This window comes from Arabidopsis lyrata (assembly GCF_000004255.2).
Source record: "Arabidopsis lyrata subsp. lyrata unplaced genomic scaffold ARALYscaffold_7, whole genome shotgun sequence".
In the NCBI taxonomy this organism is placed as follows: Eukaryota; Viridiplantae; Streptophyta; class Magnoliopsida; order Brassicales; family Brassicaceae; genus Arabidopsis; species Arabidopsis lyrata.
In genome coordinates, this window is record NW_003302549.1 from 14,326,500 (window position 1) to 14,464,972 (window position 138,473).

The following is a 138,473-nucleotide window of genomic DNA, read 5'->3' on the forward strand; positions in this document are numbered from 1 at the left end:
CAAAGGTAATGCAGAACCTCTATTTCCACTTCAGAAGTTATTTATCCTCCATCTTCTGCAATTTTAAGTATGTACGGAAAATTGCAGTTGCAGAAGCGAAACCTTCAGCACCTTGAGATTTGCTCAGCGTGCAAAGGCAATCCAGAATAAGGCTGTTGTCAATGAAGTGATGCATGATGATGTAAATTTCTTGCGTGGAGTGATACGCCAGCTGAGGGTACGGATTCTTTTACATATATCATAAGATAGACATATAAATGTGAATATGGCTTTTGATGAATAAATTGAGCAGGATGAACTACAAAGGATGAAGGATGATGGAAATAATCCAACCAATCCAAATGTTGCTTATTCCACTGCATGGAATGCACGTAGAAGTTTGAATTTATTAAGAAGCTTCGGTCTGGGTTATCCAAGGTCCTTACCTCATGAAGATAATGATGGTGATATTGAGATGGAAATTGATGAGGCTGCTGTTGAAAGGCTTTGTGTTCAAGTGGGTTTGCAATCATCTTTAGCTTCTGAGGGGATCAATCATGATATGAACAGAGTAAAGAGTATACATTTATGTGATGGCCAATCTATAGAAAAGCGGCTTCCTGAGGACTCAGATGTTGCCATGGAGGATGCTTGTTGCCATTCTGAGAACCATGAACCAGAAACAGTGGATAATGTGAGAACTGAGACAGAGACTGGCATCACAGAAAATCAGATCAAGACACACTCAACTTTAGATCACGACTCCAGTTTCCAGCCTCTTTCAGTCAAGGATGCTCCTTGTTCTTCACTGAACAAGTCGGAGGATGTGCCATCATGCCCTGACATAGTTACTTCAGAAAATGTATTGATAGCTGATGGATTAGATGATCCAGAGCACTTAGTAAATTCTGCATCTCCTAGTCTTTGTATAGATCCAGTTGGTGCGACTCCTGTATTAAAATCTCCCACACTGAGTGTCTCTCCTACTATTAGAAATAGCAGGAAAAGCTTGAAGACATCGGAAATGTCAACAGCATCTCAGAAGGGTACTGAAGGAGACAATTTAGTTACAGAAGATGCGGAACCATCTCTGGCTACATCCAAAAAGATGAATAACTGTTCTAGTGCTTTGTCTACACAGAAGAGCAAAGTTTTTCCTGTACGGACTGAGCGGTTGGCATCTAGCCTCCACAAAGGAATTAAACTTCTTGAGTCGTATTGCCAGAGTACAGCTCAAAGACGGTCGACATACAGGTTTTCCTTCAAAGCTCCAGATTGTAAGCCTTCAACCTCTATAAGTAAGGCTGATGCAGGTGTGCAGACCATTCCCGGAGCTGATGCAATATCAGAGGAGAATACAAAAGAGTTTCTGTGCAGTAAATGCAAATGCAGAGAAGAATTTGATGCCCAGCAAATGGGTGACATGCCAAATCTCCAGGTTATAGTACCTGTTGACAACTCGGAAGTGACAGTAAAAGCCAAGAGCCAAGTTCCCAAAGTAAGAACAGTGACGTTTTATCTGAAATAGATTTAGATAGTTATTCATGGTTTATTTTGTTTTCACATTCATATAATGTGTGCCTCCAATGGATCGATATTTACACTTTACAGGCAGTGGAAAAGGTTCTAGCAGGATCTATCAGGAGGGAAATGGCTCTAGAAGAGTTCTGCACTAAACAAGCTTCTGAGATAACCCAACTTAACCGACTGGTATGATACTTGCTTCTTTTTCGTTTTTTAATCTGCCTATGCTCTACATACCAAGAGAAGCTTTGTAACTGTATCCTCGAACATAAATTGGTCCAAATCGTATAATAGGTACAACAATACAAACATGAGAGAGAGTGCAATGCCATCATAGGACAAACAAGGGAGGACAAAATTATTCGCCTTGAAAGCCTTATGGATGGCGTATTATCTAAGGAGGATTTCTTGGATGAAGAATTTGCTTCTCTCCTGCATGAACATAAAGTAATTGTGGCTTCTCGTTTTGTAAAAAGATATTTGACTCCATTCCGAAAGCTTTCTCTGACATATAATGTTACAGCTTCTAAAGGACATGTATCAAAATCACCCTGAAGTGCTTCAGACGAAGATTGAGTTGGAAAGAGCGCAAGAAGAGGTCGAGAATTTCAAGAACTTTTATGGTGACATGGGAGAAAGGGAAGTGTTATTGGAAGAGATTCAGGATTTAAAGATGCAGCTACAGTGTTACATTGACCCTTCTCTTATATCAGCTCGGAAAACGTGTTCCCTGCTAAAGCTATCATACCAAGCTCCCCCAGTTGATGCTATTCCTGAATCACAGGACAAGAGTCTCGTGAAGACATTAGAACAGGAAAGACTTTGTTGGACTGAGGCAGAGACCAAATGGATTTCTCTCGCCGATGAATTAAGAACTGAGCTTGAAGCCAGTAAGGTGCTGTTGAATAAGCAGAAACATGAACTTGAAATTGAGAAAAGATGCGGGGAAGAGTTGAAAGAAGCAATGCAGATGGCCATGGAAGGGCATGCACGGATGCTTGAACAATATGCAGACCTGGAAGAGAAGCATATGCAATTGCTTGCTAGACATAGAAGGATTCAAGACGGAATAGATGATGTCAAAAAGGCAGCGGCAAGAGCCGGAGTCAGAGGAGCAGAGTCCAAATTCATAAATGCACTTGCAGCAGAAATTTCAGCCTTAAAGGTAGAAAAAGAGAAGGAGAGACAATACTTGAGGGATGAGAACAAAAGTCTCCAAACACAACTAAGAGATACAGCTGAAGCCATACAAGCAGCTGGAGAATTACTTGTTCGGCTTAAAGAAGCCGAAGAGGGATTGACAGTTGCACAGGTATGTTAGTACATTTTCTAAACATTTCAGGTCACATTCTTGATTAAGTCTGTTGCTTATGCATGTTCTTACATAAAATCTCTGTGGCTCGTGTCAACAGAAACGTGCAATGGATGCAGAGTATGAAGCTGCAGAAGCATATAGACAGATTGACAAGCTGAAGAGGAAACATGAAAACGAAATCAACACTCTTAACCAACTCGTCCCTCAATCTCATATTCACAATGAATGCTCTACCAAATGTGATCAAGCCGTGGAATCATCAGAAAATGCAAGTGAGCAGCAATGGAGAGATGAATTTGAGCCGCTTTACAAAAAAGAAACCGAGTTTTCAAATCTTGCTGAGCCCTCTTGGTTTTCGGGTTACGATCGGTGCAACATATAATTCTAATATTCCACTATTTTGTGTGTAATGTGTATAAAATGGGTGTCTGATTCGGTGATATAAGTCCAAAAAAGGTTTCACTTGATTTCACTTGCAACTCATTCTACACTTTATAACCCATTAGGTACAAATGACGCAAATTCAAATTTTGGGTAGCGAAGTACTCAACTGTAACCCAAAATCTTCAACATTAAGTACCTCAGCTTGAAACAAACTCATCACTTGAAGGTAGCGAAGTACTCTACGAGTTCATTTGGAACTGAGTTTGAGTCTCTGAGAATCTTGGAATGCTCTTGCCAGGAGCAAAATACCCTGAAGGAAGTCTTGCCTCTGAGCAAGATATCAACTGTGTTTACTCTCCCAGCTGCAACATCTACGCATACATATATTCTACTCATCAGATACAGAACATTCTACAAAAGGCAGAGCTAGTTTTTGCTATCAATGAATACAATGTTTCTACTGTTTTTACAGTTTTTGCTTCCACTGTAAAGTGAGACTGAACAAAAAGAGTAGCTTTGTAGATTAAAAGTAGAGCAGTCCGGTTCACCGGTTCAATCCACAGAATTTTGCTGGGTTTTGTGGGTCAATGAACATTCCATTTGATACTGACCAGATCCGGTCGGAGAGCCTGGTTCGGTTCGGTTTTGACACATTTCGTTTCACTTCTCCGGTCAATTTGATATGTTTAATTTCCCGAGCTGTTGCTTCTTCGTCGATCGCTAGATCTCCTTACGATCTCTCTCTTCTCTCACGAGTCTCCAAGTCGTCCAAGGTATGCAATTGCTCACGATCATGGTTTTAGGGCTTTTTCTTTGACCGATTGATTCATAGGCTCTGATTTAATTGACTTTCTCATTTTCCAAAAGTTTCAGACTTTTCAGTAGATTTTGTGATTTGTGTGATTGGGTCTCTCAATTTCCAAACTAGAGAGCCTCCGCCGTCTTTAACTATCCCGGTAAGCTTCTCCTCCACCATTCCCATTTCTTTGTGCATCGGGTTTAGAGGAGATTAATGAGTATTTGATTTTGTTTAAAGTTTAGTTTAGTTTTTGTAACTTTTCATTAGTGCAATCTGATTTAGTTTGCTACTTGCTCATGTCTCATTTTCTGTAGATCTCAAAGTAGAAGGATTGCTAAACATGATTAGTCTCTATTCATGTTGAAACTTCACCTAGATTAGTCTGGATTTAGTCAGTGCCTTGTTGTTACTTCGAGTTGATTTCATAGAAACTCTAACCTCGGGGATCTTGCTATTTTACTCTCTTCTTATCAGGTTAAACATTTGAGAGGGTTTGGTTTTCTTGTAGACATTTGATCCTAAAGTTGCTTTCTTCTTGATGTTTAGTATATAAAGTGGTAACCATAACTGTCTGATACTAAAGATGCTTTCTTGTTATGTTTGGATTACTTTTTCAGCGCATAACGATTCATCGAAAGAAAAAGAATCCTTACTTGTATTGAGTAGAAGAACATAATTTCTAAAGCATGGTAAGAACTTCGAATGTAACTCTCTCATTCTACCTATCTCGCTACATTAAGGGGGAAATTTAAACTCTTCTCATCCTCTATATGAAAATAGTAGTTACTCTTCTGCATTAACTTTTATACTTCACAAAGATTGTATATCATTCAAACATGTCCTGGTTAGAAATAATTCATCTAAAAACGTCTAATGCATGCTGAGTTATTGCGATATTTAGTTTAAAATTTGCTTCTGATGGGTCTTTGATATTCCAGGCAAACTCATTACGGTTGTATCTAGCATGCATAAAAAATACACTCGAGGCAGCCATGTGCTTACAGGTACAAACTATTTTGGTTCAATATATCATGCCATAGGTCTCAAAGTTTTTACTTTATGGTTTACTATGTTTAAGGCAATAAAAGGTTCATGTTTGCGTAGTCCCTCATCCACGTTCCACCTCTGGTGTGTTACTCTCACGTATTGGTTGTTTACTTATTGATTAGGGATAATGTACAATTATTCACTTTTACTTTTGGCATTTTTTCTCACAATATTTGGTGTTGAATTTAATGTCGAAAAGTCTTTGCATTTCGTACAAGTAGGTGAAAGGGGCCATGTAAAGTCCTTGTAAGATTCAGCTTTACATGGTATATATTCCTGAAAGCTTCTATATTTCTCTTCCTGCAGAACTTTCCTTGTCAAGAAGTCGAAAGGCATAATAAACCAGAGGTTGAACTAAAGTATGTAAGCTTGTTACAAGAAGATGCATGTGAGGATCGAATGCTCTTGTGCCATTGTCATTTCAAGTTGTAGAATCTTACTATCACCATGTTTTTGCTAATTTTTGTAGGACAAGCCCAGAACTTTTACTAAATCCTGTAAGAAGTTTGTTTGTTTCCCTCTCAATTCAGCATTGATATTTCACCCTCTTCTTACCTTGGTATTGTAGTTGACTGTTATTCTTTTGCAACATGCAGGTATTGATATGCCGTAATGAGGCTGAAAAGTGTTTAATAGAAACATCTATAAATTCACTCAGGATAAGCCTCAAGGTGATTGTTGATCTTGCCTTAGCTTTTCCTTCAATCACTTGCAAGAAGAGCTCCTGTTGACACACTGTTCAACATAGGCTTTGAGTTGTTTTCCTTTCCTGTACCAATTTTTCCTTTTTCACTGTATCCTTTCAGTCTCTCTCCCGAGATAACTTTCCTGAGCCGTGACTTGAACGTATGTATTGTCCTGCTGTTAAAAATATGTGTTATCGTTAATTGACAGGTCAAACAAGCGGATGAACTTGAAAACATACTAACCAAAAAGTTCCTTAGATTTTTGTCCATGAGGGCAGAAGCTTTTCAAGTACTGAGGAGGAAGCCAGTGCAGGTAGACCTTCTTCTTAATTCAACGCTTAGCTACTTGTAAATGCTACTATTTTTTTATCTGGCTGTTGTAATGCATTCCCTCTTCTGTTGAGGTTCTAATTATGATGGTGAACGTATCACTAATTGGTTATATATGACATCCACAGTTTTCATCGCTTTTTCTTCATTTTAGCGTCCTGCCCTAACACTTTATAACTTCACATTATACGCTTAGGATGATGGATGGTTTATATGTACCATACTTGTGAATTCTTTTGAAATTTTAAATCATGGCACAAACCTTTCATATCTTTTTCCCTTTTATGAATCATGAATCATCTCACCATGTGGATATGCATGACTTGGCTTTAGATGATTTACTTTTTATCCCCTGCACTGTGTGAATGATTCATTCCCTGATCCGCTTCAATTGGTTTCTCTGTTGGTATGAACAGGGCTATGACATTAGCTTTCTAATAACAAACTACCACTGCGAGGAGATGCAGAAGCAGAAGCTAATCGATTTCATTATTCAGTTTATGGAGGCAAGTGTTTTTCCAAACCTAATGTTTTCTTAGTAGCACCCGAACAATGAAATATGTCTTGAGTAGACTCACATCGTTGTGTTTTCTCACAGTACTAATTTAAGAAGTAGTATTCTGAATAGTTGGCCTTTAAATTTGAGTTGTTTCTACAAAAGTCGAAAGAGATTATTTACTCTGATTATGTCCTCCGATATACTTATCTCATCTTAATCAGATTTATAAAACTTGAAGTGTAACTATTTTTACCTTGAAAACTGCAGGATATAGAGAAAGAAATAAGAGACTTGAAGGAGTCAGTGAACACCAGAGGACGACTCGTTGCGACAGAGTTTCTGAAACAGTTCATGTAAAGCAGCACTTGAGGTATTATAATGTAACCCCTCATTGTATCAACCACTCATTATTTGGTTAAATTCCATATACACTTAGACATTCTCTTCATTGTGCTACTTCCTCTGTTCTTCTAACACAACTGAAATACCGAACCATCGGCTTGGTACATTGTAGCGTATGTAATGCAATACGTATAAAATATGTTCTGTTGATCGTAGATGTTGGAACGTACAATCCCAGAAACCAAAATGTTGTTTTATTTACCACAAAAGGACCAACAAATTGTCAATCGTTAGAATGTTCCCTATGCATAGATTCACAACACATACCAAGCTCTTGTAGCTCGTCTGGTCTACGAAGGCACACTAATTTCGATGCTCGGGGAGGGCAGTGAAGAAGGTACATTAAATTATGAAGACATAAACCATTATTATCAGCAAATTCTCAAATCTTATTATATAAAATATGGTTTTCAAAGTTAATAACTCACCTGATTGTGACATGTGTCAAATCTATCAATTTTAGATTTTGCCATGGTCAAATAAATATTTTCTTTTTATTAATTAAAAAAGGAAAAAGATAATTATAAATTTAAACAGTTTTAAATATAAAAAGATCACTATAAGGAAACTATAATATATTTTCATAAGAGATTTTTCCATGTGGCAAATAAAAAATGGTTTTAACAAATTAAAAAATATGTATATTTTCCATAACAATAGAAATTAAAAAATTATGCTAAACGTTTTATTTATAAATTACTAACTGTACAAGAAAAAAAATTAAAATTAGAAAAAAGATTGTAAATACTCACCTCTTTATAAACGAATAGATTGTCTCATATTTTCTCACCAAGCAAACTAACTTCTTCAGAACCACTACCATTTCTTTAACTTCATTCTATAGTAAAGTTTTTCCTCTTTTTTTGTCATAAATTATTTTTAGGATATTATTAGTAACTAACTTTTGACTCAAAAATAATTAAAGAAATAGTCATGAGTAGAAACTAACGTTTTTCAGCGATGTAATAGCCCTCAAACAAAAGACAAAACATACATGTAATTAGGATTTTAAAAACAAAAAATAAACACTAATAACACGAAATCTAAAAATAAAGAAAATCAATACTGGAATTTTAACGACGAAAGAGAGACATCCACCTAGAATCAGAGGAAAAAACAATGTCATTTAATAAAATAGCATATCATACTAAAAGAAATAGGAGTAACATGTGATTGTTAATGGAGGTGACGATGGTGGTGGTTGATGGTTACGGATGTGGTGATAGATTGACTTTAAAAATAACATGAATCATGTAAATATTATTTATCATATATTGGAAATATATCATGTCATTTATATATATTTATAGATGTGGTGATAGATTGACTTTAAATATAACATGAATCATGTTGTTGGAAAGAGACTCGGCTCGATGCCAGAGGAGAAATAAGATCAGTTAAGAAAGAGGAGAAGAGGCGGTAATGGTGGTGTTAGTTATAAATAGGCCAACATTTATATTAGATTGTGCATTATGCATAATAAATCTATTTAAAAATAATTAAAATGCTACATTTTCTAAAATTAAAATATAGATGTTTATATAATTTTAGTTAAGCTTAAAAAAAAAAGTGATAATTTCGACCAGCAACCCGTGCAATGCACGGGTCCATATCTAGTACATTATACAGTAGAACCTCTATAAATTAATACTCGATAAATTAATAAACACGATAAATTAATAAATTTTGCCGGTCCCGAGTCAGGCCAATATAAAAATTAACTAAATTCGATAAGATAATAAGATAATAATTTTTTTGAAATCCCTATATAAAAATATGGTCCCTATAATATCATAAATTAATAATCATGTAAATTAATACATATATATAAATATATATATATATATATAAATATATATATATATATATATATAAATATATATATATATATATATACATATATATATTAGGGGTTTTCATAAAAATAGCCAAAATTTACTTTAAGTTTTCAAATTTTATAATATACATCAGTTTTGTTTTAATAACTAGAATTTAACCCGCGGTACACCGCGGGGCTATATTTGTTTTTAAGAATTTTTTATTTTTGAAGATTAACTGAAGATATAACATATTAATTTGTATTTTTAAATGTAATAAATATCTATGTATTATTTAGTGTATGATTAATATTTTTAGGTTTAATTTAAAGTAGAGGTATGAAATCATACAATTCATTAAGTAACGATGTATGGCGGATTTAAAAAATTTGAAATGTTTGGTTGTTTTGGGATTTTAATATGAAAATATTTAAAGTATGTAGGAAATGTTATGTATGTGAATAAAGGATTATTTGGCTTTGTTTTGTTTTGTTCTAGTATATATAAAGAGAAGAAGACCATTTCCGCGGGACGATTTGATTTCTAAAATTTGTGACTTTTTAAATTTTATGAATATGTATTATATATAAAAGTTTGCAACTTGTTTCATTTTTGAGACATTTATATTTTATAATTTATAATTTTCATTAAGTAACGGTATACCGTGAGATAATTTTTTGTTTTATATAATTTTTAACTAAATCACGCTGATTCGATATGTCTAATATGGGTGGTGTTAAAAAAAAAAATTTAATCTGTACTGAAGCAACGGGTTAATGATATTATTGATTCAAACCCGTCCCGCCATATAATCTTGTTCTTCAATATAATTTGTCCCGTGTTATTTTAATTTTTTATATGTTCAAATATTCATAATATTATAATTTTTATTTATTTGAATATATCAATTCTAATATTTTAAAAAAATGAAAAGTTTAAAACTTACACTCTTTCTATATTTTTAATTTTTAAAATTGACACTCTTTATATATGCACTTCTAAAATATTCTATGCATTTCAAGTTATTAATAAAAAATTAAAAAAATTGAAATCAATTAAAAAAACAAATCTTTGTTAATAGGAAACCAGAACCTTTATTAATAGGAAACTGGAATCTTTAAAAAAAAAATGAAAACCAAATAAATTGACATCTCATTATTACTGATCTTTCACATGTAAATCAATTAAAGAGTTAGAATAAATATCTATATATATTTTAAACAGGGATAATCTCTTTTAGAAAAGATAATATAACTTTCCATGTTTTGATTTTGGCGAGGCGAATTAAACACACCACCACCTCATCGCCAGCATTCTGAGAGGCATTCCAAAGGGATTCAACAAATATCTCTTATAGAGTATATGGTAAACGTTAACCACTACTATATAAAATGCTTATTAATATAAAATATCAAAACACGTAAAAGATAAAAAAAAAAAAAAAAAAGGAAGAAAATAATTGGTAGCAGATATTTTGAAACAAATATGATGTCCTAAGCAATCTTGCTAACCCGAAATCTGATAAATAAGCGTTGCATTCATCATCTAGGAGGATGTTGCTTGGTTTAAAATGGTGAAGCACCCGTGGGACACATCTGAATTTAGTAGCACTATCATAAATATCAAATTTTATTTTATATGTATTTGCAATTATAAAAAAAAAAAACAAAAAAAGAGAAGGAGAACGTACATACCATTGTGACAGTAGTTCTCCCAAACTTGTCTTTATTTATAAGGAGAGAGAGTGTGTCAAGCAATTTAGGTTTAACAAAAAAAATATAGAAAACATAAATGATATTGCCATTTAGTATCTTAACAAATTAATTATTTATTTTTATCTTAACGATTTTGGTATTACAAAAATATTTAAGGAAATTAAACAATGTTGCGTTTGGAAATATTTAGCATTAATTTGAATATTTGAGATTTTAAAACAGAAAACGGAAAAAGGGGTGAAGACTTTTCAATTAGGATATTTCAGCATTAATGTTATTCGTATTAGCATATCTGTATTAAAAATCAGTATCTTACTCAAATATATCATTAAGGGTTTTCGAAATTTAAGGAAAGTAGGATATGTAGGATTTAAAAATTTTTGATATTGCCATAATCGTTTTGTTAAAGATTATAACAAATCTCGTTTATTTATTTTTTATGACAGAATTAATTCAAGATCCGATTGCAAAAAAATCCGGGTCAAAATAATGAATTAACCCGACCCACCAATGGCATAAGTTGTAAATACTTCTCAACTTCATGATTTATTTGCTAATTGTGATCCAAAAATGTATATATAGATCGTATAGGTTTTTCAAATACAACTATAGATGTTATTATTTATAAATTTTAATTTATGTATATCTTTATATATGTAAACTCTATAATCTTTGTTATTCATTGTAAAAAAAAAAATTGTTTTCTCTTCAAAATATAAATGTTTAAGTCTAAAACTATAAAATTTATAACATCCAAAACATTACTTTTATTTCGATCACATTGTTTTCCTCATATTTTTTTTAAAAAAATTCAACAATGAAATTTTTTTTTTTATAAATTAATATCATTATAAATTAATAAAATATCATGGTCCCAATATTAATAAATTAATACGACGTCGTCTTTTTATACACCATAACCCAAAATAGGAGTTACTGGGCTGGGCCGATTAATGAAACTAACAATCGGGAGAATTATTAGTACATTTGATTACTTTATTGCCTCCTGAAGAGAAAAATTCAACGTCGTCATTTCTCTTCCCGGCGTCGCCATCTCTATCTAATTTAGTCCTGCATCGACCTGATTAGAACTGTCAATTGGTCATCCGACCATGGGCTAAGCCCAGTCCAAAATATTATAGACGGTCCGTGGTCAGCCCATAAATAAAAGAAAAATATCAATGGATATGCTCACACAACAGTTTTGGATTCCGGCGGAGTCTATGGTTCAATTTTCGGTTCAATTGTGGTGTCATTCAAGTAACAAAAGCAAGATATCATGTGAGTTTGGAGGTTCATAATCCAGCGAACTGTCAGTGGTCATTATAGGACAAAATTTGATGATTAAAGTTTTTTTGGCAAAGTTGGAAGAGGAGATCAGGAAATATGGTGAAGGGTGTCTCGGACTTCGTCCCAGAGAGATAACGTACCCGTTAACCCATAAAACTTTGTTTAGACCGTAAACAATTTGGTTAATCTATTAAACGATCTTTTAGTAATCATTTATTAAGTTTGTATCTTTATGTTTTCTTGTTTAGTAATGTATTAACATGGTACAAAAAATATGTAATTCGCTACAAAAAACTTTATCTTTTTGATAAATTTTGTATCTTGTTAATATTTTATATAACACGTTTATAATTTTTGTATTGTGTTAAATGTTAATTTTTCGACATACAATTTACTTTCCATGTTAAATAAATAAATAAATATCTAAATTAATACATAATCATTTGTTAGGTATCTCATCGGTGTCCTAATTTATCAATATATAATACTATTTAATGTATTAACAGATTAATATTAATATTATTTGATGTATTCAATATCTTAACACGTTACAAGTATGTGTAGTGCGTTATCATTATTGTTATCGTTACCATTCTATGTAATTTGTTTATAATATTTTTATCATGTAATTAATTAAGCTTTTTTAAAAATATATATTAATTCACAATTCTAAATTAATATAAAATATTAATTTTGTATGATATGATAACTCGTTTAACATGATAACTATGAATGTAACACATATTATATGAACTTATCACGATAATATATCATTTAACATGTAAATAAAATAACTGTTCACATAGATGAGCAATGTCGTTATGTGGTTGATAAATATTATCCGGTGGTGAACAGTGTCGACGTCAGAATGAACAGTGTCATAGATATATTGAAGTAGGAAAACAAATTTTTTAATCAATGGCATTTTTGTTATTAATCATAGGTAGAAGGAGAAACTTGGTTTATTTTTTCTTTCTCTTTCATAATTACTTAATTACAATATTATCATACATAAATACTTAATTTTTGGATCGTATGGGCATATCAATTAATATAGTCCTAAATAAAATGGATCATCTGGTCTAAAGACCAATTTTGTCCATGGACATAATGGGCTAGCCCATACAGACAATTGGTTGGCCCAGTTTCATTAAAAATTAGGGTTATTCAATTTTGGGGAAAAATTAAATCTCTTTTTGTCTCCTCTCTCTTACGGCTTCAGAATCGCCATCGGAATGTGGTAAACTCGATCATCGGGACTTGTTACGAACCGGAGCATCATCGGAAGGTTGGACTCATCATCACGGCTTGTGGGTTTGTCCATATTTCACTCGTTTTGTTCTTAGTGTAATGAATTGAGAATTACGTTTTCTGGGTTTTGTGTTCTCTGGGTTTTGTGTTCTCTGGGTTTCTACGTTTTCTGAAACAATCTCTTCAGACTTGTGTTCTCTGGGTTTCAATGTTTGGGTCGCTCGTTGTTTAGCTGGTTTTGAAAATTTATCTTGGATCTGGAAAATGGCTATTTTGTGTTCTCCGGTGTTGTAAGTTTTTCATACTCTATTTTGTTGGTGAAATGGGTTTTGTTTGTCTTCAGATTTCTTGAGTTTTAAACATAATTAGTGAAGAATTTGAGATTTGTCTAGTTTTCTGTTTGAATTACTTTGTTGTAATACATTCATGGGAAAAGATTGATTTGCTTAGTTGTTTTCAATTAGTTTTTTCTTGTGTGTATCTTTAACTATATCAATTGTCTATTATGTTAAAATCTGAACTCTTTTTATTACCTCTGGATTTAGTGTTTAGGATTTTGAAGTACTTTTGAGTGAGTTTGAGTCTGATCTTGTGTTAGACAAATGTGGCTTAATTTATGTAATGCTTCATGATTGTGAGTCAATCTATAGTTTTCGATTTTGGTTTTGTATTTTCTGCTTAGTTGTTTTCAATCCACCAGAAGATCATCAAATGAATCTGAATTTATCTTCTTCTCTTAGCATCATTTTTACTCACTCTTGACACTTAGTGCGACTTTACATTGCTATATATGCAGATTATCATTCCCTGTTCAGTGTTTAGTGAATTGTTTAGTATATGCCTTGAGAATGCTGACACCAACGGACTTGTAATTTCATAGTGTCAGTGCTGCACTGTTTTAAGGGTTTGCTGTGTAGTCTTGTTCATGATTTTGTGTGATTAAATTGTGTGACTAAAGAATTTGAGTTTGCTTTACTTCTGTTCCGGCTACCACGCAGCTCCAGGTTAGTTTCGATATAAGTCGAAATAACAAATCGGTGCGTTGTGCTTTGTATGGAATTGAATTCTGGATCTAGATTGAAAATTTCTAGGGTTTAGGAAACGATATTTAGGTCATACGAATCTATTGTTTGTAGAAGAGAAGGAACATAACAAATGGAAGATGTTCCAGATCATTTGTTTTTTTGTTTGAATGATGTTCGGATTTATATTTTTGAAACTTTGAATTATGCAAAGTTGGGTGATGCTTGGTTAGTGAATTCTTCAATCTGTATTTTGCTAGAAAGTTTATCGTACTGCAACAAATTGAATGATTCAATCAGAGAATGTGTGATTACTCCTTGCAGCCCTTTGCTTTGTGGCTTATTCAAAGATGACAACAATCGAAACCGGTCAGAAAACTCAACAGTCTTCTCCTTCCGGTTCTGCTGCTGCGGCTACTGGTACTCTCAAGCAGTCTTCGGCATCGTTTAAAAGGTGGGGAAGGAGACACCCATTTGTACGATATGGACTTCCGATGATATCTCTCACTGTTTTTGGAGCCCTCGGCCTCGGCCAACTCCTTCAAGGCAGGTCAGTTTTTTCTTGATTAAACTGAGCTCTGAATCTATAAATTCCTGGGGTTATATCAATGAATCTGTTTAGAATTCTCAACTTCACCACATATGTTTTTTTTTGGTTAGTTCAGTAAGGATATTGCAAAGGTAAAAGATGACCAAGAATGGGAAATTATAGAAACAAGAAAGGCGCTTTCGAGAACAGGACCTGTTGATGCTTATAAACCTAAAAACACATCCATCGAAGATGAGCTTAAGGTAACGAAGAATATATCCTCAATTTTTCAGGTCTCATGTTTTAATGATTAGACTGCAGAAAAGCTTTGATGAAAAACTAAGATCTTGACCGGGTTTTGTTTACCGCAGGCTATGCAACAGAAGGTGGACATAAATACGTACGAGTACAAGAAAATTCCAAAGCTAAACGAAAGCAAGTCGAGTTAAGTGAAGTCTTTTAAGAATCATCTTTGTATAACAATTATCTTTTCTTAGATGTGTTTCAGTTTTAAATTACTATTCACATAAACGCCCAAGTACATATCCCAGCAAGTTTTGGGCTTCCTAAACCAAGAACAAAGAGGGCCACTTTATAATTAGAGCATCTCCAATAGGGGTTGTTTAAAGGGGTTCGTAGCATGAATAACATTAAAATTAAATAATTAATAGGGTATATTCACAAAAACCGGTTCTTATTTAAGAACCTTAGACCACCTCCAAAGGTAAGAACCTTTCATGGGTTCTTACCATTTGTTTAATATAAGTTTGGGTTTTTACCATTTGTTTAATATAAATTTTGAAAAATTTAAAGTTAAGAACTTGTGTAAAGGTTTTTAAATTTGTCATTGTTTGATAGTAGAACCTTAAGTGGGATTCTTAAAAAATAAATTATTTTAAAAATTATAATATTTAAGTAGAATTAAATTTGTTTAAATTTATAAACATTTTATATTTTATAAAACTTAAAAATTATTGCATTTCATAAAATCTTAAACATACATTACATAAAATCTTAAACTTAAAAATAAATGTGCAAAACAAAAACCGGAATAACGATTAGTTTTAATTTTGTTTTGTACCAAATTTTTGTCATATATGTTCAACTAAATCAGCTTTCAATTGTTGATGCATTGTTTGATCACGCACTCGATTTTGAATGCCCATCATATTTTCGAGATTTGAAGGCATATCTGTAGAATACGTCAAATCCACTTGTGAAGTTTTGTTTGCTTCCGCTTGTGCGAATTTTGATACATCAAACTAAGTGTACCCATCTCGTTCATCTTCTACTATCATTTTGTGAAGTATTATACATGCTTGCATAATATTTCTTATTTTTACCTTATCCCAAATAAGAGCTGGATTTTTTACAATGGCAAATCGAGTTTGCAAGACTCCAAAAGCACGTTCGACCTCTTTACGGACAGCTTCTTGATATGTAGCAGATAAAGATGCTTTCGGACCTTGTGGAATTTGAATAGATTGGATAAATGTTGCCCATTTAGGATAAATTCCATCAGTGAGATAGTAAGCCAAATGATACTCGTGTCCGTTGACAAAGTAATTCACTTTTGGAGCTCGACCTTGTAATATATCATTAAAAACTGGTGAGCGATCAAAAATATTGATATCGTTTAAGGTACCTGGAGGTCCAAAAAACGCGTGTCATATCCAAAGATCTTGGGAAGATACAATCTCTAAAACAATTGTTGGTTTTCCAGATCCACGTGTATATTGTCCTTTCCAAGCGGTGGAGCAATTCTTCCACTTCCAATGCATACAATCGATGCTTCCTATCATCCCGGAAAATTTGCGTAGCTTTTCAATATCGAGTAGTTGTTGAAGATCTTCTGGAGTGGGTCTTCTTAGGTACTCATCTCCAAACACATATGATTCCTTTAAAAAAATGTTTCAAGCATGAAATCACAAAGCTTCACCAACACGGATGTATTCGTAAACCGCATCATCCGCACAACCATATGTCATCATATGAATTGCTGTTGTAGACTTATGTAGTCTAGAGAGACTGTACCTCCCGGTAGCATCCCTTCTTTGTTCAAAGAATAGAATTTCATTGGAGAGTCGATCAACAATCCGCATGAACAAAGGCTTGTTCATTCTAAAACGGCGTCAAAATATATAAGGAGAGTATGTTGCATTTTCTATGAAATAATCGTTCCCTAAGCGGATGAGTCCTTGTTCACAATCTCTTTCAATATATGCTCGTTTTTTCTTTGATTTGGTTGCTTCTTGACGATTAGCATGATCAATGAAATGATTCTCGAATGCTTGATCAAAATTTTCATCCAACGTTTCATCGATATTAAAAGAGATTATATTGTTTCGTTGATCATGGTGATCGTCAAGAAGCAACCAAGTCAAAGAAAAAATGAGCTTATATTGAAAGAGATCGTGAACAAGTACACTTTCGCTTATGGAATGATTATTTCAGAGAATATGCAACATACTCTCCTTATATATTTCGGTGCCGTTTTAGAAGGAACAAACCCTTGTTCATGCGGAGTGTTGAACAATGAAGTTTTATTATTTGAACAAAGAAGAGATGCTACCGGAAACTTTGGTCTCTCTGTATTATAGAAGTCTACAGCAGCAATTCGTATGTTGGCATATGGTTGTTGACGAATACTTCTGGGTTGGTGAAAGCACTGCGATTTTATGCTTGGAACATTTTGTTCAAGGAATCATATATTTGTTTGGAGATAAGTACCTAAGAAGATATACACCAGAAGATTTTCAACAACTACTCGATATTGGAAAGCCATGCGAATTTTTCGGGATGGCAGAAGCATCGATTGTATGCATTGGGAGTGGAAGAATTTCCCACCGCTTGAAAAGGACCATATATACGTGGATCTAGAAAACTAACAATCGTTTTAGAGGTTGTAGCTTCACAAGATCTTTGGATATGACACGCGCTTTTTGGACCTCCAGGTACTTTAAACGATATCAATATTCTTGATCGCTCACCAGTTTTTGATGATATATTACAAGGTCGAGCTCCAAAAGAGAATTACTTTGTCAACGGGGACGAGTATCATTTGGCCTACTATTCCACTGATGGAATCTATACTATTAATTGGGAAGCATTGGGTAATAAATAACCTTATAAAGTGTAAAGAATTACAAAGAAATGTCATTACAAATTTTTGATTCTACAACTAAATAAAAGAAATCGTAGAGGGGTGAAATTGAGAATTTGCTTGACACTTACACGCGGATCTCGGGTCTAAGGGTCGGACCTATATCCAACCATAGTCGGTAAAGCATGCGGGTCCTGCGTATTGTGAATTTGTATCCGTAATAATCATATTGGGCTTCACCTATTAGGGCCTTTATGATGCTCTCGAATTTAGGATTGAGATCTACAGTAATTCAAGTATGAATAAATTAAATTCAATACTTTCAAATATATTTCCATAACAAGCAAAGCTATAAATTCGAACTAAAATAATATCACTTCACCGATATTTCTATAACAACCCAATCCCGTATATTTCGATTATTAAAACAAAACTTATTTCTTTATATTCGATTTCATTTATTATTTTTACCAAAAATAACAAAATTTCTTTAAATTTCATTTAAATTCGCATTCAGTTATTAGTTTTACCAAAAAAAAAATCTATATAAATATATCAGAATAAATCAAGTATATACCTTAATTATTCTTATTCGAAAATATGGCAGTAGTTAAAGTTTGAATAAATTAGATTCAATAGTTTCAAAGATAATACCATAACAAGCAAAGCTATAAATTCGATTAAAAAAAAAACAGATCACTTCACCGATATTTCTATACCAATCCAATCCCATATATTTTCTAATATTAGATTTCATTTATTAGTTTTTACCAAAAATAACAAAATCTCTTTATTCTGTATTCAGTTATTAGTTTTACCAAAAAAAATCAAAATCGCGAATCAAGCATATACCTTAACTATTTTTATTCGAAAATATTCTCTTTGGCGGTAGTTATCTAAACCCTAATAAAATGCTAGCCGACTTTGGATTAGTATAAATATAGGATAAAGAATGCCATTGAAGTTATACATTCACCTTTTAAAGCAATCAGCTATTCTCTTCCCGTTCCTTCCAAGAAAATGGCGGCTGCACCACTAGCATTCACCGATCTTGCTAACATCAAGCCTTTCAAAACACAATGGAGCATCCAAGTTAAAATTGTGCATTATTGGACTCAATATACGACATACACAGGGGAAACAATATAAATGTTTCTTGCTGATACATCTGTAAGTAAATATCCCATTTTCAGTTAGGTGAAATCGTTGAGTAAACATCAATGTCATCCTATTATTAACACGAGTGTTTTTTACTCATATACAAGGTACTTTGATCCATGCCAATATTAAGAAACAACAAGTGAACAAGCTTCAGAGGTTTATCGTTTCTGGAGAGTGGCGTATTGTCGAGAATTTTACACTTGCCAAATCAATAGAAAAATACCGTTTTGATGTCAAATTTATAGTATAACCGCATAAAGAAACGATGAATGTGGTGTTCAAGAAAGTTTTTCGGAACCTATAAGACTAAGGGTTGCAAGAGACATTTGTTCTAAGAGGTAACAACCAATAAGAAATGATTCAGATCGTTCTCTGTTATACTATAATAATTTCTTCTTCTTTTATATTTTTTTTTCTGTGAACAGGTACAAGCTGGTATGAAAACGTGCCTTTGGCAAGTAAAGGAGTTACTGAAATCAGTTTTCAAAGAAGAAATGAAGTGTTTAGAATCGCCATTGAGTTATTTCCATTTTCCTTTTCAGACAATCTTAAACATTAAAAACAAAACACCTTAACTTTGTTTTCCAAAAGTTAATTGTGTTTGTAACTTTATATTAGGCAATTGGCAGTTAATGTGTTCATATACATAATCAGTAGCCCAGTTAAAGTATTATCAAACCATAACACAAGTTAATGGATGGCCACTCTAATATTCGTAAATCAATCAAACAAACAATGCCAAAAAATTGATTTCTACAACAATTTTACAAAATCTAAATTTATAACCGCAGCTATCCTAACTACCAATTAAAAAAAAATAGAGAGTAGTTTTCATTTCACTAACCTTTAACATTATATAGGGCTGTGCTAACTTCTCCACAGCCAAAATCAATAGAAGCCTCCTCCATGTGAATGTAACGCCGAGATTATGCTTGCCTGTATACATTATACATTTCCAAACTCAAATTTAATAAAATCATTTAACATACAATGAAAAAAACGTCAAGCCTAAACCTTTCTCTCAAAATAAAATGCTTAAACAGTAGCTAACATGTTCTTCAAATAAATAAAGTGTTATCATTAAAATATCACTAACCGTTAATATTGCCCCAGGATTCTAAATAGCTCAGAAGATGACATTGAAATTCCATTCTTCAAAAGAATTTAACTCTAACAGTAGCTAACATGTTCTTATCGACTAAACAAAAGTGTAAACTGAATCATTTTACTAACCTTTAATATTGCTTCAGTATTTTGAATAGCTCAAAAGATGACATTGAACCTCTCTTCTTCATAATAAGTAAATCTGACATGAATATTGGCATGTATACATTGAACTTTCTATCATCAGGACCACATATTTATTAATAACTATTGTTTTCTGATAATTGCAACATAAACCTTATCTTCTTTAGAATCATCTTCTTTTGGCAACATCGTCGGGCAAACCATTATCTGAAATATATATAGAAAAAATTGCAATTAGAAGACATATCATGACACAAAATCAACTGTTAATATCTATAGACAATCGAATTTCTAAAAATCTTAAATCGGAAAACAGACGATTTATGTAAAGAGATTGGTTTACTAGCTAACACACTCAAATTAACGATCCCACAACTGACGATTTATGTAAAGAGATTCAGATTTCTGTATTCTATATGTAACGATTTGGGTTCTTGACATTTATTGTCCAAGAACTCAGTTCAAACAGAAAATTTCAAAGATTCCAAATCGAATTGACAAATTTTTTTAAAAAATATGTCACAAAAAACACAATCAAATGCAGAGCTTACCTCTTTTATGAATTTGACATGAAAAGAGGTAAACGGAGACGTAATAGATCGATTATTAGACAATTTTGGGATTGATTCTTAGAAAGAACAATCACCTGAGATTTGTAGGATGTTGTTTTTTATCACCGATAAGAAAAAAATTGTTTTTTCTTTTGCAATTATCTGTCCGTAACGAAAAAAAAAATGAGTCATATATTTATCTCTATATTTAATCCAAACAAACAAACGAATAAATGGATCCGTTGCAATAGTATTATGATTAGGGTCTATATATATTTCGGCCCACTATATTAAAATTTGGGTTTAGCGTTTCTCTTTTAATAATTTTCATTGGATCCTTTTTTTTGATAAACCCTATCGGCTATCCGGTTAGCCCCGGTAGGAACGCACCGAGGTGCTACATAGTGGACTGGTCCACCGTGTTAACGGTTAGGCCCTTACGGGCTACCACTCTGCCTATCCCGAGTTTGGAATGCCTTCCGACTAAGTGCCAGGGGATAGTCAGGCCGCCTGCATTTCTGGCTACCAGGTAAACCAATTAGTTGTAAAAATTAATAATAACCATTGGATAAAGTTATAAACAATAATTTAGTATTACCAAATAAATTTTTTTACATTTTATTAAAATCTACATTATTCTATAAAAATCATAATCAATATTATAACTAAAACATACCAATTCTGCAACTGCCCAAATTATTTATATATTATTTACCAAAACCAAACAAAACTATGCAATCATTTAACAATAAAAACTTACTTATTTTTAACTTATATTTCATTCTAAATGTATAACTAATCAAACATAAAACAAATTTGTGTACCAAATCTTATTAAAAACACAGAATATAATTTGGGAAAATTAGATATAAAGGATAAATAATTAAATTATTGTCCATCTATGCATTCTATATTTATAATTGATCATATATGTTTTAATATTGGTCATATATGCTTTAATATAATTAAAATCCCATTTTGTCCCTAGTTTCTTTAAATCTTGCTAAACTATAAAAAAAATTCCAAAATTAATTAGATTTCTTTCTAAAAGCAGTTGGAAAAATATAGGGCAAAAACAATATTTATTTACTTTCCAAATTTTTTGCCTAGATAATTCCAAATCTTTTTTTTGTTTGATTTTTTTTTTTGGTAACATCTTCTTCGATTCTTTTGACGTCAAATTCTTCGATTTTATCTTTTGGTAGTTTTTTGGATTTTTTCAATTCTTTGGAGCTTGTATATATATGTAAAATTCTAGATTTCTTTGCATGTGTTGGATTATTGTAGACGTAAAATTTGTAGACATAATACATTTTTTAAAATTTGTAGACGTAAGATTTCTAAAGTAATTAGAATACATGTTCTAATTTGTAGACATAATCTTAACCTTAATATTCAATTTTATCATATTTAATATTAAAATATTCAATTTCTTTATTTAAAGATTTAGTTTCCTTTTTAAAAAAAAGAAATTCTAAATTATATAGAATTTGTTTTCTATTTTTTGTAGAATAAAAAAAAAATATAAGAATGTGTTTTCTAACAATTTTAGAACATGGGTAAATTTTAGAAATGATGTTCTAGTTTTTCTAGAAAAAATAGCAAAGTATAGAATATGTATTCTAAATTTCGTAGAAATTAGCTATCTAAATACCGTAGAACAGAAATATGTTCTAAATTTCGTAGAACATGTAAAGTGCATAGAATACATTATCTAAATTTAATAGAACATAAGCAATGTGTAGAATACACATTCTAAATTCAGAATGTGTATTCTAAACTTCGTAGATCATATTTTATTTATCCAAAACTGTAACAAAAACGATATATTTTCGACATTATAAGAATCTTCATGACTTCTTTTTCATTTGCCTACAAATTGTTCTAAAATTTATTTGAAAAACTAGTTAAACCAACTACAAAGGGTAAATTAGGAATATGTGGTATTTAGTCATAGAATGCATTGATGGACAATAGGTTAATTATTTATCCTTTATATCCAATTTTCCCATATAATTTTGTAATAAATTTCTAATATTATGGTATATATTCATTATCTAATTCCCAAAAAAACAAAAACAAAATAGTTTCTTAAAAACTACTGAAAAACAAACAAATTGATTATATATTTTATAGAACACATTTTTTAAAATATAAAATCCCGCACGTATGTGCGGGTCATGATCTAGTTTATCATAAATGGGCAACATTTATCTAATCTATTCCAATTCGACAAGATCCGAAAGCATCTTTATATGATACATATCAAGAAGTTGTTCGTAAAGATGTCGAGCGTGCTTTTGGAGTCTTACAAACTTGATTTGCCATTGTTAAAAATCCAGCTCTTATTTGGGATAAGGTAAAAATAAGAAAGATTATGCGAGCATGTATAATACTTCACAAAATGATAATAGAAGACAAACGAGATGGGTACACTCAGTTTAATGTATCAGAATTCGCACAAGCGGAAACAAACATAACTTCACAAGTGGATTTTACGTGTTCTACAGATATGTCTTCAAATCTTGGAAATATGATGGGCATTCGAAATCGAGTTAGTTATCGAGCAATACATCAACAATTGAAAGCTGATTTGGTTGACTATATATTACAAAACTTTGGCACAAATCAAGATTACAACTAATCGTTATTCCGATTTTTGATGTACACATCTATTTTTTATATGGTTTTATGTCATGTATGTTTAAAATTTTATGAAATGCAACAATTTTGAAGTTTAATAAAATATAAAATTGTTTATAATTTTTTTTTAATAATTCTATTTAAAATATTATCATTTAAAATAATCAGTTTTCTTAAAATCTCCACTTCGAGTTCTACTATTGGACGATGACAAATTTAAGAACTCTTACAAAACTTCTTAACTTTAAATTTTTGAAATTTATATTAAAATAATGAAGAGTTCGTACCTTTAGAAGTGGTTTTAACCAAAGAACCGGGTCTTTAAAATCCAATTTTTGATAATAGATGTTGTCATGTTAATTTACGACGTCCAAACCTTTAGATCTGAAAGAGATTTTATATCCGGTTAGACTTTACATTTTTATAACATTTTATGCACAACTTTATTTTCTAGTAAATTTCTCACCCAACAATGGTGCATGAGGAGCAGTGCCCGTATGGTAAAATACGGGACCAGCTACAAAAAAAAATTGAGGCCTTTTGAAAAAATAAAAATTGCTACTTTTATTATTTTTTTGCTAATTATTGGACATTCATAATTTTTATTTATTAATTTTTCTTAATTTTTAGACATTTTTGTTAATTATAAGATTTTTTACTAATTATGGAATATTTTTTTTTGTTAATTATGTGGCATTTTTGCTAATTTTGAAAAAAAATTACTAATTTTGAGGCTTAAAAAAAAATATATATTCTCAGCAAACTTGACTTTAAAAATATGAGGCCCAATACAAATGTTTCATAGAAATTGGTAAAGGGCCGGGTCTGACGAGGAGATCCCTCAATATCGTATATTGTGTCGTTGTAAAACAAATCTTGCCCTCTTTTTGATTCAATGACTCGGCCTCTTAATCTACTGTCAACTCTCCTAATGCGCGTTTATATTTCACTTCTCAAATGACTGGTTCGGACTCAACACTGACCATTTCACCCATGACTCTTGTCGTTGGATCCAGATAATGCATAACGTTCTTTGCTCTCTCAACGTTCAGTCGCCTCCAATTCTATTACATTTTCTTCCTTTCTCATACACCTAACATTAAACATCATAGCATCTTTTCAAAAAGTTATACACAACACAAATCCAATACATAAATTTGAAATAACTTAACTAGATATATAAAATATATATATAGCTCAAAACGAAAGCATTAGATGTCTATTGTAAATTTTTTTCAATTTTATACAACAAAACCACCTCTAATTGTTGTAAGAGAAAGATCCTCAAATTCAAGTATACAAACATCTCATTCAATTAGTCAAATGGATCACCTCCAAATCTCATATACGATGCAGGTCAAACAAGCGGATGAACTTGAAAACATACTAACCAAAAAGTTCCTTAGATTTTTGTCAACGAGCCCAGAAGCTTTTCAAGTACCGAGGAGGAAACCAGTGCAGGTACCGTAGACCTTATTCTTGATTCAAATTAGCTACTTGTGAGTGCTACTATGTCTTTTTTGGCAGTTGTAAATGCATTCCCGCTTCATGTTAGCGTTCTAGATAGACACTTTAAAATTCATTTCATGTCTTTTTTCCCTTTTATAAATCATGAATCATTTCACTGAGCGGAAAATGCATGTCTTGGCTTTAGATGATTTTTACTGTTTATTCCATGCATTGTGTGAATGACTCATTCCCTGACCCCCCTTCAATTGGTTTCTTCTTGGTATTTTGAACAGGGCTATGACATTAGCTTTCTTATAACAAACTATGTACCACTGCGAAGAGATGCAGAAACAGAAGCTAATCGATTTCATTATTCAGTTTATGGAAGCAAGTCTTTCTCTAAACCCAATCTTTGTGATTCTATGACCTTGGTTGTGAAAAAGCAGAGATAGATAAGGCACACGAGAATTAACGAGGTTCGGCAACGTGCCTACGTCCTCAAAACAATAACTAGATTCACTTAGACAATCTTTACAACAAGACCTTGCCTAACTGGAATTACACGACACTAAGAACCTCTTAGTTCGACACCAAACAATATCTAGTTACACCCAGTATTAGAACAACTAAACCCGTGTTCCAGCAAGCAGCTCGACTTGCCTACAAAAGCACCGAAACAGAGCAATTCATTTTTCTCTCTCTCTTTTCGGCTAGCCCTAGCAACACACATCTCCCTAGTATATATACCCATATACCTATGAGATATGTCACCCTAGATTTTATCCCGATACAAAAGGAAAATATCCTCTTCTAAATAAAAGAAACAAATCTTCAATAATATTCTTCTCCAAGAATATCTTCAATTGCACGTTTCTTCTGATTTGATCTCTCTAAATATCTTTCTGATATTTATCTTCAACTCCACGAGCCACGTCAGCACCAACCAAGCAATCCCAAACTTGTTCCAACAGACCGTTTCTTGTTCCAGCAAGATCTGCACTTTCATTCTCCCCCTTTTTAACTGAGTTTTACAACTCAAGCTCACCATAATTATCACGCATCCCCAGCAAGACATCATGATATACAAACTCCCCCTTAATCATATATCACTGTGATAATTAACTCTCCATGGATCTTCTACTCTCCATGGATCTTCTACATTCTCCCCCTGCTTGAGTGATAAAACTTTGTTAAAAAATACTTGCTGGAATATTCTCCTCGATCAGAATCGTCTTCCACTTGGATCTCTCCAATAACTCTCATTTCTAAATCTGAACTTTTTCTTCGCAAACTTTGCTTGATCATTTGACATGTGCTTCAAACACCTACATGTGCAGCACATCATCTTCCTTGGAGTATTGGTTGATGACTTATGAGACACATCACCATACAAATCCATCTTCTTAATCCAAACCTTTTGAAATCTCCTTGAATCTTGAACAAACTTCTTTTGCTTTAATGCACATCTAATCTTGTCAAGGAACTTATAGCAGTAGGCCTTGATATGCCCTTTCTTTCCACAATAAAAGCATCCTGAAGTACAAAACACTTTTTGGTGACTCTTCTGGGTTTCAGTTCCAACAGAATTCAGCTTGTTCCAGCTAACAACACATGTTCTTAAATTTGATGAACTTTTGTTGCATCCACGAACATAACTCATCTTCTTCTCATCAGAAATACATGGACTGGTACTTTTGACTTGTACATTATGCTCATCCATCGGAGTTATGATGAGACTTTTTGCGGTCGTCTCCAACAGGTTTTCCCTTGTTCCAGCAGATTTCGACAGATTCTCTTGAACAAAAATAGTCTTTGAATCAGATGTACCTCCTTGATAACCAAGACCAAATCTTGTTTTCTCTGTTCTTCCCATGCTTAGTATTTGATCTAGGTTCTTTGTTCCATTATTCAACATCCTCAAGTACTTTTCATTCTGCATGAGTTCATCCTCCAACCGTTTAGATTTTTCTTTTTCTGCTGCAAGTTCCTCCTTCACGTTTAGCATATGAACAACTTCATGATCTTCATTCTTCAAAGCACAAGAACACTTTTGATTTTCAGCAAGCTTGATTTTCAATTTCTCTGATTCTTCTTTCTCAAGAGTTAGCTCTTTCTCGATATTCTTTATCTTACTTTCCATCAACATCTTCTCATCGATTAGTACCATGTAGTCTTTACTTTTCTTAACCCAACTCTCATAAAGACTTTTGAATTCAGCTTGAAGATCCACCTCTTGATCGCTTTCTAAATCGATGCTTGTGTTGGAGTATTCGCTACTTGTTTCAGCAGTTGATATAGAATCAGATATTTCGCTTCCTTCTTTGTGCTCCACGAATGAAGGTAATGCCACGAAGTTGGCTAACTCCTCTTCATCATCTGTTTCACTCTCACTAGAGTCTTCATAGATATTTCTTTTTATCTTCACACCGTCGACACACTCAGATTTTGTATGTCCATAACCGTTACATCCTAAGCAACGAACCTTTTTCTTCTTCTTGATACTCGGACATGCAGACTTGATGTGTCCAAATCCTCTACATTCATGGCACTGTATACCACGTCTTCCTTCTCCCACATTTTTGTATGTGCCATGATCATTTTCCAAAGAGTTCTTACCCCTTTTTCCAACGTCTTTAAGAAGTTTCCCAAACATCTTCACAAGTGAGCTCATAGATTCTTCTAAATTTTGTATTCTCAACTTGTCATCATTCTCATATAGAGTTGGTCTATTGACACTATTTGAAATGACATCCTGTTGGTCCATCTCATACGCTTGTAGTCTCCCAACTATTTCATCAAATGGGGTCTCATCCGTGTTAAAAGCAGTTTCCATAGCCGCCTTTTGTGCCTCGAATCTCTTAGGCAAACATCGCAGCAACTTCTTGACAAGCTTCTTGTCTTTGTACGTCTTCCCAATCACATGTGCTTCATTAGCAATCGCACACAGCTTAGCACTAAAATCTGTAACATTTTCGTGCTCATCCATTCGTAGATTCTCAAATTGAGAAGCTAGCCTGTCAATTCTTGATATCTTCACACTTTTTGTTCCTTCAAAAACTTTTTCTAGCTTATCCCACGCTTCTTTGGCTGATTCACACCCTTGAATCAACTTGAATTGATTCTTGTTAACCGAGGTAAAAATAGTAGATAAAGCTTTTGCATTATACCTTGACATAGTCTTCTCATTCTTTGTCCATTTAGCCTTTGGTTTAGTGACAATAGAACCGTCTCTTTCTTCAATTTTTGGGACTTCATAGCCATCTTCCACAGCTGTCCAAGCGTCCTCATCAATACCTTGTATGATTGCCTTCATATTCACCTTCCAATATCCATAGTTTTCAGCATCTAACGCAAGACTTTTAACTGCCAACCATTCTCGAAATATTTCATCCATCTCTTTCCTCAGGATCCTCACCCGTTTGTGGAGTCAGACTCTTTACAGATGTCCGCTCTGATACCAATTGAAAAAGCAGAGATAGATAAGGCACACGAGAATTAACGAGGTTCGGCAACGTGCCTACGTCTTCAAAACAATAACTAGATTCACTTAGACAATCTTTACAACAAGACCTTACCTAACTGGAATTACACGACACTAAGAACCTCTTAGTTCGACACCAAACAATATCTAGTTACACCCAGTATTAGAACAACTAAACCCGTGTTCCAGCAAGCAGCTCGACTTGCCTACAAAAGCACCGAAACAGAGCAATTCATTTTTCTCTCTCTCTTTTCGGCTAGCCCTAGCAACACACATCTCCCTAGTATATATACCCATATACCTATGAGATATGTCACCCTAGATTTTATCCCGATACAAAAGGAAAATATCCTCTTCTAAATAAAAGAAACAAATCTTCAATAATATTCTTCTCCAAGAATATCTTTAATTGCACGTTTCTTCTGATTTGATCTCTCTAAATATCTTTCTGATATTTATCTTCAACTCCACGAGCCACGTCAGCACCAACCAAGCAATCCCAAACTTGTTCCAACAGACCGTTTCTTGTTCCAGCAAGATCTGCACTTTCAGGTTGCATGCAATAGTAGCATCCTAATAATCAAAATATGTATTGAGTAGACTTGCATCGTTTTGTTTTCTCAGAGTAATAACTTGAGAAGTGGTATATTCTGCATTTAATAGCTTGCCATAGTGACACTTGAAGCATCTATATATATATTTTAAGTTCTCAAGAATAACGTGGGAAATAAATAAATAAGGATAGTTTGAACTGATCTACTAGTAAATATATAAATATAGGGCATGTGACAGTGAGAGATAGACAAATTGTGAACCGTATTTAAAACAACAAAATAATTTCCAAGTTTGAAAATCTTTGAGTGCTACTAATCCATGGCGATCTCTTACGGCCATCTTCTTCTTCTCCTCATCCTATCTTTCTTCTGGTTGCCTAATTTGCTGGCCATCCCTTTCAGCGACTGTGGTTAGCTACCAACTCTCTTCTTTGTCTTGTTTTTCTTTAAAGAAACTTTCCTCTCTTCTTTTCTTGTTACATTGTTCTTGAGTTAAACATTACTCATTTACTTATACTCTTCACTCGAATATCTTATGGCCTTAATCTTTTTGGTTTGGCCATTTTAGGTGATGGAAGTTCTCCTGTTGAAGTCACTAGTGTGGATATACGTGAAGATAAGGGCATGGCAAGCTTTCAGATATCCGGTTCTACAAGTACCTAAGTCCTAACTGATTCCCATTGACCAATCTTCTTCATTTTCATCCAAGTTTTCACTGCTAGTTTGGTTTCCTATTTATTTTTCTTGGTAAAATCTTTTGTGTAAGCAGGTAAAAGTATCAGTAAAGGGTTCATGAGTGTGAAAGCTAGAGTAGGCGTGGTTCTTATCTTATGGAAAATGTACGACCTCTGTGAATATAACATGTTTCCTTTGCATTCACCGGTAAGTTTTTGTAGTACTTTTTGATGATTCCTTTTTTTTGTTTCATTGATAAATTACTTTTGCAAGTGAAACTCAAAGTTTCTGTAAACATTTTTGAGGAGATTGATGATTATGAGGAGGAAATGATAATACTCCATAGACATCATTGCTTTGCTTGATTAACAAACATAATCAAAACCCAAAAGGATATAATAAATTTTTCCATTCGAAATGGAATAAACAAACCTCCCCTTAGTCTTTATCAACGAGTTTCATCGACAACCAATGACTTTGAGTTTTAAGAAGAGGATTATACTATCGTTCAGCCCTTTGCATATATGATCAGTGAGAACAATCATGTTTCCTCTTATCTTCTTTTGGAACCACGAGACTGGAGTAGCTCCATACTACAAAACACAAGAACCATGAGTTCATGTTATTGTATTTAATAATATAATGTATAAATACTTTCTTCTAGTGGTGTAATTATTAAACCATACATCTTTGTTTAGCTTGGATTCTCCGTTTTCTACTAGTGGAAGATCGCCGATTGTGTCTCTCACCGTGATTGAGTGGAAAGGCACCAAATTTAGTACTACGAACGGCAGCTTTTCACTTGTTCCACAAAACATATAGAAAATGTATAACAACAATTTAAAGATATACATGGCATGGAGGCCCTCCGTTGATGAAATCCACTTGACAAGGCAGTGGCAGAGTACTCTTCTGGTTCTCATCAAGTTTAGCTGCAAGTTCAGCTGCCTCCGTAGTAGAGATACAATCATCCACATCTCCACATTTCTCCATTATAGCCCTGTTATTAATAATCTCAACCAACTGATCCCAGCACAAGATATAACCTATAGGAAAGAGTAAATTGTATTTTTCTGTTGGCTATTTACCTAAGAATCACATTGCAGTTGTCAACAAAAACCGTCGCGTCAGGATGGTTTTGTTTAAAAGCTTGCCCAGCTGGCTCTTCATACTCGATCGCCCACTTTGTATCCGATACACCTTGTGTACATATAAACCATGCATATGAATACATGTTGTTCAAGCGTTTTGAAAGATAAAGTGTATTCGCAGGTGGCCGTATTACCCAAGAATCATATCAGTTGTCAACAAAAACCGTTGTTCCAGAGGATTCGTCGGAGGAGATTGGTGCAGAAGAAGAGGTTGAAAAGGTTGACGATGTTCAAGAGGTGGGAAAAATGAAGAAGAGGACACTATAAAAGAAGGTTCAAAAGGCTGATACTCTTAAGAAAATTGGAGGTAGTTGTGGGGAAATAGAAATTAGATGGGAAGGTGAGATTCTTGGAGAAACTTGTGCTGGTGACAAGTTTCTTCATGAATTTCACCATCCCATCTTATTTTCATTTCTCCAAACAACCTCGACTCTTCTTCAGAGTATCAACCTGTTGAACCTAAATAGCTTCTTGTATAGTGTCATTTTCTTCATTCTCATCCTCCTCAACATCTTCAACCTCTTCTTCTCCACCAATCTCTTCTGACGAATCATTTGGAGAATAAATGGAGTAAATCTCTGTCTATTTTATTTGACCAAATGAGTGTTTTCAACATCACCTCGAAGATATCGATGTAAAAAAATAAATATCATAAAACTTTCAATCCATCAAATCCTTGGAATCAACAAAAAGTTTAGAAAAATGACACAAGAAAACTTAGATTTAGTGAGAGTAGTGAAAAAAAAAGAGACAACCTGAGGCTTATAAATGGAGCTAAGACTTTTTTTTTTATAATAGAACAAAAAATGCTTGAAATTTGTTAACATTTAGGATTGGCAAAAATCTTGTGATACACTGTAAATTACAAATTTATTTAATGTGATGAGCTGTAATTTAGTTTTTTTTCAGTTTTTGGAGAATCTCCTAAATCTTATATTTCCATTAATTAATTAAAAAATAAAAATGATTCTAATTGAAGATTGAAAGAAACTTTGACCAATTTATATAGAAGATTTCCTTACCATTTTTAACAATGAGATTCTATCCTCCATAAACATAAAGTTGACCCATTTTGAATAGAAGATTTCCTTACCATTTTTAATAATGAGATTTTATCCCCCATAAACATAAAGTTGACCCATTTTGAAAAGAAAAGAAAAAAAACTTTCTCTTCTTTTTATTTATTTTATAAAACTAACATTTTAGAGCTGGCAGAAATGGTGTGATACATTGTACATAAGATTTTAATTGATGTTATGAGTTGTAATTTAGCTTTTGTGCAATACCCCATATAAATCTCATATTATTCAATAATTAATGAAAAATTATATTTAAATGTTTCGTCTAATTTTTGTTTACAATTTAATATTTTTATATGATTTATATGTATAATATCATATTTCTAATATTTTATGTTATAAATATCTAAACTGCCTAAATCTCTTAAAATCATCTCGACTCCAACTAAACGTTCTATGTACTAGGCAGTAGATCTCCGCATGTATAGTGTATAGCGGTTTCTTGAACATTGGTCATAAGTGGTAGTCATTTGTCAGAATGCATTCTCCATAACCAACTTGTTAAATATGTCTTAGACTACAAGTAATGTTGAAGCTTATCTCCAACATTAACAACACGGGAACTTAACTAATCTGATCATAAGCCTTGTGCAAAATTCCTAATATCTTCCATATGAGTTGACAAAGCAGAATGTTCACGTCGGTGGTGCTGTTGGTTAACTGAAGAGTCTCTAAGTCTCTGAAACAGATTTAAGGCATTAGGCATTACCACAAAACATAACACTTTAATACCCCAACTTGTTCACATGCATCATTGCCACCTTAAGGACTCTGTTTTTGTTTCAATTGGTGTGGACATCGGATTGATGGATGCCATTCCTCGGAGTACAAACTGAACATCCTTGTTGTAAAGCACCCATCTTATTCCTGCACATTCTTTTGGAAAACTCCATGATCCATCTACAAAACAAACATAAGTTTGTGATTTGTGAATAATATTTCGGAGTTCATGCCTTTTTTTTTTTTTTTTTTTTTTTTTCTTTGGAGTTCATGCCTTATATCCAACACTTGTTTAGATCTGTTACAATCTCTAACTTGATTTTCTGTTGGTTTCTCCTGATTAACTTTTAAGCTTCCTGTCCACTGTTGTTGTTGAAATATACATCATTTTTCATTTTCTGAATACGCCAAATCAATAAATTAGTCTTAGAGGTTTTCTAATTAAAACTATATCGAAAAACCAACGATTTTTTTATATTATGGTACGTATTCACAAAGTAGGAGCAAACTCCCGTACGTCGTTCTTCCAAAATGTTTTTTTTTTCTAAGGGCAATGGAAATGAGCTTATTTGTGCTTTCGAAGGAAACACATCAAAATCACAGACGAAGATTTAAATTATTTATGTAATCATGAATCTCTACATATATACATATATATATATATATACGGATGCCCTGTTCTTTAATTTCGAATTCCAAGAATCTGCATGCATTTCGAGTTTTATTAGACAGGACAATGAACTCGTTGGTTTAATAATTATTTAAATTTGCTATGAGTTTATGACTTGAGGTTTGGTTGGACGGACCACCACCTTATCCATTCCTCTTGTTAATTTATATTGCCAACAACTATATATATATTTCTCATTTATTAGTCAGGAACCATACTTGAGAACCAAAATGTGTTGCCTCTTAAATGGCCACATTTAAACAAAATCCACCGGCCGGTCATGCATGGAAAATTTTATATCCTCTAGTTAATACTCCGAAAGTTAATATACAATTTTCTTAGGGGAAAATGTCGTTAAAATCCCCAACTTATTCAAAACGTTGATTTAAATCCTCAACTCACGACGAAACGAAATAAATATCAAACTTATGTTGACTTTCCAAATAAATATTAAACTTATGACTTTCCAAATAAACACCAAACTTTCATTGACTTGGCCATATTAGGCATGACGTTAAGTGAGTTAACAGACAATGTTAACGGGATTAATTCTCTGTTAACAGACCCGCTAATTAAAAATGACAGTATTGTTGAACTATAATCAAATCTCATCTAAGTCATATAACCTAAATTTGTATTCATATAAATTAGTTATTTACGTAAGAGTCACGAATGTACGTACGTAGAATTGTATCTGTTCGTAAAGTTGTGTCTTTTCGATTAACACATGTACGTACACGTTGTTTCGTGTTGTATAAGTAGATCGAGTCAAACTCAATAACATCATTGTGTGTAATACATTTTATCTTATCAATAAAGATCAAGTTTCTTCATACTCTATTTTTCATTTTGGTTTTGTTCTTCATACTCTGTTAAAACAGAGTTCGTTTGTTGATCAAAACACTAACAAGTATTCCTTCTAAACATAAAACGACATTGTTTTGTCGTAACTGTTCAATAAAATCCCGAGTTTCAAATCATACTCTATTTAGGGTTAGGGATTTTGCTCGATTTGGGGATCTAAGATTGTCTTTAGGGATTTAATTCAATCGTTACGACAAAACGACGTCGTTTTGTTGTTATATGAAACAATATCGTTATCAATTAACATATATGTTAACAGAAAATTACCTCCGTTAACGAGATCTATTAACCAACTTAACGTCATACCTAATATGGCCAGGTCAACGGAAGTTTGATATTTATTTGGAAAGTCAACATAAGTTTGATATTTATTTAGAAAGTCAACATAAGTTTGATATTTATTTCGTTTTGTCATGAGTTGAGGATTTATTAACCCACTTAACGTCGTACCTAATATGGTCAGATCAACGGAAGTTTGATATTTATTTGGAAAGTCAATGAAAGTTTGGTGTTTATTTGGAAAGTCAACATAAGTTTAATATTTATTTGGAAAGTCAACATAAGTTTGATATTTATTTCGTTTCGTCATGAGTTGAGGATTTAAATCAACGTTTTGAATAAGTTGGGGATTTTAATGACATTTTCCCAATTTTCTTTTGTTTGCTAATGTCAATTTAAAATTTGAGGGAGAAAATAAATTCAACCTACAATCTATCCAATGGCCTCTCATTTCCAGAGTACACGAAGTATAACGGAATACATGGCTACACATGCCAAGTTTAAAAATGTACAACCAACTACACGAACTAAATGTATTGCATGCCCACATATACCAACTATATGACGACATGTGCTTAACATCACGAACATTTATTCCGGTACACTAATCAACGAAATCCGGCGTTGACCATTGTTTACCGGTATTGACCGGCATTGACCAACAAAAATATTCAAAAAAAAATTTAGTAATTAGTTAATTTTTTTAGTAAATATTCAAAATTTTTTTTTTTGTAATTAGTTAATTTTTTTAGTATTGACCGGTAGTGATTTTAATAATTAGTTAATTTTTTTAACTTCAAAACTAAAAAAAAGTGAAATGAAATAAATTTTATTATTTTTTTTAGAAAAATTGAGTATATGACTCTTTAATCTAAAGTTTGCATGTTTAGAAAATATTAAGTTTTTTTTGCTAAAATCAAAATCATAATACATAGTTAAAAACATAGAAAATTTTACATACTCTTTAGTCTAACTTTAATATATTATTAATTTATGTAATTAAAATTATTAAAAAAATTTCGTAATAACGGATAAATAACAAAAAAGGTCGTAATTTGTTTTTTTTAATATATAGCAAATAAAAAATCTAACGATATTGATTTTAGCAAAAACATTTATAAAATAAGAAGTTAATGTTTTTATTGACAATGTAAAAATAAGGAATTCGCTTAATTATTTTTATTTCACTTTTATTTTAGTTTTGAAATTGAAAAAACTAACTAATTATAATAATCAATTTATTAAATATATATACAAAATTAGGCCTGGGCATATGGGTAACCCATTCGGATTCGGGTAAAACCCGTTCGGGTTTGGGTTGAATGGGTAATGAATTTATGGTCCATTCGGGTATTCCTATGGTTTCGGTTTCGGTCCGGTTCGGATATTGTCGGGTTCGGGTCGGTTTGGGTAATACCCGAAGTTTAAAATCACTTTACATACTCAAATGATCAAATAAAGAGAATAGAACATCAAACATGACATTTAAATACTAAATCCAATCCAAAATAACAAAGATGACTATTTCACTATTAAGTGTTAAGAATAGATTCTAATTATCTATATACATATATAAACATATGTGTATTACATATATATAATTATATATATAAGTATATAACTATATAAGACTATATATCTAATTATCTATATACATATATAAACTCAAACGTCAAAAGTCACAAAACCTAAAACCTAGGACATACATATAAGTATATAACTATATAAGACTATATATCTAATTATCTATATACATATATAAACATGTGTATTTCTTTGGGTTTGTGGGTACCCTAAATGGGTAACGGGTAATCCCCGACCCAACCCGATACCCACGGGTAATCCAATACTCTACCCAATGAGGTAATTTTCTAATACCCTAACCCGCCCCAACCCGTTTTTTTGGTCCGGGTATCGGTTCGGGTATCGGGTCCGGGTTTTTTGCCCAAGCCTATACAAAATTTATTTAAGTTGAATATACTATATAGAATGTGTTTTCCTCTTTAATTATACAATACAATAAAAGATTTAATAGGATAATTTTTTGTTTTTGTTTTTAATATTAAAATATAAAAAAAATTGAATATTTTTGTTGGTCAATACCGGTCAACGATGGTCAATGCCGGATTTCGATGATTAGTATACCAGAATAAGATGTTCATGATGTTGACCACATGTCGTCATATAGTTGGTATATGTGGGCATGCAATACATTTAGTTCGTGTAGTTGGTTGTACATTTTTAAACTTGGCATGTGTAGCCATGTATTCCGTTATACTTCGTGTAGCTGAGTATCTTTTTTCCTTGTCTTAAATGCAATGTTCTATTTTTTCTGTGTACTTCATACACACTGCACTTAACAAACCTAACAAATACTACTCCACAATAATTTGAAAATTATAGACGTATAAACGAAAAAAGAAGAAATCAAACGCTCTTTTGTTGTTTTTTAGTTGAGGTAGTACATATATGCGGGCTAACCAGAACCTACAAAATCATAAAATTAGACACTAAAACCCTAAAGATGAGTCGGTAGAAAATATCACAAAACCTACGAGATTAAATCGAACATAATAGCTATATCAATATCTCTCCTTTGGTATCATAAAAGTAACAAGAACATATTGTCTTAATAAACTAAGTCTAATGTAGTCTAATGAAATCGGAAATCGGAGTTCATTGTATGTGCATGACATGCCATGCCGGCTGGAACAGATAGAGATCGAAGAGTCCGTTAGGTCATAGTCACACGTGAAGGAGGTACGAGGGAAGTGACACGTCGGATGTGGCACCAAATCTAAGACATGAGATAACACAAAGTACAAAGGGAGAAGTGTGGCCATTTCCATGCCAGCTTGTCTCACTCCCATTCTTTCTTTTGTTTTTCTTCTTGTCGTCCACTTTCTCATTAAAACGACCATTAATATTTATCTTTTAAATTATTACAAAACAAATGGGTTGCCTTGTCGTTTTCTCCTACTTATTTCGGTAGTAGTTTAACTATGTAACACCATAGCCTCCTTTAAAAAAGGGTGAACTTATGTGATTACTTTAAGAAAATAGTTTTCAATGCAATACATTCCTATGTTTTTCTCATAAATATTATCAAAATCCTGTGATCTTAAAATTAGATTAAGAAAATGTTCCTATAACTTTAGGAAAACAAAAAGAATTCTAAATTAATGTTTTAGTAATTCTCACTAATTGTTTCTGTTAATCAAAATTCAATTATGGATGCAGGATAACTGAAACCTAGTTTACAAACGAAACCAAAACATTACGAATTTTAACAGTTAGTCAATTTGCCCCAAAAAAAAACAAGGCCAAATAGACAATTTAAGAATATAACCTATGAAAAAAAAAAAAGGAATATAACCTATGTGAGATTATAAAAACAGAAAATTTACTAAATCTTTCTCGCATAAAAGAATACTCGTCAAAAATATTGAAGAACGTTTCTGAAGATGTATGCGTCATCTTAATCGCCTCCAACTAACTCTTACTAAATATTTAAGAACTCTTTCTAAACCTTATTTTTTTATTACAATTTTGAAACTTTACCAAAGTAATACTAGATTTGGAACCAAGATTAGTTTTTCTACTATTTTAAGATATTTGAAAGAAAAAAAAAAACTATACTAAATTTGAAAAGCATGGGGAAGTTCTACCAATCATAAATATTCCTAACCCTTTAATTATGATTTCTCCATAAACTTTTGTCCTGCTTTGTTATTAAATTATTATTACATACAGAACAATGGATTTGATTGATTTCAATTGACGATCCCTTTTATTACATAGAATAATTTGCTAGTTCCATTAAAATTTCCAAATGATTTGTTACAAAGCGACAAGAAGATTCGAAATAGGATTTCATTCACAAGAGAGCTGGGTGATTGACATTACAAAGATAATTTATTGGTTTGGTTTGCATCTTGGGGATCATAAGGGTCCTAAATCATGCTCTTAATCTCTTATCGATGTAAAATCCTAAGTTTCAAGTTCTTGTAAAAATGTGTCAAAGGCTTTTTTGAATATTTTTTTAATGTTATTTAAATTTTGTCAAAGTAAAAAGAAAAGATATAGCTTTTGTAAAAAAAAAATTATTTGTTTAATCACTTGGTATGATCTTTGTTCTAAAAATCTTCGGCAACCTCCGATTACTCTCCACTTAATCGCTAGACTCATCCTATCTGCCTCGTTTAATAACTAATCCTTAAAAAAATCAGTTACCCGATTACTCTCCGCCTAATCCGATTACTTCTTGCCTAATCCGATTGCTCCCGGCCTAATCTTACATATACCGATTATTTTTAGATTGTAAGTATAAAATAATTTTTATTTTTGTTATTCAAACATTTGAATTGGGAGTTTGTGATGTTTTACAATAACTTATGTTTAAATTTTAATAAAAATCATAATTGTTTTTAATAAAAATCATAAAATTTTGTTTCAAAAATATATATTTTTATGTGTTTACTGCAATTTTGAAAACAAAATTGAAATAATATGTTTTAAAAATATTAAAATACTAGAATTTAACCCGTGGTATACCGCGGGGCTATATTTTTCTAAAAAATGTATTATTATTTTTTTAAAAATTAATTGAAGATATATCATATTAGTTTGTATTTTTAAATATAGATATCTATCTATGTATTATTTAGTGTATGATTACTTTTGTTTAGGTTTTAATTTTTGAAGTATAGATACGAAAACATACATTTTTTAAGTAACGATGTATGATCAATTTTAAAATTTTGAATATTTTACTCCGCGGTATACCGTAGATCGGTTTTTTTATAACTAAAAAATTTAAATTTTAAGTTTTATTTGTTTTGTTAATATTGTTTCTTTTGTTTTGTGTTTAAGATTGTATAATTGTATTTTGATTGTTAATTTTATGATTTCATCCGTGATATAACGTTATTTATTAATATCGACCCAAATCCGTCATTCTATATAAACCCGTCTATATTATCCCGTTAGCTAAATTATTAGTGTTATAAAATCCAAGAAAATAAATTATTATTGTTACAAATCCAATAATTTTAGGATCTTACCCGTGGTTTACCGTTCTTTGAATGATTCTAAATTTATACTACTAATATATATTTTAAATTTATCATATAAAATATATGATTTCAAGTTTTGTGTTTTTATTTTATTTAAATAAAGCAACGGCTTAAATGATGATAAAATATAGTTCTTTTTCTTGTATGTGTATATAATTTTTCTATGTGAATATTTTGATTATTATAAATTAGTATTTTTATTGCTATGCAAAATGTTAATATAAATATTTGCTATAAATTTTTTTTGATGATATATGGAAAGATTGCGTAGAAGTTTTTAGAAACAAATTAGGCAAGATATTGTTTGGTTAATATCTTTTTTTTTAACGTCTCGATATATTATTTATTACAAATTATGAGAACTGTTACATAGACGATTCTACAACGGACAATTCCTTCCGACCCTTATTAGATCCACGACAGACGACACCTTCTTCACCTTCCTCTTCATACTCACCTCCTTCACCTTTTCTTTATGTTCTTGATGGACACTTTACTCTCTGCGTATAATCCTGGCGAACGGCTATAATTGTACATCGCTGGAGATCTCCTGCACACTTGCCTCCAATAATCTGCAAATTTATTAATAAATCGCAGTATCTGAGACTCGAACCCCAGACCTTTGGGTGTAGAAGCATTAATTAACCCTTAGTCAACCAATGAGCCAAGGGAGCTTCCACAATTTGGTTAATATCTTTTATTTAAATTTTGTAAAAGTAAATAATAAATGTCAATCGCATTGACTCGTAAATAAGTCTCAACTCCAAGATTTATTTACTAAATGTACTCCAAAAATATATATATAGATTCCTAAAACTAGTCTTCGATTAATCTCCGATTTCAATCCAATTCTTTAATTATCGCTAGGTCTATATCAAACGTCCAACTAGCGTTTAAAGGGGTATGATGCCATCAAATACATGGAATGATGGATTATTAGCTTTCTATCGACACTATAAAAAACTTAAGTGAGTTAAATAATATGATCGTTTCAATGTAGATTAAAAATTTATTAAAGGAAGAAAAAATCTAAAAGCCTATAACGAAAAAAGGAGGCTCGAGGCATTTGATGAGTCATGGGTGAAGCAGAAGAGCTGGCAACAGCTATCGACTGAGTGATTACGAACTCAGTACTCAGTACTCAGTACTCAGCTCACTCACTCTTTTTTTGTTCTCTTTCTTTTGGACAGCTTTCATTTTCTCTTTTCTTTTTTCTATTTTGTTTCAAAATTCCACCCATATTAAATAGGCCTCATCATAAGAATAAAGGAAATACTAATGATGGGTTTCTCAATAATGCAATAAAATGCAATTATTATTATTATTAACCATATTATATACTATTGTACTTTACTATTGAAAACGAGCAAATAAATGGAGTATATAAACAAACTTTCAAAAACAAATACTCCCTCTGCTTCACAAAGAGTGTCATTCTAGAGTTTGATTTTTGTTTCACAAAGAGTGTTCATTCTATATTTTCAATGTGACTTTTACGCAAAACTTCCTAATTTACCCTTAACTTAAAACTACTTTTCATTGAATTTGAATCATAAATCACTTATTAAATAGGGACATATATAATTCAATGTTTTCTTAATTTGTGTGAAATGTGTCAAAATGACACTCTTTTTAAAACGGAGGGAGTAGAGTTAAGTTAGCTTCCCAATGCTTCTCCACCTATATATACACATATCACCTTCTTAAACCCATCTCACACCAAAACACAAAGCTTCATCTTCTTTAGTTTCCAAACTCACCCCACAACTTTCATTTCTACCAACCAAACCCAAATGGGTCGAAGCTCGAGCCTCACCACCGTCGTGGCGGCTATTCTTCTGGTGACATTGGTCGGTTCGGCCTACGCAAGCAACTTCTTTGACGAGTTTGACCTCACTTGGGGTGACCACAGAGGCAAAATCTTCAACGGAGGGACGATGTTGTCTTTGTCATTGGACCGAGTTTCCGGGTCGGGTTTCAAATCCAAGAAAGAGTATTTGTTTGGTCGGATCGATATGCAGCTCAAACTCGTCGCCGGAAACTCTGCCGGCACCGTGACTGCTTACTACGTAACGTTTTCAAACTCACTCTCACTCACACATTGTTACTAAAACTGATCAAGAGACTCTTTCTAAATTTGTCTGAAAATTTTGCAGCTGTCGTCTCAAGGAGCAACACATGACGAGATAGACTTTGAGTTTCTAGGGAACGAAACAGGGAAGCCTTATGTTCTTCACACCAATGTCTTTGCTCAAGGGAAAGGAGACAGAGAGCAACAGTTTTATCTCTGGTTCGATCCCACTAAGAACTTCCACACTTACTCCATTGTCTGGAGACCCCAACACATCATGTAAACATCCATCCATCTCTCTTTCTCCAACACTTAGTGAAAGACGTAGATCTTGACTTTCTTGTCTTGTCTCTGCAGATTCTTGGTGGACAATTTACCCATTAGAGTCTTTAACAATGCAGAGCGGCTCGGTGTTCCTTTCCCAAAGAGCCAACCCATGAGGATCTACTCGAGTCTGTGGAATGCAGATGATTGGGCCACGAGAGGCGGTCTAGTCAAGACTGACTGGTCCAAGGCTCCTTTCACAGCTTACTACAGAGGATTCAACGCAGCGGCTTGCACCGTCTCTTCAGGCTGTTACCCTAAATTCAAGAGTTCACTCGGTGATGGTAAATTGCAAGTGGCAAGCGAGCTCAATGCTTATGGCAGGAGGAGACTCAGATGGGTTCAGAAATACTTCATGATCTATAATTATTGCTCTGATCTCAAAAGGTTCCCTCGTGGATTCCCTCCAGAATGCAAGAGGTCCAGAGTCTGATGAAAACATATTATCTCATATTTCTCTGCTTGTTTGTTGCAATTCTTAAATTCCTCTGTTATCCCATTGTACATTGTCAAGGTCAATAAAGCATTCCTGCTTTCAACATATAAAACAACTGAATCAAACCTTTAAAGAGACTACTAATGTCTTTCACTTTACCAATCAACTATAATCAGAAAAATGTGGAGACATAAGAATCAACAAGTCTAATGCATAGGTACCTCTAATGTTTGTGCTTTGGAGATCATATGATCTAGGGGTCGATTCAGTTCTTTGACCTACAAGTGCCTAGATAAACAAGCTCTATGTGTAAACAAGTCAAACACGCTCAAACCTATATACATGACTTTGTTACAAACTTTGTAACTAGATAACACTAACAGCTAAACTGAGCTAACAAAAGTTTGAGCTTCGTGTTCGTTCCTCTAAATCAGAGAGTGGCGCTTCAACATCGTTAGAGCATGTATTCAAATCTCTAGCTTCACTTGATGCCCCTTTAGTCTCAGTGGCTGGAGCTGTTTCCTCTGTACGATTACTGGTTTCAGGCGTCACTAGAAGAACAATTAAAGACAAAGAAAAATCAGTTTCCAAGTCTACCAGGTTATTTTTTTTTTTCAATACAAGTTATGATTCATGTATACTATATATAATTCACCTAGCCACAGAAGAGAGTAGGATCTAAATGTACCAATGTAACAACTATTACCGACATTGAATAAACCGTGCGCTAAGCATGACTATCAAGAGACTAACCAGGATTACCCTCTGAGTTCTCTTTGAGATATGAAAGCATTCTTCTGTAATTTACAGAACCTGGCACTTTAAATAGCTTGCGTTTGGAGCACAACTGTTTCATGTCAAAACAGGGGAAATGTTAAAGACAGATGGAAAAACAAAATCAAAATTTTGGACGCAACAAGACTGAAGATGATACCGAAATTTTGGTGCCATTAGATGAAGTCATAGTCTTGAAAGGGCTAATGTTTCCATGTAAACTTTGAGCTGATGGTTTAACAAAGTTATTGGTACATTGCCAAACAGGCTCGGTTTCAAGAAGTCGGTTCTTCGTTGCCATCGATTCACCTCTTTGATTCTTTAGATCATTCGCATCAGCATCTCTAGTACCATCTGCAGCTTCCATCAAATAAGGAAGCATTCTTCTATAGCTCACCGAGCCAGGGTTCTTAAAAATCTTTTCCGGTTGTCGAATCTGTCGCAGTACATATCAAAAAGAAGCAATTTAAGCAACCGGTGAAGAGCCAATATTGCAGTTTAAACATGAGGAAAAAACATACCACTTTGCTGCCAAGATTGGTACCAACTTTCTTCCCAGAGACCCCATTGATCTCTTGATTGATAGAACCAGAAGGTTCACCGGTAAACATTTCTGACTCCGGTGGCGTCGTTTGTGGAGATTCCACATTTAGCTCCTTGGTTTGATTTTCCCCTTTCATGTGAAAGTCCCAATCGTTAGAAATCGAACTCGGAGAGAATACGCGTCTGAGACACAGATTCTTCACCGAGACACGAGAACACGACCGAGGATTTTTAGTCTCGAGTTTCCCGGTGAGCGATGACGCATGATGGTGACGAAGATCCGTGACAATGTGAGACACTGAGGATGCAAATCGAACGGAGGAACGATTGCTCTGAGTCCGTAATTTGCTTGCCATAAGGTTCTGGGAGGTAGTGTAACGAACTGAAGAAGACGAAAATCGCATCTTCTTCCCCAAGATATGATCTGATTCCGCCATGGAAGAACTCGCGCCAAAGGCTACAGAGAGAGAGAGTGAGAGTGAGAGAGAGATTGTTATTTTGGCGGGAACAGACGCTGTGGCTTTATGATGTTCGGCGGGAAACTTAAGGATCCAACGGAACCTTTTGGGCTTGGCCCATTTATCCTCTGTGTTTGGTATGATTAGTGTCGGTTTAAGTAAACCGTATTAAAAAGGTTTTTTAAAACCTGTAAATCTGTGAGATTTTTTTTTCCCTACAGTGCTTTTGGAAGAAGGATCGTCATCTTCGCAAAAGCTTCGAGAGTAGTGAAATCGAACCCTGTCATGGATCTTTCTCCAGTGAAGGAAGCTTTGGCCGTTAAATCCTTTGATAAAATCGCTGAAATCTGCGATAATCTCATGCTTCAGGTCCGAAATTTCTCTTTTTTTTTTTGTTGTTCATTAGGGTTTCGTAAAGTGGATTTTGTGGGGTTAATCGTTTGATTTATCGCTTCATAATTTTTATAGGTTGCTTCCGAAGGAATTGATTATCATGATGATTGGCCTTACGCAATCCATCTTCTGGGTTACTTTTACGTCGACGATTGGTGAGTTTAATTTCTTCTTTGATGTTATTGTTTGCGTCGTGAACCTAAAATTAGTTCCTTGATGGTTTCTTTGAATTCTTGTGAATTTTAGCGCTTCATAGTTGTTCTTTGGCATTGATTGCTAGGGGATCTTTCTAAGGTCTAAAGATCTGCTTTTTACATTGTCTTGTTTCTATCCAGTGAATTGAGAAATTACAACTTGGCAAAAATTAGAACTTTAACAGTTTTTTTTCTTTTGTCTTGATAGTGAGTGTAGTATGTTGAAACTATAGAGTTATGGTTGTGGCCGTATGGAGTTGGATTTGTTTTTGATGTTTGTTGTGCTTGTTTGGAAATACTGCAGTGATAGTGCCCGATTCCTCTGGAAAACGATACCTACAGCTATCAAGGAGAGGAAGCCTGAAGTTGTTGCAGCTTGGAAGATTGGTCAGAAGCTGTGGACACACGACTATGCAGGTGTATATGGAGCTATTCGGGGTTATGATTGGAGTCAAGAAGCTAAAGATATGGTTGCTGCCTTCTCAGGTAATTATTCTGTATTTTAAGACTAGTTTGCTAGTATGAATTGGTTTCTTGAACTAAGCTTGCTGATTGCTTATGTAGTTGTGTACTTTATTACTTCGTATTCCTCTCTAGGTTTCGAGCTTTGATCTTCATATTGAGATCGAATAGCTGTGTTATTGTCTTAACTTGTGAGGCCTACTTTAGGATTTTTGTTATGTACAGAACCACCTTTCATCTTATCATTGATCTGAATTTTGTGACGTTGTACCTTTCTCCACATCTAAATGACCACTTACTGACATCAATTGTTCAACACCTGATCTTAATGTCCACTTATCATTTGTTTAAATTTACATTCCATCAGTCTCTAATTCTATATATGAATTGGTTTTGTTGCAGATCTTTACACAAAAAGGATGTTTCAGCTTTTGTTGTCTGCCTACTCCACAATTACCATTCATGATTTAGCTCTTTTCCTTGGGATGACGGAGGATGATGCCACAACTTGTAAGCTTCTTTCTACAATTTCCTTTGCTTTCAAAAGATTAACTACCTCATCCCACATTAATTCTCAGACTTCTACTGAAGTCATTCTTATATTGAAACTAATCACAAAAAAGTTATCTGGGAATGTATCCACTTTTGAAGAATCTCAAAGAGTTTGTGGCAATGTCTTAGCTTAGTGTTTTTGTTGGCATGGATCTAATGACAATCATATATGTTACAGAATCAGAATTCACAATATAATTGTTTTCCTTTTTGCTGGATATACACAGATGTTGTAGAGAATGGATGGACAGTGGATGCAACTTCTCAAATGGTGACTGTGAAGAAAGAAGCTGTTAAAAGAGAGCAAAAGGTGGATTCATCGAAGCTGCAACGCTTGACGGAGTATGTGTTCCACCTTGAACATTAGAACCAAGGACCAGTCTCCTATAAGATAGTGTATTCAGAGAACAAAATTTGTTTTTGAGAGATTTCACAATGACTGATTCTAAGTTGCAAAATATCTTGACTCTGAGTATATGATGAATTACTCCTACCAATTACTCAAACAATATCAGTCAACACAAAAGACGAACTGAAACAAACAAAATATGAAGTTAACATTGTAAGCTAAAAAGGACAGAGCCTAAATAACACGTCTTTACAACAGAATTAGGCCGAAACAAGAGATCATTTTAGCGAGTACAAAGCTAATCATCTCTGAGGAGGATAATCTTCAAACCGAAGAGGGTATTCTTAAAGAAGAGGAGCCCATCTTTCGATACAGTAGATGACAAGCTGAGGTTATCAGAGATTAGTTGGACAATGCACTTGGATGAAGCTACTCCAGAAACTAGCCTCCGAAGCCGGCTTGAAACTGCAATTACATTTCCAGCACTTGTTGTATTGTAGTACAATATTATCTTTTCAAGATTTGGCATTGTCTCCAAGAAATACTTGATCTGCTTCTCCATGTCATCACTAATTTCACCAAATTTCAGTATCTTTATAACCTTCACCGGACTTGTTGCTAAGCAACTGAGCATCTCTTCACGAGGTTTGCAGCACAAGCACACATCTCCACATTTATTCGTTGCTTTGTGGATGAGGCCCTGAAACATACATAGTGAAATATTTCTCAGACTTTGAAAAATGAGTCAACAAATGCTTTTCAAGGGTTTGTTTCATACTTGGAAGATAAGAGTTTCAAGATTTGGAGAATTCTTGAGCAAGCGCGGTACTGACTGCCATCCTACGTTTGGATTACTCTCGATGGTTAAATGAATCAGGTTGTTGAATAGCGGTATTGCATCACAACTGTAAGTAAGTACCTGAAACAAAACCATAACAATTAGATTATCATCACTCAATTGCAGTCACTAACTCAAATCCTTAAGTAATGTTAAAAAAAAGAAAGATGGGAATAATGAAAACAAACCTGAAGAGTGTTGGCAGATAGATAAAGAGTCTTCACATTGCATAGTCGCATTATAAAATCTGTTGCATTGCCAACCATATCATTTTCCCCATAACCTTGATGGTACTGTATCAATAATGGCTTCAACAAGTGAAGATCGATATGGGCTTCAACAAGCGAATCGAAATTCACTTTCGGATACTTGCCTGCAACAGTGTCAGTAAACTTCAAGTAGACAAGATTTGGAGTATCAATAGACACACTCTTTGGAAAATCATATCGCTCTTCCCAGCAAAACGTTAGCCTCTTGAGAGTTGGGACAGACACCGACGCGAAATCCCAAAAGAACCAAGATATATCTTCCAGAACTAAATCCTCAAGCATGGAACAACCAGAAAGAAACTTGGTAAGCCCAATACCATGCTTTTCAAAATGGCTTGACTCAATATAAAGTGTCTTAAGCTTTGGGAGATGAACATCTTCAACATCAATGGTGGGATATTGCCCAAAATATATCTTCAGCCTAACCAGTGTCTTGCTCAAGTAGACTTTTGAAGGAAGCAGAAATTCTGATTCCAAATTCAGGTGTAGATAAAGATCGGATACACCGCGTTCCAACACATTGTGTATCCAAGGAATGATACGGACTGGATCAACGCCATCTCTGATCTTTAGAGAGAACTTGTGTAATGGAGAATTTCCTTGCAAAGCCAACACTCTATCCACAAAATCCATAAAACTTGTGGAAATGTCCGTCTTATTCCGAGGATTTAGATAAACAGAGTCATCCAAATCAAGATTAGGCACAAAAGCAAAGAGATACCGCCATTTTCTCGAAAAAGCCGATGTGGAAGCAGCTTCTTTAGTGGAGAGGAAGGACAGGATATGGCAACTAATGTCTTCCGGTAAACTACTAAGATCCATCTTTTTCAACTACCTGAACATCAAAAAGACACGAGCTCGATTGAACAAGATAACAAAAGCCAAAAGGATTGCAAAGATTTCAACTTTCTCACAATGTTCCTCTACGAGAAAGCTAAGAATCAAAGAGACATGGTAGGTTGAGAAAATAAGAAGAGCAGAAGATGGATTTTTGAAACTTACTTGGAGATAAAAGCATAGCCCACCAAAATGACTCAACTTTTGTAGAAATTTAGGGTTTTTGGCGATTGTATTTGTAGGCAAGAGTGAAGAAGAAAGTGTGAGGTCAAGACCATATTTATCGGCCAACTTGTTGGGCTGTTTTTAGATTTTAAAAATAATAAAATTGAGGAACATATACTCAAGAGCATGGGTAGATGTTCTCCCTGAAGAAACTGTTGTAGCATCAGTTGAAGAACTGTTCTTAGATATTATAAGCTTTAATATTATTTTAATAACTAAGAACTATCTTCTTGTTTTACCGTTGCATATAGGCTAGCCTACTTTTAGTGTCATGTGTCCTAAAATTTTTTGTAAATATATTCTTAACATGATCTTTTGTAAGATTCTGTAAGATATTTTGAACTCCATTAGATTAAATAATATATTTAATCAGTTATACTTTACAAATAAATTACTTAACAGAATTTAATTCAGCGATAATTGTTGTATGTTTGCTGAGACTAATCTCCTATTAAGATAGTGAATTCAAAGACCAAAATTTGTTTTTGAGAGATTTCACAAGAACTGATTCCAAGTTGCAACTATTGGAACTTGTTTTTTGACGAAGTGGTTTTGATCACTTTCCGGTAGATTTTCCGGTGAAAATATTCATCGGAATGACCGGTTCTTGAGCACGATCGTGTAATCGTCGATGCGTGCATTACACGGTAGTGTATTTGAATGTCAAACACGAAGTTCGTTTGAATGAGAAATGGATGTCCGAAGTAGATAGCTTGTAAAGCTTGGAATTTTGACTTAGAATCAAATGACCTACATTGGAAGTTAAAGGAGAAACCCAATTACACATGGACTGTATTTGGGATTTGAGATATAGGAAATGGGCTTATAAGCTAGAAGATTATTCTTATTTTTCTAAGTTTTTTTTATTTAATTTGTTAATTAATCAATAAATATCTCCTTCAATATTAAGTTTTGTAACAACAAAATCAATCAACGACATTAAGGTGGAGTAATTCTTTTGACTTTGAAATTGAGAATCAATTCTCATAAGTGTCGTATCTTCCTCTTAGTTGTGTGTACGTTGAGATTTTGGGTATAAAACGATGGTCATTGTTTCTCATTTAGATGATGGTTCACCAACATAACAATCTCTTTTCTCTTCTTCTTTTCTCTAGTTGAGTATGAGAGTACTCACATAAATAGTGATCGTTAGATTCTGTTCTTCGGTGTCGAAAGAAAGAAAGAAAACCGCAGTTTTATCCTGGAATCTGACCGCTACAAAACCGTTGCACTACGGGGCGTTTAGAGATTTAAGGAGAGAGATCCGAAATCTCGACTCTGCAATTCCTTTTCATCTTTATAATTTAGTATTGTATTTGAGATTTTTTTATTCAATTTTTCTTTCAATTATCGGTTGTCTTGATGTAGAAATTAAGGTTCCTACATCAACATATCTCGACTCTAAGTACTAATATGATAAGCTCAGTTTGGTATTACAATGATCTTCTCGATCTACGTTACTACAAACTGTGATTATGAATGGTAAATAAAAGCGGTCTAATCCGCAAACGAATTTTTCTTCCCCAAGCGCCGCAACCATTTAAACTCATAATATAAGTTGAATTACTTTCTGAAATTTTACAATTTTACAAATCTAAAAAAAAACTGTACCCTTTTATCACCAATTGATCTCCCTCTATATCACTTTTATATAGTATGTAGTAACTACTAATTCAATTCCTTTCAACATCACCATACAATTGATTTTCCAGTATATCAATGGGGTGTTGGCTTCTATTCTCCTAAATATTTAAATTTGTCTTTATTCTGTTTCAATAAAAAAAATCAATAAATTTTTTGTAGTCCTTTTCTATCTATATTCAAAATTTTAAACAATATTAGTTTTAATATTATGTTAAATATTTTATTAAACAACAATTTTTGGTAAAAACAAAAATTTATGACTCTTACAATATACAGTACTTATGATCATAAAAAAATAATTTGGCGATGGCCTTCAAAAACATAAACTAAATTGGTGGCCCTAAACGGTTGTTGGAACGTATTTTATTTTGTATCATTTTACATTTAGTTGAATGTGTTTAATATATCAAATTCTCAGTTTTGTGTCTGTATTAAATTAGCAAACATTCAAAAAAAAAATACTAAAATAACTAACATTTTTTTTAAAAAAAGACAACAACCATTTCCTTAGTATAATACCCAATGACTACACAGTGGTGGTTGGTTGTGGAGGTTGAGAACTGATCAAAAACAAACTGAATTCTTTATCATCTCTCTACTTTGGCTGTTACTCGTCGGTCGTCACAAAGACTAATCTCATCCACCGGTCTTGTAAGAGACAGACAAGTGTAAAGATGGTCAATTAGTTATAATCTTATACCGTTTGTAGTTAAAATAAATTAGCTATATATAAAAGCTTGAGTGTGTTCTTTCTTTTACTAAAACTTACAACATATTCAAAACATCTAAAATGGCCACTTCCATCAATGGTTCCCGTCGTCCACACTACTTGCTTGTAACATTCCCGGCGCAAGGTCACATAAACCCGGCGCTCCAACTAGCCAACCGCCTCATCCACCACGGCGCAACCGTCACATACTCCACTGCCATCTCTGCTCACCGTCGTATGGGCGAGCCACCTTCCACAAAAGGCTTATCCTTCGCTTGGTTCACCGATGGATTTGACGACGGTCTCAAGTCCTTAGAAGACCAGAAAATCTACATGTCCGAACTCAAACGCTGTGGTTCAAACGCCCTAAGAGACATCATCAGAGCCAATCTTGATGCCACAGAGCCTATCACCGGCGTAATCTACTCTGTTCTCGTCCCGTGGGTCTCCACGGTAGCGCGTGAGTTTCACCTCCCTACTACACTTCTCTGGATTGAACCAGCTACTGTACTAGACATCTACTACTACTACTTCAACGCGTCCTACAAACATCTCTTCCACGTTGAACCGATTAAATTACCGAAACTGCCACTAATCACCACCGAAGACCTCCCGTCGTTTCTTCAACCGTCGAAGGCATTACCGTCAGCTCTTGTGACTCTAAAAGAGCACATCGAAGCTCTCGAATCCGAATCAAACCCTAAGATCCTCGTGAACACTTTCTCTGCTTTAGAACACGATGCTTTAACCTCAGTGGAGATACTCAAAATGATTCCAATCGGACCGTTGGTTTCTTCCTCCTCCGACGGTAAAACCGATCTTTTCAAATCTTCCGACGAGGATTACACGAAATGGCTAGATTCGAAGCTCGAGAAGTCAGTGATCTACATTTCCTTAGGCACACACGCCGATGATTTACCGGAGAAACACATGGAAGCGCTTACTCAAGGCGTGTTAGCCACAAACAGACCATTTTTATGGATCGTGAGGGAGAAAAATCCAGAAGAGAAGAAGAAGAATAGGTTTCTTGAATTGATCAGAGGAAGTGATCGAGGATTGGTGGTGGGATGGTGTTCTCAGACGGCGGTTTTGGCGCATTGTGCGGTGGGATGTTTTGTGACTCATTGTGGTTGGAATTCGACGTTGGAGAGTTTAGAGAGTGGTGTTCCGGTGGTTGCGTTCCCGCAGTTTGCTGATCAGTGTACGACGGCGAAGCTTGTGGAGGACACGTGGAGGATTGGAGTGAAGGTGAAGGTTGGAGAGGAAGGAGGTGTGGATGGAGATGAGATTAGACGGTGTTTGGAGAAGGTGATGAGTGGCGGAGAGGAGGCGGAGGAGATGAGAGAGAATGCGGCGAAGTGGAAGGCGATGGCTGTTGATGCGGCGGCGGAAGGTGGACCGTCGGATTTGAATCTTAAGGGTTTTGTGGAAGAGGATGAGTAAGCCTAATGGGTTTTAAATTTTTAAGGATAAAGAAGTTTAAGGATGTATCTTTATCTTATTTGAATAAAGAACAAACATAGTAGAGTAGCAATCAGCTTTTTCTGCTTTTCATTCTCTGTTTATCAGTAATCTAAAAAGCCGTCCGTCGCTTAGACCCTGCGTAGGCTACCGCTTAGGCCTCGCGTAGGCGCTAGACGTTCAGGTGACGCCTACACGACCGCTTCAGCCGCCTAAAACCGCATAAGTTTTGTTTTAGTGTATTTTTCCAATTTCTAACTACATAAATATTTTTGTTGATAATTTCATATTTTCTATTTTTTTAATAGATAGTTTTATATGATTTTTATCTATAATATTATATTTATAATATGTTATGTTGTAAACGTCTAAACCGCCTAATATCACTTAGGTTCCGATTAAGCGTTTTAGGCGCTAGATCACTGCCCGCTTAACGCCTAGCGCTTTCTTGAACATTGCTTGTTATCATGTTTTACTAATATTCATTGTAACCGTTCGTATAATACATTTTATTATTATTTCCAATTTGAATAAAATGTGTTTTACAATTGTGTCTTTTTATCGTAATCTTTCCTTAAATATTTTTAATTTATTTTAATAATCAGAAAAATATCTTCTACATTTATATTTTTTTACAAAGTTGTATCTATTCATTTAGAGTTGTGTGTTTTCACCATTTATTCACATTTTTTCATTCTAAATAGTTGTGTTTTTATTACAAATAATTGTGTTTATTCAAATATTTATGTCTTTTGAACTCTATATATTTGTCATTCATATTTACACGAGTATATTTTTACCTTTCTTATGTGTATAAACTTTTTTGTTGAGGAAAATTTTTTGACAATTCGAAAAGAAAATAATGACACTATATAGGATTTGAGAAGTGATTCTTCAAAATTTGCTGATATGCCACATTCTCTCATGCTTCTTTACAAAGTTATTGACTAAAACAACATTTACTTTTGGTTTGGTTTTGTTCTACTTCGAATCTTTTCTAAAGAAACAAAAAAAGTAAACCAGAAACAAATTGATTTGAACCCAACTCCATTTTCTCAACTGAAATGAGTAAAGAAATGGGTCTACAAAGACTATACACTACTGTTCATAAGTAACCATAGTCCCATTTATTCACTCTTGTGCTCCTCTGATTGATCATCTAGAAGAAAAGAAGGTCTCGTTATTTAACATTACAAAGCAGCCTTTTCTTTGTATCCTTTGAATCCACTTAAAGCTTTCTTTGTAGATAAACCCTTCTTCTCTTTGTTGAAACAATAAACCGGCGCTTGCCATTTCTCATCCTCTAGGACCGCACCAACCTCATATGTCATCACATGAGCTTCCCTCCCTGCAACAAATTCTCATCATTTCAGATGAAATTTCGCTAGAAATATAACCAACATTTCATGTTAAGTAGAGAATCACATGGCGATTGTATTGATCACCTGTATAGAAGATCCATTGCACGGGCCTCTTGGTTATAACATCCTCATAGTACCATATAAAGTCCACTTTCTCCCACACATTGCAAAGAAACCCACTCACATTTTTTTGACCTAGATACTTGGCTCCATCTAGCCAGTTTGGTCGCAGAATTCCAACCTTATGTGACATAAAATTCCATGCATATTCAGCAAGTTGTTACAAAAGCATTACAGGTTCATACAAGACCATTCTAGGTGAATCTGACTATTATCAAAACCAAACAACCAAGCCTTAGCAAAGATGTCCTCATCTCCTGATCCTACAGGTTTCTAATTTACCAAACTCTTCTTGTAAACCAAGAGACCCGGTCCTGCACACTACTACTACTACTACCAAATCCTAATCTCTTGATCCTGGTTAAGGATTTTGCAGAGTATTATCAGTCACCAGAGCCATTTACTAACTTCATGAGATGAGGGTTTATGATACACAACACAAAGAGTATTGGCAACAATCAAAATTTACACGCTGCCTGATACAGTTAACAAGAAAATATGCTACAAAATACTGAAAATTTTTAACACGAATGACCAAGTGAGAGTGTAGTAGTAAGAAACAAGAGAAAACTTGAAACTTTAATCTGCAGAGAGCTCCATTTTCATCAAATGAATATTTGTGAAGTCACCTGACTTTATCTATACATAGAACTCTCTTCTAAAGGATTTCAATTTCCAACTCCAAATGAAAAAAAAAAACAAAACAAACTCAAACCTCTCAATGCGTATCCTAACCAGACAGGCAGACACTATAATAACTTCACAATCTTAAGAGAGCTCTCTGCAGATTGACCAAATCCGTCTCCCAAATTCGAATGTGTTCCCTATTCTACAGCCAAACCGTATTCTGAGATCTATAACAGAGTCATGAACAGAAACTACCAACCTCGAGCTGAGCGGAGCGGCACGATTTTGACTCGTCGAGCGAGTAGATGAAGGAGGTACCATTGTTCCATTCAAGGTCATAGGTAATACCACCGAGCTGCTCCTGTATGATATTGAAATTACGACCGTTGATCCAGTCGTACCAAAGGTCGATCATCGAGAGATCGCCAGAGTAATTCATGAACAGTAACGCGTGGAACTGGTGTGGCCATGGCGTCGGAACCGGCTCATCCGCGGTGGCGATTTTTACGCCGGCGGTTAAAACGATGAAGTTAACGATTACTATGAGTGGTCGTCTAAAAGCCATGTGTGTGACACTGAGGTTTTGGTTCATGCGCCGAAGATAAATCCTCTCTATTTTTTTTCTCTTTAAAAAAATAAAAAATAAATACTCTACTTTAGGCCTGGGCAAAAAAACCGTACCCGAGTACCCGAACCGAAACCGATCCGAAAAAACCGGTTCGGAGCGGGTACGGGTATTAGCTATTTATCCTATTGGGTCTTGTATTGCCGTACCCGTGGGTATAGGGTAAAATCCGATCCGAACCCGATACCCGAACGGGTACCCGATTACCCGAAATTACATATACTTATACATATAAAACTTTTTATATATGTAATATTTGAGCTAAATACATTTATATCTAAATATCCGAGAATAGTTACCAAAAATTAAATGCACTTATATTTAAATATTTAAGACAAAATATATTTATACGCGAGATGCTTGTAAAATTTTTAAATATTTGGAAAAAATTCTGGTTATTCGGATAAATTTTCGGGTGAAACTCGGATATTAGAGTAAAATTGCGGATAAAATTCGGATATTAGGATAAAATTTCGGATAAAATTCGGGTATTTGGTAAAATTTTGGGTATTTGGGTATAAAATACCCGAACCCGATGGGTACCCGATTTTTTTGGGTATTTAGCGGTTCTAAAAATCTAAACCCGAACCGACCTGAACCCGATTAGATCCGAACCGAAACCGAACCGATATTTTAGATTTACCCTATTGGGTCCTAAACTCCTCTACCCGAAAGACCCGTACCCGATCGGGTTTTACCCGAACCCGACCCGCATACCCGAATGCCCAGCCCTACTCTACTTTATAGTACTAGATTTTAATCCGCGGTACACCGCGGAATGATTTAATTTTAAAGTTAGTATACAAATATTTTGTAAATTGTATCTTCTTATAATATATTTATTTATATTATAGTTTATAATTGTTATTAAATAACGGTATACCACGAGTCCACGAGACAATTATTAATAAACGGAGGATTTAATCTGTATTAAGCGGTATATAAATATTGATTCAAATTCGTCCGCCATATAAATCATTTCCGAAATATAACCTGTTCCGTAATTTCTTAACATGTCCCGTAATTTGTTTTTATTTTAAAATTTAATGATTATTTATTATATATAAAATTTTACAAATCATATCATCCTCTAAGACCACGGGACATTATACCACGGGACAAATTTTGGTTTTATACAATCTTTTCTAAATGAGACTGATTTAATATGTCTAATATTTGTGGTATTATAAAAAAAAGATTTAATCCGTATTGAAGCGGCGGATTAATGATATTTTAGTCTTTTTATTATTGTTGATTCAAAAACTCGTCCCGCCAAACCCGTCCGGCAAAAAAAACTCATTTATTTTATTAATGTTCTTATTTATGATATGATTCTGAATCATTGTCTAAATATTTTAATCGATGTAGAACGTTGAACACATATTTTCGTCAATTGGATAATATATGTTTGTTTTAAAAATTTCGAATCACAGTATATGCAAAAAAAAAAATTGATTTTTTTTTACTTTATGTATTATATGATGATTCAAAACAGTTAAAAACAAATCAAACAAAGATGATAGGAGAATCATAATTATAAATTTTAATCAAATCTTCTAAATATCTAAATTATTAAATATGAAATATCTGGTGTATGAGTTGGGTTAAATATAACCCGACCCAACAAATTTTTTGTGAAGGAATTTTAAAAACGGGTCGATATCCGATATACCCGGAAGTATTTTTACCCACCCGTCACCAAAGTGCTACAAAAATACTAGTATAGATACTATAAATTTTAAATAAAATTTTAATCTTCAAAATATATACTTATTTAGAAGAAAGTCTCCGTCCATCATACCAAAAAAAAAAAGAAAGTCTCCGTCCATTACTTAATAAAATGGTGTTTGGCGCAAAAAAAAAAAAAACATACATTACTAAACTCAAGATGTATGTTCTCAATCTAAAATCAGAAATGTATTTTGTACAAAATTCACAATATGTATTGGGGAAAGTGTTTCTTGGTTCAATTTGAACCATCCAACCAACAATCTTTTTAAAAACATAGCACAAAAGAACTATGAGAGTTTCAAAAGAAAACCAAACGCCAAAAAAAAGCTTTTCTTGCATGACTCAATAAACCTACACTACACCATACTCCTACTTAAATACCACATCTCCATTTCCACACCATTCCATCTTAAAATCACAATCTGATCATCACCAACACATTGCAAACCAAACACAAAGACATGTCTCTTCTTGCTTTCTTCCTCTTCACCCTCCTCGTCTTTTCAAGTAAGTCATCTTAAAATTGCATCATGTTTAAATTTTCTATATGTAATCTCACATGATTTGCTTGGTTGATTTACAGGTTCATGTTGTTCCGCGGCTCGGTTCCAAGGGCATAAGTACATGCAGAGGAAAACAATGCTAGATTTGGCTAGCAAGATTGGTATCAACTATGGAAGACAAGGAAACAACCTCCCATCTCCTTACCAATCCATCAACTTCATCAAATCTATCAAAGCTGGTCATGTCAAGCTCTATGACGCTGATCCAGAGAGTCTCACACTCCTCTCTCAAACCAATCTCTACGTCACCATAACAGTCCCTAACCACCAGATCACCTCACTCAGCTCTAACCAAACCACAGCTGACGAATGGGTCAGAACCAATATCCTCCCTTACTATCCACAAACACAAATCCGTTTTGTCCTTGTAGGAAACGAAATACTAAGCTATAATTACGGGAATGTCTCGGCGAACCTTGTACCTGCGATGCGCAAAATCGTGAATTCTCTCAGACTTCATGGGATTCACAATATCAAAGTCGGGACACCTCTTGCCATGGATTCTCTCCGGTCTTCCTTTCCTCCTTCGAACGGAACATTCCGGGAAGAAATCACCGGACCGGTGATGTTACCGTTGCTGAAGTTTCTTAACGGAACAAACTCTTACTTCTTCCTCAATGTTCATCCTTACTTCCGTTGGTCAAAAAATCCCATGAACACTAGTTTGGATTTTGCTCTGTTCCAAGGTAACTCAACCTATACCGATCCTCAAACCGGTTTGGTTTATCGTAATCTTCTAGACCAAATGTTGGATTCGGTTCTCTTTGCTATGACCAAACTCGGTTACCCACATATGCGCCTCGCGATCTCCGAAACCGGATGGCCTAATTTCGGTGACATCGACGAAACCGGTGCCAACATTCTCAACGCGGCTACCTATAACCGGAATCTGATCAAGAAGATGACCGCAAGTCCACCAATCGGTACTCCATCTAGACCCGGTTTACCTATACCTACATTTGTTTTCTCCTTATTCAACGAAAACCAGAAATCCGGTCCGGGAACACAAAGACATTGGGGAATCTTGCATCCCGACGGTTCACCAATCTACGACATTGATTTCACCGGTCAAAAACCCTTAACCGGTTTCAACCCGTTACCTAAACCGACGAACAACGTTCCCTACAAAGGTCAAGTGTGGTGCGTACCAGTCGAAGGCGCCAACGAGACTGAGCTTGAAGAAACTTTGAGGATGGCTTGTGCCCAAAGCAACACCACTTGTGCGGCTTTAGCTCCTGGGAGAGAATGTTACGAGCCGGTCTCTATTTATTGGCATGCAAGCTACGCGCTTAGCTCGTACTGGGCTCAGTTTCGTAACCAAAGCATTCAATGTTACTTCAATGGATTGGCTCATGAGACAACGACCAACCCTGGTGAGCCATTCTTTATATTTTCCAAATTTGGACCAAACTAACCTCTTTGTATAGTCACGGTTCACGTGTTAGAGTAAGGGTATTTCTGGACTTTCCAGTAACTAACAATGTTTTTTTTACAGGAAATGATCGTTGCAAGTTTCCGAGCGTTACTCTGTGAGGACTTGAGGAGGAAGAAGATATATGATTAAAGCTTGATTATTCGTATTACCTATATTGTTCTTTATCTTTTTATTATACCTTTTCTGCTTCATGTTTCGCTATGTTGAGATAAAAAAAAATCAAATAATTAATAAATAGTATTTTTTGTTTTTCCCTTAATGTGATGATTAGTGATTACATTCTCTATTCAGCCAAAGAAAAAAAAAGAAAAAATTCACATTCTCTTTCAGCTATATGTAGTTATAAATTATAAATGGATGAGATATTAATTACTCTAAAGCTGCAAAAAACGTAAACACTAATAACAAATCTAAACTTATTTAAAATGTTAACCAAGATCCAAGAACGTGTGGTCAAATAATTTGTTCAAGTTTGTTAATAACTCGCCATGAAGGACAAATGCAGAAAGATCGAATTTTACCATCTACAAAAATCGTTGTGATTTACTACTTTCTATAAACGTTTTGAATGATAGAATTACCCAACTTTTTTACGATATTGGAATTAGACGATTAGTGTTGGTTTTGGCTAAAATCTAAAATGTTTACTATGTAAAAAAAAACATGATTTAAATCTTTACTATTTTAAGAAAATCGTTTTTTGATTGAAATTTATTTGAAAAATATGAAGAACATGGTTAGATCATCATTCATCAATCGTCACGAAACAAATTCGTTACGACTTAAAAGCTTCCATGTGATTGCATCAACAAACAAATAAGTTAAAATTATTTCATGTGATTGCAGTGAATAGGGGTGGGCATTTAAACCGAACCGACCCAACCCAACCGAACTCAAACTGACCTAAACCGAACCTTAGCTTAGACTCAAACCATTCGGTTGGATTTATTCTCAACCCAAATGGGTCGGTTCGGTTCGGTTTATAACCAAACCGAACCGATAACCCAATGTGTTTATTTGATTAATTAGTTAATTATATTAATATTATTATAAATAACTAAATATGTGTTTATTCTTAATTTTATAATAATTTGAATAAATGTAAATTAGATTTAATTATCTCTAAAACTCTAACCCTAAAAAACTTAGGGTTCTCCTTCTAACTTATAAAGAGTAAAACTCAAAAGAATTTCATATTTTTGTTTTGTTATATTAATTAATTTTTTGAACCGAACTCAAACCGAACCGAAGTAAAACCGAACCGAACCAAACCGAACCAAACATAAACTAACCCAAACACAAACCGAATCAAACTAATTTCGGTTGAGTTTGGTTAGAGTTTTACGAAACCCAAATAAACCGAACCGAACCGAACCCAAACCGAACCCGAAGTTAAACCGAAATGCCCACCCCTAGCAGTGAATAACACCAAAAGTTTTCATACAATGTACGAACAAAACAAAATAAAAACAAAAGTAAAATAAAACACCCACAAAAAGTATAATAATTGAATAAAAAAATCTGGAAGAAAATTAAATCTGGAAGAAAATCTGAAAAAAATCTCTGTACCAAAGGAATTGGTCTTTGTCAGTGAAGATCGTGATCAAGACAAAGACATGGTTGCATTCTTACTTGTTCCGTTCCCTCTTTAAGCCGGTCCCTATCTTCATCTTATCTGCAAATGCAACTTCGTCTTAAACCTGATTATTCCTTCTTCATCGTCTCTTCCTCAACGATGGCTTCGACTTCTTCTTTGGGACCTTCTACACTACTTTCTTACGCTTCTTCTTCTCGTCAATTTCCTGATTTTGGGTTCAGATTGATTTTGGGTCACGAAAGTGTTCGGATTCCATCATTCCAGCGATTTCGGATTCACTGCGAGTCCAAGGCGAGTTCAAATTTCTGCCTTTATCTTTAACAATTGTATCCTCGCTTTTGGGTTTGTGGAATTGGATAATAAAGTTCCTCACTTTAATTTCGAAACTAGTCAATTTGAGGAAGAAGTAATCATATCAATGTATAGCCATGGTACACGATTGAGTATCACTACTAGTTGTTTAGAAAAGTTATCAAAATTGTATCTTTTTGCAATTTCGATGTAAAGTTTGTATCTTTTTGTTGATTCTTTGGGTCCCAACTGTCTCCTATACAAATGGATGAAACGAAGTTATTGCTCTTGCTCACTAAAACTAGGAGTTTTATCCTCAATTGTGTTCACATATATTTATTAGTCTTTTGTCATTGTAGTTTCATATCTAATCCGGTAACATCCGTTTTCGATATGTATGATTCAGGAAAAAGAAGTTAGATCGTCTTCGCCAGTTCTTGAAAGCTCGTCATTATCGGGAGGTTCTGCTTTGCGCTCTAATGAATGGAAGGCTGTTCCTGATATTTGGAGATCATCTGCAGAAAAGTTTGGTGATAGAGTTGCATTGGTTGATCCTTATCATGATCCTCCTTTAAAACTGACGTACAAGGAGGTATGTTTCTTACTAATGCTACTTTTTCATCATTCTTGTTGCAAAGAAGAATAAGGAGAGACCAGTCCTTGAATTTTCCATGAGCACTTGTTCTATGATTTACAAGTTATGTATTAAGGCAAGAAGGGTCTGCTTTTTTATCTTTGTGTTTATAAGTGATCGTAGAAACCTCTTATTCTGTAGTTGGTCTGGTCACTTTGAATAACATATAGTTCTTAATAGCTGGTGAGGGGAGAGCATCTAAGTCTGAATTGCTTGTTAAGATGATGGTGATGAGGGAAGAGCAGCTACTCGACATTCTTGTTCGGTTTCTGTTCCTGATGATAATATAAGTTCTGGATGTTTGGAAGAATCATCTGATGTTTTGACTGCTTTTAAACTTTTAGTCAGGCATGCCATTGCTCTTTGTTATATGTACTTCTGTCTTGGGATTCTAGAACCAAGAATCACTCTGCTCCTGGTTATTGCAACCATGTGTTCTGCAGGGAATTATTATTCTTGTTGTTAGATAGGTCGTTGATAGATTGTGGTTGAAGATATTAATTCTTGGTGAGCAATGGAAAGTTGGAAACCTTCATCTTTTTTATTTAATTTTGCAGTTGGAACAAGAAATTTTGGACTTTGCTGAAGGCTTAAGAGTTCTTGGAGTGAAAGCAGATGAGAAGATTGCACTTTTTGCTGATAACTCCTGTCGATGGCTTGTTTCAGATCAAGGTATGTGGTCAGTGATATGGAACCAAAAAGGGTCTACTTTGGAGGAAAAAGAAAAAATATCACTAAGTAGTAAAACTAAAAAGATCCCACATTGGAAAGGGAAAGGAATTACAAATGGTTTATAAGTCTAAAGGCACCCTCTCCCCCAAGCTAGCTTTTTGGGGTGAGTTCTACCTCTGGACTTTAACGTGTTTGTTAGGCCCAAATCTAAGAGGAACACACAAGAATATTATTACTCACTAGTTTATAAGAAAAGCATGAAGAACTAAGGGGATTGATTTCATTCAAGTTTGTATCAGCAAGCTTCTTAGGGGCTTACCTTGCACATTAACCATCAAACAAACAATCGTTTGAGATGTCTCTGTTCTTTTCTTTTCTTCCTTCTAAGTTAACGTGGTATTCTTTCATCTCAGCTTTGCTTAGCTATTTTAACTTCACTTATTGGTGCAATAATACTAATTTACACTGCTCCTTCATTTCTCCTTCCCTCATCCCAAGTATTGATATCTTTAAGTTCTGTTTATACTATATGTCAGGTATAATGGCCACAGGAGCAGTCAATGTTGTCAGAGGATCTAGGTCCTCTGTTGAAGAGTTACTGCAGATATACCGTCATTCTGAAAGGTATGCCAACACTTCTGATTCTTTTGTTGTTTTGGCGTAAATATCATACCTACTCTTGAGAGGTGTATAGTTGGATTTATGAGAAACACAATATGAATTTATCACGATAGACTGATCTCATTTTTGTACCGTTTGTTTCATCATCTTGTTATTTTGTGTTCATCAAACAGTTTCAGTTGTATATCTTCAGATGCATCTGAATATCTGATGATGATGTTGATTCTAAGAGCAGTATGTTTGGTTTCTTATTGATTGACAGTTTTGGTGCCTGTTTAGGAATAAATTTTCTGATTAGAAACAGCTTCTTGATTTCTTATTTATCTTATTGCACCAGCTCTCCTGTAAAATAGTAACTATTCAAAAGATCATTCGTCCATACGGTGTCTCTCTTTTCAGTTATCTGTGCATTTGTTTGCAATATAGAGATCAATAATTTCAAGTGATCTGTATTGCAGTGTAGCCCTTGTTGTGGATAATTCTGAGTTTTTCAACCGCATTGCTGAGTCGTTTACTTCAAAGGCATCTCTGAGATTTTTGATACTTCTTTGGGGTGAGAAATCATCATTGGTCACACAGGGGATGCAGATTCCAGTTTACACTTATGCAGAAATAAAAAACCAAGGACAGGAGAGTCGTGCAAAATTATCAGGATCTAATGATACCAGTACGTTAAGGCTCTATTTTATCTCCAATGCCCTAAAAGAATAAATGCTAACAGACAGATGACTGCAGGGAGCTATAGAAATCAATTCATCAATTCAGATGATACAGCCGCAATTATGTATACCAGTGGTACCACGGGAAATCCGAAAGGCGTTATGCTTACACATCGGAATCTTTTACACCAGGTTCAACCAATAGGCTCAATACAAGCGTTTATTTGGTGTTTCTGTCTCTTTTAAATTTCAAGTTTTCTTATTACTTTCTGAAAAATATAGGTTTGAGAATCTAATGTTTTCTTAAACACTTTCCAGATAAAACATTTATCCAAATATGTACCTGCTCAAGCTGGGGATAAATTTCTAAGCATGCTGCCGTCATGGCATGCCTATGAACGTGCTAGTGAATACTTCATATTCACTTGTGGAGTTGAGCAAATGTATACTTCTATAAGATACTTAAAGGTTATTCTCATCATCCGATTTGATTTAGTCAGTATTTTCGGCAAGCATGATATTTATATCGAGTTGTGTTGGCCCCTGTTAGTTACTTCACTCATTTCCTGAGAGCAAACCCTTTGTTTTTTCTTAATGATGGCAGGAAAATTCATGAAATATCATTATGCCATAAAAGTTATGAAACACTTGAAAGTGGGAAAATGTGAAATTTGCAGAACATATCAAGTATTTCGTTTAGCGTAGCTTCTTTTGGCTCTAATTCGTTTTTATTTTGTTTTCTTTTGGGATAGGATGATCTAAAGCGGTATCAACCAAACTATATTGTTTCCGTTCCTTTAGTATATGAGACACTTTACAGGTTTGTCATTTTTCAAGTTAAAAGTTTGCACAATACTCACATTACATTAATGATGGATTCTATAAATACAGAAGTACTGTATGAACTTGTTTAAATATAAGTCTTAAATCCAGATGAGGGACTTTTAGTTAGTCTGGTTGCTGTTCAATCGTTACATTTTTTTAAAACATAGTGCATCATTTCAATCATTAAAAACTCCTCAGCATTTCTCAACATGTGTTGGTTGTTAAACAATTTTTTTCACTCTTTTCTCTGTTTCCTCTTTGAGCTCTGTAGTGGGATGCAAAAGCAAATTTCTGCAAGTTCTGCTGGCCGTAAATTTCTAGCACTTACATTGATCAGAGTCAGTATGGCATATATGGAGATGAAAAGGATATATGAGGTTCATGAACATGATACCCTATTTAACATTTGTTCTTACCTTATAGTTTGTTCTAAGAGTTTTTTCTGTTTATCCCTATTTGTGGTTCCTGAAGTTCTGATATGGTTTTTGGTCTGGTTTACAGGGTATGTGTCTGACAAAAGAGCAAAAGCCTCCAATGTATATTGTTGCTTTTGTGGATTGGTTGTGGGCGAGAGTAGTTGCTGCCTTATTGTGGCCATTACATATGTTGGCCAAAAGGCTTATCTACAAGAAAATTTATTCATCTATTGGAATATCGAAGGTAGTACACGAATTCTATTTTCTAATCTGTTTTGTTAGATTTATAATTATAGTTAGGACTGATATGATTTTGTTTTTCACAGGCTGGTATTAGCGGAGGTGGTAGTTTACCCATTCATGTTGACAAGTTTTTTGAGGTTAAGCCGTCTATAATTTCTCTTGGAAAAATAGAACAATTTCTTTTCTGGCTTTGAAAGTTTCGATATCTAAAGACTTAGTTCTAAAATCATGCAGGCCATCGGTGTGATTCTACAAAATGGTTATGGTTTGACAGAGACCTCGCCGGTTGTCTGTGCACGGACACTTAGCTGTAATGTAAGTCATTCTTACTTCTATATTCTAATTGAGTTGTGAATTCGCAATGCTTTGAAGTTTCCTTTGGAGTGTTTACAAAGAAAAAAGCTATCATCTCTGATTTAATTTACACAGAATTTAACATCTGAAACTCCCTTACAAAAGTTCTCAGACAAAGCAGTTACATGTTGTAGAAGTATTGAACACAACTTCACTAGCTATTTGATTTTATCTCTTTTCTCACTGAGCTTCCAAATCAATCAAAAACAGAAATATTAGAACACAACTTTGTTTTTGCTTCCTTAGAAAATTACAAGTCTTAACTGTCATTTCTTTTGATCCATCATTTGTCTTTTCCTACTACTTATTACAGTATTTCGTTTTGTCTTTATTTTTTTACTGAAGGTTCTTGGCTCAGCTGGGAATCCAATGCATGGCACAGAATTCAAAATTGTAGATCCTGAGACTAATAATGTACTCCCTCCTGGTTCAAAGGGCATTATCAAAGTCAGAGGTCCACAGGTTATGAAGGGTTATTATAAGGTAACTACCTCACTTAATCATAATATAACTACAAAGTTGTGAAAAAAGTTACATAGACGCAGAAGCTTTAAAAATCAAGCTCGTTTCTTCTGAATAATCTTCTAATAAGCATATGTTTATTGGCTTCCTGCTTTGCGACAATGCAGTGTTTTCCTGTTTTCCTCACATTTAAGTTTGTTGACTCATCTAGCATCAGTATTTTGTATGTATGTAATTGTGTTGCATTGATGATTAAATCGGGTTTAACTCATCTTTCTGTTGGTGTGTGCTGCAGAATCCATCGACCACAAAGAAAGTTCTAAATGAGAGTGGATGGTTCAATACAGGAGATACGGGTTGGATCGCTCCTCATCACTCAAGAGGGCGGAGTCGCCGCTGTGGAGGTGTCATCGTTCTTGAAGGCCGTGCAAAGGACACAATTGTACTTTCCACAGGTATTATCCAAGTCACAAACATGTTCAAATGCATAATTGAACCCAAAATCGACTAAACAGAAGAACTCGGCCCTTATATCGATAACATCATCATCACTATAGGTGAAAACGTGGAACCATTGGAGATTGAAGAAGCGGCCATGAGAAGCAGGTTGATTGAACAAATCGTTGTTATTGGACAGGTGCTTAATTTTCTCTCAAGACATTTACAAACTGAAATTTTTTAAGATCGGCTATTTCGCTTATTTTTTTATAATTCAAAATTGATTTCTCGTTCACAGGATCGACGTCGCCTTGGAGCTATCATTATTCCAAACAAAGAGGAAGCACAAAGAGTAGATCCTGAAACATCCAAAGAAACACAAAAGAGCTTGGTCTACCAAGAACTGAAAAAATGGTAATAAATACTTTGTAACTTCAGCTAACAGAATTAAGATCTTATATTTACAATGTTTAAACAATGTTGCAGGACATCAGAATGTTCGTTTCAAGTCGGACCGGTCTTGATCGTCGATGAGCCTTTCACGGTAAATATACATAATCAATCATTGCTTATTGTTGTTAGGCTTATTCAGGACCAAAAAGATTGAAAACCTTATTAAGAGAACTCTTTAATGACACAACATTGCAGATAGACAACGGGTTAATGACACCAACTATGAAGATTAGACGGGACAAGGTCGTGGCTAAATACAAAGACGAGATTGATCAACTCTATAATTAAGACATTTGCATTAGTCTTGTTCTTGTTGTTAATATTAATTAAACAATTAAATCATAGCCTTAAAGAATATATATATACAAACAAATTTATAGCTGAACATTTTACAGCTTGTCAAAATTTATATTTATATGCAGCCAATTATTAATGAACGATTCAAGAAGTGATTATTGATGAATATAATAGTACAACACCACCAAATGAACATACAAAATCATTAATTATCAAGGATACATGTATTGATGAACATACACATGCATGAAACCTAAACCATAATAAACAACACCAAAGCATATTACAGAAACCATACATGCAAAGTGCAAACCCCCATTTATTATATTGAAAAACACCACACAAAGACACACACACACAAGAGCCATGTATGAGGGTGATGATAACGATGATGATGGGTTTAAGTGAGAGGGATTTAAGCTTTGTATGTGACTAATGTCCACAACCGAACCATATACCACGGTGTAAATATTTATAAAGATGTCGTTAAACAAATATTTGGACTTTTACATTTGTTAGTGACATACTAATACAAAATTAAACTTTGGTATATATTTCACACATAAGTACTATATAAAAAAATAATAAAAAGATAAGAAAAGTACCATAAAATATGCATATATTTTGACCACCATTGTCAGTGTCACTACCACGGTCTCCACCCTATTCTCGACCGGATTTATATCAATTATTACGTTCTGAGCCACCGTTACGCATGATCAAAAGCTAACCATAACTGTATTTTGGACCGTGACCAAACCATTTTTCAACCGTAATCGTATAAAACGGTTAAAAACTGTAACCATTAACCACAAAAATAGATTAGTTATGGTTAAAAAATATATTAACCTTAACCGTACGGTTAACCACACTATTAACCGCATAGTTAAAACTTTATAAATATAATTGTGCGTATATCCTGAAAAAACCCGTCTGTTTTTAGTTTGAATGAATTAACTTATTTTGCTATAAAAAAAATTATGCATATAATGCAAAAACAAATATCGAATGTTCAGATAAAGATATTAAAAAAAGTAAATGATACCGCATATGAAAAAATCTACGTTAGAAAAAATAGTCTTTTTCTCAAACAAATATGTTGTAATGCTATATTGCTCGAAATGAAGAAAATTTGGTTTATAACATACTTTTCATCTTATTAAAAGTAGTATAAAAGTTAGGTAACTCGTAAGATTTTGTCTTCGATATTAATTGTATCGTAATCATATAATTGTAACCGTATTTAATCGTAACCGTTGAAACCGTAACTGTATTTAATCGTAACCATTGAAACCGTAACTGTATTTAACCGTAACTGTATTTAACGTAACTGTTTTAACCATATATAAAGTGTCTATGGTTATGGTTAAAGAAAATTTATAACTGTAACCGGTGGTTAATCAATCGTAACCATAATAACCGTAACCGTGTTCATGCCTAACCACCACACCACCACTTTAATCATATGCATATCTACATCACAAGAACATTGCACACAAAAAGATTGATTAAATTACTTCAACTCCAAACATATTGATAACCCGTTCTAATTAAGTGAAAATTAGCGTATTTATATTTAACCTATGATGTACTATTAGTACTAAGTTTGTGATGTATTAATGAACAATAAATGGATATAAAAAAGAGATATAAATGGATTATTTAATTTTGTTTATTTGAATGTTGTTGATGCGACAAATATCTGGTATTGTATCAAATTACCATTGTAAAATAGTATATGGTCAAATAAATAGACATATAAGTTACTTCATTACTTTGCTACAAAGAAAATAACTACCTAAATTAATAATAAACACGCAATGTTGTAAATTAGCAATGCATGAAAAACTTGCAAGATTAATGGGTATACGAATATATTATTATCTTGATACAAACAAACTTAGAGCAGCTCTAACACTCGTTTCTCATTTGGTATCTCAAGAATTTTTTAAAAACAAAACAGTAATGAAAACTAGATATATTTCTGGTTTAAGAGACTTTACTAGTTTTATTTGAGAAATCCATGCACCATTTGTCTCTTTTTTTAGTGGTCGGTTTTGTTTTAATATTAAAATAGTAATATTTTAGTTTTAAGAAACTCAAAAAGTCTCTTATCGATGAGGTTGTTCTTAGCTAAGAAGAATGCATTCTAACAAGTAACAACCATTTATAACCCCACAATTAGTTTTATAAACAAGGATATATTCGTCACAATTTTTAACATGATGTGAAGCAAATAGTGATGAAGAGAGAAGACTAGTTTTTCAATCAATGTTACTATATAATCCAATTTTTCATTAATTATTGAAAATATGAGATTTATAGGGGATATTGCACAAAAGCTTAATTACAACCCATGACCGTAATTAAAATCTTTATGTACAATGTATCACACCATTTATGCGAGCCCTGAATTGTTAGAAAGGTTAATAGGCTACATTGTTATGATGAGAACAAAGGGCGAGTAAAACAAAAGAAAAGTTATTGAAGTTCATGTGTATATGGTTAAAAGAATTTGCACATGTCTTACGCTGATCACAGTGCCTGAAAAAAGCGTTGTTTCGAAAATTGTCTAGGATGCGAAGTATGAATTATCTTTCAATCAAGTAAAAATCCAAAACCCTTGATTGAATTTGTATGAATTATCCAAAAAAAAAAAAGACAAACGCTAAAATTATGGTGAAAGAAGAAACTTTTACGGAAACAAAATCAAAGTACATGTCATACTAAGAGCGATTAATCCGATAGCAAAGAGATTAATCTTAGGTATGGAATGGATTTGATCCCCTACCTAAGATTAAGCAATGGCAAAAATTTAAACGAAATCTTGAATAAGCTAATTTGCAGGTGAATTTTTTTTTCCTAATACATACATGTTAAACATATAAATGTTGTGATTAGATAATACATTATAAAATAATTATAAATTAAAATTCTGTTAATTAGTTGGTTATGTCTATATTTTGTTTATGTTATTGATTAGAAAATAAATAAGGAGAATAAAATAATTTTTATTTTTTCAAAAAATGGGTCCACTTTATATATATATATATTATTTTTTTTGACAGCAGGTCCACTTTATATTTATGGAGGATATAATCTCATTGTTAAAAATGGTAAGAAACCTTCTATATAAATTGGTCAAATATTTTTTCAATCTTCAATTAAAATATTTACTTTTTTTTTATTAATTAATGGAAATATAGGATTTATGATATTCCCCAAAAGCTAAATTTCAACTAAAAGAAGAAAAAGATAAACTCATAACATTAATTAAAATCTTTACGTATAATGTATCAGATCATTTCTGCGAGTCCTGAAATGTTAGTTTTAGAAAATAAATAAGGAGAATAAAATTGTTTTTTTTTTAATTTTTTTTTTTAAATGGGTCAACTTTATGTTTATGGAGGATAGAATCTCAATGTTAAAAAGGGTAAGAAATCTTCTATATAAATTGGTCAAATTTTCTTTCAATCTTTAATTAAAATATTGACTTTTTTTGTTAATTAATGGAAATATAGGATTTATGATATTCCCCAAAAGCTAAATTTCAACTAATAAGAAGAAAAAGTTAAATTACAACTCATAAAATTAATTGAAATCTTTACATACAATGTATCATACCATTTATGTGAGTCCTGAAATGTTAGTTTTAGAAAATAAATAAGGAGAATAAAATAGTTTCTTTTTTTTTTTCTTTTTTAAAATGGGTCAACTTTATGTTTATGGATAGAATCTCAATGTTAAAAAGGGTAAGAAATCTTCTATATAAATTGGTCAAATATTTCTTTCAACCTTTAATTAAAATCAATACTATTTTTAATTAATTAATGGAAATATAGGATTTAGGAGATTCTCCAAAAGTTTGAATTCAACTAGTATAAAAAGAAAAAGCTAAATTACAGCTTATCACATTAAATGAATTTGTAATGTACAGTGTATCACAAGATTTTTGCAAGCACTAAACTTTCAGGCGTTTTTTTGTTCTATTTGAACTAAAAAAAAAGTCTTACCTCCATTCATAGTCCTTCTCTCCTCTCTCTTGTTTTACTACTCTCACTAGATTTAAAACGTAAGTTTTGCTTGTGTCATTTTCCCAATTTTTTTGTCCATATCAAACTAGATTTCATATATTAATTGTTTACTGATATAATATATGTGATGCCGATATAATCTATGTGATGTAGAAAACACTCCTTTGGAGGGGTTTGTAATTATAGTGTATCACAAGATTTTTGCAAATCCTAAATATTAAAAAATTCTAGGCGTTCTTTTGTTCTATTATAAAAAAGTCTTAGCTCCATTTATAATCCTTTGCTTGTGTCTCTCTTTTTTTTTTCACACTCTCACTAAACGTAAGTTTTCTTGTATCATTTTTCTAAACTTTTAATTAGTCGATTCCAAGGATTTGAATTGAAAGTTTTCTGATATTTCATTGTTTACGTCGATATAATCTATGTTATGTAGAAAACACTCCTTTGGAGGGGTTTGATTACATATTTTCATGCAAAAGTTTTATTTAAATTGCATACTAATGATTTGGATAATTTTGTTTCAAAATTAGGTTTTTCTTGAAAATGGACTCAAAAGCTGGGAAACAAAAGAAGAGAAGTGTTGACTCGGATGATGTCTCTAGTGAAAGGAGACCAAAGCGAGCAGCAGCATGCACAAACTTCAAGGAGAAACCTCTCCGTATCTCTGAGAAATCTGCAACTGTTGAAGCCAAGAAAGAGCAGATCGTGGTGGAGGAGATCGTGGCGATAAAGTTAACTTCTTCTTTGGAGAGCAATGATGATCAACCTCGTCCAAACCGGAGGCTAACTGATTTCGTTTTACATGATTCAGACGGAGTTCTACAGCCTGTGGAGATGTTGGAACTTGGTGACATTTTTATCGAAGGTGTTGTCTTACCTTTAGGTGATGACAAAAAGGAAGAAAACGGTGTGAGGTTTCAATCTTTTGGTCGAGTAGAGAACTGGAATATATCTGGTTATGAAGATGGTTCCCCGGTGATATGGATCTCAACCGCGTTAGCCGATTACGATTGTCGTAAACCGGCAAGTAGCTACAAGAAGATGTACGATTATTTCTTTGAGAAAGCTTGTGCTTGTGTGGCGGTATATACCAACTTGTCCAAGAATCCTGATACAAGTCTTGATGAGCTTCTTGCGGCGGTTGTTAGGTCGATGATCGGAAACAAGTTCTTTTCTAGCGGTGCAGCCATCCAAGAGTTTGTTATATCCCAAGGAGAATTCATATATAACCAACTCGCTGGTTTGGATGAGACAGCCAATAATCATGAAACAAGCTTTGTTGAGAATCCTGTTCTTGTGTCTCTAAGAGATCGTGGTAGTAGTAAACTTCACAAGGCTTTGTCTAATGTGGCTTTGGAGATTGATGAGAGCAAGGCCGTGACATCTGATCAACTAATGGATGGTGCTGAGGACGAGGACGTAAAATATGCTAAGCTAATCCAAGAAGAAGAGTACCGGATATCTATGGAGCGGGAGAGAAATAAGAGAAGCTCAACAACTTCTGCTTCAAAGAAGTTTTACATTAAGATCAATGAAGATGAGATTGCCCATGATTATCCTCTCCCATATTACTACAAGAACACCAAAGAAGAAACAGATGAGCTTCTACTCTTTGAAGCTGGCTATGAGGTTGATACGAGGGACCTACCTTACAAAACTCTTCACAATTGGGCACTGTACAACTCTGATTCACGTTTCATATCTCTCGAGCTTCTCCCGATGAAGCAATGTGATGATATCGATGTCACCGTCTTTGGGTCAGGTGTGGTGGCTGAAGATGATGGAAGCGGGTTTTGTCTCGATGATACTGAGAGTTCTACGCAGTCAAATGATCCTGATGGGATGAACATATTCCTTAGTCAAATAAAGGAATGGGTGATTGAGTTTGGGGCAGAAATGGTCTTTGTTACATTACGAACAGATATGGCCTGGTAAGCTTACTATATTCCATTGCATGTTTCTGCGTTATTTGTTGCTTGCTGATCAAGCTAAGAACCCTAATATTTAGTCTTATTCGAACATATAAATTGCTAATCGAATATTTTTAAAAATTCGAGTTTTGGTTGCATTGATAGAGTTATATATTCCGTTCAAGATCGACTAACTTTGTTATATTTTCAATTGGTTTAATTGACTTTGAAAATCTGGGTAGTGATTTTGCAAAAATAAATTATGTATTTAATATTTTTAGTTTTTACTTTTAATTGTTTTATATGAAATGAAGTTTTTTTCTAATACCACATATAGCCTTCGTAATGCTAGTCATGGCTTTGTTACTGATGTAGGTATCGACTTGGGAAACCGTCAAAGCAATATGCTCCTTGGTTTGCAACTGTTATGAAAACAGTAAGGGTTGCGATAAGCATCTTCAATATGCTCATGATGGAAAGTAGGGTTGCTAAGCTTTCGTATGCAGATGTCATAAAAAGACTCAGTGGGTTAGAGGAGAACGATAAAGCTTATATTTCTTCTGATCTCTTGGAAGTTGAGAGATATGTGGTCGTCCATGGACAGATTATCTTGCAGCTTTTCGAAGAGTATCCCGACAAGGATATCAAAAGGTGTCCGTTTGTTACTGGTCTTGCAAGTAAAATGCAGGATATGCGCCACACAAAATGGATCATCAATAAGAAGAAGAAAATTTTGCAAAAGGGAATGAATCTGAATCCAAGGAGAGGCATGGCACCTGTGGTATCAAGAATGAAAGCTATGCAAGCAACAACAACTCGCCTTGTTAATAGAATTTGGGGAGAGTTTTACTCCATTTACTCTCCGGAGGATTCATTGGAGGCGGTTGATGAAAATGTGGGAGAAGAGGAGCTTGAAGAGGTTGAAGAAGAGGACGAGGATGAGGAAGATGATACAGAGGAGAATGTACTAGATGCTGTTGAGGTTCAGAAGTCTCACACTCCGAAGAAAAGTAAAGCCAGTTCTGAAGAAATGGAAATAGAGTGGGACGGTGGAATTATTGGGAAAACTTCTGCTGGTGAGCCTCTCTATGGAAGAGCCCTTGTTGGAGGGGATGTGGTGGCGGTAGGTAGTGCTGTCATCTTAGAAGTTGATGATCCAGATGAAACTCCAGTGATCTATTTTGTGGAGTATATGTTCGAAAGTTTAGATCACTGCAAGATGCTACATGGTAAATTTTTGCAAAGAGGATCAGAGACTGTTCTTGGGATTGCTGCAAACGAGAGGGAACTATTCCTTACTAATGAATGTATTACTGTTCAGCTTAAGGACATAAAAGGAATAGTTAGTCTCGAGATTCGATCAGGGCAGTGGGGGCATCAGTATAGGAAAGAGAACATCGTCGTGGATAAGCTTGACCGGGCAAGGGCAGAAGAAAGAAAAGCTAAAGATTTGCCAACAGAATACTACTGCAAAATCTTGTACTCACCTGAGAGAGGTGGATTCTTTAGTCTTCCAAGAAGTGATATGGGTCTTGGTTCTGGATTCTGTAGTTCATGTAAGATAAGAGAGGATGAAGAGGAAAGGTCCAAAACTAAACTCAATGATTCAAAGAGAGGCTTTCTCTCCAATGGGATAGAGTATTCTTCTGAGGATTTTGTTTATGTAATCCCCAACTACATAAATGAAGACGGTAAAAGAAGGCCAAGTTTTAAGTATAGTCAGAACGTTGGGCTACAAGCTTTTGTGGTTTGCCAGTTAGTGGATATTATTGTCCTAACGGAACCCAAAAAAGGTAGTAAGGCTTCTTTTGAGGTTAACCTGAGAAGGTTTTATAGGCCTGAGGATATCTCTGTAGAGAAGGCCTATGCTTCAGACATCCAAGAGGTAACAACTATTTCTTCCGTATTAATTGAAAAAAAAGAAAAACTATTTCTTACGTAACATATTTAGTAATGTTTAAAAGTTAATCATAAGTTTATCTTAACAAATATTTTTCTTTTTTCTTTTTGGCAATTATTTTAGGTGTATTATAGCAAGGACACATATGTTCTCCCTCCAGACGCTATAAAAGGAAAATGTGAAGTAAGGAAGAAAACTGATATGCCCTTATGTCGTGAATATCCAGTATTAGACCATATCTTCTTCTGTGAACTTTTCTATGACTCCTCCAATGGTTATCTCAAGCAGGTATATATTTTAATTACTTTTGTACAGTTTTTAAAGACTATGGTTATTGTTGGTTCCGACAAGAAATTTGAACCGCTGTTTCTCTTAACTGTCATGTAACAGTTGCCTTCCAATATGAAGCTGAAGTTCTCTACTATTAAAGACGACAAACTTCTAAGAGAAAAGAAGGGGAAAGGAGTAGAGAGTGAAACTGACTCTGTGAAGCCAGATGAGGCACCTAAAGAGATGCGTCTAGCTACACTAGATATTTTTGCTGGATGTGGTGGCCTCTCTTATGGACTAGAAAAGGCGGGTATGTATTTATCTCTGATCATACACTTTATCTTTCAAAACGCTTGAACAACATGTATTCATATGCATGGTTTATATGTACACAAGGTGTATCGGATACAAAGTGGGCGATCGAGTATGAAGAGCCAGCTGCGCAAGCTTTTAAACAAAACCATCCTGACGCGACGGTTTTTGTTGACAACTGCAATGTGATTCTTAGGTAAATAGCCAACAGAAAAATACAATTTACTCTTTCCTATAGGTTATATCTTGTGCTGGGATCAGTTGGTTGAGATTATTAATAACAGGGCTATAATGGAGAAAGGTGGAGATGTGGATGATTGTATCTCTACTACGGAGGCAGCTGAACTTGCAGCTAAACTTGATGAGAACCAGAAGAGTACTCTGCCACTGCCTGGACAAGTGGATTTCATCAACGGAGGGCCTCCATGCCAAGTATATCTTTAAATTGTTGTTATACATTTTGTGGAATGAGTGAAGAGCTTCTTAATGATTTGGAAAATTTGGCAGGGATTTTCTGGTATGAACAGGTTCAGTGACCGCTCTTGGAGTAAAGTCCAATGTGAAATGATATTAGCATTCTTGTCTTTTGCTGATTATTTCCGGCCAAAGTATTTTCTTCTCGAGAACGTGAAGAAAATTGTATCTTTCAATAACGGGCAAACATTTCAACTTACGATCGCTTCTCTTCTTGAAATGGGTTACCAGGTAATAATATTTATTTCCTAATGCTATTATTTTCATGTCATGGTCGTTCTTATACGTGATTGCTCTTTAGTTGAAGTTGGTGACATATGAAATAGAGCAATGGTTTTCATATAACAAGTCTGTTGAAACATGTAGGTAAGATTTGGACTCTTGGAGGCAGGAGCATATGGAATATCTCAACCTCGTAAAAGAGCTTTCATTTGGGCAGCTGCACCAAACGAAGTTCTTCCAGAATGGCCTGAGCCGATGCATGTCTTTAATAATCCGGGTTTCAAAATCTCACTATCTCGAGGTTTGCATTGTGCTGCTGTTCATAATACTAAATCTGGTGCACCTTTCCGCTCAATTACGGTGAGAGACACAATCGGCGATCTACCACCAGTGGAAAACGGAGAATCTGAGATAAATAAAAAGGTATGATTTAATAACATCAGCACAAGAACGTATCTATACATTACATTAAATACAATAACTTAACATCATGGTTCTCGTGCCTTGTAGTATAAAGATGTTCCAGTTTCATGGTTCCAAAAGGAGATGAGAGGAAACATGACTGTTCTCACTGATCATATCTGTAAGCAGATGAACGAACTAAATCTCATTCGCTGTAAGAAAGTCCCTAAGAGGCCGGGTGCGTCCTGGCGTGACCTGCCGGACGAAAACGTAAGTCTTACTCTTATACACCCGGTTATGGAAATTCTTATTAAATCTACACACACTTTAAACGCAATTTCTTATAATATTACAGGTGATATTATCAAATGGACTTGTGGAAAAATTGGTTCCATTTGCTATGTCGAACAAAGCTAATGAGCAAAATCGGTATAAAGGACTCTATGGTAGATTGGACTGGCAAGGCAACTTTCCCACTTCCATCACCGATCCTCAGCCCATGGGTTTTGTGGGAGTGTGCTTCCATCCTGACCAGGACAGAATAATTACTATCCGTGAATGCGCCCGATCTCAGGTAATAAAAACTCTTATGTTCCTTCCTTGTTAGTCTTCTAGCATCAATATAAGTGTAGATATTTGGTTTTGGAAATTAAGAAATATTAGATTATGAATACAACTCTTTTAAGTGACATTGTGGTTTTATAAAAACTTGCAGGGGTTTCCGGATAGCTATGAGTTTTCAGGGAAGAAAAAAGACAAACATAGGCAGATTGGGAATGCAGTCCCTCCACCATTGGCGTTTGCTCTCGGTCGGAAGCTCAAAGAAGCCCTATATCTCAAGATTTCTCTTCAACAACAATCCTAAAACGAACATCCAAATCTGCATAATGCCAAATGTATAATATAGATTATATTGTCATTTTTTTAAATAGTATAATCCTCTTCTTGAAACTCAAAGTCTAAAGTGAGGTTTGTTTATTCCATTCTGAATCGATTATAATTTTTAATCAAGCAAAGCAATGGTGTCTATGGACTATGATTTATCGCATTGCGATTTGGGTAAAAAACAGATAAACGTTTAAATAAAGGAGCATCTTTTCAATCATATTGCGTGGAAAAGAAGTTTTGGAAATTATTGAGATGTATTGGAAAAATTTTAAAAGTTATTTGTTATACTCTTCTTACCCTTTTTTCGACTTGAAATATTACAATTTAAGTCACGTAGCCATTTCACAATACATAGATCATGACCAACTCAACATTATCATGTAGAGCAAATGTTTTTGAACCTTATCATTGTTTTGGGGGGTTTTACTATATAAATTGTGTAGAATTTATTTTATAACGTTTTGGATATAAATTTTGTTATATAACAGATATATTAATACATATAAAAATTTTGTGAACCTTTTTCAAATTTGTTTTTACTTTATTAGCTTTTTGTTTAAAACAATGGTTAAAACTGAGTCTATCAATTGTTGGAACACGGAATTAACCCAAGCCATCACACCATTTACCCTCCTTCCTTAGTCGGCCTACAAAAACTTACATAAGAGAAATTAGTACCCCGTCATCTAACATTTCGGGTTATGTTGTTGGCTGAACATTGTTTTTACTGGAATGAAATTAATGTTATAAATTCGGAAATGTTACAATACACATGAGAGAAAAGAGATTAAACTACAAAGAGACATAATGCTAGACCCATAACCTAAAACTAGATGAGGAAGGGAGTTTTCGATAATATATACATTGCAAAAATCAAATAAATCTTAACACGAGACTAGCTCACCACAAAGACTTCTCACACAATAAACTATGAAATGGGCTTCAATACTTATGGTAAAATTAAAAGTACGATTGGCTGAACAATTCAGAGTAAAAAAAAAAAAAAAGAAGTTGAAAACTAGAAGAAAAGTCTAAACTAAAAAAGAGAGTTTAGATAGAGCTCAAAGCTGAATTTTCCATGTGATTTTTATTTGAAATAAATCATAGCAAAAAGTTATTGCAACAAGTAATATATAAAAAGAACGGTATTTGTAGAAAATAATCTTTGACCGAAAAAGAATTAAGAAAATGACACTGCCACAATAGTGTTTGTCGGACAGCAAACATAAATTACTTTAATAACCCCATTTATTTTCTTTGTTTCTCCGAGCCATGATTATTTTCTTAATTTCTTTGTCAAATTTGGTTATCTACTAATATTACACTATATATAAAAAAATTAAAACAACTAGATTATTTTCCTTATGTGCATGAGTTAAATTATATTATAATAAATTATAAATTTAAATATTTATCTTTTCTAAAGGTCCTAGGCCAATGTTTCCTCATTTTCTTATGTCTAAGGTACATGCCTAGTTATGATGAATCAGGTTGGAAGTTATGGAAATAGAGAGAGCGTGAGAAAATAGAAATAGATATAAGGAAAACAAATAGAATCCTAATTGTATTTTACATATAATGGAGGACATGCATGTGTAGTTCTGAGAATTATAAAATTACTTCAAGTTTATATATAAAAGTAAGTTTATTGTTGACGTTTTGTTTAGTGATTCTGGTATTTTAGACTCATTTTGTAATGTTTGCAAAACAAACTTTTGATACATCTTATTATGCAATGTTTTACTAAAGATAATGATAGCCATTTACTCCAATACATTGTGATCTTTGGGGTTTATGTGAATTTAAACATAATAATAATCTTTCTAAAAAAGAAATATTAATTTTAAGTTCTTTCGCTCTATTTATCTATACAACAATCAAAAATAATTTTGTCTTTTTCAAAATTAGTTATTCTTGTACGAGGCGAAAGACACAACCTAGTATCTATATAAATAGCAAATATTTAAACAAAAAAAAGCATTTCTTACGAAATCAAAATGTTAGGTTAAGAAATATCAACAAAAATTTGCGGACATGAAATAAATTTTTTTAACCAAAAACAATTAGCTTAACTTTCAAGAACACTTGATTATATTTGTCCAAACAAAGTCAAGATCTTAATTTGTTCTACGAAATAATTATGTTTAAATTGTCATGAATATATAAGTTTTGTCCATGATATCTTGTGTTTTTGCTCCTTTTAAGCTTTGTTTCTCTTAGTTTTTCATCATTTTGCATTCATGTTTAGGTCCTTAGGTGCATATTTGCATTGCATTTCTTATTTTTAGGTTCTTGGAGTGAAGTATGGAGTTTTGTAGGCAAATGGAGTTCAAAGAAGTGAAGAATCAAAGAATCAAGAGGAGGATGAAAGCAATTGACCAGTAGGTCGATTGACTGGTCGATTGGGACCAAACCAGACACGCGGACGAGAAGGAGTCGAGGAAGAAGTCGACCAGTTGGTCGATTTCTTGGTCGATTGCCCGGTCGATTGATATGGATCAAAGCTACGGACGAGATTCGAATCGACCAAGTGGTCGATTGCTTTTCTAAACCAGGTCAAAACCCGGTTTGTTCCGGATTGACCCGGTTCGTTTTCCCCTTTTATATAAATACTCAAAACCTAGTTTTAGAGAGGGGGAGGCTTGTCTTGAATTTCTCTTTTCTCCTTTGAGATTTTGCATGAATCTTAAGTATTTTTATGCAATCTAGTCTTGTTTATTTTGAGATTTCTTCTTAATTTACTTTTGTCATTAAGATCATGCAAAGAAACAACATGGATCTTTGTGTTTTCACTATGATTAGTGAGTAGTCTCTTTTGAGCCTTTGGGTTTAGTAGACTAGGGTGGTTGTTGATTGATTCAAGATGTTTAGGACTTAATCTTTATTGATCCTTACTCTCTAGCTAGGTGTTCTTAGTGCTAGATTAGTTTTGATTAAGCTAGTCTAGATCATAGGAAGTTTCATGCCCGGAAGGTGTTCGATGAAATTCCCGAAAGAACTTATTGAGTGCTTAGCATTCCTAGCCAATGGAAATTGATGATTAGGGTGCTAGGTGGCTAGTTAGGCTTGAAATTAATGCATATTAGTCTTGTGATTGCCAATGGAAATTGATGTTAATTGCTTGATTAGTGTAGAATTAGTACCATGGAAGTGGACTAGTTTACATTAGTGTTCTAAGACTAAAGGATTAGCATTGTTAGATTGATAGAGCATCTTGAATTGATTATTAATCACTCGAATCGATAATCTAAACCCGAAGACTCGCTTTCTATTTATAGACTTGTACCGCTTTGCTTATTTCTCTCTTGTTTGATTTTGAATCTTGTTAGTCTTTTGCATATCGATTTCTTTTGTCTTGTTTTGCATTGTTTAGTTTAAATTGCATTGTTAGGTCAAATTTAGAAAACCAAAATCATCTATTTTTCTTAGATTAAGTGAATGTGTGCATTCCTAATGTGTTGGTTCATTGCTCCTTGAGGTTCGATATTTAATTGGGTAAAAACACTATACCAATTGGGCGCCGTTGCCGGGGAGCAATAGCAATTAGCCATTAAGATTTCATTTTTGCTTGAGACTAAGCTATTTCATTTTCGCGCATATGATTCGATTCAGGCATCTAGTTGAGATGATGAATTTTCTTTTGTTTATTGTTACTAATTTGTCTTCCTTGATTCTCTTATGCTTTCAAAGGTACTCAAATCAAAAAAAAAGAAAAATGGGAAGACAAGATCATTTAAGGTGTTGGATGTGGACAATCATACAAACATTATTCAAGCTCCACAACCTCAAGAATTGATATCAAATACGACTCATGCTCGAGAGAACACACCCACAATAGGAAGCTTTGATGCTCCTCATTATGAATCAAGATATGGAATCCGACCTCCTCTAATTGAAGTCAATGCTTATGAAATCAAGGCAAGTTTGATTAGATTAATTCAAGGCTCTAAGTTCTTGGGGCTAGCTATAGAGAATCCTTATGATCATTTGGACTCGTTTGAGAGGTTGTGTAGCACGTTTAGGATTAGAGGTGTGCCCGAAGATAGTATCAAGCTCATTTTGTTTCCATTTTCTCTTGGAGAAAAAGCAAGCCAATGGGAGAGAGCATTACCATCTCATTTGGTCAATTCTTGGGATGATTGTAAGAATCGTGTTATAACAATCACACACCACTTAGTTATAGAGCTTTATGAACTAGAATCGAACTTGGTCTTACAGCTTTGATCTTTGCGTCGTTTCCTATGTCAGTTGGGTAACAGAGTATAGGAATTTTAGCCAACTAATCCTATAACCTAGAGTTAGCCGATTATTAGTGTTTCGTATGTCCGAAACTTGAAAGTAAACAAATCTAATCTTAGTATTACTTAGTTATATTATAATATATGAGAGCTTATATATTTATAAACATCCTTAGCTAATTCCATTTGGCTAACTAAACCAATCTACCATACGAGCCTATTTGATACCTTCACCTGTAATATCAAACGAAATTGCATCTCAGTTGATTTATAGATTTATTAGGAATTCTTTTAATTATTCTTTGGAATTTCCTTACATTGAATGAGTGTTAATTAGTTCGTTTTATATATATACAAATATGATTAGTGAGAAAGAACAATCATGATTCTTCTTATATCTTTTTAGAACCGCGAGATTGAATCATCTCCATACAGCAAGAAGCATGAGTTTACTATGAACAAAGTAATAAATTTTTAATCTATAAAGAAATTATGAAGAACTCTAACCAAAATTCGTAACCGTAAAAAATATTTATTCAGATTGTTATTATTATAAATATTTTGTTAAATTCAGCTTAAACATTCACAAAGATAATAGAATTCTATATACGTTAGGTTAATCGATATTTGCTACTGCTGAATTAGATTGTGTCGTAAATCATTATTCACGTTTTCAAAGTTCTTATCATACAATACAATGATAAGTATTAGGTTTGAAAAAATGCATATAATGACCACTGCATGCATGTCCTCGTCATCCATATATCAACACATCGAAAAACAGTAGCCTTAAACAAATCGTAATTAATTATTGATATGATTGATTGTGTTCATGGAATTGTGTTCTGCGAACGGTGGCTTTCTTTGTCTTTTCACGTTGTGGAAATTCAATCAAAACCTTCTTGAATCCACTAATAATCACGATATGTAATAATACTACGAACCTTTTAAAATTCAACAATGTTTTTTTTTCATTATAAATATTAAATTATCTTAGAATTTTACTGATATTCTTAGTTAACACTAAGACCAAATAATTTTTTAAAGATATTTATTTCAGTATGTACGGCCATATATAGAACATGCAATTAGAAAAATTATAAGGCTCCGACCGTCATCTTTTCTAATGGGCTCCACGTTCTTTTTCGGTCTGTGGATTAATCATCTTCTGACGACTGGTTCGCTACTTCCGAGAAATTTTAAAGATTTGTTTACCGATCCTATAAATCACGATATGATCTTTTTCTGTGTTTTGTCCTCACCCACACAGTTCCGACAATCACTTCCCGGAAGGTCATCCATTCTAAATTGCTCCAGCTCAAGCATTCTTAACTGTGGAGTTCTTTCCAGACAGTTGACCGAAAAGATAAGTGCATTTTGGTGACATAGGTGACCAAATCAATTCTTTTAAACCTCTCTGCATGCACCACCATATTCCTGAAACCGGGGTGTTACAATTCACCACCACTAAGAGATCGCAACGTCCTCGTTAGGCACCAAGACCGTCACCTCCGATGGTGTGAGCCCTCTTGACTCCACACTCATCTGGGTTTGGATCTGAAACCACTTGTAACGCTCCGACCGCCTCTACCATTGAGAACCCACGTCCTTTCAAGCCCGTGGGCCCACCATTTTACGACGGTCGGTCCGCTAAGTTCGGGAAGCTTTAAAAAGTTGTTTACCGACCCTACAAATCACTACATGATATTTTCCTGTGTTTTGTCCTCACACACACGGTTCCGACAATTACTTGCCGGAAGGTCACCAATCCTGAAATTGCTCCAGCTCAACCACTCTTAAATGTGGAGTTCTCTCAAGACAGTTGACCGAAAAGATAAATGCATTTTGGTGATATATGTGGCCAAATCAATTCTTTTAAACCTCTCCGCATATACCACCATATTCTTGAAACCGGAGTGTTACAAAAATTATGATTGATGAATATAATACAACCACTAAACGAACATACAAAGCCTTGAAACTAGAACTTGAGAGATAACTTTGTAGATGGTATTGCAGTGGTATATAGGCATGTAGTCCTAAACACTAGTTGTACTAGGGAACTTCGTTATAAGGGTGAAAATTTTGGCTTTGGTGGCTGAAGGCATCATTGGAATGTGCAAAGAATTCAATTCAGAATGGCATTAGTAAAGATGTGCAAAGAAAACAAAGACCCTTTTTAAAAATAAAATAAAAATGTTAAAAAGAAAAAAATTAGCAATAATACAACCATTAAATGAATATATAAAGTGATGGATAATACGATCACTAAGAACACCCTGATCAGGTAAAAACCCATTTGGGTATTTGAGTAATACAATAATATTATTTTTATATAATTTAATTATGTATTAGTTTGAACCAATGAAAAATAGACATTTGTAGATATGGTTTCTCTAGAGAAACGTTTCTCCACTTTTTCATCTTTTTTTTCTTTTTTTTTTATATTTTAATGGGAAGTGTCTAGGATAAGAGATACCCAATGGAGTTGTCTTCAGCGCACATTCATACGTTTTAGGATTGATGAGAGCATAGGCAGTGGTATAAGTTGGAAGATACATCTTTAGGCAAATTAATTAGTAAAATAAGGTTAAAAATTTAATGAAGAGAGAGAAAAAGACTCAGAGAAATTATTTTTTTTTTTTACTTTCTCACAACTAGCCAATCACAGCATGCCATGTAATCTCACACCTAAGCCAAACAAGTTGTAAGTTAACATCCGGATGCCAACTATTTGAATATATATATTTTTTTTAATCCTCACACCCGCATAAAAAATACTCCACTGCGTTTGCTCTGAGAATATCTTTCAATTAAAATAATAATACTTTTTGTGTATTTTAATTATTTAATTTAATTTTTATTTGTTTAAAAGATTTAAATTAGTTACCAATAGACACGTGGAGCAAAAGTTTTGAGATACGTTTCCAAGAGTCTCTCATTTAAGATACGTTTCTAATCTTTCTCTTCCGTTTTTTTTTTATTTTTACAATATTTTAATAAGAGTCTCTAGATGAGAAACCACGTTGGAAATGCTCTAATTAAGAGTGACAATGATGAATTTTCAAGTTTTTCTTTATCTTTAATCTCTCGTTGTGCAAATGTTAAAGCGGATAACTTGGTACGAAAAATTCGTACTGAACTGCATCATATCACATATGTAAACAACATTATTCCCGAATGACTCTTTTGAGTTTCAATTAAAAACGGATGACAACAAAATAAGATGAGAAACCACGTTGGAGATGTCCTAATTAAATATTGTATACTAGGATATGACCCGCGGTACACCGCGGGTTAAAATATTTAATTAATTTTATAATTTTATTTTAAGCTAATTTGTTGTATTTATTTTGTATGTTTTGTTGGTGTTGGCATGTAAATTTGATTATTTACAGTTTATTAATTACAAAAAATTGCTATATTCAAAGTGTAAGAGCATTTAGTTTTTACATTGTGAGTCTACATTAGTTTATGTTAATCTATTTATAGTTTAAATATCAAATATTTTAAAGTTGCTTGGTGTACTAAACATAATGGTAGGATAATAATATAGATTGCATTGCATATTTCGTGTTAACAACATGTTTATTTGATACTACATAATTTTTACAAAATATTAAAAACCAAACAAAGTTTAAAACATTACAAACCCTTTAATTATCTTTTGTATGTTTTATTCGTATAAATTTATGTTTGATTTTGGGTATACCGCGGATCAATTTTATTTATAACTAAAACATATAAATTTTTAAGATACATTTATTTTTAGTGTTTAAGATTGTATAATTATATTTTGATTGTTAATTCTAGAATTTCACCCATGGTATACCATCCCGTATTAATATCGACCAAAACCCGTCCCACCAAATCGGGTCGATTTTTTTGCTTATAGTCATGTTAAGATAAAGAAGGAAAAGACCAAAACCCTTTCCACCATATAACTCCGTCCCGTAAAATTAATTTTTTTTTAATAATACTTTTATTTAAAAGACATATAATTCAAGTTAATTTAAAAATTCTATTTAAATGGTTTACATAATCACATAACTGTTATATAATGTATTTCATGAAATAAATAATTTATTTTACTCGAAATAAATAATTTGGCTACATATAATAAATATTTTTAAAAATATTTATATTTATTTTATACAATTAAAATTTAGAAAAGTGATATATAGTTAAAATAATGCAAACAACTCGTTTAAAAAATGTTATTTAAAAACATTATATTATACGAATTCTAATATAAAATGTAAAATAGTTTAGTCTACTACGTTTGTTTGGAATAAACGATATTCTATTAAAACCATGAGAAGTAAAATGTTGCATGACCCAATGGCTAATTAGCCCAACACACTTTTAAGGAGAACCAATTTTGAATCAGAAAAAGCCCATAAGTGGCTAGAAAGAAGGAGAGTAATTTTGTACGGATTCCACGAGGCTGAGAAGAAGAGTGGACAATGGAGGTTGAAGGAGATCAAACAGAGAACCATATCTGAAGCATTTCAGAAGCTCGATGGGAATTTGATTGGGGAAGGCTTGCTATTCAATTTCGGACAGTTAGGACAGTTACGTGTTTGGAAACAATTCTTTCAAAGAGAAGAGAGAAACAAATCACGATACTGTAAAAACTCCAGAAATTGGATTACAACTTTTAGCTTGTTATCATCGTGCGAGAACCCAGGCATCTCCTGAAAGTAATCATCGTTTGTGAAAGAAGGTTAGATTTTCAAGCTCAATAACTCTCTCTCTCTCTCTCTCTCGCTCTCGCTAAGTATGAATCTGATCATACATGATGATATAATACATAGTTATCTCTTAGAATCTTTAGTTTGGTAATAAAACTCAAATAATAATGTTCCATTTTCAAATCTGAAATTGGTAAGATTAGAGGAAAATGATTAAAAATTCAAAGTTCAGGACTGTAATCCTTTTCCTGATCTCTTTTGTTGATGATTTCCGTGTCAATTGGTAGAAATTGATATGCAAAGTATAAACTAAAGACTTGTTTAATTCTTGTTGCAAATTTGGACTTCTAGATTTCATCAATTGTGGAAGAGTCTAGTTATATCGTATGCTCTTTGTTTCATAGTAAGTCTAAAGTAAAGATGCTGAAATTTAAGGTTATGTGAAAACCAATTTTAAAGATGAACATAAATATTGAAAACATAAATAGGAATAGATCACTCCTTCATCTTCTAATTCTTCATCTTGCCATCATTAAGTTTCTCTTCCTTCACATTCTCTTTTTCACCTTGATCGTTCATCAAATCTGCCTTGCTTAGTTTAGTTTGTTTCTTAATTTTCACAACACTAATGGATTCAAGACAAATTTCTTTGTTGTAGGATGAGTTAAACATACCTGAGGTAAGCGAAGGAAGGAGTCATTTCAAAGTTTGGTGATGTAAAGAGATTGATGAAAAGAGGTACTTGTTTGATGAGTTAGAAGAATGTGAAAGAGATGACGGTATTTATAGATAACTTAGAAGCTTAGGGTTTTGGCATTCTCGTGTGTTGAAAGTCTTAGCCAGCAAGCACAATATCTAAGATATGACTAACAAATAAGGATTATTCATTTATTTGGCAAGGAATGTTACCATTGTTTTAGGGAAGTTTAAGTTATTGCTAAATAATAGTAGGATTTTTCGGAGATTGTGAACAATATAGGTATGATTGCATTAGATTGAAGAATTCGTAGATCTTTCTAATAAGGAAACAAAATACTTAAGCGAGATTATAGCAAATTATGTGATCCCGAAGACTTATTTACTTTAAATATTCTCCATATCTTTCAATAATTAATTAGAGAGTAAATGTTGTTTGCTTTGAATGTAGAGAATATCAATTAAGGAAATCTGCTATTGAAACAAAGTCGGGTAAAATATCAAAATCGGAAGGATCCAATTGACATATATTCGGGTCAAAAACAATTAATTCCGGGTCAAAATTAAACAAAATTTGATTAGGAACTCCAAAAGGTGTTGCAAAAATGTATAGTAGATAGAGAAACACTAATAAAGACAATATTGGTCACTTACTCTTTATGATCATTAATCATCAAGGATACATGAATGAACATACATGAAACCCAGACCATAATAAACAACATCAAAGCATATTACAGTAGATGAAACCATACATGCAAAACCCCATTTATTATATTGAAAACATCATAAAAGATACACACACACACACGATGATGATGGGTTTACGTGAGAGGGGGGTTTTTAGGCTTTGAGAACGTGGGCGTCCATGTCAGCAGCGAGGCTCTTGACCAACTTCATGTAGTTGCTGGGCTCAGGCGAGTCATCCGTTCGCTTCTCCCAGGTCATAGTGATCTTGCAGACGATATCACCAGGCGACTTTTGAATGAACTGTAAGATGGTATCATACACTTTAAGCTGCTCCATTACGTGACCTTCTAGTCCTCTGAACGTCACCGCCATATTCTCATCATCTATCTCCCTCCTCTCCTTGAACACCTCCGGTTTCCCATCTTCAAATATGTTTAGGTTAATTAAGAGATTAATTCTTCCACAAAGATTGTTTCCGATGCTTTAAGTGGCAAGATTACGTATGGTTGTTCCATAGACGTTGAAAATTACTTTGCTTTTCGGAAGAATCACTCCGTACCAAAAATTATAAAAAAATCCGTAAATCTTGGAAAGTTGTCTAAATAAAATTTTCACGGGTTCATAAATAAAGTTAATCAAATTTACAGAGAGGATGAGTTTACATATGGTCAAAACGTTTGATAAATGAATCTCTTCATACTTTCAAAACCTTAGTTTTCAGACGTGTATTTTTACCTAATGTGTAGTTCCAAATCTTGATGGCTCCATGGGAGTCCCATTCGCCGTCGTGGACGGCGACACCTTGGATGTGGTGACCGATGGCGTCGGGGAAGAGGTGGTTCTCATTCCTCCACCGCTTGTAGTGTTTCTCCGCTGATCCTTTCAAAGGAACCTCCGTCACATATGTTCCTGAAGTCGCCATCTCCCTCTCTCTCTATCTCTCTTCCTTTGGTAGCTAGTGAAGTGTGTTTTTTGTTTCTTCTTAATTTGGTTTATGCATATATACTTACACTTCTGGTCTCCTTCGTTTATATAGAGAAAATGAAACGGTTGAAACGTAAAAACATGATTTATTTTACCACAATTCCATCATATATCTTGCACTATTATGTTACAAATTGGATATTTTTTCTTTTAAATAATGGCTATGGGGATGTGCTTTCAGTCAAGTGGTTAAGTCAATTTGATTCCGCCTTCTCCACCAGATTTCGACTCCACTAAGTCATGTTATCCCGTATAGTAGGGATTGGCTATGGTTCGGGTTTTGTCGATCCAAAGAGTTTACGGTTATTTTGAATTGTGAAGTGATTCACGTTTACCAAGTTCTTATCATAACAAAAAAAAGATTTGGATGATCATTATTGATATGATATATTTATTGATGTCGGTACATATACATTATCAATTACACTTTTACTGAAACCTCTCGCCAAAAATATTATACATGCCTAGAAAATCATGATCAAGCCATAGAAAATAAATCATATTCTAGTGAAGCCGGTAACAATCACTATCGTCTCTCTACAAAAGAGAAAATAGGTGAACCGATAGAAACCTGGCTGAAAACGACAGTTTTAGAAAGTGTGTTTTTAAAAAAAAATAATTATAAAGCATATTTTAAAGTGTTTTGAAACATGTGAGCGAATAGGTATATAGGGTAAGAACATGAGTTATTTGGTGAAAGTAGTGTTAATCCGATCAGTCGGATCTGATTTGAACAAAACAAACCGGGCCTTGTGGCCTAGTGTTAAAAGGGTCACAGCTGTGACTTCCGCCACCAGGGTTCGAGGCACGGCCACTGGCAGGTTTACATAGGAGAATTGCCAGCCTCGTGGGATTAGTCCTTGGGCCTAGGAAGCCTTTGGGAGACCAGCGGTTATTCAAAAAAAAAAAAAAAAAAAAAAGATTTGAACAAAACAAAAACAAGCAATCCAAAAGCCGACCACATTTTAATATGGGTATATTAAAATTAAATGAACCAGATATGTCATTTGATTAGATATAAGATCTATAGGTCGTAAACCAGTAAAACCAACTTCTATATATACAAATTTTCAAATTTAATTCTATGTGAAAATAAGTTTAGAACTTTGATTGTGGGTAGAAATAAAAAGAAGGTGAAAGTCTAGATGGAACTGGTGTTACATGAAAGTTTTGAGGGAAAATACATCGTCGACCCAATAAAATTTGACTCGGCGACATCTCAAAATCAAATAAGAGACTAAGGTTATAAGAGCATCTCCATCAGTCAGAAACTCTGTCGAATGTCTGACAAATAAAATAATATTAATTTTTTATTATTTAATTATTTATTATTTAATTGTTTATTTAAACTAATCAGAAGAAAACAACTGTAAAAATGGGTATATTAAAATTAAATGAACCAGATATGTCATTTGATTAGATATAAGATCTATAGGTCGTAAACCAGTAAAACCAACTTCTATATATACAAATTTTCAAATTTAATTCTATGTGAAAATAAGTTTAGAACTTTATTGATTGTGGGTAGAAATAAAAAGAAGGTTAAGGCTTGATGGAACTGGTGCTACATGAAAGTTTTGAGGGAAAATACATCGTCGACCCAATAAAATTTGACTCGGCGACATCTCAAAATCAAATAAGAGACTAAGGTTATAAGAGCATCTCCATCGGTCAGAAACTCTGTCGAATGTTTGACAAATAAAATAATATTAATTTTATTATTATTTAATTATTTATTATTTTCAAATTTAATTCTATGTGAAAATAAGTTTAGAACTTTGATTGTGGGTAGAAATAAAAAGAAGGTGAAAGTCTAGATGGAACTGGTGCTACATGAAAGTTTTGAGGGAAAGTACATCGTCGACCCAATAAAATTTGACTTGGCGACATCTCAAAATCAAATAAGAGACTAAGGTTATAAGAGCATCTTCATCGGTCAGAAACTCTGTCGAATGTCTGACAAATAAAATAATATTAATTTTTTTATTATTTAATTGTTTATTTAAACCAATCAGAAGAAAACAACTGTAAAAATGAGTGTCTTAGAGTTTCTCAACGTTTATGTCCTCTCTCTTCCTTTTTTAAAATTTTTATTCTGTTTTATTGAAAAGTGTCTCACCTAGACACTCTCAATGAAAATGGTCTTATTGGCCGAAGGTTTTCCACGCGTTTGTTGTCCCATTGACAGAGATTCAATATTATGTTGATGGGGTTAATTATCCTCTAAGAAGTAAAATATTATACCCTGAATTTAATATGTTTTTTTTTAAAAGCGAATGGGGTTAAACATCCCTGTCTAGAACGATCAATAATGTAGTATTAACTACTAAATGAAATATGTTTGTCTTGGCTCTATGAGACTTTTATGTGTGACCAACCTTTCCCTTTCATGATAACAAAGTCACCTAGTCTACCATATAATAAAAGAAAAAACTTTCATAAAATCTTGTTTTTGTTATAAATAATTATTTTATTTATGATGTATATAAATATAAATAATGGAGAAATAATTTATACTCGCAAAAAGATCGGGATACTGAATAGTACAAGACGAGAGAGAAAGAGATGCTTATTACTTCTCTTATAATTGAAGTATGAAGTGTGTTTTACAACGAACGAAATCGTTCGTTTATATAAACGTAAAAAAAAAAATTACTATGCATGCATAGTGACGGTTGACTCCACATAAATTAATAAACAACGAAACGTTTAACCCATGTGCGCATCTTTTTGCGACTTTAAGATTCCTCCTTTTTACGACTTTTATAACACTCCCCCTTGGAGACCAGTGTCACTATGTCTCTTGCGTAAGATCTTATGTTGCCTCATTAAAAACCTTTCTAGGAAAACCCGGTGGGAAAAACCATAGTAGGTAAAAAGAGTGCAACCGCGCAAGCTCCCCCTCGAATGATCAGGATCATAACTTACAAGTCTTGTTGACGACGCATTCCAATATTATGAACATGTTTCCTGAACATAGAGGTGGGCAATGATTTTGTGAAGAGATCTGCAGAATTCTCGGATGATCGGACATATCTTACTTCAATGTCTTTATTCTTCACGATCTCTTGGGTGTATGAAAAGAACTTCGGAGGGATATGTTTGGTTCTATCGCTTTTGATATATCCTTCTGATAACATCGTATTTTAGCCTACTTTTACTATGTTTTATTTAGGTTTTTCATGGAGAAAACAGGAGATATTGGAGATTTCAAGGATGATTTCAAGTATTTATGCTTCAAGAATGAATAATGTGTTTTCAAGCAAAAAGGAGTAAAAGACGATCAAATCCCGTTTCAAGACAGTTTCTGTACCTCAGAAGTATGGCGTCCGTTCGAGGTCTTCCCAATTACCAAATCACAAGATCTTGGTGGCTATGGAAATCTACGAGAATCTAGTTTCACCTCGAAGTGGAATCGGAGCTTTTCAACGAGCCAATCGGAAGTTATGCCCTGAAGAGTGAAGACATGTCCCGGACCAGCCAGACAGGCTTGTGACCGGACCGGCGCCTCCTGGAGCCCCCGGTCGTGAGTGCCCGTGCCCGAGCTGCTTCTCACACTCCACCCCGGTCATCACACGTCGTACCCTGTCCAGAAATTCGTGCCTCATTTAACCTAATCCATGGAAAATGACGGTTTTGCCCCTTGACCTAATCGAAGCCTAAAAATACCGAGACAAGTTGAAGAAACCCTACAGCCTCTTCACAGCTCTTCACCGCCTCCTAAACCTAGATCTCGCAGCCTCCATCGACGAGACTCTCAGCTCTCCTAGCTCAACCTCGTCGAAGCTCTTGCATCCCAAAGAAGTCATCCTTTGAAGCTTTCTCTCTTTTATTCTTCATTGTTTTCTCTTCTACTCTTTCTTCTTCTCTTTCTTTCAAGACTTTTGGGGAGACAAGTATCTTCTGTGACACTAGAGAAGTTTCCTTTGAACCCCCTTTATTTATTCATATTCGTTTATTATGCTTTTCTACTTCATCTCTATGTCGTTTCTTTGCATCATGAGCGAGTAGGTTTCTTTGTTGGGTTTTATGGGGTGATTCAAAGGGGATTCATGGTTCAAATCATATTAGGTTTATAGATCTATTATTTTGTTCATACTTAGATTCTTTTGGGACATCTTTTACCTAATGCATGTGTTTGGATTGATGACCAAACGCTGATCCAAGAGGTTAGGAGCTTTAATCGGGTAAACCTAATCTCGGACATAGTGTTACCTATCCTTTGTGTTGTTGCTTGCGTAAGTTGAGTAACATGACTTAGAGTACTTAGCGAATCCAACCCTAATGCGTCGATCTATGCGTCGTTGCCTGCGTCAGTTGAGTAACGGAGTATAGGGAGATTTGCCGGCTTATTCTATAACATAGGATAACTCGTTCATTCGCCTTTCGTAGTTATGAACTAGAATAAAAACATAAAAACCCTAGAGATCTAAACCCTAGTTAATCGAGAACCATGATTCTCGGAGAAACTCCAGAACGCCCAACGCCTTAGTCATATTAGTTTACAACCGATTATCATCTTAGCTTTCATTTATTTGCTTTCTCATTTCATTGCATTAGTTATTAGGAAACCCAAAACCAAAACCCCAAAGTTTAGTTTTGTCTTAGCTAGATCTTTTCATTGAATTCAATAACCTGTAGCTACACTCTCTGTGGAATCGATTCTTAAATACTACTCTGATTACTGTGCACTTGCAGTTTAACGTGTAGTCTTTCAGGTAAAAGTTCTGAAGTGAAATTCTACGCACATCACCTTCATTTGTCTGAGCAACACATGCAGCATTGTCTTCATATAAGATAGTTGGCTCCGTATTCAGACGAATTCCACTACTTGGTTGAATGTGTCGACTTATTGATCGTAGACATACGCATTCTCTACTCGCTTCATGGAGTGCGATGATTTCAGCATGATTTGAAGAAGTTGCTACAAGCGTCTGCTTCTGAGAACGCCATGATATAACAGTACCTCCAATCGTGAATACGTATCCTGTTTGTGATCGAGCTTTGTGTGGATCTGATAAATATCCTGCATCTGTGGATGTCGGATTCACACACTCAAGTATTTTTATTAAGTAGGAAAGATTACTCTTGAGGGACAAAAACGAATATGTAAAAACTTATGAATTGCTACGAAAATTGCTATAGTATTTCTTTCTCTAGAGGAAGATCCCCTTTTACATGGCCATTGACCTTTATATTTATACATAGAGAAACGACATTAAAATGAATAATTAAGTACAATTATTCTCTCTTAAATGTGTCCGTTTTGATCTTTGACTTTAATGCTCAACGTTTGAATTTGAGTTGACTCCGATCTTTATGGGCCTCACCTTTTGGCCCAAATGTCCTTAGGACCGACTTAATCATGACTTCGTCTCCGGACTCGTGTCGAGGTGCAGTCACTTCGGACTCTCTTCACGTTGACAACCACTCCGACTGTTCTTTTGACTTGTGGGTCTAGTGGGCTTTATCCTTTATGGGTCGTTATCCTGTCTACGTGGCAATCTTTGGTTGGTCTCGGACTTCTCGTGCGGGATCCGACACCAATAATTAGCCCCCCAAGTTCTTCGAAGTGCCATTCCAATTCGGAGGACTTTAAATGCTTGAATGACCAAAGATTGCGCTCGAGAATCTTTCTGATTTCCCGCCGAAAATCTCATCACTCCTTTAATTTCGGCACTAGCCATTTTTATCCGAGTGACATCTGTCATCATTATGACCGTATATTAATTATTTACTATTAAAACGGGAAAAACCTTCCCACTTCCCACACAACTTCCGAGGCGGTTTCATCATTTAGTTTGTGTAAGGTAACTTCTTTTCACCATCATTTTCTTCTTTTACTTTTGTGCTTTAATCAAAACTTCTCTCTACTTTTCTTCGCCGAAACTTTCTTCGCCGAACCTTGAATTTTTCATTTTCCTCCGATAACTTCCGATTCTGAGAGACCTGAATCTCCGTCTTACGATGAGAGGCGTTCTAGTAATGACGAATGCACTCGTCCTAACGATATCGCCGGTCCTCATTACAAATCTACCTGTACTCTTCAACCCCTTGAGCGATTAAAGGGGCTTTGTCAAATTCCTCCTGGAATCATAGCGGATGCACAAATAGCCGATCCTACGGAATCTCCGGAGAACCACCGTGACTGGTATTTTTGTGTTTACGAAATTTACTTCAAGGGCTGCGGATTGACCTTCCCCATTCCCGAAGCCCTAATTCGATTCCTGGTGGCTCTTGAGATTGCTTTACCTCAACTAACCCCCAATCCCCTCCGAACCATCCTCGGGATTATAACCGTTGCGGCAGAGGCTGGCTACATCATTGGAGTCCCCGAGCTGAATGAACTTCTAAGTGTGAGAAGTTCGTCAAAGAAAACGGGATACTTCTCGGCATACCCAAATGCAAATAGAAACGTCATCTCGCACCACCCGAACAAGGATGAAAACTGGCACCATCCTTGGTTCCTGATTAAGAAAACTCCTGCTTCGATTGGGAATCTTTCTGATGTACTCCCATCGAAGTGGTCTACGAAGCCTGGTAGAGACTAGGTCGTATATTCCTTTCCTGTTCATTTTATTTTTTTTTACTGACCAAATTCGTTGTTTCACTTCGCAGCTCTCATCGCTTCAACTCTCCCGACTGAAGAATTTGTCAAGTTCTTCAAAACAATCCTCGAAGGGGAAACCCTTTGGAATTCTTTCACCCTCGATCGGTTTGTCGAGGCCAACCGAAAACTCAGGATGAGTCCTCCCAATCTACTTCATCGTCTTCCGCCTCCTCCCTCAACTCAGGGAATGTTAGCTCGGGCCCTTACTGCCCAGCATAAGAAACTCTCCAAGCCGATAGCAGAGGCTTGTGATGAAAACAAGGCGTTCCTTGCGGCCGCCATTGACAAAAAAGACTACAGCAGGACCCTGCTGGTTGATGATAACAGCTCCGAGGGCGCCAGATCCGTTGCTGCTTATAGGCTAACACCTCGTCGTGAACGTCATGACGAACGTTCTCCTCAGAGAGAGCGGTCTCCTCGTCGTGATTCTCCTCGTCCTCCCCGAGACGATTTCAGCAATGAACCACTTAAGAATTTGGTTCGTAGGAAGAGGGACAAGTCGTCCCGTAGTGACTCGTCTCCGCGAAGGGAGAAATCAAGGGCCCGGACTGACCGTTCACCTCGATCATCCCCTCCCACTGAACCAATGGGTCCTCCCCGACCTGTTGACATGACTTCTTCTTCCCAGCCCGACAGCGAAAAGACTGCTCGGAGTGCATCCCCTAAAAAGGGAGATTCTGAATCTCGAGATGCTTCCTCGAGGTTAAAGCTTGCTCTTGTCCCTCAAGTCAAATCGCTTTCAGGTTTGGTGACTTACACATACTTAAACGTTTTTGTCTCTATTAAGATTCCAATTTTTACAACTCTTCCTTCTTCGCAGCTATGGAGAAAGAAGGCAGCGCCTTCCGATGCTTCAAGACCCGATCGGGTTCGATCTTGCCAGACTTCGACAAGTGGCGCCCTACGATTCGTGAACGCTATTTGCTTCACGCTCATCATTCATCTCGGGTTAGTTCCATTTTTTATTTTTTTTTTCTTTTATGTATTGCCATTCTGCAAACTGACTCGCCATCCCGGGTTTATATATAATGCCAGGCTCACAGCGAACTTAACGACATGATTGAACATTACGAAGGGTTGGTCATTGGACGGGAGAAGGAGATTGACATGTGGAAGAAGAAATTCTCAGCTCTTGAGGCTGAACTCAGTTCTTCTGCCGGCTCCAAGCACGATCTGGAGGACAAGATCGACAGTTTAACATCCGAACTTGCGCAGATAAAGGGGGAGCTGCAAGACCAGTATGACCGGAATTACAAACTCCAGGATGAACTTTCTGGTGTTCAGGGTAGACTCCATGAATCCGAATCAACCGCCGATACCCTAAACAACCAACTTATCGAGCTTAACGCGAAGTACAAGGCGTTAGCCAAGTTGCGTGATTCCGAGTTGGCAAGGTCAGCATCGAAAGCCAGAAAAGATGTTAAGGGACGCGGGATGGAGTTGATCCAGGGGGCCATCCGCTTCATTCAAACCGAGAAGGCTAGGTCAGATCTGGAATCAGACGTCAAGGAGCACGAGAGCAATTTGATTCTGTTGGACCAAATCCATGATGCAGATTTCTCCGAGGTGCAAGAGAGGGCCGAAATGTCGACCAATCTTTCTGAAAAGCGGAGTAGTTTGGCAGCTCTTCCCGCTTCGACTTTCAACCCGCAGGACTTTGAGGAATTCTTCACAGAATCTCCTCCTATAAGCGAATCGGGTCTAGACTAGGCGGGTAACTTTTGGCTCTTGATACTCATTACCTTTTCTTACCTTGTACCTTTGATTGACTGGAATTATTTTTTCTAGGCTCAAGTGAGACGGAAGACGTTGTCCCACCCGAAGTTCCTGCGGTGCCGGAGGTCACTCCGGAGGATGGTTGTACCGCGGAGGGTGGTCCGGGAGCTTCATCTGATCAAGCGCCAATTAATGGAGGCGAGTGAAACTTTGACAGCTGAGCCGGAGTCCAAGGTGGAGGTCGATCCGTAGTGGCTATGTCCACTTTAAACTGGGGATTGTCCCATTTAGTTTAAACTTAATTTCGAACTTATTTTTGGCCTAAGGAGGCTTTATCATTTCTTTTGAACAAGATATTTGCCTGAGGAGGCTTTTAAACCTTTCTAGGTTATGACCCAAGGGGGTTTGGTTAAAATTATATGCGGGTTTGCAAAGTCCGCTTTTAACTTTTTGTGGCCTTGTGGTTATGCTTTTGGGATTTTTAGGCTGATCAGACCTTTCCCTTAAGAATGCGAGAACTGAGCTCGGCTTAAAGCGAGTTCCCCACTTCGGGTTTAGTCAACTCGATAAATTTATTGGGCTTGGGCCTTAGAAACTTTTGTAGTTAATGCGACTGTTGCTTTTTCCCTTCTTATTTCTCAAAAGTAGGGAAAACGGCTCATCTTTAATGCAAAAACTGCCTTTTCTCGATTTTCCAAAAATGGTTTAAACCACTCGGGCACACTACCATTATTGGATTTATGGTTCCAAGACAAACCCTAAATCATTATAAATAAAGGCTTACCTATATCTAAGCTTTATTTAAATACGCTTTTAGAATCTTACTTGTGGAATATTACAAGAATGGAAAACGAAAAAGTAGCCCCCGTTGATCCCGACAGCCCACTCTTCTTGTCCGGCGACGGCTTTGAACCGGCCGGCGTTCTCTTCCCTCACGCCGTCTTTCACTTTCCTTCAAAGGAGAAAAAAGAGGCTTGCGACTTTATTGACAAGGTTAATATCTGTCGTCTTTGATTAAAAACTTTATGTTTCTTCTTATTCATTCATCTTTATGCTAGGTTGCCGATAAACACCGTCGCTTGTGTGAAGAGAGGCAGCGGCTAGGCCTTAAAAGGCAGACACTCGAGGCTCGCATCGCTCGGGTGGAGAGGAAAATACGGGCTTTGGAAAGTGACCCCTTTCAATGGGAATGGCGGAACTTTGATTCTGTCGCTGAGATCCCGAAGATGCTTCGGATGTATCTCCGTGCTAAAGGAGTCCCGGGTCCCGTGAATGCCCCGGTCTATACCGTTCCATCTGACAGCGAAGAAGAAGACGAGGAGGAGGCCAGCACCTGTCGGAAACACGTTCGGGATCATCCCGAAGTGGATGCCAAGAACAAGGCGTCCACTTCGAAGACTAAACCGGCGATGAAGGAGCCTGTTCCTGAGCCTCTTCCATAAATGTCCTCCAACTTCTTCACTTATTTTGAACTCATAACGGGCTTCGGCCCCTTTTTATTTATGGAAACATTTGCAATTTTCCTTATTTTTCAAATATTCTAGGAGATGCGTCTTTTAATGCAGGATCTGTTCGAGGGCATAAATCTCTCTGCGAATCACTCCATTCCTAGGATAGAATCCGCAGCTAACTTAGGAATATGACATTCCTATAAATTATAGTCTCAGCTTCTCTTTTCTCCTCACCGGTCTCTTTCATTTTAACAGACATGGAGTTCAACCTTCGATGTTCAGAATCTATGCCCGACTTCTCCAGGATCGGAATGATAAACGAAGACGTTCCAAATGAGCCAAACAGGCAAACTCCTCCACCTCGCGGCTTCTTCAGATCTCAGATCCGAGCTCCATGTGCTTTGATCAGGGATCTCCCCATTAGAGACCAAGGAACAGCGATGGCATTCATAGAGGCACTCACGCTTCAGCATCGGAAGCTTACATTGGAAAAGAGGAGACTCCGGAAGAGAATTAACCGGATGCAACGCAGGCTTACTACGGTATCAAGAGATCTCCACATCCTTGAATCTCACCCCGGAGAATGGATAGAACTCGGAATCTCTGACTTCGCTCGAATTCCAGACTGCATGTTGTCAATCCTTGACCTTGCTGGCCAAGGAGTCGAAGTGTTCTGTTCGTCAACAAGATCTCCATAATCCGATGTGTACGATGAGGGATATTTTGCCTTATTTGCTTAAATAAACGCTCCTTTTCCAATCTCTTGTATGTTCGCATAGCCGAACTTTATTTGCTTCGCTTGTTCGCACGGTCGAACCTTTTCCTTTAATACAGATATAAAACAAGATTTTTTATTAATAGCTGAACTCGTTTCCGAGCTGCCTACGTACCCATTTCGGGATCAAGCCACACCGTAGTTCATGTACATAAAAAATGCATGTAGCTTTAAACATAGAACTTCTTTAGGTTGATCACATTCCAAGGTCGCTTGATTGGTATGTCTTCTAAGTCTTTCAGCCTATAAACACCGTTTCGAACCACTTCGGTAACAATATAAGGTCCTTCCCAATTAATACCAAGTTTACCGGCGCCTTCTTCTTTTTTTATTGTCAAAAACGCGTCTTAACACATAATCTCCCACGAAGAACGGCCTACTTTTGACTTTAGAGTTGTAATATCGGGCTGCTGCCTGCTGGTAATTCTGAATCCGAATCAAAGCTTGATCACGCCTTTCATTTATGGTATCTAGTGAATCATTAAGCATTGCTGAATTTTCTTCCTCATTTAACGGTGCTTCTGTTCGGCGAAGTCCGGGCACATTAAGTTCAGCTGGTACTACCGCCTCCATGCCATAAACCAAAGAGAATGGAGTTTCCCCTGTAGATCGCCTAGGGGTTGTACGATAGGCCCACAGGACGGGTTGGAGTTCTTCATACCATCCTCCCTTTAGATGACTTAAGCGTTTCTTGAGATTGCTCAATATTGTCTTGTTCGCGGCTTCAGCTTGACCGTTTCCTTGCGGATATCGTGGAGTAGAATAACTAACTTTGATTCCCCACTCCGCACAAAAGGCATCAAACTCGTGTGAAATGAATTGTGGTCCATTATCAGTAACTATTTCGTACGGAACTCCATGTCGACATATAATGTTTTTCCAAATAAAGGTCTTTACCGCCGAATCCTTGATACCAACATACGCCTCAGCTTCAATCCATTTCGAAAAGTAGTCCGTGAGGACTAAAAGGTATTGTACACCTCGAGTTGATTTGTGCAACGGTCCAATGATGTCTATTGACCACCTCATAAACGGGTATGGGGCTGAAATGGAGGAGAATAATTCCGACGGTTGATGGATCAATGGTGCATGGAGTTGGCAGCGCTTACATCTTTGGGCGAACTTAACACAATCTGTAATCATAGTGGGCCAATAATATCCCATTCTCTTAACTTTAAAAGCCATAGCCCTTCCTGATGAATGACTCCCACATAATCCTTCATGCACTTCGCTCATAACGATTTCGACTTCGGGCCCAAAAATGCATAATAGGTAAGGGTCACTAACACCTCGTCTATACAATGTGTCTTTTGAAAGACAAAATTTCGCGCTAACGATTCTCATTTTTCTGGCTTGCCACTTATTCTTTGGGAGCTCGCCTGTCATAATGTAGTGCTTTATTGGCTCCCTCCAGTCAGCCCCCCAGTCTTTAGCCGGAATTTGGTCAACCTTGTGAAATACTCGTGGCTCTGGCTCGGGATGTTCATTTGGTTCAAGAACATCCTCCTCGATTAACGGCGCGGTTTCTAATATTGTTTCTGGAATCACATCTTCAGCTAAGACAACGGGTTGCTTGTTAGATGTATTTGATCCCCTTGACTTCCTCCGTTTGTTGGGTGGCGGTTCGATCTCTGGTTCGCCACGGTCGCGTGCCGCTGCTCGAGACCTTGTAACGACGAGGGTTTCTTTGTTGTCTTGAATGCTTCGCTCTGAAATGCATTCCACTGGAATAACTCTTTTCAACTCAGGATCTGATGTTGACGCCAATGCGGCAAGTGCATCTGCAGTTGTATTCTCTCCCCGAGGTATGCGGATTAATTTGAATTTCGAGAACTTTTTAGATAGATCCTTCACCACTTCAAGGTACGCTTCCATTCTTGAGTCTATGGCTTCATAATCTCCATTAAACTGGTTAACTACTAATTGCGAATCGCAATAAGCCAATATTTCCTTAGCTCCAACTCCTTGTGCCAATCGAAGTCTGGCAATCAGGGCTTCGTATTCTGCCTCGTTATTAGAGGCATTGAATAACAATCGGAACGATTGTTCTGAATTTCTGATGTTGGAGACTCCAACTTGATTCCCACTTCGGATCCTTGCTTTGTTGAAGACCCATCTACATGTAATTTCCAAGTTTGGTTCTCCGGTTGCTCTATCGTTCCAGGTATTGGTAGCTCGGTTAAGAAATCTGCTAAAACCTGAGCTTTCATACTGATCCGGCTTTTGAATTCTATATCGTACTCGCTTAACTCCACCGCCCATTTCGCCAAACGTCCGGACTGACTTGGACTATGAAGTATTGTTCGGAGTGGTTGGTTGGTTAATACTTCAACCGGATGGGATTGAAAATATGGGTGGAGCTTCCGAGCCGAAGTTACCACCGCGAGTGCAAGTTTTTCCATCATTGTGTATCTGGTTTCCGGATCCGTCATTGACTTGCTTACGTAGTAAATTGGTTTCTGCTCCCCGCGGTCTTCCCGAACCAAGACTCCACTAACCGCGTGGTTTGAAACCGACACGTACAAATAAAGTTTTTCATCCACTTCCGGTTTGGACAGTATAGGTGGAGTGGTTAAGTATGCATTAAGCTGCCCAAAAGCTTTTTCACACTTCTTATCCCAAAGGAATCCTTTGTTCCCTTTTAGAATTTGGTAGAAAGGTAACGACTTATCTGTCGATCTCGAAATAAAACGATTCAGAGCCGCAATACGCCCAGTCAACCGTTATACTTCTTTGAAGTTTCTTGGAGATGGCATGTTTAGAAAGGCGTTAATTTGATTTGGATTGGCTTCAATCCCTCTTTCTGTCACGATATAGCCAAGAAATTCTCCGGATGGGACTCCAAATGTGCACTTCGCAGGGTTCAGCTTCATTTGATATTTATTGAGAATATCAAAACATTCCTCTAAATGTTTAACGTGATCCTCTTTCTTTAACGATTTAACCAACATATCATCTATGTAGACTTCCATTGTTTTCCCGAGATGATTATGGAACATTTTGTTAACCAACCGTTGATAAGTTGCTCCTGCATTTTTCAAACCAAAAGGCATTACCTTGTAACAATAGATACCCCTATCAGTGATAAATGACGTTTTTTCTTGGTCTTCAGGGTTCATCATTATTTGATTATAACCCGAGAAGGCGTCCATGAATGTTAACAGCTCGTTCCCAGCGGTGGACTCTACAAGTCGATCTATATGTGGGAGCGGGAAACTGTCTTTGGGACATGCTTTATTGAGGTCTGTGAAGTCGATGCAAACCCTATCTTTCCCATTCTTCTTCTTGATAACGACAGTGTTTGCTACACATTCCGGATATTGCACTTCTCTTATGGACCATATCTTCAAAAGTTTATCCACTTCGTCATTTACTATTTTTGCTCGTTCCACTCCAAGCTTTCTTCTTTTTTGTTTGACCGGTTTGAAGCTTGGATCCACATTTAGTTCATGACAAATTATACTTGGATTTATGCCAGGCATGTCCGCTGCTGACCATGCAAACGATGTTTTGTTTTTCCTTAAGAGTTCAATCAAAGCTTCTTTTATTTGGCCAGTCAAAGTTGCCCCAATTCGAATTTTCCGGTCCGGCTTGTCTTCTTCCAACACCACTTCGATTACTACATCGTCTTTCTTCTGCCCGCTAGGAAATTTTGTTCTTAGTCCCTCTTTTGCGGGCTTCGTTAATTGCTATTTAATCTTCATACGGTGGCTAGCTAGATAACACGTCCGTGAAGCTTCTTGATCTCCCCGAATTGTTTCCACTCCTCTTGATGTTGGAAATTTGATACATTGATGATATGTAGAGGGGACTGCTTTCATTTGATAAATCCAGGGAGTCCTGAGGATGATGTTGTAAGCTGCGGGCTTATCGAAGACAACGAAGTCCACGATCTTCGATACCTTTTTCGCAAGGACCGGTAGCTTAATTGTCCCGAGAGACATGGCTGACTCACTTGTGAATGCAACTAATGGGGACGGAGGCCCCACTATGTCCGCCCGACTAATTCCCATTCTTTCTAAAGTACTTAAAAAGATCAAATCGACCGAACTGCTTGTATCTATAAGGATACTTGATACTTCGAAGTTGGCAACATCAAGGGTAATGACTAGAGCATCATTATGAGGTCTTTCGAGGTACCGCGTTTCTTCTTCATTAAATGATATTGATGCACCTTGAAAATCGACTTCTTCGCTTAAGCTTGCTTTGAGTAGGACATTTTGTCTATGTTTCTTGATGGAACTTATCGAATCTCCACAAAATTTGGAACCTCCTAGAATAACATTGATCTTACCCTTAAAATTCCTTGGTTCTTCCTCGTTGGTTAACCTTGAGCTTTTGGAATTTTGATCTTTGGAACTTTCCTTTGCTTCGTGGTATTCCTTCACAAAATCTTTTATATCGAATTTGGAAAGATCTCCACTGGCCCAAAGCTCTGCGAGGTGCCTTTTAAGAATGCTACAATCCTTGGTTAAATGTCCGGTTACTTTATGAATGTCGCAATATAGACTTTCATCACGGACCCAAGTGTTTGATCTTCCTTTCCCTTGGAATTGCTTTCCGACGGTACTATTGAAGGGTTGCGATCCAAATTTCTTTGGTCCTTTGTTCTCCCTGGGTTCAAACTTTTTGGTAGGGACGGTGATTGCCGGCTTCTCTTGCTTATTTCTTTTGGCAAAACTTTCTTTTTCGTCTTCTACCTCCATCCAGTTGTTTGCGCGGAAGAGTGCATCCTGGATTGTGTCTGGTTTATGAAGTATTAAATCTTCTTTAAATCTTGAATCATGTCGCAATCCTTTTCGTAAGGCAGATAAAGCTGATTGTTGTGACATTCTTGGGAGCTTTGACAGCACTCCTTTGAACTTGGTGATAAAAACTCGAAGTGATTTATTTGATCCTTGTGATAAGTTCCAAAGATCGGCATCCGAAACGCTTTTATCCATAAGGATGGAATATTGCTTTAAGAATACAGTTGATAGCTCGTCGAAATTGCTGATCGAACCCGGTTCTAATTGGGTGAACCACATTAAAGCTTGGCCGCATAGATTTTCCGAAAAAAGCTTGCAGTAACCTGCATCCTCATCAGCTTCATCCAATTCGACTCTTCCAGCAGCGATCAGAAAAGCTACGAGATAACTCTTTGGATCTTCCAACCCGCTGTAAGGGTCCAACTTGAGTTTTCGGGAATCTTTGATTCTCAAACTCGCAATTCGCGAGATGAAAGGTGTTCGCCTAGCTTCTTCAATGACTCGATTGATGTCTGGCTCCGAACTCGTAGCTTGATGGAACTTTGACTTCATTTCTTTTAGTTCTTGGCTAACCTTCCTCATAGTCTCGAACTGGTCGAGGTTTTCCTGCTCGTATTGATCTGCAAGTTGAACTTCATCTTCGAGCTGTGCCTCTCCATCCGATGGTTGAACTACATTATTAGTAGCACCAGGAGTTGTTTGTCCGCTGGTTTCATTTCGCGCAGCGGAACTTGGCGAGTTGAGTATCCTCCTTCGGATTCCCACAGGATTTCCTGCACTTAAAGAGCGAACACGAGTTTGTATAGTATTGACGTTTTGACTAAGAGATACCTGGGACGTTTGCAACGTATCGACGGCCTTTTCCACATCCGAGAACTTTTGTGATATGTCCGACATGGTTTGATGCATAGCTTTGAGGGTTTCGGCCAATGATGTCTCAACGGCGTCTCCTCCGGACATTGTTGCTTATCTCGGAAACGTAGTAACGAAAAAATCTGACCACTCAAGAATCCTCTGTCCCCACAGGAGGCGCCAAAATGTGGATGTCGGATTCACACACTCAAGTATTTTTATTAAGTAGGAAAGATTACTCTTGAGGGACAAAAACGAATATGTAAAAACTTATGAATTGCTACGAAAATTGCTATAGTATTTTTTTCTCTAGAGGAAGATCCCCTTTTACATGGCCATTGACCTTTATATTTATACATAGAGAAACGACATTAAAATGAATAATTAAGTACAATTATTCCCTCTTAAATGTGTCCGTTTTGATCTTTGACTTTAATGCTCAACGTTTGAATTTGAGTTGACTCCGATCTTTATGGGCCTCGCCTTTTGGCCCAAATTTCTTTAGGACCGACTTAACCATGACTTCGTCTCCGGACTCGTGTCGAGGTGCAGTCACTTCGGACTCTCTTCACGTTGACAACCACTCCAACTGTTCTTTTGACTTGTGGGTCTAGTGGGCTTTATCCTTTATGGGTCGTTATCCTGTCTACGTGGCAATCTTTGGTTGGTCTCAGACTTCTGGTGCGGGATCCGACACCAACAGCATCTGCAAAACCAATCATTTGACCATTTATATCTTTAGGATAATATAACCCAAGATCAATAGTCCCTTGAAGATAACGAAAGACATATTTAATCCCATTCCAATGTCTTCGTGTAGGGGATGAACTAAATCTAGCCAAAAGATTGACTGAAAATGATATATCAGGTCGAGTACAATTTACAAGATACATAAAGGATCCAATTGCACTTAGATACGGTACTTCAGGACCGAGTATCTCTTCATTCTCCTCAGGTGGTCTGAATGGGTCACTCTCAACATTAAGTGATCTAACGACCATTTGGAGTAGTGAGAGAAGTTGCCTTATCCATATTAAAACGTTTTAACACTCTTTCGGTGTATGTGGATTGATGTACAAATATACTCTTTTGAGTATGTTCAATTTGTAGACCAAGACAAAATTTTGTTTGTCCGAGATCTTTCATCTCAAATTCCCCATTTAAATAGTTTGTTGTTTTCTGTATTTCTACTTGAGTCCCTATTACGTTTAGATCATCAACATATACCGCGATTATCACAAATCCGGAATTTGTTTTCTTTATGAAAACACATGGGCATATAGGATCATTCACATATCTTTCTTTCGTTAAATGCTCAATGAGACGATTATACCACATTCGTCCAGATTGCTTTAACCCATATAATGATCTTTGCAAATTTATTGCACACAACTCTTTGGGTTTAGATTTTAATGCTTCTGGCATATTAAACCCATCGGGAACTCTCATATATCGTTTTTGTTACCGTTTTGGATGAATAAAATATGATCTACGAAGTTTAGACTACGCCTTCTGAATTTAGAATGTGTATTCTATATATTGTACATGTTCTATAAAATTTAGATAATGTATTCTATACACTCTACATGTTCTAGAAAATTTAGAACGCATTTCTGTTCTACGGTATTTAGAATGCTAAATTCTACGAAATTTAGAATACATATTCTATACTTTGCTCTTTCTTCTAGAAAAATTAGAATATGTTTTCTAACATTTACCCATGTTCTAAAATTGTTAGAATACACATTCTTATATTTTTCTATATGTTCTACAAAAAAATAGAAAACAAATTCTATGTAATTTAGAATGATTTTTTAAAAAGGAAAATAAATTATAAAATATGGAAATCGAATATAAAAAGTTAAGATTACGAAACTACGCAACTTTTTTGTGAAAAATATGTAACATGAGTGAAACGTGTTGCTCTACTTACACAAAATACAAAATACGTAGGGTCTAACTGGTGAACGTTTAGAAGAAGAAATAATTCTTCCCATTTCTTCTGGACCCACATCTTTTTGTTTTTGTTGTAAAAGAAATTTTTTTTTCCAGTAGAAAACTGTATTCTCTAAAATACTGAAGGTATAAATTCTTCCGACTCTTTCCAATTATTTTTCTTCTCTCTACGCACCAGTCACAGCCGTAATATAACCAAACTCAATTATAAACTAACAAAAGTACCACATTTGTGGAAAATTGTGGTTTACTATATGCGTAATATTTGAAAGTGACTAACGTAAAAGTGAATTGACATGTAAAAAAGTTGCATAAATCATTGTGTGTTTGTTTTTCACTCAATCTCTATTATATTAGAATCTAGCTGTGGAAGTCAAGAATACATGAGCAGATGTTATTTTCCGTAGATCATCTACATGCCTTTGATGTGCATGTATATGTTGACATCGTCCAACATATCGATGGGCAGTCCCAAAAGAGAAAATCAGAGAAGAAGTTGCCGTAAAAAATAGAAGAAGAAGATGCCGTAAAAAAATATATAAAGCGAAAGAAGATTTGAAATTATCTACGGCAACAAAAAATTAAAAGTAATTAAATATTATTTTTGTCATATATTTTCTCCAAATCATTTTTAGAATGTAATCTAATTAATTTTGAAATTTTATAGTTTAACAAGATTTATAAAAAAAAAAAATGGTGATATAAATGGGATTTTAATGATATCAAAGCATATATGACCAATTTTAAAGCATATATGACCAATTAGAAATATAGAATGCATAGATGGACAATAATTTAATTATTTATCCTTTATATCCAATTTTCCTAATTAATAAACAACAAAACGTTTAACCCATGTGCGCATCTTTTCACGACTTTACGATTCCTCCTTTTTACGACTTTTATAACAGTTTTTACTTTATTACCTGATAAAGCATTCAAGTCATAAAGTATAAATTAAAGGTTTTATTTTCTTAAAGTTACTCTTTTATTATATAGTAAATTGATAAGTTTTACTATAAATTATTTAACACCTAGAAAAAAAAAAATCGTATTCGTGTAACTTCTTAAAGTTACTCTCCCATATGATTGAATTTGCTTGTCGGTAGCAACTTCAGATTTTGGTATACTCGAAGAACTTAGGGTAGTGAGGTCTAGTAGACTACCCCTAATATACTATTAGCTTTTGATAGACCCAAACTTATGGGACAACATCCTTCCGAGAACTTTCTTTCATGTTTTGTTGGTGACTTTTTTGGCGTAGCTTTAGATCTGGTTTGTTTGGCCGTTGCCGTTTGATGTTGATACACGTGTTGTTGGGCTCTAGTGCGGCTGAGATGTTCTTGCTTCCTCTTCGGTAACATCTGACCTTTATATTCTTTCTTTTGACTGTGGGATTGCTGCCTTTGGTCTCTTATTTGTGGTTTAGGGTGGTTTAATTCGTTGGTTTAGGCAGCTTCAGTGATTGACTAGGTTAGTTTAGACTCTGTATCTACGAGTAATCCGGGATTATGGTATGGCTGCCTCACTCTCGTTTCTCTTGTTATTTAGTCTGATGCTTTGGTCTTAGTTTGCTAGCGCTCTTTTGTTTTTGTGCTCTTGCCCTTTGATGAGCTTTATTGTTATCTCTCTGGTTCTGCTTTTTTCCTATGAGTTTAGTGTTTGTCGGCTTGAGGTTTGTTTCACTCATATCTCTACATTGAAGACTTGATCGAGGTCTGGTCAGTTCATGACTTCTAATGAGGCGTCTCCTCGTCGTGGTATGCCGTATGCAACACCATCACCGTTTCAGGAAAATTTATGAGATTTGGTTTATGTGTCACGTGTCCTTCTTGCCGGGATATAAGTTTAGGTTCAATCAATTTGAGAGGTACTATAGCTTCGGAATAGGAGGTTTCGTTAACTGCAAGATGGACGAAACTTGTCATTTGTGACTAGCGCTTTGTTGATATTGATGTGGGAGTAAGGTTGCCAAGTAACTTTTCTTTTGAGCTCTTTGTTAAGCTGTTGACTTTTGTTCCGTTTTTTTGTGGTTTGTATTACTTTCGGTTTTATTCGTTTTCTTGTAATTTAGGGCTTTTCTCCCTTTTGAGCTTTTAGTTTCCGCCAATATTTAGTGTTTTTGTGACTATGTAATTCGATAATATATCTTTTTTTCCAATTTGAATAATAAAAAGATGATAAATAAAGCAGTTGTGGAAGCCCCTTTAGGACGTTATTATCGCTTTAGCGACCCCTTACACATAGGAAATTCGAATCGGCCCTCCTATGGCTGGAGAAGCATAATGGCTGCCAAACCTCTTCTTGTCTCGGGTCTCCGAAGAACCATAGGCTCCGGAATGCTAACTAAAGTGTGGGAGGACCCGTGGATTCCCACTATCCCGGCGAGAGCTGCTAAGAGTCTTCTTGATGTAAGAGACCTTCTTCTCTATGTCAACGACCTGATTGATCAATCAATAAAGCTTTGGAAGCTGGACCGCCTTCAAGCGTTGATTGACCCCACTGATATTCCACTTATTTTAGGAATACTGCCAAGTCGTACCTACTTAAGTGATGGCTATAGCTGGTCGCATACCAAATCCGGAAACTATTCTGTTAAATCAGGATACTGGGCCGCGAGAGAGTTATCTCGTCCTACCTGTGACCCCCCTTTTTAGGGACTTGGTGTTTCGGCACTTCAGGCACAGGTATGGAAGTTAAAAACTACGCGAAAGCTTATGCATTTCGCGTGGCAATGTGTTTAAGGCTGTTTAGCCACTTATCAAAAATTATGCTATCGTCATATTGGGAACGAGAAAGGATGTCCCCGTTGTGGGGCTCCGGAAGAATCCATAAACCATCTTCTCTTCGATTGTTCGCCTTCGAGGCAAATTTGGGCCTTATCACCCATTCCCACCTCAGGGCACATTTTCCCCAGAAGTTCCCTTTTCTATAATTTTGACTTTCTATTCTGGCGTGGGAAAGAATTCGGAATAGAAGAGGAAACTTTGGAACTCTTTCCATGGATATTGTGGTATATCTGGAAAAGTCGTAACAGATTTTGCTTTGAAAACTTCAAAGAACCTCCTCAGGAGAATCTTGCCTTGGCTTTACGGGAAGCCTCTGTGTGGAAGAAAGCAAACATGAAAGAAGCAGCAGATCCCGAATCTCTTGCCCGGTCGGTTCTACTTCCCGCGTCCTTCCCCAGGATCTCGGAATGTCAGATTGATGCTTCCTGGCACTCGGAGGACTCTCTAAGTGGACATGGTTGGGTTTTAGTCGACCAAGACCGTATTCTTCAGCTCGGCTTAATGAGCTCGAGAAGGAGCCTCTCACCGCTCCACGCGGAGATTGATTCTTTGCTCTGGGCAATGGAGTGTTTGATCTCGCTAGGCATTACCAATGGCGCCTTCGCATCTGATTGCTCGGACATGATATCTATCGTAGACAACCAAGACGCTTGGCCATCTTTCGCAGCAGAAATGGCCTCTTTCCGGTCACTCGTTTGTTTTTTTCCGTCTTTTAGCATTAGATTTGTTCCTCGAAGTTTTAATACTCGAGCAGATTGTTTAGCTAAAAAAGCTCGGGCTAGGAATAGTCTATTTTCCCATGTAAGTTCGTCGGTTCCTGATTGGCTATCCCTAGCGGAGAGTCTCTTTCCGATATCTTAATAGAAATGGTGTTTGAAGAAAAAAAAAAAGGAAGCCCCTTTAGCCCATTGGTTGACCAATGGTTAATTAATGCTTTTACACTAAGATGTCTGGGGTTCGAGGCCCAGATATTGCGATTCATTATCAAATTTGCAGGTTAATGGATGCAAGTGTGCAGGAGATCTCAAGCGATGTACAATTATAGCCGTGCGCCAGGATTCTACGCAGAGAAGGAAGTGTCGCCAGGTCGTGGATCATTGAAAGTATTCATCAAGATCATGAAGAAGGAAGTGTAGTCTGTCGTGAATCTACTAAGGGTCGGCAGAAATTGTTAGTTGTAGAATCGTCTACTTAACAGTTCTCATAATTTGCAATTAATAATGAATCTAGACGAAAGAAAAAAAAAATAAAGCATCCCAAATTAACATAACTGGTTTCAAAATTTTAGTCGATACGTTTTATATAAATATTTAAAAAACAGAATTTTTATTACAGTTAATCCAATGAAAAACAATAAGTTAAGTTATATTATTTATAATTTTGTTCACCAAAAAAAATATTATTTATAATTTTATGTATAAGTAATTAAGAATATCTAAATCAATGATACTCGAATTTTTTTTTTTATAATATTCATGAAATATTTAAAATGATAAATAGAATTAATATGTAGATTTAGCATGAGATGTAATTGTTTACGAGTTAAAAAAAAATGTTGCTTTTAAATTTTGAAGTTTTTTTGTTAAAGTTTTAAATTTTGCTTTCAATTCATATATATATATAAGTTTAAACTAATTTTAGATATTAGTGTTAACAGAATAACTCTAGAAACCATAAGCAACAACAGCTGATGAATGCTTATCCCTCACTATCTTCATCAGCTCCAGCTCTGCGCGAGAAATCGAACCCTAACCACTGCCAAATCCCTCCATGCCCACATCGTCAAACTCGGGATCGTTCAATGTTGCCCTTTGGCCAACACTCTTGTCAATGTCTATGGCAAATGCGGCGCTGCTTCTCATGCTCTCCAGTTGTTCGACGAAATGCCTCACAGAGACCACATCGCCTGGGCCTCGGTTCTCACAGCTCTTAATCAAGCGAATCTCTCTGGTAAGACTCTCTGGGTCTTTTCTTCAGTGGGTTCGAGCTCTGGGTTGCGTCCTGATGATTTTGTTTTCTCGGCTCTTGTTAAGGCTTGTGCTAACTTAGGATCTATTAAGCTCGGGAAGCAAGTTCATTGCCATTTTATAGTTTCTGAGTATTCCAATGATGATGTTGTTAAGTCTTCACTGGTTGATATGTATGCTAAATGTCGGTTGCTCGATTGTGCTAAAGCAGTTTTTGATTCTATAAGAGTGAAAAACACCATTTCATGGACTGCAATGGTATCTGGATATGCGAAAAGCGGAAGAAAGGAAGAAGCTTTGGAGCTTTTTAGGAGATTACCAGTCAAGAATTTGTATTCTTGGACTGCATTGATCTCTGGTTTTGTACAGAGTGGGAAAGGTCTTGAAGCTTTTTCTGTGTTCACTGAAATGAGGAGAGAAAGAGTTGACATTTTGGATCCCTTAGTTCTTTCGAGTATTGTTGGTGCTTGTGCTAATTTGGCAGCTTCAATAGCGGGGAGGCAGGTTCACGGGTTGGTTATAGCTCTAGGATTTGATTCTTGTGTGTTTATTAGTAATGCGCTTATCGATATGTATGCTAAATGCAGCGATGTTATAGCTGCAAAGGATATTTTCAGTAGAATGCGCCATAGAGATGTAGTTTCATGGACATCGCTTATAGTTGGAATGGCTCAGCACGGGCAGGCTGAGAAGGCATTGGCTTTGTATGATGAAATGGTTTCTCACGGTGTAAAGCCCAATGAGGTCACATTTGTTGGGTTGATATACGCGTGTAGCCATGTCGGTTTTGTAGCTAAAGGCCGTGAGCTTTTCCAATCAATGACCAAGGACTATGGAATTCGCCCGTCTTTGCAGCATTATACATGCTTATTGGATCTTCTTGGTCGGTCTGGACTCCTTGATGAGGCTGAGAACTTAATTCATACAATGCCGTTTCCTCCAGATGAACCAACATGGGCTGCTTTACTTAGTGCCTGTAAGCGCCAGGGACAAGGTCAGATGGGTGTAAGAATCGCTGATCATCTCGTAAGCAGCTTTAAACCGAAAGATCCATCGACTTATATACTTCTATCAAACATCTATGCAAGTGCTTCTTTGTGGGGAAAAGTATCGGAAGCAAGAAGGAAACTAGGAGACATGGAAGTTAGAAAAGATCCAGGGTACAGTAGTGTTGAGGTACGGAAAGAAACCGAAGTATTTTACGCAGGAGAAACATCTCATGCTCTAAAAGAAGACATCTTTCGATTGCTTAAGAAGCTAGAGGAAGAAATGAGGATAAGAAATGGTTATGTTCCTGATACTAGTTGGATCCTACACGACATGGATGAGCAAGAGAAAGAAAAGCTTTTGTTTTGGCATAGCGAACGATCCGCTGTTGCATACGGATTGCTTAAAGCTGTTCCGGGAACTCCAATACGAATTGTGAAAAATCTAAGGGTTTGTGGAGATTGTCATGTTGTTCTGAAACATATAAGTGAAATTACAGAAAGAGAGATTATAGTTCGAGATGCGACTAGATATCATCATTTTAAGGGAGGAAAATGTTCCTGCAATGACTTCTGGTAAGCTTCTTCTCTGTTGTAACATTTTGTCTTCGAAAATTGCTGAGATTTTTACTATTACGTAATAGTATAGTAACTACGGTCACGCAAAATCGATTTCTATCCTCAGTAAAGAAACAATAAAGTGGGTGAGTTCAATTCATAGGCGTTATAGATAACAACAAAAGAGTCACTGTGTTTAATCGCACTCACTCACTCACCAACTCACGGATTTAGTAACGTGTTTCTTTATTCAAATTTCACTTACCAACTCACGACTATAATAACAACAACACGCGCATGGACTTATGCTAATAAATGAATAATAGAATAATGAAAATGTTTGAGTTAAACAATTTTTCAAGATTAGTCTTCTCATCTTATTTTCTAATTATATCTTTAGCATGCTACTACTACGGATAATATAGTGGAATTACGTTTTGAAAACAAGAAAATTTTAGAAATACTATAAAATATAAAAGTAGCGAAATTGAAAAAAAGTTGAATACAACTTGCAGAAAACCGTATACTTTGATTACAACTTCCAAAAAAATTTGCAGAAATCTGTTTAAATTCCTTAATGTACAACTAAATCCTCTTAGCAAAAGTAGAAATGTAGAATTATTAAACGAATATTGTTTCTTGTCACATGCTTCGTATAGAGACATATAAATAGAAACATATATGTAGATAACAACGACACAAGTCACAATCGGGCTTACTCACGTATACCCTATAAGTTTCCAACTCATATATATCACAAGTGTGCTTCCGTTTGATATTTACTCAGAGACGTGTAGCTTCACTACTTCCACATACTGAGAGTGAGAGAGAAATGGCGACGGAAACCGTATTGGCCACGGCGGTGAGCAACGGCAGAAGCAAAGGATGTTGCAAGTCCGGTCCAGGTTACGCGACGCCTCTAGCCGCCATGGCTGGTCCACGGGAAAAGCTCATCTATCTCACCGCCCTCTACTCCGGTACACTTTTTATTTTAACATCTTCTACTTTTTATTTTTGGAATGAATTTTTTTCTTTTTCTTTTTCTGACTAACCAAGAAATTATATCAGTTTATTATATGAATCTCATGAATGTTGGAAAATTTTGATTTCTCTAGGTAATCTAAGACCTTTTGGTTTGTTTGATTGGGTTAATTTAGGAACGGGGCGAGACAAACCGGACTACTTGGCGACGGTGGATGTGGATCCTAACTCACCCACATATTCAAGTGTCATCCACAGGTTGAAAATGCCTTATATAGGTGATGAGCTACACCACACTGGTTGGAACTCTTGCAGTTCTTGCCATGGTGAGGCTTCTGCTGATAGACGTTACCTCGTCTTACCAGGCTTAATGTAAGATCCTTACATTGATCCTCTCACATCTCTTGATGATAAATGACTAACAATATGTTTTGTTTCTTGTTTGAATGAAGCTCTGGTCGCATTTATGCAATCGACACAAAGACCGACCCAAAGGCTCCATCTTTGTACAAGGTTGTAGAGCCTGAAGAGATTGCTAAAAAAACAGGATTAGCATTTCCACATACATCTCATTGCCTCGCCTCGGGTGATATGTTGGTGTCTTGCCTTGGGGACAAAGAAGGAAACGCCAAAGGGAACGGGTTTCTCCTTCTTGACTCTGACTTCAATGTCAAAAGCAGGTGGGACAAACCAGGACATGGTCCTTTGTTTGGGTATGATTTTTGGTACCAACCTCGGTTCAAGACAATGATCAGCACTTCTTGGGGTGCACCTAAAGCCTTCTCCAAAGGTTTCAATCTCCAGCACGTTGCGGATGGCTTGTACGGAAGTCATTTACATATTTATAAATGGCCTGAAGGTGAAATGAAGCAGATTATTGACCTCGGAAATACCGGTCTCTTACCTCTTGAGGTAACATTACTCCAACATAAATCATGATGATCTGTTTTAGTAACCAAGAATGTAATCTAATCTGGTTGTTTTTATGTGGTGGTTGCAGATTAGATTCTTGCATGATCCTTCTAAAGATACAGGGTATGTCGGGAGTGCCTTGTCGAGTAATATGATAAGGTTTTTCAAGAACAGTGATGACACATGGAGCCATGAGGCAAGTGAAATTTCTGAATCTTCTTCTTTTTTTCTTCTCTCAAATTTATGATTAACATGTGATTCAAACTGGTGTTGTTTTAGGTGGTTATATCGGTTAAACCTCTGAAAGTTGAAAACTGGATTCTTCCAGAAATGCCGGGGCTTATCACCGACTTCTTGATCTCACTCGATGATCGGTTTTTCTACTTTGTGAACTGGCTTCATGGAGACATCCGTCAGTACAACATCGAAGACCCTAAAAACCCGGTCTTAACGGGACAAATTTGGGTCGGAGGATTACTACAAAAGGGCAGTCCTTACAAGGCTGTTGGAGAAGATGGCAACACTTACCAATTTGACGTTCCGCAGATCAAGGTTTGTACCAAAATGTAATCTTTTAAGGGTTTCAACTATGTTTAAACAATTTGCATTCTATTGAAACTGATTTCTGATTTCAGGGGAAGTCTCTACGAGCAGGACCTCAGATGATCCAACTAAGCCTCGACGGGAAAAGATTGTACGCGACAAACTCGCTATTTAGCGCATGGGACCGTCAGTTTTACCCGGAACTCATGGATAAAGGCTCACACATAATTCAAATCGATGTTGACACAGACAAAGGTGGTCTCACCATAAACCCTGACTTCTTTGTGGACTTTGGTGATGAACCAGACGGTCCTGCACTAGCCCACGAGATGAGATATCCCGGTGGAGACTGCACTTCCGATATCTGGATCTGAATTTGGCTCCTTAAAAGAGTAAGCTGGATATGTGATTCATTCTTATGTCTTTGTAGAGTGTAATAAATAAGAAGTGGCTAGTTTCGTGATCCAGACAATAATAAAAGTTGTTCTCCTCCTTCCATACAATAAATCTTTCTACTTGTACATGTTATCTCTGTCTTTTGTGTAACCGAATTGAACCGATCACAACCAGGTCCAAGTATGGACCAAGTAAAAACTACGTCAGATACAATGTATCTGGTCAAGATCTGATTTGTTATTGTTATCTTCTTGTTGTTATTTTGTTAACGGATACGATTCTGTAATTGTTTATTTTAGCCATTTTGTGCATGGAGACGTATTTTAATTTAAAATACATCTCTCTTAACTTACTAATTGTTGCAGTAATCTGAATTAGTAATTTAATATTTTTTTCTTAAACAAAGCCGTACATAATTACAAGGATTAGTTGAGTCATTATATAAGTTCACTGGCATTATATAGTTGAGTCATTATATAAGTTCACTGGCATAATTACAATTCAATATTTGTCTTCACAAAGAGAGAGAGATGGCGACGGAAACGGAAGTGGTGGTTGCTCCGGTAAGCAACGGTGGAAGCAAAGGATGTTGCAAGTACGGTGGTCCTGGTTACGCGACGCCTCTAGCCGCTATGTCTGGTCCGAGTGAGAAACTTATCTACGTCACCGCCGTCTACACCGGTACACATTTGATTTGATTCTATCTGTTTCTTGTTATCAATCTCAGAATCCAGATCGAATGTTTTTAAGTAAGAATCTTTACTTTTAAGAATCTTGAATATTCCAGATCGAATCACTAAGAGCTTGAGAGATTTCTCTGTTTCTATTTTCTTGATTTGATCTGTTTATCAAGGAGTCTTTGTGTTTTTAGTGAAAATCTTTGTGTTGATTGTGTTCTCTGTATTCTGATACCTTTTTGATTGGGGTTTTGAAGGAACTGGAATAGATAAACCGGACTATCTGGCGACGGTGGATGTGGATCCGAGCTCGCCTTCGTATTCAAGGGTTATTCATAGATTGCCAATGCCTTTTGTTGGTGATGAGCTTCATCATTCTGGTTGGAACTCTTGTAGTTCTTGCCATGGTGATGCTTCTGCTGATAGACGTTATCTTGTGTTACCGTCTCTTATGTAAAGATTCTTCAGCCTTTTTCCATTTTCTCTTATATCTCTGTTAAGTTTTGTTTAATTGACTGAATTTTCTTGTTTGGATGAAGATCTGGTCGTATTTATGCGATTGATACTAAGGAAAACCCGAGGGCTCCGTCTTTGTATAAGTATGTTGATCCTAAAGAGATTGCTGATAAGACTGGATTGGCGTTTCCACATACGGCTCATTGCCTTGCTACGGGTGAGATCTTGGTGTCGTGTCTTGGGGACGAAGAGGGGAACGCCAAGGGGAATGGGTTTCTTCTTCTTGACTCTGATTTTAACATCAAGAATAGGTATCTTATTGCATAACAAATCATTCTGTTTTAGTTTCTTATCACTATTAGTCCTATACCATTGTTGGTGATTGTTACTCTAAAAGTTAAACAAAAACTGTGAAGTTTATCACAAGAAAGGATAGGATATCGCCAATGCGATGACTTGTGATGAAATGTCGTGTGTTCTTGTGCATTTAAATGGAATTGATGTGTATGTGTTTTGGGGGATGTTTCAGGTGGGAAAAACCAGGACATAGTCCTTTGTTTGGGTATGATTTTTGGTACCAACCTCGGCACAAGACCATGATCAGCACATCTTGGGGAGCACCTAAAGCCTTCTCCAAAGGTTTCAATCTCCAACACGTTGCGGATGGCTTATATGGAAGTCATCTACATGTTTATAGTTGGCCAGGAGGTGAAATGAAACAATTAATTGACCTTGGACCGACTGGTCTCTTACCTTTGGAGGTAACATAATAAAACATCTCTTTTAATATGTGATCTGTATATTTCATCAGGTAATATAAATGAAAGGAATGAACCGGTTGTTGTCTTAACTTCTATGTGCTTGCAGATTAGATTCTTGCACGAGCCGTCTAAAGATACAGGGTTTGTTGGGAGTGCCTTGTCAAGTAATATGATAAGATTTTTCAAGAACAGTGATGAAACATGGAACCATGAGGCAAGTGGAATTTCTGAATCTTCCTTCTCCTTTCCCTTTTTTTGTTTGCTATTCCAAATCTGTGATTAACCTGTAATTCGAACTGGTGTTTTTAGGTGGTTGTATCAGTTAAACCGCTGAAAGTAGAAAACTGGATTCTTCCAGAAATGCCGGGGCTTATCACCGACTTCTTGATCTCCCTCGATGACCGATTCATCTACTTTGTGAACTGGCTCCATGGAGACGTTCGTCAGTACAACATTGAGGACCCTAAAAACCCTATCTTAACAGGACAAATTTGGGTCGGAGGATTACTACAAAAGGGCAGTCCTGTTAAGGCGGTTGGAGAAGACGGCAACACTTTCCAATTCGATGTTCCTCAGATCAAGGTTTGTACCAAAATGTAATCTTTTGAGGATTCAATTAAGTTTCACATTTTTTTTCCATACTCTAGAAGCTGTTTTGGTGATGTCAGGGTAACTCTCTACGAGGAGGACCTCAAATGATCCAGCTGAGCCTTGATGGGAAACGATTGTATGCAACAAACTCGCTGTTTAGCGCATGGGATCTTCAGTTTTACCCGGAAATCATGGAGAAAGGCTCACACATAATTCAGATTGATGTTGATACAGACAAAGGTGGTCTCACCATAAACCCCGACTTCTTTGTGGACTTTGGTGATGAACCGGACGGTCCTGCACTAGCCCACGAGATGAGATATCCCGGTGGAGACTGCACTTCCGATATCTGGATTTGAATTTGGCCTGTCTGTTTAAAAAGGAAGTTATGTGTTAAGTTTAAAATGAGTTTTATTTGTTGTTGTGTGTTTTGTAGTGTTGAATAAAAATTAGATGACCCAGCACTTGTTTGTACACTTAGACTCCTTGTCTCTTATATGCTTTGTTATAAATTGAGTTGTTTATGTGGTAAGTTTAAATAGAGTTTTATTAGTTGTTGTGTGTTTAGTAAAGTTGAATAAAAAGGGAGTAAGAAGAGGTCAAGACAACTTGTTTGACTGCCTGTGTGTTGTATTATGTAATACAACTTTCTACATTTCGACTTAACACTCGGTTCCGTTTCTTTTTTTTTTCACCACTCTGTTCGGTTCTTGTTGTTCACGTTTCAGTGTCAGTGTGTCACTGATTGCTCGAGTAATTAACTCAATACACTTAACCGTTAGGCAGTATATTCGAGGTCGATCCACAAAGACCAAAGATACTATCTAAGGATTTCCGAGACTCATTCTTAGCTAAAACTAAAGAGGTTGTTTGTTTGGTTTTCAGATTGTAAAATAAAAATACAAATAAATTAAACGATTTAACTTCTAGATTTAAAGACATTGGGCCATAGGGTATTTCAGAGATCAATGAATAATGGAAACAGGAGACAAAGAATTCAACAATTAAGTACCGTTCTTGAACATGAACATGTTTAGACTAATTCTCTTTCAAGACATTAATCACTAAATTTGACTAGTCTACTAAACTTTCGCTTGTAATTTCTTAGTCAAATTCGCATTACCAAGCAAGTTCATTAAGTTTACAATGCGTCCTAACGTCAAATTTCATTGGCTAAGCATACATTGCTCATCTCGTGGGCTAGTGCAGGACCGTCCGGATCCAAAGTTGCTGAATCGGGATTCTTGACGTCACGATTGGGATCGATCGATCCACGCCTTGGATCGATCGATCCCCAGCTCCTGGTGGTCTCTATTCTTTTTCTGGATCAGTTTTAGCTCTGAATAGGCCCAATTACACACGAAATGCTCCAAATCCCGCTCGAGCACCTATGACCTACAAAAGATTCAAGACAAGACCAAAAAGACGCAAAAGACAGACAACGACGACGCGACAAATGACTCAAAACGCAGATTAAACAAAGACTCGAAACCGTCAAAAACGCAACACATCAGTCATCGGAGAGCCGATTCTAATAATATGTTGGCCCCAAGCAAAGAAAATGTTTAGCCCATAAGTCCATAACTATTGATTGCTGGAAAAAAAGAGATGGCAAGACATTTGAAAGTTAGATAGTAGTAAGAAATGGTGTACCGTTATCACCTTTTTATAACACCGTCTACATATGGCTTCACTTAATGGTTTACACATTAAACTACGGTGATACAACTTAACCAATCAAACCCACATGTTGTACTAGGGCGATACAACGTTACCAATCAAAACCATAATTTTTTTCGAATTTAGCAAAAGATACTTTTGGTAATATTAGTGGGCTTAAAATATATAGAAACATTTGAAGCTCCAAGTGTATCCTTCTTCGGCTTAGGTGGCTCACAAGTCACTCCTGGTTATGGGTTCTTTTAAAAATATTATTGGTTGTGGCAATGATGAATCTGAAATTCTGATGTCCATTGATCATATGACAACAGTATGGGTATAAAAGAATATGATGGAAGAAAAATAAAAGCAATCACAGAAGAAGGAAACCAAGAGTTCAACGACAAATAATCATAATCTCTAGTAATTGGTTAAATTTGTAACTCTAGTTTTTTTTGCTATAAATTTTAGTTTTATATTTTTGTTGTTGTTGATGTACAATTTTTGTTGTCATTTTTTTAGAAATAAAAGTTTGATTGGTTATATTTATATTAAAAATGAAAAATAAAATTTTCCACAATTTTCATTTTATTTTTAATTGTTATAAGTATATGAATTATTTGTCACACAAAATTAGTAAAACGTTCAACACATCATAAGAACCCACATGTTTAAGCATCTGTCTTTTATTTTGTTATTTTAGTTCCTTATTATACTTTCACCAGCTGTGTAACATGGGCCGTTGCTTAAGACATCAGCTAAGTAAGCGCAAAAGGCGGCTAATTCTTAGAATCGTAAGTCATCGTCTCACTTCATATATATTTTGGAATACGATTCTTAGAGATAATGATATCTTCGCATCATCAAAACAATCCGAATTTGCCAAAGTATTATTCAATTCCGACTTTGTATATTTTACAAAGTGTTATTTTACATTTTTTTTCAATTATATTATATTATTCTTGAAAGTCACATACGGTACTACTTATTTAATTATTTTCTTTGCTCGAATACACTTTTCGGAAAGGAGAAAGATTAATATATTGTTTTCTATATAATGAACTATCCTTCTACTACGAAAGTAAAAAAGATTCGCTTAAGCATTACAAGTTACAAACACAAATTAATCTTCCCCTATAAATAATGATGTAGCCCCTAGCATGCAATAAACATATAACTCAAAGCATAAGAAACATCAAGCATGGAGTACTACACATTTACCGAAAACGACGAAGAACGTGTATCGCGAAATCATCACGTGAAGAACACGTGGGTGAAAGAACGTTACGAGAGTGATGAAGAAGATGGAGAGGTGAACAAACTTATCCTAAAGGAAGATGAAGAAACTAAAGATATGGTGACATCACCGAGTGGTGAGAGGATGATGTCGACAAGTAAGGTGAGGTATCTCAACTATGGAGCTCTCAAACATGACACGGCGGCTCCGGCAGCTTCCGGTAGTGGAGGAAGAGCTTTGCCTCTTCCATCGAACAGGTACCACCGTGGTCACCCCAAGTACTACAGATGCAGAGGTTGAAGTGAAAACTCTCCGCTGATAAAATAATTTCGAACTAATTAATAATAACCCTATATTGTATAAATAAGTTTGGTGAGTATGTATACTCCATGCAACGTGTGTTATCTATGTGCTTGTAATTCCCCTTTTTATATCTAAGACTAAGAGAAAGAACAAATTATGGAACTGATCCATGATCATCGAGTTTTGTTTTTTTTAGTAATTTGGTCAGTTGGTCTGATTTTTCAGATTAATTATTGTTGTACCGACATGACATAAGTTATATTGGCTCCGAATCCGATTAATAATATGTCACAAAATTTCGAAAACATTAAAATTTTTGTGAAAGTTTACAAATCTTAATTTTATAGAAAACCATGATCTATGTTCTTACTAAATTATTTGTTCTAGTTATCTGGTCACTTGATCCGAATTTGAGATTAACAACTACGGTATCAATAGAAATCTAAGTTATGCATTGGCATTAGTAGACATGTCAATTAGGCCAAAGCTCGCAGATTGGCCCGATCCAACCCTGAAAAACAATAGGTCCGAGCTTAAAAATATATATCTTGGAAAAATCTTGACTCGGCCAAGCTTTTTAATGTGCATTTAACATGTTATTGGAAAGATTTTAAACTCGGGTTCACTCAAATCTCGAAATAGTGAACGCGAATTATTTATTTTTAATCAAAATTACAGAAATTAATTAAATTTGGTTAATTGGGTAGAATTTTATAGTTTGGTTGGAATTAGGAAGAAAAAAGAAAAGTTCATGGTAAATTGTGTAGATGTCAAAAGTACATGATAATTCTAGTTGAACAGATATCGTATACAATAAAACCTCTATAAATTATTAATGTTGGGACCGAGAAATTCTATTAATTTATAGAGGTATTAATTTATCGATAAATTAATAATTATTAATTTATAGGGAGATTTTACTAATTTTATAATTTTTTAAAAAATTTCTATCTGAAAAACAGTTTTTTCTTTATAAACAATATCTTTTTAAACCAATTACAAGTAGAAAAAAAAGTTATTAATTTTAGAAAACAACATAAAATTTTTTCGATCAAGTAAAAATATTAGAAATGAACTCTACCAAAAATTAATACAAATTTAAGAAAAACAAACAAATAACAGAGTCATATTTCATTAAATTTTTTACATATAATCATATATCATAGTAATTCATATATGACATATAAAAATTAATATCATATATTAAGTTATAATATATAGAGAAATTGTTAAAAATGCCTCTTTTTCAATACCCCTTTTAAAAAATGCCCCCTTTGAGAGTCTATTTTTAAGTTTGCCCTCTTTTAATTTTTAATGACCATTTTACCCTTATTTGAAACAAAATTAGGTCCACAAAATACAAAATATTTTTTGGCGGGAAAAGTGATCCCGCAAATTTTTGGCGGGAAACGTGATCCCGCAAATTTTTTTGGCGGGAAAATTTTTGGCGGGAAAAATTTACAAGGTATTTTAAAGGTTTTACATAGTATTTACGAGTGTTTTGTAAGGTTTTACAATGTATTTTAAAAGGTTTTACAAGGTACTTATAACTTATAAGGTTTTATAAGGTATTTATAACTTGTAAAACCTTATAAAAAACTTGTAAAACCTTATAACTTGTAAAACTTTATAAAATAGCTTGTAAAATCTTATAATATCTTATAAATACCTTATAAATACGTTGTAAAACTTTTTGAAATACATTGTAAAACCTTATAAATACCCTGTAAAAAACTTTTAAAATAACTTGTAAATTTTTCCCGCCAAAAATTTAACGCCAAAAAAAATTGCGGAATAACTTTTCCCTCAAAAAAGTTTTTTTGGCGGAAAAAATTTTTACGCGAAAATTTTACAAGGTATTTTAAAGGTTTTACAAGTTTTTACAAAATCAAATTTGTAATTTTGATGTGTGCACATTCTCATATTTTCCTTATATATTTGTGATATCTTTTATTAAAAGAAGGGTAATTTAGTCATTTTGTACATAAAAAGGGGTATTTTAAAAATGGACAGCCAAATGGGGCATTTTTTAAAAGGGGTATTGAAAAAAGAGCATTTTTGTGAGTCTCCCTAATATATATATTGATAAGTGTATACATTTATTAATTTATGAAATTGATGGGACCATATGTTTACATAGGATTTTCAAAAAAAACTATTATCTTATTAATTTATCGATTTATGTCATTTTTTATACTTGTCCCAACTCGAAACCGGAAGAATTTATTAATTTATAGAGGTTACTAATTTATCGAGTATTAATTTATAGAGATTTTACTGTATGTGGATTGCTATAGACAGCCCTTAATTAAAATACGAAAGAGATACCTTAAAATATAACATACAAAAGGAAAATCGTACAAAGTTCCAAATAAGGGAGATGGATGAGAGAATGGTTTAGAGAGGGATTGAATGTGAGAGAATGTGAGAATGGGAGAACGGGAGAATGAAGGTGTGTGTACAAATGAGACTCCTTTATATAGGAGTTTTACAAGTAAGTGAAATAACATAATTTTTAAAAATATATAAAATGTGCATAACTCCACTCAAGAGTGTTGACTCCATTAAGTTCACTAGCAAAAGTTTGTCTCCACCAAAGTTATTTGGTCTTCATAGCACTCGTTGTGTTTATTGTCATGTATCGTGACAATAAAGACAAAAGATTGTCGACAGAGATTCGTAACACAGGATTTGTACTCAAAATATTTATAACAATGTTTGTTGAGATGTGTCTTCGTCTTCATCTTGAAAATATATGTAACAGCATTTGTCGGTAGATTTGTATTATAATTTCCAAAAATTTCGTCATCAATCTCTTGGGTGTTAGAGTATGGCTCGCTTTCCGAAGCTAGAGAATTTTCGTCTGTTATCGAAGGCATGAACCCTGAGGAGATCGCGTTAATTTCTTCCTCGAATTTTACAGCCGCTAATAATGACAACATTTTGGATTTTTGGGCCAAACATTTGGTTGTTTATGGTGTTTAGTTTGGTGTTTGGGTCAAGATTTGGGTAATTTAGAATTTTTATCCAGTCACGTATATATAAGTTTTGAAGGAAAAAAAAAAAGGAATTTTGAATTTGTCCCACCATTTAACGCTGAACCTACCTAATTATAGGAATCGAGTTAGAAGGAAATTCTTTTTTTTTTTTTTTTTTTGTCAAAAGAAGGAAATTCTATTAATTTTCCAAGAGAAAACCCAAGGAAAGTGAAATTTGGAATGAAAAAAAAAAGAACGGTAGAAATTTCTTTTCATCCTCAGATGGTATGAAAGTGTTTTTAAAGATTTTGAAAGATTTTTGTATTTGTGGTTTGAAAATTTATGTGATGGAACCGAAATAATTTCACCATGGGATGAACTAGTAGGGAGATTTTGAAAGGTCACATGTTGTGTCAAAAAATATTAACCAGGTATGTTTATGCTTAGGAGATTGGATCAGAAATGTATTATACCATGCTTGACAGTTGTCCCAATGAAATGGGGCATCGTAACAAGCGAGATCTTTGAGATTTTTAGGAAAATTTAAATTTACATTAAGATCGTCTTCCCAATCACTTGGTGCAATAATCTTTTTTTTTTTTGTTAAAAGTTGGTGCAATAATCTTATGTATTTTGAAAGTGGAATATGTGGGATCGGTATGTTTTTCATCGAGAAAGTAATGTTTGAATGTTACTGAACCCGTTATATCTAGGATTATTTGAAAAAATAAAACTGTTTTTTTTTAATTATGAGGTTTGAAAAATACATTTTTCCGAAAAACTTTTCAAGTGTTAAATACGGATCATTATGAATCAAAAATTCTTTTCCAATGTTTATAATGAAAAACTATTATGGCTTTGAAGGAGTTTTCCAACTATCTATATATACATTTTTGGATGACTTTTAGCAAATAAATCCTGGAGTTGGAATGTATTTACGGATGAATGCCATTGACATTAATTGTTTAGATTTGTTTAATTTGAATAAAGATTTTTAATTTTATTTCGTTACTCAAATTGTTACCAAAAATCTCGCCAAAATATTTTCTAATATCTCGACAAATATCTCAAACATATAAAACAGCATTCAATTATTTTCAGTAATAGAAACAATGTCTTAACTCCATATACGATTTATACTAATGGCAAACACTAATTTCTCTACTAATTAAAACAATCATTAGCGAATCGGGTCAATATATCGATTCTCGGTTAACTGAAATGAGAAACAAATTAATGGCATATTCTCCAAATTAATGATAAACTAACGTTACCTAAACCAAATCATCATCAATCTTTTAGAGATAAAGTTTGTTATCTCCTAATTTCCTAATCTTCCCTTAATTATTACAATCATTCATTGTGATAACCATTTTTTTTATTCGTATCTTTGATATTCTCATATCACCTAAACCATAAACCTAGACTTCTACCTTCTCAATAAATACCAATCTTTACTCCACTACTAGATTCATCAAGCAAATATTTTTCTAATCTCATTCCAAACTATACTCGCCTCTAGCAAAAATAGCACATACATCCTTCAAGGTATATTCATAAGGTAATCTTTGTTCTTAATTCAAATTTAATTTTTATGTTTGAGATTCTGTTTTTTTTTGTAATCACATAACTGCATTAACGTGAGTATATCTTAATCTTTCTTATAATCTGCAATGTTTTTTCTTTTCTCATAATATTTTTTTCATTTTTGTAGAAGGGACAAATCCTTCAGATGGAAAATAAAACAATGACTTTCTGCAAATTGTCGTCTGCAAATTGTCGTCTTCAACGGTGACTACACCGTCGTCTACTGCGGCAACTGTTACAACTCCGTCTGAGTCAAGAAGACGTGACGACTCGCTTCTTCAACAATAACATAGTATTCAAAGCGCCATTTTACATCAACAATTTGTTTTTAACATTATTTTCCAAATTTTTTTAATTAAAATTTTGTTTTACAATGAATATTTTTAGGTAAAGATCCGTTGTGTAACCAACATCGTTGAGTGACTTTTCTCTTACGAGAAATGAGATAATATTAAATTTTGTTTGTTTTATTACTTATTAGTTTCAAGAGAATCTCAATGGTTTTGATTTTCTCCCATTAACAACTTTGTAACAATTACGGGTTTTTGTACATATATTTGTAGCTTATTTTTGTCAGAATTGTAGCAGTAAGAGTCGTGGATTTTAGACTTGATTCTCTAAATTTTATTTTATTTTATAAATTTTAGACTTAATTCTCTATATATTTATTAATTTAATCAAGATATAGTAAACCAAAAATCTTACTACTCAATTAAAACTATTATCTATATAATCTGAAAAATCTGAAAACATGTTTATCGTAAACAATATAATATATAGATATGGATTTGTAACTATATATACTCATCAAATCTTTAAAATATACAGCTATATATACTCATCAAATCTTTAACATTATAATTTTAAATTAGCATATAGTCTCACGGTATACCATGAAACAAAACAAGCAATATAGTGTGGGGTAAAATATTCAAGTTTTTAAATCCACCATACATCGTTACTTAATAAACTGTATGTTTTCGCATCTATACATTAAAATTTGAAACCTAAACAATAATAATCATACACTAAATAATACACAGATAGATATCTACATTTAAAAAATACAAATTAATATGATATATCTTTAGTTAATCTTTATAAAAAAAAATTACATTTCTTTATAAATATATAGCCCCGCGGTGTACCGCGGGTTAGATTCTAGTTTCAAAATTATTATGAAAAAACTATTATGACTTTGAAGAGAGCCTTGTGAAAACTCCTTCAAAATAATTTGAGTTATTTGAAGTTTTTGAAATCAATTTCGAAGTATGGTTTTGGATTGAAATATTTTTGGAAGCGACTTCGAATTGTTTTGAAATAGCTCGAAAGATTTTTGTAGTAAATGATGTTTGCTCGGGTATCACTTAAGCCCTGATTTACTGCAATTAAGATCGGCACCCGTGTCAAACAAGGCAATCGTATCAATTTTGTAATTTTCATTAAAAACAATTATGACTCTTATCTTATATTTTTGAAAAGTAATTTCTCTTAAAACATATAGGAAATCATTGGGGGCAGATTCTAGGGACTGTATTTGTTCTTCTAGATTAAGGTCTTCATCTATATCTTCTAGGCAACCATTTTCTTGTTCGTCAAAACTAGATTCATGATGTCCTTGGATAGAAGATAGAATAGAGTGAAAATATTCAAAATCTTTTTTCAATTTTTTCAATATATATATATGCCAAACAAAGAAAAAATAAGGAAGATGAAAATTTGATGTAAGATGTTTGATTACAAGTTGTTTCAATGGAATTTATCTATTAATTTTATAAAAATAATATTTTATCTTTTCAGTTATGTCCAGGACCTCCATAATATACGATATTATTGACCGGTATATCTGAATATATATCATTTACTACCTTATAACCACGAATATCTGAGAATGCCTGTCTATTCTTTACCAGATCATCAACATTAAAATTCTCATCAATTAAAGTTATATTACATAAAATGGAATCGTATCTTACGCGTCCAACTGGAATATAACCACACCCCATTTGGGGAATTGGCATAGATGCACTATATACTTCTCCTCCCCACTCGACATTGTTGGCCGAGGTTTGTTGAAATAGTTTTGCTGGCCAAAACCCAATTTTTTCTTTTGCAACCTCAAGCCACCCGTTATCATTTATTTTATCCTTTGATAAATAATCACATCAAAAGTATCAAAAATATATATATATTATGTAGATATTGATGAAATATGTTATATTATTTATTAATTAATTAAAACTCTATTAAATACCTATATAACTTCAAGTAATTTTTTTTAGTTTATTTATTTTCACGTTGGTAATAATTATTAAATATGTGTATTTTTATATTTTTCATATATCTTAGATTATTTTATCTAATTAATTTATTGAAAATTTTCTGTAACAAAACTTGTTTAACTATAAATATAATAAGTTTGATAATCTAAAACAAAAAAAAAAAATCTAACGATTACCAAACCTTGAGTAAGCCAAATGTCTCAAAAGAAATTGTTGAAGAACCGCGAACATTACTAATTTCAACTAAGCCAAGAGGAAAATCTGAACGGACCATTGTGATCCCAACTGGACACATGGTATTATAACATTGATTTTGACCCACATGTATCATTGTTTATATGGTTATGCGTACATTATAAATATCTAGTATAGTAAAAAAACTTTTAAAATATGATAATTAATAATAACTTACTTTAGTATACACAAAAATCCGAGTTTGGCTATCAGAATACAACTTTGGATTTACCTAAAATGTAAGTATATTTATGGTAATGAAATTGACGTAAATATATTAACTTTAAAATAATAAGTAAAGCATCTAATTAACATGTATTTTTCGTATCATTAAAGGAACTCAAATCAAATATAAAATACGATAAGAAACATACTGTCCAACCAGCTTGAATAAAATCGTTTCCAATCTGTATGTGTATACGAGTAGAACTGAATTGTGGAAATTTCACTTTTGGATTATATATATTAGATGTCATTGTTGCTCCATTGTAGATTTTTCCTTTTCCTCTATCGGTACGAGAAACCGCAAACTAATCATCATCACCATTGTTAATAAACATTTATTTTAAGAATTTGATAAAAGAATATTATATATTTGCTTATATGTTAGTTCAAATACAATACTTACATGATGGTTGTCATCTTTAATATTATATTGATTATTAGTGAAGTTCCAAGAACCTTGAGGCTTATATTTATCAGAGAAGGAATTTAATCTCAAGAGTTTTTTCTTTGTAATTCTCTTTATTGGCACGGTCCCAGTGGGACAACCTATACCATTTTCCCATAAGTAATCAAATTTTACATTATTTGTTCTTAACGTTTTTAAGAAAGATGTCCGACGTATCTACATTTCAAATAAATTTTGTGTTAGTGACTCTAATAATTAATGATCTATTTGATATATAGTATAAATAGTATAGACCTCATATTGGAATAAGTGATTTTTCATTGATGGATTGTCAAACGTTGATTGTTTGTAAAAATCCACACATTCATATATCACCATGTGTAGTCTGTCACCAATAAACAAAATCAAAATAGAGTAAAAATTACTTTGTAAACTTCATATGTCATGGTGTAGGAATGTTAATAATATAGAGAAATACAAATCAAAGTGAATAGTATGGTTATAAAGGAGATCTTTATATTGAACTAAACATACTTTGATGACTTTAGTGGGAGGTTTGATAATGTCTTTAAGTTGTTTTTTGTTTTCAAAATCGCGGACACTTTGCAATATTTCTGCATCCGAAAAGCTATTACTAAGACTCGACATCTCGCTGAAACACACAATATAACCCAGCAAAAATAACAACATTGTCATAATACTTGGTTTTATATTTTCTAAGAAGAAAGTTAGGGAGACGATGTAGGAGTAATGTGATACTATTACAATAACTAGGGCGAAACCCGCGCTATGTCGCGGGGCGTTTTTAGGATTTTTTTTTAAGAAGTTGTTTAATTGTGTTATATCCGCCCTACTTCCACTACATGTCTACATGTTTATAAGATCAGTTAATCATGAACACAAATGAAAATTTGATATTTCTTGCTACTGCGAGATACACTCGCATGAGCCGATCTTATTGTGTTCAAAATTGCCCAACCACTGTTAGATTCTCCTCTTTATATATCAAACATTATTTTATGTTTTTAATCAATAAGAAATCCAATTTGCGGTTATTGTATCAAATCCACCAATATTGAGTTTTTAACCTTTGTTTTTTCATTGACACTCTCTTTTGGGTTTATGATTGGGCTTTTGATATGATGTTATAGGCTCCGATCTACCTTATGTAAATCCCAATTCAGTTATTAATAAAATCAGTTGTCGATTAAAAAAACTAGAGTTTGTTTTTTTTTTATTAATAATTTAATACATACATATGAAGTGGTTAATTATATAATTTGTTTAAATTTCTGATTACCAAAACCATTTCCTACTTAGAAAATACACTTTGTGTGTCGCTTTTATGCTTGTTGCAGGCGTTAATGACTGAGAAGTGATGGGTTTCGAATGGCCCAAGGTTTCCGTTGGATTTGAATGGCCCATATCGGTTTGGCTTAGTAAAGGTTAACCTCTGAATCCACTGGAACATCCTTCTTCTCTTCATTAAGAAAGAGAGATAGCAAGAGATTGAAAAAAAAGAACTGAGAACCTCCACAACAATGAATTCCAATCCACCATCACAACGTTGATCGTTTCTTTTTCTCAGGTGAGCCTAAGGTTCAATCTCAGCTAGAAATTTGAAATCTGTGTTTTTCTTATACAGAGAATTTTTTGGGATTGAAAATTTTTTCTACAATCTAATTCCAATTCGATGCTAGAGTGTAATGAGCGAACTCTTGGGACCATGGTTTCTTCGATCCCTAAATCTCTTTCTTCACTTCTTCTGCCAAAATCTCTCTTCTTTCAAGAAAAATGACACTTCTCTCCCCAACAATCCTCTACAGCTTCCCATGAACATTTGCTCGCATTTGAGTGTTAAGCACAAAGTCGACCAGTGTTTTTCTCTCAATCTTGCTCCGGGCATCTCTCTTACCTTCAATTTCATCGAAAAGCTTAGAGGTAATATCAGCTATGGTTCTTTAAGCCCTCTTCTTTCCAAACAATAAGCCCAACAAAATGAAATATAATGACATGGCACAAAGAGAATAATTATAGGCTGAAACATGTTGAGTTGTATTAATCGAAATATTTTGATTGGACGACGATTTTAATGAGGTGTCAAGCTGAGAAGAGCCCAATATGCTGATGTGTCAGACCTGGAGAGATCATTAGTGTTATTATTGTATTGATAACTATATATAATAATAATATTAAAAAATAAGATAAATAGAGACATAAATAACATTAATGTTTATTAGATATTTGTAACTTTTGTTTTCATCAAAGTTTTCATTAAACTTTAATTATGTAATTAATACATCTATTGTTGTTTAATTTATGTGTTATGTTTCATTATTACATAATAACATGTATGTTGTATGTATATTAAAAAGGTGTAAAATAGGTTAATCTTTGATGAATTAATGTTATATTATAATATATATATATATATATCTATATATATATCAAAACAAATAGGTTAATCTTTGCATCTAGTTTTTTGGGCTGCATGTATATGCGTTTAACTAGAATTACTATGTACTTTTGACATCTACCCACTTCACCACGTACTCTTCTTTTTTATTTTTAATTCCACCCAAACTACAAAATTTTACCCAATTATCCAAATTCAGTTAATTTTTGTAATTGCGATTAAAAATCAATAATTTGCGTTCATTGTTTTGTGATTTGAACAAACTTGAGTTTAAAATTTTGACTAGACCAAGCTTTTTAATATGTTCTTGACATGTTATTGGAAAGATTTTAAACTCGGTTCACTCAAATCTCGAAATAGTGAACGCGAATTATTTATTTTTAATTGCAATTATATAAATTAATTGAATTTGGGTAATTAGATAGAATTTTATAGTTTGGTGAAATTCGAAAGAAAAAGAAGAGTTCATGGTAAACTGTGAAGATGTCAAAAGTACATGGTAATTCTACTAGAACGGATATAGTACATGTGGATTCCTACATGCACTCCTAGTTCTTTTGGGTAGTAATGTAGAGTGAAGTCCATTTATTTAAATATATATAATTCCTTAAACTTACACTTAGATTTTAAGTCATGTTAGATAACAAGTTTGCAATCAGAAAATCTCGATATATAAATAAGAAATACCCTCTCACAAAAAAAATAAAAATTGACCATGATTATTAAATTACTTTAAACGTGGTGATATACATTGTCATAAGTGTACTTTTGTTTTGGCTCTACTGATAAAAGTTTTCCAATAAGAATCCGGATTTAAACTTTCTACCAAAACATTATAGGAAAACAAAAAAACCGAGGTGTATAAGTTTTACATTAACATAGAGTGGTCGGACATAAATATACACACGTACTCAATTAAGTAAAGCAGTGTGTTAGGTGAAGTGCGGTCCCTTCTAGTGCTACTCCCACTAAGTTTTATCTTTACAACGAGGAAATCGTCTCAATGTGGCATTCCATGCTTATTTATTATATTATATAACCAAAGATTGCTCTTCACAATTCACTCTCTTCTTCTCTCTTTTTTGTTTTTGGCCTCTCACTAACAAAATGGAGATAAAACCCTCTACGATCTTCTTCACCATCACCATCTTCTTCGTCTGCCTTCTTGCACACGTCACCTCCAAGGCATCATCATCATCTATGTGTAATGGATCGGTGGCAGAGTGCAGCAACGTGGTGGAGACAGAGGAAATGACGGTGATAATGGAGTCTTGGTCAAGCCAGAGATTGACGGAGGAGCAGGCGCATAAGCTTTCGTATGGAGCTTTGAGGAGGAATCAGCCTGCTTGCGACGGTGGTAAACGTGGCGAGTCTTACTCTACTCAATGTCTTCCTCCGCCGTCTAATCCTTATAGTAGAGGCTGCTCTAAGCATTACCGATGCGGGCGTGACTCTTGACCATTCACAATCCATCACCATCATGAATCTTTTATATATGTTGTGTAATTGTATACCCTTATGTTCTTTATTTTGTTGGTGAGTTTGAATTGTTTTGGTTTTGAATCTTTGTGACATTGTGAATTTGGGGTTTCGATTGTTAGATTAAAAAAGTGTTGGGTCCAAACGAAATCCGCAAAAAGATTTACCTTTTCATGTCGGAGAGTTTTGACTTTTTGACCGAGTCGATGCCAACTGCTACGCCTCTTATCTCATATTCAATTGGAGACCAAAACATAATCATCTGAGTCATCGCCATCAAATCATTACTAAGTAAGCCTACTATGTTCTTTACCATGGTGTTGACTTAATTAGGACAATCTTTTACAAGACGGTCGTCGAGCTCACCACAATAGAAAGCAAGAGAGTTCTTACACATTAAAATTATAGGTTTCTTGTAAGAAAGCATAATATTTAAAGGGTTTAGGGTTTTTGTTTTGAGATGTTCTTGGGTCGTGTATAGACCCTTGGACGTGAAAGAAGCTAGACTATTGTTTGAGTGAAACTTGTAAGTGCACTAAACATATATTCTAGTAATTAAATTATATTTTTAAAACCCATGTCTCAATTTATGTCTCAGTTTCTTATTTCGATAGTTCTTGAGTTTTCATGATCAGGACTCAAATGAGCATACAAAACGTTGTTTTTTCGAAAAAGTTTTTATTAAATATTCAACATCCCGAAATGGACTTGGGCTAAAGCCTTACAAAGATTCAGCGATTGCAAAAAAGAAAAAGTACAGTTTTTCACCGCAAGCCACATCTACTCAATGATCGGGTGAGACGTGAAAAGCTTCAAAGTTCGGCCAGAGGGAACTGACGGGAAACCTCTCCAGGCCGTTGAAACTCCACAACCACATTGATATAGTAAAAGAGAAAGAATTAATGGACACGTGTAAGGTGGAGATGAGAAATTGGATTCAAGGGCTAAGATCGTTTGGATGCTAACAGAAGAGAAAATAAGCGTTAAAAAAAAAGCAAAGAAGAAAAAATATCATTCATAAAAATCTGTGTTGAGTTTGTTATCTTCTTCTTCTCCATTTGTTCTCTGTTTCTCTGAGAATTCACTCATGGTTATTTCCTCATTGTAGCTTGAGCTGTTTCTTCTTCTATGCTCTAGCAATTTGAGAAGTGAATCCTTGTTTCATGAACATTGGTTCAATCTATCGTTCGATTTGTGTTTCATAGAGAAATTGTAGTTTCTCTGTAACACGCATCGCAAATGGGATCTCCAAACCTCATCGCCGCTGGAGAAAAAAGTTTGCCCACCACCGCCTTTCCCTTGCAAGCCCCAGGCCACCAGTTAAGATCAAAAACAACAAATAGAAAACTAGATCTACTGTTTGTGTCTTCAAAGGAGAGAGAAAAATGCGATGATCAAAGCAACGAGTGTGCCGAATATAATCTAAAAACGGTATTTACTAATCTCTATATACAACACGATATTTACTAATCTAAAAAGATTGTAACTTCTACCGCAAGTCGCAGTTGTACGATGGGAAGCCGTACTGTATTATAGCTATACAGTTGTTTGATACAGTGAAAGCTATACGGTCCGTATATACGGCGATTATACGGCGTACATACGGTGAAATCCGCATATACGACGCTTTTTTAAAAAATACTCAAAAACAAAAACTATGTAATTTTATTAATGTTTGGAAAAATGATTTAACCAAATTATTATTTTGGCTCTCAAAAAATTAATCATAATAATTAACTATAAAATAACTTTATTGTCATTCTTTTCTATTATTTTTATGCTTATTAGTTATTTACAATTTTAAAAATATTTTGTAAAGTTAAAAATTTGAAAATTTTTTTGTATTCATGTATAGTATTCATCATGTTACTATATTTATGTTTTATTGTTATTATATATACTAGGTTATGAACCCCGCGATATCGCGGGGAAACTCATTTTCAACAAATATATTTTATTACGTTTATGTATTAAATTATTATTATAATATATTCAAATAATTGAATTATTATATAAAATTGACTATGTCTTAAATTTATATCGTTAATATTTTCTAAAGATATTAAAAAAATTATGAATAAAAATGTTAAAAAAAAATTATGATTAAAAATACTTTTGAAACATTTTTTGTGAATATAAAATTATTTATAAGTGAAAAAATAACTAACGAAGAGTTATAATATAGAGAGGAAAAATTTTAGCGGGTCAAAACCAAAAAGATATAAAAACAACAAGAAAAATAACCGTCAACACAAAGAGTAACCGTCAATATTTTAACGAAGAGTTGCGATAAAAAGACATAACCGAGAAAAAATAACCGTCGATATTTTAACGGAAAGTTGCGATAAAAAACACAACCGAGAAAAAATAACCGTCAATATTTTAACGAAAAGTTGCGATAAAAAGACACAACAAAAAAGTAAATGTCAAAATTTTTATGAAAAGTTATGATAAAAAGACACATCAAAAAAAATAACTGTCAACGAAAAATGTAACCGTAAATATTTTAACGAAGATTTGGGAAAAAAAGACACAACCGAGACAAAATAACAGTCAATATTTAAACAAAAAATTCAGATAAAAATACACAAACGGAAATAAATAACCGTCAATATTTCAACGAAGAGTTGCGATAAAAAGACACAACCGAGAAAAATAACCGTCAATATTTTAACGGAAAGTTGTGATAGAAAGACACAACCGAGAAAAAAAAAACGTCGATATTTTAATAGAAAGATACCATAAAAAGACAAAAACAAAAAAAAGAAACCGTCAATATTTTAACTGAAAGTTACGATAAAAAGACATAACCAAAAAAATAACCATCAATGAAAAATTGTAACCGTAAATATTTTAACAAAGATCTAGGACAAAAAGATACAACCGAGAAAAAATAACCGTTAATATTTTAACGAAAAGTTGCGATAAAAAGACACAAACGAAAAAAGTAATGTTCATATTTTAACGGAAAGTTGCGATAAAAAGACACAACCAAAAAAATAATCGTCAACGAAAAAAAGACCGTCAATATTTTAACGAAGAGTTGCGATAAAAAGACACAACCGAGAAAAAATAACCGTCAAACTTTTAACGGACAGTTGCGATAGAAAGACACAAACAAAAAAATGACCGTCAATATTTTAACGGAAAGTTACGATAAAAAGATACAACCGAAAAAATAACTATCAACGAAAAAAGTAACAGTCAATATTTTAACGAAGAGTTGCGAAAAAAAAGATACAACTGAGAAAAAATAATTGTCAATATTTTAGCAAAAATTGCGATAAAAATACACAACCGAGAAAAAATAACCGTTAATATTTTAACAGACAAAAAAAGATACAATCGAGAAAAAAATATCTTCAAGATTTTAACAAAAAGTTATGATAAAAAGGAAAAAAATAAAAACGTAACCGTCAATATTTTAACAGAAAGTTGCAAGAAAAAAACACAACAAAAAAAATAACCGTCAACGAAAAAAGTAACCGTTAATAATTTAACGAAAAGTTACGAGAAAAAGACACAACCGAAAAATAACCGTCAACTAAAAAATTAACCGTCAATATTTTTACGAAGAGTTGCGATAAAAAGACACAACCGAGAAAAAAAACCGTGAACATTTTAACGAAAAGTTGCGATAAAAAGACAAAACCGAGAAAAAATAACCGTCAATATTTTAACGGAAAGCTGCGATAAAAAGACACAAAAGAATAAAGTAACAACCAATATTTTAACGGAAAGTTGCAATAAAAAGACACAACCTAAAAATAACCTTCAATATTTTAATGAAGAGTTGCGATAAAAAGCACACCCGAAAAAATAACCGTTAATATTTTAACGGAAAGTTACGATAAAGAGACACAACCGTTCAGAAGTGCAAAATGCATTTATTGAGGTTGTTATTTTGGTTAACAAAACCAATTTGATATGTAGTCTTTGGTTGATGTAAAAAAACTTGGTAGTATTACTAACTATAAAAAAAAATGCAATGAAATTATATAATGGAAAGACGTAACTTTAAATAAATAAATGCAACTATAAAGATATAATTGTACACTGAAAAGATACGACGGTAATTGAACAAATATAACCGTAAATAATTCAACGAAAATTCAAAGAGAAAATTCAATAAAAAGACATAACCGTAAAAATAACCGATTTAAACGAAAGATTGCGATAAAAAGACGCAACCGTTCAGATGTGCAAATGATATTTATTAGATTGCTATTATATATAGGTTTTTATTTATTTATTTATTTAACAAAAAATATCTACCGTATAGTCCCCGCAAAAACGGCCGTATATACGTCTATACGCTATACGGTGCTCCACCGTACGCCTAGCGTATAGCGTATTTTAGAACACTAAGTACATGATACAATAGAGTTAATTACTAGTATCGTTGCTATGGCATCATTGTTTCTCCGGTTTGAAAATTGTAGTAAGTAAAGTTTACAAGTTTGTGTACTCTAATATTAAATTATAAATTTTCGATTAATTCATACTCTTATACTACAGTTGAATACACATGGATATTGATATTATACCACTTACACTACCGATTGTTTTTGATATCAAAATTCACAACTTGTTTTAAAAGAAAATCATCATGTGCACAAACGTGGTGTAAAGTCTAGTATTTGATTATTAGATTCGAATACAAATCGAAATCGAAAGTACATAATCTTTCAAAGTATATTAGACTTTGCTTTGAATACTGTTATTTGTAAACCAAAAGTATTAAAAACCGAAAAAACCAAACCTAAAACAAATAACAATGACATAACATTTTTCTAATTTATTTGATGCTTAAGAGATAAATAATATTAACATGCAACACATCATCTAATTTGTTTCTTGTAATAAAATATTTGAGAAATTACATAAGATTTATTTCCATATTTCCCTCTTTTTTTTCGAAACATTGCTGAGAACACATGCGGAAGGCATGACGTGGAATAGCTCCCTTGAATCACACATTTTCAGTCCAAGCTTGAACTTCTCTACGGTGTCTTACCACCACTTCCTTTAATTTTTTTTCGAAGCATTGCTGAGAACACAAGGTACCCGTACCAACTATCAAGGTGGTTGGGTATTTACATCGAGAATTACAATAATCACAAAATGGTCGAGTTGCACGATTATTAAGAATCACATAAACCTTGGATGATTCATCATGTTTTCCCGGTTTAAACCATATGAAGTCTCCGTGTGTGCATCTGATGTGGAAAGTGATGCCACAATGATCACATGAATAGAACCATTGCTCTGGATTTATTGTTTCCTCACAAACGTCGCACCAGCATTGGTCACGTTTTTTTTCTCCATAACATAGAGACAAAAAATGATCTTTATCATTTTCGTGTTTAACAATTTTGGGCATACTAGAGCATTTAAGGTCTAAATCAAATTCACATTCTTCACAACTCAAAACCATTGTTGCCTTATCTCCACAAGCATTACAAATTCGGTCTCCTGATGAGTAGTTGGTGTATAACAAATGAGGATGACTTTCATGGAAAAAAGGCTCGGAAATAGAACCACATCGCACATCCATGATCATTCTCTTCTCATCACCTTTGTACCTAAAACCTTGGAAAAAGTTCTGACAAGCTTCGCAAATGCCTATTGAATCAGCCGAGAAATCCGAGAAACTTGTGATTAGAGTGGTCGAGATCTTGTAAAAGGAATTTATTTTCTTTTTTGGAAGATACGCACATTTTTTATGAAGGCTGAAATCATCACATTCCATGCAACTATAGGATGGACTAGAAAATATGGGATTAAAGCATGCTTTACACCATACGCATTCATCGTTAGCATCACTTTCTTCTTTAAGCTTCAAAGTATGCTCCTCGTGACTAAAATGCTTTATTACTCCTTCTTCGATCTCCTCGTATGGTTTCACCTCTAGAGTATTTTCTGATATGCCTTCAAGTTCAACCCCATCCCATATCCCAAATCTTGTGGCAC

At 34.6% G+C, this 138,473-nt stretch overlaps 22 protein-coding genes and 3 long non-coding RNA genes across 32 annotated transcripts in view; 17 read left to right on the plus strand and 8 right to left on the minus strand.

Moving 5' to 3' along the window:
- LOC9306405 (kinesin-like protein KIN-12A) overlaps positions 1-3,290 on the plus strand; it is a 6,486-nt gene extending 3,196 nt beyond the window's left edge. Inside the window, exons 10-16 of the mRNA XM_002868261.2 lie at positions 1-5; positions 88-217; positions 293-1,477; positions 1,591-1,689; positions 1,798-1,950; positions 2,027-2,815; positions 2,916-3,290. The exon at positions 1-5 is cut by the window's left edge and continues 145 nt beyond it. Coding sequence (XP_002868307.1) covers positions 1-5; positions 88-217; positions 293-1,477; positions 1,591-1,689; positions 1,798-1,950; positions 2,027-2,815; positions 2,916-3,200 — 2,646 coding nt within the window. The 3' untranslated portion in view covers positions 3,201-3,290. The remainder of the gene's footprint in view (positions 6-87; positions 218-292; positions 1,478-1,590; positions 1,690-1,797; positions 1,951-2,026; positions 2,816-2,915) is intronic.
- A 578-nt stretch (positions 3,291-3,868) lies between these two features.
- Positions 3,869-7,120, plus strand: LOC9304380 (actin-related protein 2/3 complex subunit 4). Of its 3 annotated transcripts, none has more exons than XM_021019990.1 (10): positions 3,869-3,975; positions 4,070-4,158; positions 4,619-4,690; positions 4,940-5,005; positions 5,355-5,407; positions 5,518-5,545; positions 5,645-5,719; positions 5,943-6,047; positions 6,481-6,574; positions 6,831-7,120. In XM_021019990.1, exons 3-10 carry the CDS (start codon positions 4,688-4,690, stop codon positions 6,980-6,982), a joined length of 576 nt encoding a protein of 191 aa, XP_020875649.1. In that variant the 5' UTR covers positions 3,869-3,975; positions 4,070-4,158; positions 4,619-4,687; the 3' UTR covers positions 6,983-7,120. The 3 variants fall into 3 exon arrangements, with proteins under 3 accessions (XP_020875649.1, XP_020875646.1, XP_020875647.1); XM_021019987.1 differs by having other exon boundaries at positions 3,870-3,975; positions 6,481-6,570; XM_021019988.1 differs by having other exon boundaries at positions 3,881-3,975; positions 4,076-4,158; positions 6,481-6,570.
- A 5,851-nt stretch (positions 7,121-12,971) lies between these two features.
- On the plus strand, positions 12,972-15,253 carry LOC9304381. 3 transcript variants are annotated; one of them, XM_021019994.1, is made up of 4 exons: positions 12,972-13,075; positions 14,385-14,610; positions 14,726-14,852; positions 14,961-15,253. In XM_021019994.1, the coding sequence occupies exons 2-4, from the start codon at positions 14,411-14,413 to the stop codon at positions 15,036-15,038; spliced, it is 405 nt and encodes a 134-aa protein (XP_020875653.1). In that variant the 5' UTR covers positions 12,972-13,075; positions 14,385-14,410; the 3' UTR covers positions 15,039-15,253. The 3 variants fall into 3 exon arrangements, with proteins under 3 accessions (XP_020875653.1, XP_002868309.1, XP_020875652.1); XM_002868263.2 differs by having other exon boundaries at positions 12,973-13,101; XM_021019993.1 differs by having other exon boundaries at positions 12,973-13,097.
- Positions 15,254-17,698: 2,445 nt separating this feature from the next.
- On the minus strand, positions 17,699-20,772 carry LOC110226051. The gene is made up of 6 exons (XR_002330175.1): positions 20,653-20,772; positions 20,255-20,308; positions 20,087-20,159; positions 19,698-19,789; positions 18,669-18,758; positions 17,699-17,974 (listed from the first exon to the last, which is right to left on the minus strand). It is a non-coding gene; the product is annotated as an uncharacterized LOC110226051 (long non-coding RNA).
- On the plus strand, positions 18,766-19,500 carry LOC110226052. The gene is made up of 2 exons (XR_002330176.1): positions 18,766-19,191; positions 19,279-19,500. It is a non-coding gene; the product is annotated as an uncharacterized LOC110226052 (long non-coding RNA).
- Positions 20,773-30,140: 9,368 nt separating the features above from the next.
- On the minus strand, positions 30,141-30,704 carry LOC9304384 (DNA (cytosine-5)-methyltransferase 4). The gene is made up of 2 exons (XM_021019282.1): positions 30,543-30,704; positions 30,141-30,454 (listed from the first exon to the last, which is right to left on the minus strand). The coding sequence occupies exons 1-2, from the start codon at positions 30,686-30,688 to the stop codon at positions 30,295-30,297; spliced, it is 306 nt and encodes a 101-aa protein (XP_020874941.1). The 5' UTR covers positions 30,689-30,704; the 3' UTR covers positions 30,141-30,294.
- Positions 30,705-40,888: 10,184 nt separating this feature from the next.
- On the plus strand, positions 40,889-42,250 carry LOC9306406 (xyloglucan endotransglucosylase/hydrolase protein 15). Its single transcript, XM_002868266.2, has 3 exons — positions 40,889-41,361; positions 41,449-41,642; positions 41,721-42,250. Exons 1-3 carry the CDS (start codon positions 41,086-41,088, stop codon positions 42,118-42,120), a joined length of 870 nt encoding a protein of 289 aa, XP_002868312.1. The 5' UTR covers positions 40,889-41,085; the 3' UTR covers positions 42,121-42,250.
- Positions 42,251-42,320: 70 nt separating this feature from the next.
- On the minus strand, positions 42,321-43,924 carry LOC9304385. 2 transcript variants are annotated; one of them, XM_021019872.1, is made up of 4 exons: positions 43,419-43,924; positions 43,058-43,333; positions 42,886-42,970; positions 42,321-42,674 (listed from the first exon to the last, which is right to left on the minus strand). In XM_021019872.1, exons 1-4 carry the CDS (start codon positions 43,875-43,877, stop codon positions 42,517-42,519), a joined length of 978 nt encoding a protein of 325 aa, XP_020875531.1. In that variant the 5' UTR covers positions 43,878-43,924; the 3' UTR covers positions 42,321-42,516. The 2 variants fall into 2 exon arrangements, with proteins under 2 accessions (XP_020875531.1, XP_002870335.1); XM_002870289.2 differs by having other exon boundaries at positions 42,877-42,970.
- A 151-nt stretch (positions 43,925-44,075) lies between these two features.
- Positions 44,076-45,999, plus strand: LOC9306407 (COP9 signalosome complex subunit 8). The gene is made up of 5 exons (XM_002868267.2): positions 44,076-44,267; positions 44,367-44,446; positions 44,790-44,971; positions 45,350-45,457; positions 45,727-45,999. Exons 1-5 carry the CDS (start codon positions 44,184-44,186, stop codon positions 45,864-45,866), a joined length of 594 nt encoding a protein of 197 aa, XP_002868313.1. The 5' UTR covers positions 44,076-44,183; the 3' UTR covers positions 45,867-45,999.
- Positions 46,000-46,014: 15 nt separating this feature from the next.
- On the minus strand, positions 46,015-48,120 carry LOC9304386 (F-box/LRR-repeat protein At4g14103). The gene is made up of 4 exons (XM_002870290.2): positions 47,958-48,120; positions 46,875-47,790; positions 46,627-46,767; positions 46,015-46,548 (listed from the first exon to the last, which is right to left on the minus strand). The coding sequence occupies exons 2-4, from the start codon at positions 47,775-47,777 to the stop codon at positions 46,147-46,149; spliced, it is 1,446 nt and encodes a 481-aa protein (XP_002870336.2). The 5' UTR covers positions 47,778-47,790; positions 47,958-48,120; the 3' UTR covers positions 46,015-46,146.
- Positions 48,121-50,406: 2,286 nt separating this feature from the next.
- On the plus strand, positions 50,407-51,933 carry LOC9306408 (UDP-glycosyltransferase 75C1). The gene has a single exon (XM_002868268.2). It carries the CDS (start codon positions 50,452-50,454, stop codon positions 51,811-51,813), a length of 1,362 nt encoding a protein of 453 aa, XP_002868314.1. The 5' UTR covers positions 50,407-50,451; the 3' UTR covers positions 51,814-51,933.
- A 788-nt stretch (positions 51,934-52,721) lies between these two features.
- On the minus strand, positions 52,722-54,539 carry LOC9304387 (uncharacterized protein At4g14100). Its single transcript, XM_002870291.2, has 3 exons — positions 54,199-54,539; positions 53,277-53,433; positions 52,722-53,179 (listed from the first exon to the last, which is right to left on the minus strand). The coding sequence occupies exons 1-3, from the start codon at positions 54,529-54,531 to the stop codon at positions 53,022-53,024; spliced, it is 648 nt and encodes a 215-aa protein (XP_002870337.2). The 5' UTR covers positions 54,532-54,539; the 3' UTR covers positions 52,722-53,021.
- Positions 54,540-56,692: 2,153 nt separating this feature from the next.
- Positions 56,693-58,550, plus strand: LOC9306409 (probable glucan endo-1,3-beta-glucosidase A6). The gene is made up of 3 exons (XM_021016652.1): positions 56,693-56,802; positions 56,879-58,231; positions 58,354-58,550. The coding sequence occupies exons 1-3, from the start codon at positions 56,757-56,759 to the stop codon at positions 58,389-58,391; spliced, it is 1,437 nt and encodes a 478-aa protein (XP_020872311.1). The 5' UTR covers positions 56,693-56,756; the 3' UTR covers positions 58,392-58,550.
- Positions 58,551-59,834: 1,284 nt separating this feature from the next.
- LOC9304388 (long-chain-fatty-acid--[acyl-carrier-protein] ligase AEE15, chloroplastic) lies at positions 59,835-66,395 on the plus strand. Its single transcript, XM_002868270.2, has 18 exons — positions 59,835-60,181; positions 60,588-60,773; positions 61,373-61,487; positions 62,024-62,111; positions 62,567-62,775; positions 62,844-62,959; positions 63,086-63,235; positions 63,520-63,587; positions 63,864-63,969; positions 64,094-64,252; positions 64,335-64,388; positions 64,486-64,566; positions 64,951-65,088; positions 65,363-65,522; positions 65,625-65,704; positions 65,804-65,919; positions 65,992-66,049; positions 66,154-66,395. Exons 1-18 carry the CDS (start codon positions 59,975-59,977, stop codon positions 66,244-66,246), a joined length of 2,184 nt encoding a protein of 727 aa, XP_002868316.1. The 5' UTR covers positions 59,835-59,974; the 3' UTR covers positions 66,247-66,395.
- Positions 66,396-70,793: 4,398 nt separating this feature from the next.
- On the plus strand, positions 70,794-76,795 carry LOC9304389 (DNA (cytosine-5)-methyltransferase 4). The gene is made up of 11 exons (XM_002868271.2): positions 70,794-72,220; positions 72,575-74,084; positions 74,223-74,387; positions 74,490-74,679; positions 74,766-74,877; positions 74,966-75,113; positions 75,189-75,386; positions 75,522-75,800; positions 75,888-76,049; positions 76,135-76,353; positions 76,495-76,795. The coding sequence occupies exons 1-11, from the start codon at positions 70,833-70,835 to the stop codon at positions 76,642-76,644; spliced, it is 4,521 nt and encodes a 1,506-aa protein (XP_002868317.1). The 5' UTR covers positions 70,794-70,832; the 3' UTR covers positions 76,645-76,795.
- An 8,508-nt stretch (positions 76,796-85,303) lies between these two features.
- Positions 85,304-86,858, plus strand: LOC110226023. 2 transcript variants are annotated; one of them, XR_002330140.1, is made up of 3 exons: positions 85,304-85,631; positions 86,258-86,337; positions 86,747-86,858. It is a non-coding gene; the product is annotated as an uncharacterized LOC110226023 (long non-coding RNA). The 2 variants fall into 2 exon arrangements; XR_002330139.1 differs by lacking the exon at positions 86,747-86,858 and having other exon boundaries at positions 85,309-85,631; positions 86,258-86,622.
- Positions 86,859-86,937: 79 nt separating this feature from the next.
- LOC9304390 (MLP-like protein 328) lies at positions 86,938-88,020 on the minus strand. The gene is made up of 2 exons (XM_002870292.2): positions 87,721-88,020; positions 86,938-87,407 (listed from the first exon to the last, which is right to left on the minus strand). The coding sequence occupies exons 1-2, from the start codon at positions 87,905-87,907 to the stop codon at positions 87,139-87,141; spliced, it is 456 nt and encodes a 151-aa protein (XP_002870338.1). The 5' UTR covers positions 87,908-88,020; the 3' UTR covers positions 86,938-87,138.
- A 9,971-nt stretch (positions 88,021-97,991) lies between these two features.
- On the plus strand, positions 97,992-98,444 carry LOC110226500. Its single transcript, XM_021018429.1, has one exon. It carries the CDS (start codon positions 98,004-98,006, stop codon positions 98,442-98,444), a length of 441 nt encoding a protein of 146 aa, XP_020874088.1. The 5' UTR covers positions 97,992-98,003.
- A 12,028-nt stretch (positions 98,445-110,472) lies between these two features.
- LOC110226001 (pentatricopeptide repeat-containing protein At4g14050, mitochondrial) lies at positions 110,473-112,533 on the plus strand. Of its 2 annotated transcripts, XM_021016388.1 has the most exons (2): positions 110,637-110,816; positions 110,900-112,533. In XM_021016388.1, the coding sequence occupies exons 1-2, from the start codon at positions 110,637-110,639 to the stop codon at positions 112,397-112,399; spliced, it is 1,680 nt and encodes a 559-aa protein (XP_020872047.1). In that variant the 3' UTR covers positions 112,400-112,533. The 2 variants fall into 2 exon arrangements, with proteins under 2 accessions (XP_020872046.1, XP_020872047.1); XM_021016387.1 differs by having other exon boundaries at positions 110,473-112,533.
- Positions 112,534-113,126: 593 nt separating this feature from the next.
- LOC9306410 (selenium-binding protein 2) lies at positions 113,127-115,442 on the plus strand. Its single transcript, XM_021016389.1, has 6 exons — positions 113,127-113,354; positions 113,535-113,730; positions 113,811-114,270; positions 114,359-114,466; positions 114,550-114,822; positions 114,906-115,442. Exons 1-6 carry the CDS (start codon positions 113,210-113,212, stop codon positions 115,185-115,187), a joined length of 1,464 nt encoding a protein of 487 aa, XP_020872048.1. The 5' UTR covers positions 113,127-113,209; the 3' UTR covers positions 115,188-115,442.
- A 242-nt stretch (positions 115,443-115,684) lies between these two features.
- LOC9304391 (selenium-binding protein 1) lies at positions 115,685-118,302 on the plus strand. The gene is made up of 7 exons (XM_002868273.2): positions 115,685-115,890; positions 116,144-116,339; positions 116,426-116,653; positions 116,872-117,103; positions 117,210-117,317; positions 117,413-117,685; positions 117,772-118,302. Exons 1-7 carry the CDS (start codon positions 115,740-115,742, stop codon positions 118,051-118,053), a joined length of 1,470 nt encoding a protein of 489 aa, XP_002868319.1. The 5' UTR covers positions 115,685-115,739; the 3' UTR covers positions 118,054-118,302.
- Positions 118,303-120,509: 2,207 nt separating this feature from the next.
- Positions 120,510-121,075, plus strand: LOC9304392. The gene has a single exon (XM_002868274.2). It carries the CDS (start codon positions 120,555-120,557, stop codon positions 120,888-120,890), a length of 336 nt encoding a protein of 111 aa, XP_002868320.1. The 5' UTR covers positions 120,510-120,554; the 3' UTR covers positions 120,891-121,075.
- Positions 121,076-127,177: 6,102 nt separating this feature from the next.
- Positions 127,178-128,504, minus strand: LOC9306411. The gene is made up of 3 exons (XM_021016491.1): positions 128,350-128,504; positions 127,922-128,063; positions 127,178-127,605 (listed from the first exon to the last, which is right to left on the minus strand). Exons 1-3 carry the CDS (start codon positions 128,448-128,450, stop codon positions 127,255-127,257), a joined length of 594 nt encoding a protein of 197 aa, XP_020872150.1. The 5' UTR covers positions 128,451-128,504; the 3' UTR covers positions 127,178-127,254.
- Positions 128,505-132,074: 3,570 nt separating this feature from the next.
- LOC9306412 (protein RALF-like 32) lies at positions 132,075-132,692 on the plus strand. Its single transcript, XM_002868275.2, has one exon. It carries the CDS (start codon positions 132,129-132,131, stop codon positions 132,477-132,479), a length of 351 nt encoding a protein of 116 aa, XP_002868321.1. The 5' UTR covers positions 132,075-132,128; the 3' UTR covers positions 132,480-132,692.
- Positions 132,693-137,302: 4,610 nt separating this feature from the next.
- The window catches only part of LOC9304394, a 2,529-nt gene continuing 1,358 nt past the window's right edge, over positions 137,303-138,473 (minus strand). The window contains exon 1 of the mRNA XM_021019662.1: positions 137,303-138,473. This exon is cut by the window's right edge and continues 1,358 nt beyond it. Coding sequence (XP_020875321.1) covers positions 137,473-138,473 — 1,001 coding nt within the window. The 3' untranslated portion in view covers positions 137,303-137,472.

Bases quoted from the DNA above. Each gene is read 5' to 3' on its own strand.
- LOC110226500 (XM_021018429.1), top strand. From the start codon at position 98,004: ATGGAGTTCAACCTTCGATGTTCAGAATCTATGCCCGACTTCTCCAGG.
- LOC9304389 (XM_002868271.2), top strand. From the start codon at position 70,833: ATGGACTCAAAAGCTGGGAAACAAAAGAAGAGAAGTGTTGACTCGGAT. The intron at 74,878-74,965 runs GTAAATAGCCAA...TATTAATAACAG, and splicing joins AACTGCAATGTGATTCTTAG to GGCTATAATGGAGAAAGGTG. The intron at 75,114-75,188 runs GTATATCTTTAA...AAAATTTGGCAG, and splicing joins ACGGAGGGCCTCCATGCCAA to GGATTTTCTGGTATGAACAG.
- LOC9304380 (XM_021019990.1), top strand. The intron at 5,546-5,644 runs GTAAGAAGTTTG...TGCAACATGCAG, and splicing joins CAGAACTTTTACTAAATCCT to GTATTGATATGCCGTAATGA. The intron at 6,575-6,830 runs GTGTTTTTCCAA...TGAAAACTGCAG, and splicing joins TATTCAGTTTATGGAGGCAA to GATATAGAGAAAGAAATAAG.
- LOC9306411 (XM_021016491.1), bottom strand. From the start codon at position 128,450: ATGACATCTAATATATATAATCCAAAAGTGAAATTTCCACAATTCAGT. The intron at 128,064-128,349 runs AGTATGTTTCTT...AACAATGATACA, and splicing joins TTTATTCAAGCTGGTTGGAC to TGTGGGTCAAAATCAATGTT. The intron at 127,606-127,921 runs GTTTGGTAATCG...TATTTATCAAAG, and splicing joins AGACATTTGGCTTACTCAAG to GATAAAATAAATGATAACGG.
- LOC9304388 (XM_002868270.2), top strand. From the start codon at position 59,975: ATGCAACTTCGTCTTAAACCTGATTATTCCTTCTTCATCGTCTCTTCC. The intron at 64,253-64,334 runs GTAGTACACGAA...TGTTTTTCACAG, and splicing joins CATCTATTGGAATATCGAAG to GCTGGTATTAGCGGAGGTGG. The intron at 65,089-65,362 runs GTAACTACCTCA...TGTGTGCTGCAG, and splicing joins TTATGAAGGGTTATTATAAG to AATCCATCGACCACAAAGAA.
- LOC9306412 (XM_002868275.2), top strand. From the start codon at position 132,129: ATGGAGATAAAACCCTCTACGATCTTCTTCACCATCACCATCTTCTTC.
- LOC9306407 (XM_002868267.2), top strand. From the start codon at position 44,184: ATGGATCTTTCTCCAGTGAAGGAAGCTTTGGCCGTTAAATCCTTTGAT. The intron at 44,972-45,349 runs GTAATTATTCTG...GTTTTGTTGCAG, and splicing joins TATGGTTGCTGCCTTCTCAG to ATCTTTACACAAAAAGGATG. The intron at 45,458-45,726 runs GTAAGCTTCTTT...GGATATACACAG, and splicing joins GGAGGATGATGCCACAACTT to ATGTTGTAGAGAATGGATGG.
- LOC110226001 (XM_021016387.1), top strand. From the start codon at position 110,561: ATGCTTATCCCTCACTATCTTCATCAGCTCCAGCTCTGCGCGAGAAAT.
- LOC9306408 (XM_002868268.2), top strand. From the start codon at position 50,452: ATGGCCACTTCCATCAATGGTTCCCGTCGTCCACACTACTTGCTTGTA.
- LOC9304387 (XM_002870291.2), bottom strand. From the start codon at position 54,531: ATGAACCAAAACCTCAGTGTCACACACATGGCTTTTAGACGACCACTC. The intron at 53,434-54,198 runs GTTGGTAGTTTC...ATGTCACATAAG, and splicing joins GCCGCTCCGCTCAGCTCGAG to GTTGGAATTCTGCGACCAAA. The intron at 53,180-53,276 runs GTGATCAATACA...AATTTGTTGCAG, and splicing joins GCAATGGATCTTCTATACAG to GGAGGGAAGCTCATGTGATG.
- LOC9304384 (XM_021019282.1), bottom strand. From the start codon at position 30,688: ATGTATTCATATGCATGGTTTATATGTACACAAGGTGTATCGGATACA. The intron at 30,455-30,542 runs GTAAATAGCCAA...TATTAATAACAG, and splicing joins AACTGCAATGTGATTCTTAG to GGCTATAATGGAGAAATGTG.
- LOC9306410 (XM_021016389.1), top strand. From the start codon at position 113,210: ATGGCGACGGAAACCGTATTGGCCACGGCGGTGAGCAACGGCAGAAGC. The intron at 114,271-114,358 runs GTAACATTACTC...TGGTGGTTGCAG, and splicing joins CCGGTCTCTTACCTCTTGAG to ATTAGATTCTTGCATGATCC. The intron at 114,467-114,549 runs GCAAGTGAAATT...GTGTTGTTTTAG, and splicing joins ATGACACATGGAGCCATGAG to GTGGTTATATCGGTTAAACC.
- LOC9304385 (XM_002870289.2), bottom strand. From the start codon at position 43,877: ATGGCGGAATCAGATCATATCTTGGGGAAGAAGATGCGATTTTCGTCT. The intron at 43,334-43,418 runs GTATGTTTTTTC...GTACTGCGACAG, and splicing joins CCAATCTTGGCAGCAAAGTG to ATTCGACAACCGGAAAAGAT. The intron at 42,675-42,876 runs GTTAGTCTCTTG...TTGTTCTTCTAG, and splicing joins GAACTCAGAGGGTAATCCTG to TGACGCCTGAAACCAGTAAT.
- LOC9306409 (XM_021016652.1), top strand. From the start codon at position 56,757: ATGTCTCTTCTTGCTTTCTTCCTCTTCACCCTCCTCGTCTTTTCAA. The intron at 56,803-56,878 runs GTAAGTCATCTT...GTTGATTTACAG, and splicing joins CACCCTCCTCGTCTTTTCAA to GTTCATGTTGTTCCGCGGCT. The intron at 58,232-58,353 runs GTGAGCCATTCT...TTTTTTTTACAG, and splicing joins TGAGACAACGACCAACCCTG to GAAATGATCGTTGCAAGTTT.
- LOC9304386 (XM_002870290.2), bottom strand. From the start codon at position 47,777: ATGGATCTTAGTAGTTTACCGGAAGACATTAGTTGCCATATCCTGTCC. The intron at 46,768-46,874 runs GTTTGTTTTCAT...GTTTTGTTTCAG, and splicing joins TATCTGCCAACACTCTTCAG to GTACTTACTTACAGTTGTGA. The intron at 46,549-46,626 runs GTATGAAACAAA...TGTATGTTTCAG, and splicing joins TTGAAACTCTTATCTTCCAA to GGCCTCATCCACAAAGCAAC.
- LOC9306406 (XM_002868266.2), top strand. From the start codon at position 41,086: ATGGGTCGAAGCTCGAGCCTCACCACCGTCGTGGCGGCTATTCTTCTG. The intron at 41,362-41,448 runs GTAACGTTTTCA...AAAATTTTGCAG, and splicing joins GCACCGTGACTGCTTACTAC to CTGTCGTCTCAAGGAGCAAC. The intron at 41,643-41,720 runs GTAAACATCCAT...TTGTCTCTGCAG, and splicing joins TGGAGACCCCAACACATCAT to ATTCTTGGTGGACAATTTAC.
- LOC9304391 (XM_002868273.2), top strand. From the start codon at position 115,740: ATGGCGACGGAAACGGAAGTGGTGGTTGCTCCGGTAAGCAACGGTGGA. The intron at 116,654-116,871 runs GTATCTTATTGC...GGGATGTTTCAG, and splicing joins GATTTTAACATCAAGAATAG to GTGGGAAAAACCAGGACATA. The intron at 117,686-117,771 runs GTTTGTACCAAA...TGGTGATGTCAG, and splicing joins TCGATGTTCCTCAGATCAAG to GGTAACTCTCTACGAGGAGG.
- LOC9304392 (XM_002868274.2), top strand. From the start codon at position 120,555: ATGGAGTACTACACATTTACCGAAAACGACGAAGAACGTGTATCGCGA.
- LOC9304390 (XM_002870292.2), bottom strand. From the start codon at position 87,907: ATGGCGACTTCAGGAACATATGTGACGGAGGTTCCTTTGAAAGGATCA. The intron at 87,408-87,720 runs GTAAAAATACAC...ACATATTTGAAG, and splicing joins GATTTGGAACTACACATTAG to ATGGGAAACCGGAGGTGTTC.
- LOC9304381 (XM_021019994.1), top strand. From the start codon at position 14,411: ATGACAACAATCGAAACCGGTCAGAAAACTCAACAGTCTTCTCCTTCC. The intron at 14,611-14,725 runs GTCAGTTTTTTC...TGGTTAGTTCAG, and splicing joins GGCCAACTCCTTCAAGGCAG to TAAGGATATTGCAAAGGTAA. The intron at 14,853-14,960 runs GTAACGAAGAAT...TGTTTACCGCAG, and splicing joins CCATCGAAGATGAGCTTAAG to GCTATGCAACAGAAGGTGGA.